This window comes from Oculina patagonica, chromosome 9, assembly GCF_052425735.1.
Source record: "Oculina patagonica isolate OP01 chromosome 9, crgOcupat, whole genome shotgun sequence".
In the NCBI taxonomy this organism is placed as follows: Eukaryota; Metazoa; Cnidaria; class Anthozoa; order Scleractinia; family Oculinidae; genus Oculina; species Oculina patagonica.
In genome coordinates, this window is record NC_135766.1 from 5,003,274 (window position 1) to 5,142,062 (window position 138,789).

General features: G+C 39.1%; 15 protein-coding genes and 1 pseudogene across 23 annotated transcripts; 11 read left to right on the forward strand and 5 right to left on the reverse strand.

Annotated features, from left to right (window-relative positions):
* Positions 1-7,985: 7,985 nt before the first annotated feature.
* LOC144665423 (UPF0728 protein v1g117062-like) lies at positions 7,986-11,649 on the reverse strand. The gene is made up of 3 exons (XM_078526682.1): positions 11,484-11,649; positions 8,753-8,872; positions 7,986-8,343 (listed from the first exon to the last, which is right to left on the reverse strand). The coding sequence occupies exons 1-3, from the start codon at positions 11,572-11,574 to the stop codon at positions 8,279-8,281; spliced, it is 276 nt and encodes a 91-aa protein (XP_078382808.1). The 5' UTR covers positions 11,575-11,649; the 3' UTR covers positions 7,986-8,278.
* Positions 11,650-11,743: 94 nt separating this feature from the next.
* On the forward strand, positions 11,744-19,191 carry LOC144665222 (uncharacterized). 2 transcript variants are annotated; one of them, XM_078526414.1, is made up of 5 exons: positions 11,744-11,885; positions 12,015-12,067; positions 13,218-14,834; positions 16,905-17,137; positions 17,604-19,191. In XM_078526414.1, exons 3-5 carry the CDS (start codon positions 13,291-13,293, stop codon positions 18,002-18,004), a joined length of 2,178 nt encoding a protein of 725 aa, XP_078382540.1. In that variant the 5' UTR covers positions 11,744-11,885; positions 12,015-12,067; positions 13,218-13,290; the 3' UTR covers positions 18,005-19,191. The 2 variants fall into 2 exon arrangements, with proteins under 2 accessions (XP_078382540.1, XP_078382541.1); XM_078526415.1 differs by lacking the exon at positions 12,015-12,067 and having other exon boundaries at positions 11,759-11,885.
* Positions 19,192-20,069: 878 nt separating this feature from the next.
* Positions 20,070-24,374, forward strand: LOC144665256 (cholesterol 24-hydroxylase-like). Its single transcript, XM_078526466.1, has 4 exons — positions 20,070-20,910; positions 21,317-21,650; positions 22,638-22,710; positions 23,041-24,374. Exons 1-4 carry the CDS (start codon positions 20,308-20,310, stop codon positions 23,537-23,539), a joined length of 1,509 nt encoding a protein of 502 aa, XP_078382592.1. The 5' UTR covers positions 20,070-20,307; the 3' UTR covers positions 23,540-24,374.
* Positions 24,375-28,781: 4,407 nt separating this feature from the next.
* Positions 28,782-33,733, forward strand: LOC144665257 (cholesterol 24-hydroxylase-like). The gene is made up of 4 exons (XM_078526467.1): positions 28,782-29,769; positions 31,104-31,437; positions 32,108-32,180; positions 33,133-33,733. The coding sequence occupies exons 1-4, from the start codon at positions 29,170-29,172 to the stop codon at positions 33,629-33,631; spliced, it is 1,506 nt and encodes a 501-aa protein (XP_078382593.1). The 5' UTR covers positions 28,782-29,169; the 3' UTR covers positions 33,632-33,733.
* Positions 33,734-35,145: 1,412 nt separating this feature from the next.
* Positions 35,146-36,285, forward strand: LOC144665289 (uncharacterized). Its single transcript, XM_078526510.1, has one exon. It carries the CDS (start codon positions 35,146-35,148, stop codon positions 36,283-36,285), a length of 1,140 nt encoding a protein of 379 aa, XP_078382636.1.
* A 1,961-nt stretch (positions 36,286-38,246) lies between these two features.
* LOC144665258 (cholesterol 24-hydroxylase-like) lies at positions 38,247-42,164 on the forward strand. Of its 2 annotated transcripts, XM_078526469.1 has the most exons (5): positions 38,268-38,339; positions 38,388-39,006; positions 39,550-39,883; positions 40,518-40,590; positions 41,575-42,164. In XM_078526469.1, the coding sequence occupies exons 2-5, from the start codon at positions 38,407-38,409 to the stop codon at positions 42,071-42,073; spliced, it is 1,506 nt and encodes a 501-aa protein (XP_078382595.1). In that variant the 5' UTR covers positions 38,268-38,339; positions 38,388-38,406; the 3' UTR covers positions 42,074-42,164. The 2 variants fall into 2 exon arrangements, with proteins under 2 accessions (XP_078382594.1, XP_078382595.1); XM_078526468.1 differs by having other exon boundaries at positions 38,247-39,006.
* Positions 42,165-43,867: 1,703 nt separating this feature from the next.
* Positions 43,868-62,638, forward strand: LOC144665207 (uncharacterized). 2 transcript variants are annotated; one of them, XM_078526393.1, is made up of 23 exons: positions 43,868-44,020; positions 44,174-44,232; positions 45,382-45,508; positions 46,331-46,480; positions 47,830-47,890; positions 49,821-49,983; positions 50,400-50,538; positions 51,290-51,357; positions 51,478-51,609; positions 52,224-52,359; positions 52,942-53,015; positions 53,577-53,696; positions 54,040-54,129; positions 55,537-55,612; positions 55,706-55,754; positions 56,158-56,263; positions 57,327-57,522; positions 57,908-58,109; positions 58,685-58,769; positions 59,176-59,241; positions 60,524-60,798; positions 60,978-61,057; positions 62,004-62,638. In XM_078526393.1, the coding sequence occupies exons 2-23, from the start codon at positions 44,197-44,199 to the stop codon at positions 62,378-62,380; spliced, it is 2,808 nt and encodes a 935-aa protein (XP_078382519.1). In that variant the 5' UTR covers positions 43,868-44,020; positions 44,174-44,196; the 3' UTR covers positions 62,381-62,638. The 2 variants fall into 2 exon arrangements, with proteins under 2 accessions (XP_078382519.1, XP_078382521.1); XM_078526395.1 differs by having other exon boundaries at positions 43,906-44,010; positions 44,173-44,232.
* Positions 62,639-64,274: 1,636 nt separating this feature from the next.
* Positions 64,275-74,352, reverse strand: LOC144665229 (uncharacterized). Of its 3 annotated transcripts, XM_078526431.1 has the most exons (13): positions 74,248-74,352; positions 72,272-72,373; positions 71,728-71,803; positions 70,568-70,636; positions 69,892-70,033; positions 69,057-69,291; positions 68,343-68,417; positions 67,675-67,874; positions 66,729-67,181; positions 65,966-66,290; positions 65,296-65,433; positions 65,040-65,141; positions 64,275-64,826 (listed from the first exon to the last, which is right to left on the reverse strand). In XM_078526431.1, exons 2-13 carry the CDS (start codon positions 72,324-72,326, stop codon positions 64,684-64,686), a joined length of 2,013 nt encoding a protein of 670 aa, XP_078382557.1. In that variant the 5' UTR covers positions 72,327-72,373; positions 74,248-74,352; the 3' UTR covers positions 64,275-64,683. The 3 variants fall into 3 exon arrangements, with proteins under 3 accessions (XP_078382557.1, XP_078382559.1, XP_078382560.1); XM_078526433.1 differs by lacking the exon at positions 74,248-74,352 and having other exon boundaries at positions 72,272-73,138; XM_078526434.1 differs by lacking the exons at positions 71,728-71,803; positions 72,272-72,373; positions 74,248-74,352 and adding an exon at positions 70,924-71,120.
* A 4,936-nt stretch (positions 74,353-79,288) lies between these two features.
* On the forward strand, positions 79,289-81,404 carry LOC144665312 (uncharacterized). The gene has a single exon (XM_078526542.1). It carries the CDS (start codon positions 79,405-79,407, stop codon positions 80,404-80,406), a length of 1,002 nt encoding a protein of 333 aa, XP_078382668.1. The 5' UTR covers positions 79,289-79,404; the 3' UTR covers positions 80,407-81,404.
* A 2,890-nt stretch (positions 81,405-84,294) lies between these two features.
* On the forward strand, positions 84,295-85,427 carry LOC144665326 (uncharacterized). The gene has a single exon (XM_078526557.1). The coding sequence runs from the start codon at positions 84,350-84,352 to the stop codon at positions 85,292-85,294; it is 945 nt and encodes a 314-aa protein (XP_078382683.1). The 5' UTR covers positions 84,295-84,349; the 3' UTR covers positions 85,295-85,427.
* Positions 85,428-86,684: 1,257 nt separating this feature from the next.
* Positions 86,685-94,547, reverse strand: LOC144665291 (core histone macro-H2A.1-like). Of its 2 annotated transcripts, none has more exons than XM_078526514.1 (7): positions 94,116-94,547; positions 92,379-92,615; positions 91,238-91,324; positions 90,205-90,295; positions 89,553-89,642; positions 88,466-88,640; positions 86,685-87,971 (listed from the first exon to the last, which is right to left on the reverse strand). In XM_078526514.1, the coding sequence occupies exons 1-7, from the start codon at positions 94,398-94,400 to the stop codon at positions 87,806-87,808; spliced, it is 1,131 nt and encodes a 376-aa protein (XP_078382640.1). In that variant the 5' UTR covers positions 94,401-94,547; the 3' UTR covers positions 86,685-87,805. The 2 variants fall into 2 exon arrangements, with proteins under 2 accessions (XP_078382640.1, XP_078382639.1); XM_078526513.1 differs by having other exon boundaries at positions 86,685-87,974.
* Positions 94,548-94,774: 227 nt separating this feature from the next.
* Positions 94,775-105,621, reverse strand: LOC144665284 (centromere protein U-like). Of its 3 annotated transcripts, none has more exons than XM_078526505.1 (12): positions 105,490-105,621; positions 104,148-104,211; positions 103,297-103,600; positions 102,488-102,534; positions 101,845-101,974; positions 100,335-100,449; positions 99,558-99,636; positions 99,146-99,193; positions 97,928-97,989; positions 97,220-97,280; positions 96,620-96,712; positions 94,775-96,144 (listed from the first exon to the last, which is right to left on the reverse strand). In XM_078526505.1, the coding sequence occupies exons 1-12, from the start codon at positions 105,585-105,587 to the stop codon at positions 96,034-96,036; spliced, it is 1,212 nt and encodes a 403-aa protein (XP_078382631.1). In that variant the 5' UTR covers positions 105,588-105,621; the 3' UTR covers positions 94,775-96,033. The 3 variants fall into 3 exon arrangements, with proteins under 3 accessions (XP_078382631.1, XP_078382632.1, XP_078382633.1); XM_078526506.1 differs by having other exon boundaries at positions 104,148-104,207; positions 105,486-105,606; XM_078526507.1 differs by lacking the exons at positions 104,148-104,211; positions 105,490-105,621 and adding an exon at positions 103,898-104,083.
* A 1,879-nt stretch (positions 105,622-107,500) lies between these two features.
* LOC144665306 (uncharacterized) lies at positions 107,501-108,996 on the forward strand (annotated as a pseudogene).
* Positions 108,997-111,649: 2,653 nt separating this feature from the next.
* Positions 111,650-114,152, forward strand: LOC144665282 (uncharacterized). Its single transcript, XM_078526500.1, has one exon. The coding sequence runs from the start codon at positions 111,826-111,828 to the stop codon at positions 113,041-113,043; it is 1,218 nt and encodes a 405-aa protein (XP_078382626.1). The 5' UTR covers positions 111,650-111,825; the 3' UTR covers positions 113,044-114,152.
* Positions 114,153-117,173: 3,021 nt separating this feature from the next.
* On the reverse strand, positions 117,174-122,742 carry LOC144665401 (ciliary microtubule inner protein 5-like). The gene is made up of 3 exons (XM_078526659.1): positions 122,359-122,742; positions 121,864-121,903; positions 117,174-118,298 (listed from the first exon to the last, which is right to left on the reverse strand). Exons 1-3 carry the CDS (start codon positions 122,595-122,597, stop codon positions 118,113-118,115), a joined length of 465 nt encoding a protein of 154 aa, XP_078382785.1. The 5' UTR covers positions 122,598-122,742; the 3' UTR covers positions 117,174-118,112.
* A 3,986-nt stretch (positions 122,743-126,728) lies between these two features.
* On the forward strand, positions 126,729-133,187 carry LOC144665269 (elongation factor 1-alpha). The gene is made up of 7 exons (XM_078526486.1): positions 126,729-126,796; positions 127,350-127,535; positions 128,560-128,739; positions 129,547-129,843; positions 130,452-130,602; positions 131,217-131,473; positions 132,638-133,187. Exons 2-7 carry the CDS (start codon positions 127,392-127,394, stop codon positions 132,998-133,000), a joined length of 1,392 nt encoding a protein of 463 aa, XP_078382612.1. The 5' UTR covers positions 126,729-126,796; positions 127,350-127,391; the 3' UTR covers positions 133,001-133,187.
* The last annotated feature ends 5,602 nt before the right edge of the window (positions 133,188-138,789 follow it).

Genomic DNA, 138,789 nt, shown 5'->3' on the forward strand with positions numbered 1-138,789 from the left:
GACGCAGTCTGTACATTTCAAGTCAAAAATGGCAGGCTTTGCTGGCTCTGGAGTGAAAATAAGCTTTAATATCCGTGGTGGTATTTCAACAGAAGGGCCAAAAATCGTCATTTTCGATGCCTCATGTTGCACTATTTTATTCGATTCTTTTGGACCTGGAGTGAACTTTAGGGAGAATCCACGTGACGATATTTTTTCAAAAAGACTAAAACTGTGAATTTCAAGTCTCAAACTGGCAGGTTTTGCTGAAACTGAAGTGAAAATAAGATTTATTCTACGTGGTGGTATTTCAACACAAGGGCCTTAAATCGTCATTTGCAGTTTCTCATGAAGCACTTTCTTTTTCGTTTCTTTTGGACGTGGAGTGAAAATTAGGATGAATCCACGTGATGGCAGATTTACCAAAACACCCAAACTGTTCATTTCAAGTCTCAAGCTGAACGGTTTTGCAGAAACTGGAGTGAAATAAGCATTAATCTACGTGTTGGTATTTCAACACAAGGGCCCAAACTCGTCATTTTCAGTGGCTCATGTAGCACTTTTTTATTCGATTTGTTTGGACCTGGAGTCAAAAATTAAGATGAAACCACGTGATGGCGGATTTACAAAACGACCCAACGTGAACATTTCAGATCTCTAACGTGCCAGATTTTCTCTAATCTGTAGTGAAATTAAGCTCTAATCTACGTGGTGGTATTCCAACACAAAGACCCAAATCGTCATTTCGTCAGGATGAATCCACGTGAATCCCCAAACCGTACATTTCAATTCTCAAGTTGAACGGTTTTGCTGAATCTGAAGTGAAATTAAGCTTTAATCTGCGTGGTGGTAATTCAATATAAGAGACCAAAATCGTAATTCTCAGTGCCTCCTATAGTACTTTCTCATAGGCGTACGGGCACCATCGGACCTGGGGGGGGGGGGGGGGGGGGCGGAGACCTTACTGCCCGAAAAAAAAAAATTGGCATGGGTTGAAAGCCGAATAAAGAGGCCTATATAATATGCAAAACAAAACGTGCATTTAAATAGTTGTGAAAAAGCCTTGCCTGCTTGCTTAAAGGAAACGATAGTTCTTTAATTAATTTCGTGGCATTGCCCGAAGGTGTCAATGCACTGAATCCTTTTTCTTCAGAAATATTTTATTTATTCACCCTAGTTCAGCGAAAATTAAAGTATTTTGAGAAAGCCAATTAATCGTTCCCCCCCCCAGGAAAAAAAAAAGAGGGGGGGAGAAAAAAAGGGGGGGAGGGGGGGAGCTTAACATTTGAGAAAAGCATCAGCTTTGTCACATTTGTAACAGCTTTGTTTCAAGGTCTTACACTGCGTCCACCGCGCGCAAACGCTCAAGCTATAGAAAAGCTGATTGCAACTGAATCAAACTGAGGGGTCACGCAGAATTTGCAAGGAAAATCGAACATGATCATAGCAATTTGCAAGAGGAAAGGAAAGCAGATGCATGCATATGAGAAATTTAGACTTTTGAACGAGAAAGTTCGGTATATTTCCAATACTTTTTCTGCTGATGTAATTAGTTTTGAACGTAATATTGTGATTTGTCGGCTTATTTTCTATTTTGTGTCTAGGCTTGTTGCCCGAATTCTAAGCATTTTGCCCGAAAAATTTCGGAACTGGGGGGGCTGCAGCCCCCTCGCCCCCCCCCCCCCCCCCCCGCCTCGTACGCCTATGTACTTTCTTATAAGATTCTTTTGGACATGGAGTTAAAATTAGGATGAATTCACGTGATAACGACTTTACAATAACATTTAAACTGAACGTTTCAAGTCTGAAGCTGAACGGTTTTGGAAAAAATGAAGTGAAATTAAGCTTTAATCAACGTGGTGGTATTTCAACACAAAGGCCCAAAATTGTCATTTTCAGTCGCTCATGTAGCACTTTCTTATTCCATTCTTTTAGAGCTGAAGTAAAAATTAGGATGAATCCACGTGATGGTGGATTTACAAAAACACCTAAACTGTACGTTTCAAGACAAAAACTTGCCCTTTTTTTTGAAACTGGAGTGAAAAAAGATTTAATCTACGTGGTGGTATTTGAAGACAAAGGCCAAAAATTGTCATTTTCAGTCGCTCATGTAGCACTTTTTTATTCGATTTGTTTGGATCTGGAGTTAAAATTAGGGCGAATCCACGTGATGGCGGATATACAAAAACACCCAAAGTGTACATTTCAAGTGTCAAGATGAACGGAATTGCAGAAACTGGAGTGAATTTAAGATTTAATCTATGTGGTGGTATGTCAACACAAGGGCCTAAAATCATCATTTTCAGTAGCTCATGTAGCACTTTTTATTCGATTCTTTTGGACCTGGTGTCAAAATAAGGATGAACTTGTTGGGGGTTTTAATTTTTTTTTTTTTTTTTTTTTTTCCACGTGATGGCGGATTTACAAAAACACCCAAACTGTACATTTCAAGTCTCAGAGGAACGGTTTTGCAGAAACTGGAGTGAAATTAAGCTTTAACCTACTGTATTTCAACACAAGGGTCCAAACTCGTCATTTTCATGGCTCATGTAGGACTTTGTTATTTTATTCTTTTTGACCTGGAGTGAAGTTATGATGAATCTACGTGTTTGCAGAATTACAAAACGACCAAAAGTGAACATTTCTGGTCTGAAACTTGCCGGTTTTGCTGAATCCGGAGTGAAATTAAGCTATAATCTACGTGGTGGTATTTTAACACAAAGACCCAAAATTGTCATTTTCAGTGGCTCATGTAGCAGTTTTCTTATTAGATTCCTTTGTACCTGTGATGAAAATTAGAATGTATCCACGTGATGGCACATTTACAAAAAAGACCCAAACTGCACATTTCAAGTATGAAGCTGAACTGTTTTGCAAAATATGAAGTGAAATTAAGCTTTAATCAACATGGTGGTATTTCAACACAAGGGCCAGAAATCGTCATTTTCAGTCGCTCATGTAGCACTTTGTTATTCGATTCTTTTGGACCTGGAGTTAAAATTAGGGCGAATCCTCGTGATGGCATATTTACAAAAAGACCTAAACTGTACGTTTCAAGACAAAAACTTGCCCGTTTTTCTGAAACTGGAGTGAAAATAAGATTTAATCTACGTGGTCGTATTTGACGACAAGGGCCCAAAATCTTCATTTTCAGTCGCTTATGTAGCACTTTTTTATTCGATTCTTTTGGACATGGAGTGAAAATTAGGATGAATCCACGTGATGGCGAATTTACAAAAAGACCCAAACTGTACATTTTGAATCTCATTATGAACGGTTTCGCAGAAACTGGAGTGAAATTAATTTTTATTTTACGTAAAGTTTTTTAAAAAAAGGGGCCCAAAAATTTTTTCAGTGGCTCATGTAGCACTTTTTTATTCGATTCTTTATTACCTGGGGTGAAAATTAGCATGAATTCACGTGATGGCGGATTTACAAAATGGCGCAACGTGAACATTCTGGTCTCACACTTGCCGGTTTTGCTGAAACTGGAGTGGAATTAAGATTTAATCTACGTGGTGGTATTTCATCACAAGGGCCTTAAATCGTCATTTCCAGTGGCTCATGTAGCACATTCCTTTTTCGTTTCTTTTTGACATGGAGTGAAATTAGGATGAATCCACGTGATGGCGGATTTACCAAAACACCTAAACGGTTCATTTCAAGCTTCAAGCTGGACGGTTTTGCAGAAACTGTATTAAAATAAGCATTAATTTACATGGTTGTATTTCAACACAAGGGCCCAAAATCGTCCTTTTCAGTTGCTCATGTAACACTTTCTTATTCTATTCGTTTAGGGCTGAAGTGATAATTAGGATGAATCCACGTGGTGGCAGATTTTTAAAAACAACCACACTGTACATTTGAAATTAAGCTTTCATCTAGGTGTTGGTATTTCAAGACAAGGGCCTAAAATCGTCATTTTCAGTCGCTCATGTAGTAATTTTTTTATTCGATTCTTTTGGACCCGGGAGTTAAAATTAGAAATTCAAAACAAGGGCCTTAATCGTCATCTGCAGTAGCTCATGTAGCACTTTCGTATTCGATTCTTCTGGACCTGCAGTGAAAATTAAGATAAATCCACGTGATGGCGGTTTTACAAAAACACCCAAACTGTAAATTTTATGTCTCAAGATGAACGGTTTTGCAGAAACTGGAGTAAAATTAAACTTTAATCTATGTTGTGGTATTTCAACACAAGGGCCCAAAATATTAAATCGTCATTTTCAGTGCCTCATGTAACACTTTCTTATTCGATTATTTTAGACCAGGCGTGAACATTAGGCTGAATCCATGTGATGGCACTTTTCGAACGAGACAAAAACTGTACATTACAAATATTAAACTGGCAGGTTTTGCTGGATCTGGAGTGAAAATAAGCTTTAATCTCCGTGGTGGTATTTTAACACAAGGGCCCAAAATCGTCATTTTCAGTTACTCATGTAGCACTTTGTTATTCGATTATTTTGGACCTGGTGAGAACATTAGGCAGAATCCACGTGATGGCATTTTTCAAAAAAAGACTCAAACTTTACACTTCTAGTAGCAAACGGGCAGGTTTTGCTAGATCTGGAGTGAAAGTATACTTTAATCTACGTGGTGGTATTTCAACACAAAGGGCCCAAAATCGTCATTTTCAGTGCCTCATGTAGCACTTTCCTATTCGATTATTTTGGACCTAGAATGAATATTAGACTGAATCCACATGTTATCTAAGGACAACATATTAACTGTGTGCTAGATTTTTTTTATTACTTGGGTGGTAAATGCCTCATGGATCTCATGTTATCTGAGGGCAGGATATTAACCTTGTGCTAGATTATTCGGTCTTCATTATTTGGGTGGTGAGTTCCTTTTGGAACTCATGTGATCTTAGGGCAGCATATTGATCTCGTGCTAGACTACCATGTTTAACTTGGGTTGTGAGTTCCGTATGGAACTCACGTTATCTTAGGGCAGCATATTAACTTCGTTTCAGATTATTCTGTTTTACTTGGGTGGTGAGTTCTTTATAAATCTCATGTTATCAGAATCTTTTCCAGAATCCGGCTTGTACTTTGCGCAGTGTTTTGAGCTGCCCGAGATGGCTTCCTTCTAGCTCAACATGTAACCGTTGCATTGCTGGTCTTACCAGAGGTTCGGGCAGGACGACCATGGGTATGGAATTCTTTGACTTCTCCTTTGTGTTAAATCGCAACACATTATCTTTTAAACTCTAGAAGTTCTCGTTTGATATTTCAGTTAATTCTATGAACAGTTTGACAGTGTCAAAATTAAATAAAATTGCGTAACATAGCCTTTTTAAGAAACAAGATATATTATACATTACTGGTGATTTCTTTAACATACAGTGTTTTATAAATTAAACTAAAAAAATTAATTTAAAAAGACATATTAAATACTATTACTAATATAAGTATGCACACAAAAGTGCATTAAAATGCATTACTTCCTTATTCTGGCATTTTGTTTCTTTTACATAAAAACATTTTTTTACCTGGGTAAATAGGCTCGTATTTAAATGGTGCATTATATGCCAACTGTCAGCATGATGTTCTTAATCTACTTGTTCTTATATGTTTTTTAACGATCTTGACAAAATTTAAAGAAGTCGAAGACCTTTCATAGTCACTCTTTTAAAGATGAATTGGCAAGAGATCTCTTTCACTTTTATGAAGGATCATTTTTCAGCCTGTCGAAATAACAAACACAATCTTCTAAAAACGTTTATCAGAAATATGCTCCAGGACTCGCAGTAAAACTGATTTGTAGTTATAATTGATCATCCAGGCCCTAGAATAGAGGGGGCGCTATCGAAAATAATTTATCTAGGCCTTTCGGGCCTCTATTTGTTCTAAAAATAAGGTGGGGCCAGGCCCCCTGGGTCCCTCCCCTAGATCCACCATTGATTACGCAAACGAATTCAGCAACGTATTTTTCTAGTTCGCAATAAATAAATTATTTCCAAAACAGTTTTTGGCCTTGAACTGATCAAAAAGGAGTGGTTACGGTTCAGGATCAATGGAAGACAAGACAAACTTTATCAGCAAGTTTTGAATTTGAGTCAAGGAATCCTCTGCGGGCCTAGTCGATCGGTTCTTCATTCGCGCGATCAAAGAAAATAACTCAAACCGAGTAACAGAACGTCCTTAGGTAATGTTTGGGGTTAACTATGCAAGGCAAAACTGAAAAATAAAACAAAATGATGTCAAACATTAGCTGTTCTTTGCATTTTCAACATTGGAAAAGCCAAATTACAAACATTTTTTTTTTTGATCTGCAGACTTCTTTTACGTTTTTATTGGGAGTGTAATATTATTTTTACATATTTTGCTCGGCACAACGACTTCACAATTGTGTACCGCATGGGAAAGCATTCATTATTTTAAATTACTTGAACTTGTAAACGAATTAAAGTTACTGACAATAATTTCCAGCATTCAGTTTCAGTTATAGCAAATTGCAGCTGTTTTATACGCTTGCGTTCGGTGTTAGTTTATCTTGTTCCTCGGCTGTATTTGACATCCTTGTCTCAAGGTTTGGCATCACATCTATGGCGTTGCTGGGGATGCTGTTTTCTTGTCCCTCTTCTTGCTGGTCGATATCTCATCGTTCCTGTCCTGTTTGAACAATGCCCACAGCATTTGGTGATCCAAAAACGCGCATCTCGATCTGTTCCGCTTGTGTGTAGCTTTTTCTCAACAAAATTTCAAGGAACGCCCGCAAATAAAAATAGCTTTAATCTTCGTGGTGGTATTTCAACAGAGGGGCCCAAAATCGTTATTTTCGGTGCCTCATGTAGCACTTTCTTGTTCGATTATTTTGAACCTGGAGTGAACATTATTAGGCTGAATCCACGTAATGGCATTTTTTCAAAACGACACAAACTGTACATTTCAAGTCCTAAACTGGCAGGGAGGGTTTTGCTGGATATCGAGTGAAAATAAACTTTAATTTCCGTGGTTGTATTTCAACAAAAGGACCCAAAATCGTCCTTTTTAGTGCTCATGTAGCAATTTCTTATTCGATTCTTTTGGACCTAAAGTGAACATTAGGCTAAATCCACGTGGTGGCAATTTTTTCCAAAAAGCCGCACACTTTTTATTTCAAGTCTCAAACTGGCAGGTTTTGCTGGATCTGGAGGAAAAAATAAACTTTAATCTACGTGGTTGTATTTTAACAAAAGGGCTTAAAATTGTCATTGTCCCTAGTGCCTTACGTAGTTCTTTCTTATTCGATTCTTTTGGATCTGGAGTGAACATTAGGCTGAATTCACGTATGGCTTTTTTTTTCCGAACAGACCCAACCTGTACATTTCAAGCCTCAAACTGGCAGGTTCTGCTGGATCTGGAGTGAAAATAAGCTTTAATCTACTGTATTTGACAATCATGTCTCGAGGTTTGGGATCACATCTACTTCGTTATTGGGGATAACGTTTCCTTGTCCCTCTTCCTGCTGGTTGACATTTCGTTCCTGTCCTATTTGAACAATGCCCACAGCATTTGGTGATCCAAAAACGCGCATCTCGATCTGTTCCGCTTGTGTGTAGCTTTTTCTCAACAAAATTTCAAGGACCGCTACAGGAAATCGCCTTATTCTTGCAGCATAAATGATTGGATTAATTAACGAATTGAGAATTGGGAGAAAGCCTACAACGAAATAAATTATAAAAGAAACATTTAACGGGACTTTTGAAATAACTGCTAGAATGAAAAATATAGCTAACAATAAAAAATAGCTAAATAACGTTCTCCACTCATTAAAACCAAGTGAATGAGCGATGATCCGCACAAAAACCGTGCCACATTTCTTACTGTTGTCTGAAGAACACATGAGTCACTTGATGTGTCGCCTTGAATGATGAATATCGCTACTGGGGTCCGCAAAGATTGGACAATCAGCCCCACCATCGTATCTGTAGCCGCTAGACACGCCACAACGACGTTGGACATCGTTCTCACTCGCGGTTTGGTTTTCACGGCGATTATCACTAGCAGATTAAGTCATATGAGTTGTGTTTACTTTTATTTACAAGAACTCAAGGAAGTTTTTTTTTGTACAAACATACTTGCAAGTTGAAACTTTAAATGATCCCTTCCCCTATGGATAGCAGTAAAGCAATGCTGAATGTGTAGCCCTGTTTGGAGCCCTTGTTAATAATTATTTACAACAACTTTTACTCTGACATAAAAAAAGTTTTTTTTTTTACAAATAGTCTCAAAATTTGCCAACTCGTAAAGGTTGGAGAAAATGCTGTACAATACTGTCTTTATTTTTTAATACTAGTTTATAGTAGTCATCAATAGGCTTTGTTGACAGCTACAAGAGCTTCTTTACATATTGGATCAAGTTTGCCATCACCTCCTAAAATGAAAGAAAAACAAAAACAAATGATATTAAGGGGGAGACCCTTAACTACATAATGGTTACTATGGATGGTTTCTAACCATCATATCTTGGGCTCCCTTAGTTTCCTTGGTTTAGTTTGTGGCCATGTTTGCTATATTGGAGGTTGCCTTCACTTTCAGTAGTCATGACCATAATTGGTGAGTCACGTGACAAGAACACGAAAACCCTGAAAACTCACACAGCTTACATTTTTCTCCGTTGAAATCAACACCCCGGGTTGAGTGCACTTAAAAGCAAAATCTGTAGCATGGATTTGTTGAAATTAAGTTTTGACGTCACAAAATCTTTATGACGTTTTTCAGTAACGCAAATGTCAGTAATTTAATTATTTCAGCCACTGGTAAATGTTTTTGAGCTAACTTACCATATTGCAGGTCCTGAATTTTGCAGTGATAAATTATTTCTCCATGGACCACCAATTCCACATCATCTCTGTCTGGAGTTTTTGTAAATTCTACTGTGTGACCCTCACTCCTCAAAAGCGCTGCAGAAAATAATTTTACAACTGACATGTCTGAACAACAGTCACTTCCAAACACCAGGAGAGAACAAGGAAATCCAAAACACTGGGCCATTACTACCCCACCTCACCTCCATAGATGAGATTTTCTAAAGGGAGTTTCAGAAAGTCATTTCCGAGGGGTTGCTCTGTCAGCATCTTTTGATTGCTTAAATATTTTTAATGGGTTTGAAAGAAGATATTTTTGTGACGGGGATAAGAAAAACGTTGGGCGTGTATCACATCAGCCTTTAATCTTTTTTCGTTGGGGGGGGGGGGGGGGGCAGGGATGTTGTTAAGGGTCGGCTGCCGGCTTATTTTTATTACTGGCTGAAAGAGACCTTAAATCCGGCAAACTAGTAGGTAAACTTTTAAAGCTGCCATGGCCAGAAAAACCAGCTGGGCTTGGTAATGAGCCAGTTTAGTGTTTTCTTAGCTACATGTACATCCTTGGGGGGGGGGGGGAGGATTCTGATTTGTCTATGGGTAGGGGGTTGTGGATACAAAAGGGAATTTTCCACTGCAATCTTTCAAATGACCTTAAACAGACTTAAAAACAGCTTACTGTTATTAAACAAGAGTGAAATATTACATGATCTGGCTGTTGGGCTCTAAATTGCTAAGTTCACTTTAATATCATCAAAATAAAATCATGACATGCATGGAAAAGCTATTTTAACCCTTTAACCGGCAGATTTCTGTGACTTTCTTAAGGGTTTTTTTGGGCTTATACATTCTGTAGAACTTCGTGATTGCATATAAGAAGTTCAAGTAAAAATGTGTGCTGTTTCGAAACACAGAGGGCTCAGATTTGTATTGTGACGTCAGTAGTCGGCAGTTGCTTCGTTCGTAGGCGAGCTGTTGGGCTTGGATTTGGCTCGTTTTGTGTTTATAAGTGATTTTTCGAGTCATTTTTCACTGCAGAAGCCCCCAGGTAAAAAAAAAAAGTCTGTCTCCGAGCCATGAGGCCCATACAGCCGGAGCTTATCCCGGTTTCCGTAGCATTAAGCGACTAGGAGTATTGCTACTCCCCCCTGGATGGGATGCTAGTCCATCGCAGGGTTACCCCCCAGCAGTAAATTCGCCGGTACCCATTTATACACCTGGGTGGAGAGAGGCACTGTGAGAGTAAAGTGTCTTGCCCAAGAACACAACGCAGCACCCCGGCCAGGCCACGAACCCGGGCCGTTCGACTCGGAGTCGAGCGCGCTAACCATTAGGCCACCGCGCCTCCCACTGCGCCCCCATGGCATCATTAAGCTAGATTGGTGGGTAGAGGCCAGCATCTGAAAGAAACCAGAGGTGAGAGATGATTTTGTCTTGATTGGAACGCCAGAAATATTCGAATCGAAAGATGGCGGTCCATGGGTAAAGTTGTCTCTCTGGCCGTTCTGTGGGTGGATTCCAAGACCTGCCAAGGCATTTTGGACGAGTTCTGACTTCCAAAGAATTATGCAATCGGTGCAACATTTTGCCGGCAGGATTGGGTGGCTCGACACTTATAAAAAATATATGGAATAAAGGTAGGAAGCCTTTCATGCCGCCGCCATGACTGTTTTTCCCAAGCATCCCTTTCGGTCAGCAACGAGGAAATTACAGGTTTGCAAGCATAGCTCTAATGGAATAGTAATTGCTGAGTCTGCTGAATGATTGATGGGAAATTTCCTTGGTGAACGGAAGGGAATAGGGTTGAAGTTTGCTGCAAATGTATATTTTTGAAGTCAGAATTATTTTTTCATTAAAAAAATGGAGGCAAAGATGTGTGTTTTTTGTTGTTGTCCTGTTACGTAGAAAACGGGCATTTTCAAATTTGCTGCTGAACAAACAACCATATGCAACAGAAATCAAGAGTTGTAGTCAGTTAGTTGGCTTTTAAAGCTATGAAAATTATCACTTTGCCATAAAAAGCAGTCATTGATATCATGTGCCAAGATATGTAAAAGCTAGAGTTTTTTCAATCACTGCTGGTGTTTTTCGTACACATATGTACGATTGCCGGTTAAAGGGTTAATAGTATTTCCATGACCTGTCTGTCATGTCATGTCTGGATTTAAAATAATTCAGACATTTTCAGGCCTGAAGTCTTCTGGTGTCACATACCGTAAAATTCCGGTTATAACCCCCCCCCCCCCCCCCCCCCCCCCGCTTATAAGCTCCCCCAGTTATAGGCCCATCTACCTTGAAACAAAAAAATACATCCGGTTATAAGCCCCCCGGATATAAGCCCCCCTCTGCTGAATGACGGTACTGAACAGGGCTAAATATTGCTTTATTATGTGTTTTTAACCTAAAAACGTATTTCGATCAACACTCCCGTGGCTCGTTTCGAAACGTTTTTTGTATTCCACTTTAATATAAGCCCTCCCGGATATAAGCCCCTCCTGTTATAAGCTCACCCAAAACTCCTTACGAAGTTGTATAAGCCCAGGGCTTAAAACCGGGATTTTACGGTATTTGCTGTATATATTATATTCATAGCTAGATCATTCAAAATAATAGTTAACTTGCATCGCTAAACTTTTCATGTAAGCTCTATTATGCATGTACAAAGCCTACTGAATAAGTACGATCAGTTGGTAAAAAGGTATATAGTTACCTTGAAGTCCTTCCAGTCGTGCAGTACGATGTTCTACTATTCCACAAGACATATAAGGGCCAAACTTCACCGTCACTTTATGTTTTACCATTTTTCCGGCCAAGAGAAATGACAACTTGTTTATGTTAGCAACGAAGCCGCCATCTTTGATTTCCCAGACTGCCCCTAGAGACAACAAAATATCGTAGTTTCTGATTGGTTCACAGTTGACCAATGAAAAAGCTCCTTAGTTAGCGCGTGGAGTTAATTTTCGCGCCATTTTGGAGAAGAATTGATTTTGAATGGATCTGTTTTGCATTTGATTACTACGGACTATAAAACAACATATCTTGACCTACAAAGAAAGGACAAATAAGATATTCTTGCAGCTCTTCGGGTGTCGCAAAAGCTGCATTACACACGGTAAGTACGCATAACTGCTCATTTTAAACAGAGTTCGATGCGGAAATCATCAAAACCAGTCGACAGCTGCGAACTTTACTGTCGAATTTCGCCTTTGTTTTCTCATGGTTTTCTATTGCTGGTTTGCAGCTAACGTCACAGCAGCCATACTGATGGTCAAGAACAAAGCGTTTCCTCCTCTGGTAACTTAACTCTTTTATCATGCAAATTATGCGAAAAAAAAAATCATTGTTTTGTCCACCAACATGGCCTCCTGTGGTTGCAAATCAAGAATTGTTTATATTCTAAGCTAATAAATTTAATTTGGCAATGCCTTAGCTGGAGACTTATCAACCACAAAAAAGCGCATTTATAGGTTTTGATACAGTTTTAACCCAATTTGTCAGTAGTGCATTTTGAAATCTTTGATGGTCCGGTTTCAATAGTGACCAGAGTTAGCTTGGTCTGTCCAGGAACTGACTAGTTGAAAGAAGCAATTTCAACCTCTTAGAGGTGTAAATGGCTCAAGGTGCTTTAACCTGTGAATAAAGCTGCCTCTCATTGCTTCCAGCCCAAGGGGTTTTTTCAAAGGACAGGAAGAACCTCCTCGTCAAACCCTCTTGGGTCTGAAGTGTTCAAGAAGAGAAGTGTTCGAGAAGTGTTCAAATTCACAGGCTAAAGTCAGGGCTCCAGACTAACTATTTTGCTAACTAGCCAAGTGGCTAGTGACAGCTTTGATTCCACTAGCCAAAACTGATTTTCTACTAGCCAGAATTTTCAAGTATACCGGTAGTTTTGTTTTTTTGTTTTCTTTTACCATGGGAGGGGGGGGGAGTGGGGGGGGAAGGGGACATATTTTAACATTTAAATTATACAAACAATCTCAAACCATCTAGACGCGTACACACAACTTCATCAGGTGTTCGTCTTTATCGGAAGTATTTGTCGTGTTTTTTTTTTTTACCTAGCTCTTTCAGCTTCTATCCGCAGTTACATACCCTCGGATATCCATAACATGCGCGTTGTGTCAAATACTAATGATTCTTTTATTACGTCACCAGTTTACTTGTTAGTTCTATTCTCTCAGAGACGATTTTTATAATTAACAATGTAATGCAGTTTCTTTGCACTTATGCCTGAAATTTTCACTAGCCATTTTGGCTAGTGAAAGTCCAAAACCTACTAGCCAAAACTGCATTTCTACTAGCCTTTGGCTAGTTGGCTACCATTAGTCTCGAGCCCTGAAAGTATGGGTATTTTGTGTACTTCATTGGTCGTGTGTTATTAATTTGCAGGCCAAAGTAGTATTTTCTCTAGTGACAATGATTCATCTTGAAAATAATTTTTCCCCAGGTGATAAATGAAGTCTTTTATGTACTTGAAACACAGAATCCTTTTGGGTGAAGTCTGAGAGATTGTATTTAAGATGCAACAGCCAAATCCTTGTGACTCAATGGGTAGTTTTAGTGCTGCAAGTGAAATGAACAACACATCTTCCTATGCATTATCTGATATCAGATTTGAAGAAAACCTTGCCACTTTGTCTGAAATGTTCCCAGCACATGATGTTGCTGTACTGAGGAATTACTTGGAGAGTTTCCATGACAACCCAAACTGCATGTCAATAGTTGTTGGCATGCTTTTAGAAGGCGAGGGTACACCGGACTTGAATTCTGGGCAGAATTCATCACAGCAACAGCATGGTTTGAAACGCAAGACAGACACAGTGACTAGTGAAGACAGTTTACATGACGAGGATCAAAGTGAAACTGTGGCTACATCTCCAAGTAAACTGCAGAAAGTTGATATTTGCATAAATGAATCTGGATGTTCAAGTTTGCCCACCGTTTTGGGGAAAATAGACAAACTTGACAGTAACAAAAGTGAAACATTGACATCTTTTGGATCACACTCCGTTAAGAAGGAAGAGCCATCATCTAGCAACCCTGACAAAAGTGAACCTGGCCCTTCTAGATCATCTGAGCATTTTACGGGTGAACTAGCATCCAGTGTTGACAAAGATGACGATGAAATAGTTTTTGTCAAAAGTGTAGAAAGCTCTCCAAAACAGTCCTTTTGTCGCACTGAGCAATCTAAATCAGAAGTAACTTCACCCAAGCAACGTAATGGTATCTGTATACGGCACAAGGGAGGAGTTCTCCATCCCTCCATGAACAAGCCTAAAAAGCTACAAATTGTCAGAATTGATGTTGATGGCAAAACTGGCGCAAGTAATGTCCAGACACCAGTAAATAAGGATCAGTCCAAAACTAGCCTATCACCTGGTAAAAAAATGTTGATTAACCTAACCTCTATAAGAGCTGTTATAGCAGCCGCTACAACAGATATTAATGGGAGCAATGACAGCTCACCCAGGCCTTGTACAAGTATAGGTCCGTCAACATCCGAGGAGAAAGCAACAGAAAGTCCTGCAACAGTTAATTCACTTGAACATCCAGGATCTGCTGAACTCGAACAAACTGAAGAAGAAACACCATCTAATCTTGAAGATAGCGAGGGTTCATCTGGTGCAGCAGCCCTGAGTGATCTGGAGATTTTAAAGAAGGTATTCCCAGATGCGGACCCCACATACATCAGTTCACTGTTGGACAAACACGCAGATAAACCTAACCGGGTTGCCCTGGTCGGGAAAGAGCTGGGAAATAATACAGCCACTCAAGAACAAAACACGAAAAAGAAGGTTGTGCCATCTGTAATTTGGTTCTGGGAATCTGAAGGTGGAAAGCTTGTTCCATTTACTGATTCAGAATGCAATGCTCTGGAGAAAGAATTCAATAGCTGTGACCCTAATGGTCCTGGCAACAATGCATATGTCAAGGTTGTTAAGTTGCCTGGCTCAGCCAAACGGTTCACAGTTGATTTTAGCGCAATGCAAATGGTTTGTGAAAGTGGTCAGAAAATGATGATCTTCAGAGTTCCTGGTGGTAGCGATGAAAGAAAAGAAATTGGGTAAGGCAGCTTGATTATTTGTAAATGTCCATTGTCTGAGAATTGCCTCAGGGCAAGTTAAAATTGAAGGGGTGCTTGAAATAAGGCCTTAATGATCTAATGTAAAATTCTCCCTTTGATTTACAAGCTTACACAGGGCAAATTGGAAGAGGAATCTAGCAATTTATCAGAAGTCACTTGGGGCCTTATTCCAGGCACCCATTCAATTTAATTTAATTTAATTTATAATTTATCTTATTTTATAGTTTAAATATTTAATTTATTTACGCACGGTGGATTCTCACAAGACTTTCCAAATTTGCAAACCCTCTGATTTGCAGACTTGCAAAATTAATTACCGTAAAGTTCCGTGTATAAGCCGCACCTTTTTCCTCTAATTTCAAGTCAAAAATCGGGGGTGCGGCTTATCTACGGAAACATCTCTGGTTGGAGTTCTCAAAGGCCTAATTAATATTCATAAAAAACTTCTCAAGACGTCATTGAATAAACATATAACAACCTGAAAACTTTGTTGTTGTTCACTACCTTTTAGTTCCTCTGCAAAGCTGTTTGCAGTGAAGCCTGCCAGTCACTTCGAATCATGTCTTTCCGCTACGTGCGAGAAGGCACCAAGATAAACGCAAATACTCACAAGGCAAATGGCCGACCGCTTCGGTTTTTTATTGACCTTCACAGCAAATACATCTGCTGGATTAACAACATAAGTAGGCTTAACTGCAGAATACCCTGCCACTTGAACTAAATTCCACGTAGCCGGCTACGCGGTACGCAGAAACTAATTAATAAAAGTTAAAGTATAAAAATAAAATAAATTCAAAATGGCATTGCATGTTATGTGCTGGCTACGCCGTACGCGGTGCGCAGCGAGAAACACATGAATTGACACATGAATATACCTCGTTCTTTAATCCATGTGCCGGAACAAGCACACTTCACGTGAATATACCTCGTCGAAAAAAGAACGCTAAGCCAGCAACAAAGACAACTTAAACTCTTGCATTCATTAAACACTGCGTACCGCGTACCGCGTAGCCAGCGAAAAAGCTAACTTCCAGTCTTGTATTTATTTCTCACTGCGTACCGCGTACCGCGTAGCCAGCGAAAAAGATAACTTCCAGTCTTGTATTTATTTCTCACTGCGTACCGCGTACCGCGTAGCCAGCGAAAAAGAAAACTTCCAGTCTTGTATTTATTTCTCACTGCGTACCGCGTACCGCGTAGCCACCGCTTTTCAGTAAAGGGCTCGATGTGGCGGGGTATTCTGCAGTTTTCCAAATCTTATTCTGCATGAAGTTTTTATCCTGTTGCGGGTAACAGTTTCCAAGAATCTTGAAATAAAAACGTGGTTTCTTCCGAAGGAAATGCCGCCATGTTTGTTTTTAATGCCCAGACTCCTCTCTACAATTCAGAGCTTGGTTACTAAGCACTCATCATTCGCGAACGATTCGAACGAATTACAAGTGTTTCAGGAGTGTTTAGAAGTGATAATCTCGAAAAAATGATATCAAGAGAGCATCCAAGTTTAAGATATTGTGAACTCAAACTAAAAAGGAGGTATGACAAGTGAAATTTAGCTTTCGTAAGACTTAATTTATATTAAACATTGCAACAACCACCGTGCCAGTGTCTCGAAACTGTGCTTGTGTACCCTTGATTGTTTACCAATAGAACTTCACTTGAACTTCAAACTTTATGGTCTGTATATTTTTTTTCCAAAATTTGAGCTTCCAAATCGGGGGTGCGGCTTATCTACGGGTGCGGCTTATACACGGAACTTTACGGTATATTGCATGCAGATAATTATAAAGACTTGAGACCCTGCATACTTGCATATTTTTGCAGACCTGTATATTCACACATTTGCAGAACTGCAGACTTGATGACTTGCATGCCTCCATGTTTGCGTATTTTTTGCACACTTGGAGAGCTGCAGAATTGCAGTTCTGTAGACCTGCATACTTAAAAGTCTCCAGACTTATTAGCTTGCAGACCTGCATATTGGCTGAATTGTAGAGTAGTACCTCATATCACATTTTTAATTTTTTTATGCTTCTTATCCCTTGTGTGTAGTGGAAAAAGCCTAATTCCACAAGAAGCTCTTTTAGTACCAAATGACTGGCAACAACAGAGTGGCAATGCAGAGCTGATAAGTGTGCGTCCAGGCTCTGCAGAGTGGGATCATGTTCAGCGAAGCTTGAAAAGAAGTTTGAGGGCAGCCGTGGTTGTTGACATACAGCGAGTTCAGAACAAGTGGCTTTACAGGAAATATGCAATACAGCGGCATTTGTTGAAGGACAAAAATGGTTAGTTTTAATTTATAATTATTGTTGAGTTGAGCTGACAATATGGGGTGGGGGGGGGGGGGGAGGCAAGCTGCAGTTACAAGCATCCCATCCAGGGGAGGTAATACGCTTTTCCCTTCGTCAGGGAGGCTAGTAAAATTCAATACTTTTTGTTAAGTCAGAAAAGTCAGGGAATTTTATTTAAGATTGCTGCAGGTTTTGAAAATGGCAATCTTAAATTCTGATCAAGCTCAACCATAAGTTTCAAAGTAGCGGTTTAATATTGCAAGCTAAACCCATTTATAGGACCAAAAATTATCTTCTTGTTGTCATATTTTTGTCCAAGAAATGTTGAGTCATTTGTTTTTCTTCTCGAAAAATCTCTTTAATACAATCACCCTGTTAATACAACCACATTTTGGTGGACCATCAATTTCATGTTATTTTGAGTTTCGACCATAATATTTATAATTTTTCTCCTGCACAGGTCCAACATGTATCAATGAAAAAGAGTTATTCCATGGTACCAGGCAGAAAAATCCTGATGTCATCTGGACAGGTGAAGATGGATTTGACATGCGCTATTCTGCAGATGGCATGTGGGGGCGCGGCACTTATTTTGCTTCAGAGGCCGCATATTGTCATCAGGGATTTGTGTATCGTGATCAACGAACAAAACAGTTCCAACTATTTCTGGCCCATGTTCTTACAGGAGACAGCATTTCTCTACCCCCTAACAGAGGTATAAAAATGCCTCCCCTAAAGACAGCATCTAACATTCGCTATGACAGTGTCAATGGTGTCACAAATGGATGTACGGTTTACATTCTCTATAAACTTGACATGGCGTATCCAGCGTACCTCATCACTTATACACTAAGACAGTAATTGTCGATTTAGTTGTAGCTTGAGTTTATTGTAGTGTTTCCAGCCTTTTATCACTGCATTAATTTGCCCTTTTCTCAATGTTGAAAAGTTTCACCCTATTTTAGTGCAGGTAAAAAAAACACAAGTTTACAACATTGTGTAGGGAACACTTGAGGGCAATGTATGCATTTGCCGTCTTTGCATTTTGAATAACAATTTAAAAAATTTTTAGGAGGTCACTTAAATTTTTGTATGGGTTGTAATAGTCTGGACCCAGTAGAAATAAGTACTTGTAATTAAGATAAACATAATATTATTACTGTGAGTTATTCCTTCAGGTTAATCCAAAACTGTTAAGTGGAATGCTTTGTACAGATGTATGAAGTAAGTTTCCTCTCAAACGTGGTATGATAACTATATAGTTTGCATGCTATTTTTAGCAATGATGAAATGTCTTTCTGTTGTTTGTTTGTTTGTTTGTTTTTATTGGGTAGATTCTAAATGCGAGATCACGTAAACAATGAGGGTAGCCAAGATTGTCTTATAAGATTACATGCTTCATTGAGAGAAAGTTGAATAGCTCTGCACTGATTTTTGTTCAAGAGCTGGCAGTTATAATTAGCCCTTTGAAAATCTTTAGCAGCACATAAGAATAATACATGCTAACAATCTACACATACATTTGATGTGAAACATAGGTCTCTTGTGTGGTAGATTTTTGGGGCTTTTTTTTCTCAGGTGGGCTTTTTTTAAGGGGGAGGGAGGGGAATTAATATTATCGAAATTAAACGGTATTTGTTTTGCCATAAACTTTTAAGACTTGTTGCCATCAGTTTTGTTGGTGTAATAAGAGAAGTTGAATTTTTATCTTTAATACTATTAAACTTATTTTGAATTAATAAAATTTTGTAATTAATCATAAATTCATTATGTCAATGAATAAATTCCCCTTAGTGGTCTGTTTTGCCAGAATTATTTTTTGTAAACTCATTGTATCACCCACTCTAGATCTACATCCGAAATTCAATCTGAAGAATTCCTCACTGATGTTACAATTCTGTAGAGATCCATGAAGTGATTCTGACTTGGTCTTGAATTTTTATGCACAATTTCAACCAATTAGATACACTACACAATTCTCTGATGAGGTATGTCATCAGGTATGGAATTTATGGTCTGGAAATAATTAAATAAATTGTTGCTCTGTAGCACTTTGTTCATTTACTATAAAGTGTTTTTTTGTTAAAAAGTGCTGAAATGTCTTGTTTTGCAAAACGTTTCAGGAATAACCCCTTCATCAGTCGCAAAGTTCAAACTGAAACGGTTGGGCAATGGTTTCAATTTGAACTTTGCAACTGATAAAGGAGTTATTCCCGAAACGTTTCCAAAACGAGACAACATTTCAGCACTTTTAAACAAAAAAAAACACACTTAAAGTATGGAATTTATGGGGTTGAATCTCAAATCTCTGAGCACAGGCTGCCTTCTGCAGACACCTGTAGGTGATGATCACCAGTGTACGCAGCCGTTCTCGTCCCCAGAGCTGTCTGTCCCTCTTCTGGCTGGGCCTTTGTACGAGGAAAGGTAGCTCTGGTGACACATGATTTCACTTGATATATTTTAACAAAAGAAATTAAATCTAGCCAGTCAAATCAACTGCTTCAAACTATCTTACAAAATGGTTGGTAACATCTAGCCAGTCAGATCATGTGTCCCCAGAGCCGTCAACTGAGAGGGACGGGCAGCTCTTGGTACATAGCCTGTTCCACCTTCCCCCTGACCCCACCCCAATCTCCCATGTCCTGGTTCTGGGCTGTGCCCCACAAACGTTTTTTGGTTGTCTAAGACCAGTGCCTTCTCAGTGTCTTTCTAAATTTCACAGTAATTTACGGTAATTGAAGAAAAGTTAATTTCTAACACTTGCCGACAGAATATACGTGTATCAGTCAATTTACTGGCGTCGTTCCGATTTGTGTCCAGTCAGCCGTCGGCTTCTCGCCATGCATACGCACAGCGGGAGATAGCCCTGGGGACGAGAGGTTGCGAGGTTGAGAACGAGAGAGCCTGGACACCAAAATAAAGAAACATGGCGGCCCAGCAAGCAACTTCGTCACGATCAGAGTTTTGATAAATTAATGGTGTCTGTTTGCGTTGCAGTCTTCCAGGAAACTTATAGTAGGAGCTGACAGGAAGCTTCATTTGATAGATGTGCTTTCGCATCGAATCCCAGAGCTAGTTCAGTGTTCCTATCGTTCTTGTCATGTGATTTTACGCAAGGTTTATTTTTCCGCATACCAAATTAAGCTTATGTGGAGCGAACAAAAATGGCTCTAACAAGTTTGATCCTTGCCATTCTGATCTTTATAGCTTCCCTTCTCGCACTTGCGTTCGTTTCGTTTAGCTTGTACGTTTTCTATCAACACTGGCGTTACCGACACATCCCCGGCCCAGCGAGGGATGGCTTCTTTACTGGGAATGTTCCTTTCGTTCGAAAGGAGAGGAAACGAGTTCTAGGCAGAGGCATGAGTGATATTTGGTTTAAATGGCATCAGGAGTACGGCTCGGTCTACATTACATGGATTTATCATATTCCAGTGGTTATTCTGTCGGATCCAGACACAGCAAAGAAGGCCCTAGTCACTTTAAGTTTACCAAAAGCCTATCGCCTTTATTCACTGATTAGCTTCGTGTTCGGCCAGCGAGGCACCGGGAAGGGGATATTGACAGAAATCGATCATGAAATTTGGCGTCGGAAGCGAGCCATGTTGAACCCAGCATTTCACAGGAAGTATTTGATGAACCTGATGGATTCCTTTAATTCAGTTGGTGATGAGTTCCTGGAAAAACTTGATCAGTTAGCTGATGGAAAAACCCCTGTGAGGATGGCTGATGAATTTGCAAGAGTTACCCTTGATATTATTGGCAAGGTAATAATTAGCATTTGAACATATCTGCAGGCATCCTTCCAATGGTAGACTATTGCTAATTTTCACTATTACACCAGTGACATTTCTGTCAAGCAAAAAAAAAATCAATCAATCAATCAAAGCTATTGAATAAAAAAAAATCAAGAATATTACAGGTTGTTGAAAATTATGGCCCAGTCTTATGGCCCTAGACAAAAAGGCTCTCTGCTCAGGGGTTTGAGGCTGGGGGTGTCTGTTTGACCCACTGTCCATTATGTCAACTGGCACGAAGGGCACCAAGAACACAATACAGTAACCCCGGCCATGGCTTGAATGTGGACCACTCAATCTGGAGTCCAGTTCATTAGCCATTAGGACACCATGTCTCCCAAGTTTGCAGTATTTAATTAAAATTTTCTCATTTCAGGTTGGCTACAGCATCAATCTTGGCACAATAGCAAACCCAGACTCAGAGTTTCCTAGTGCAGTGTCAAAAATGCTTCAAGGAATCCAAGCGAGTGCTTTTAATCCATTTTGGAAGTTCGATGTTTCCATGTTTCCATTTCAAAATTCCGTCATCAATGCTATAAAATTTCTCCGGAGGTTTGCTACAAAAGTCATTGAAGAGCGATGCTTGGCTTTGAGGAATGGTGAAGAAACTCCCAAGGATATTTTGGAACACATTCTTAATGAAGCAAAGGAAAATACTGATGTCGATATGGAGAGCATGGTGGATAACTTCCTGACCATTTTTATTGCAGGTATGTAACACTTGCAAAGAATTTTTTTGTTGATCTTGGTATACCTCACTTGTCTTAATCAGGGCAAACATGTTGGGAAATGAGGAATTTGTATGTCCTTTGATGTTAAAGTCACAAATCTGTTATAATAAGAAAATGATACAAAAAAGCCCATAAGGTGTCAATAGCGTTTTCAGAAATTATAAGCTATGTCTGTGTTTGAGCCTGGGTGGGAACTTATCTCTGTTTTCTGTGGTATGAATCAACTAGCTATATATGAGACTCAGTATTATTTCTTCTATAATTTCAATATACATATACTATTCTTAATCTATAATTTCTAATTTAATGTCAAGCACTTTAATGTCAACCTTCCAAGTCTGTTACATACTCTGACCACTATGCACTATATCCATACATGATAATTATTACACTGTGAGTACATAGCATGAATAAATTACATACATAATGTGGCTAAATTGCAGTCACACCATTACACACCAGATGGGGTTCTAGTCCATCACAGCAGGGCCATAGCCAGACTTTTAGCATAGACGAGGCAAGATCTTGCTAGGGGGGTCTGGGGCATACCCCCAGAAATTTTGAAGCCTAGAAGCCCTCACCTGAAAACGTGTTTTGAACATTTTTCATAAGTTATTTCTTGCGAAAAATCAGTCTTGTTCAACTGGAAGTTATTTTTCCAACTTGTTTTAAATTTTGGGATAAAAACCCATTTCTACACCTGGGTGGAGAGAGGCACTGTGAGAGTTAAGTATCTTGCCCAAGAACACTACACGATGATCCTGTTAAGTCCAGTACGCTTAACTACTGGGCTGCCATCAAACCCTCTAAAAATTAAAATGTTAATAGTTGATGAGTTTAATCCCCTTTGACATTAAACAGGCTTTGTTGTTACCATTAAATCTCTTTACCTACATACCAGTATACAAAATTATTTACTTCAAAACTCTCAGTCCAGCACTAACCATTAAATACCTTGCTTGCCAGGACAAGAGACTACGTCAAATCAACTGTCATTTACTCTTTATGAGATTCTGAGACATCCCGAGATCGAAGAAAGGTATTTGTCAAAATTTAAGTTTTTATCAATAGGCCATTTCCGAGTCACCCTTTGCCTCTGTTTCAAAACGAGTCTACGTGCGAAACCAGTCAAATAAAAATGGATTTGATTTGCATGAAAATGGACCTGTAGGTAAAACTCATTCACATATGAATGGTTTTGTTCGCACGTAGAATCGTTTTGCAACAAAGGGAAAAGGGTAACTCGGAAATGGCATATTTGATAGCATGTGGAATAGTAGATCCATCAGTATTTAAATTTTCAATATTTATTCAACCTCTACATGTATGTAATATACCGGCTATTCATTATGATGTCTTTTTTCACCAGGATCTTGGAAGAGATAGAAGAAGTCCTTGGCTGTCGCCATAACGTGGAATACGAAGATCTTGGCAAACTTCAGTACCTTGACCAGACGTTGAAGGAGAGTCTAAGAATCCACCCCCCAGTTGGTTTCACCCAACGCATCGTGCAGAAGGAAGAAAATTTTGGAGGCTACAAAATCCCAGCAAAAACTTGCATAACCGTGCCTTGTTATACAATCCATAAATCTACTAAATTCTGGGAGAACCCTGATGTGTTTGATCCAGGTCGATTTTCTCCTGGCCAAAAAGAGAATATCTCACAGTCCAAGTATTTTCCTTTTTCACTTGGACCCAGAACTTGCATAGGAAAGACATTAGCTCAGTTTGAGGCCAAAGTTTTGATGGCAAGAGTCCTACGGCAGTTCAAATTTGAATTGCTTCCTGGACAAACTGCCCAAGTAGAGGAAGCTTTAACATTAAAGCCCCGAGATGGTGTAATCTGCACTATAACTCCTAGGAAGTAACAAATTAAGGTAATTTATCATGTTTAAGGGTATGGACATATTTTGGAGGTAGCAACGTTCTTTTCATGATTTTTTTTGTAAGAATTCGAATTCCACTAACAAGATTTTGGAAATTTGGTATTTCATTTTAGAAGGGTTTTTGAAACAAGATTTTGGAGACCCGCATGTTTGCGGATTTGCAGACAAGCAGACCAACAACCCTAATAATCAGTTAGACATAGCAGATTCAAGAAACTGAAAAGAGTAAAAAAAATCTTTAACAACCACACCTCTCTTGCAATTTCAAGTTAATAGACAAGTTTTCGTATCATGACCGCTATAGACTTCGAAAAAGCGTTTAACTCACTGAGCCGGAATTTTCTTTTCAAGGCGTTGGTTTCGGTGAATCTTTTATTTATTTGGTTATCAATGATAGTTTTAGATGGTAAGTCATGAAAAATGAAGAAGGATTAATTAAACAAGGCGACTTTACGCAGTTACCTCGCTTTTCACAACACGCGAACTCTGAAGTTCGAAACCCAACTAACGATTGCGTTTTTCGCTGCCGTCAATCATAATTATGGAGACAGCAACGAACATTGAAAATCAGAAACAAACAAAATGGATTAAAATCTACCAATCACAACCGACAGAGGTGACTTTCTGAACTGGTTGAAGTGAACTTTTGTTTCCTGAAAGGATCGGCTTAGATGATTCACGGCACATTGACTTTATCAGAATTCGAGTGTTACTGAAAGGCGTAGTAAAGGTACTCGTCCGTCACATTTACTTGTTATTGTTGCTATTCTGTAAAAAGTGTTACCATACATCATTAAAACATGAAGGGTCTACATTATTTCTTTTACTGCTATATGATTTGCAATAAGCCCATGATAAGTTCTTAAAAAGAAATAAGTCAAATAAGGCCGCCAGGGGCTTAATTAAGCCTGTCCCGATTGTGCACGGCAACTTTTGAGCAACTTTTCATCTTCCGAGCAACCTTTTCCCTTTCGAGCAACTTTTTGCAATTTCTAGACCGAAGACTTCCAGAGAAGTTCAGAACATGCTTAGACTTTCGGATCATTCAGCATCAGGGACCGCGGAGATCAATTTAAAGTGGTAGGGCTAAGGAGCTAGCTAAGAGAAGCAAGCATTAGGGGTCACTGTTTCGCCATTTATCGTTTTTATCGTGTAAAAATTCACAGCGGAGCTCCCGCGCGCGCCGAAGGCGCGCGAAAGCGGAGCATCCATAAGTAAGCAAATGGTTTCACCAGGAATAAAATACAAACAGCGGCAACAAACATAACACGTGGACTACGCATGGTCTGAAAAAAGAATCTAAAATTTACTTGACGTTTCGCATGCTACAGCACGCATCTTCAGAAGTGACGGTTACAAAAAGCGAAAGATTTTAAAACTTAAAAATACAAAGCGAGGTACTGGTAACGAGCTAAATGATAAATAAACAACAGTGATAACAATAGGTGAGAGCTAATAAAGCCGCAGCTTTTCACTGCCCACGTTGCCATTGAGGGTGGGTTTTAAGTCCCGTATTAACAATGTTTCTTTTATTTTACACTGTAAGTCACATCGTCCACTGGCTAAGACCTGGAAATTGTCCCATTTGATGTTGTGTCCAGTGGAGGTTGCGTGATCAGCAACGTCAGAAGTGTGACCCACTTGAGTGAGGGCTTTAAAGTGCTCAACCTTTCTGTCTTGCAGTCGTCGTTTTGTTTTGCCAATATAGAAAGCGTCACAGTCCCAGCAACTGGCTTTGTAGGCAACCTTCGATTTTTGCGAGCGATTGAAACGATCTTTGTAAGGGAAAAAGGACTTAATCCGGCAAGTGTTCTGAAAAATCAACCTAAGATTCACGAAACCATAAAATTTATTAACACAGGATTTAAGACGGCGTTTAAAAGCTTCGGTTTGGAAACCCAGATAAGGTAACACAAGGAAAACATCTTTCTTGGGAACCGTGGTAACAGTTTCGGAAGGACTGTTCCTATGTTTATTTAAGACATCATTAACTTTATAGGAAATTATGCCATTCGGGTATCCATTTTGAAGCAATGTCTTCCTGAGATCAGAGATAGCAGCCTGTAAAGAAGAGGATGTCGAACAGATGCGAAAACAGCGATACTTCCTTGGCGTGAAAGAATCCCACTTGGTGTACAGACCTGTGAAAGTCGTTTTGTGGTGTACTGCTGTTGATGAGAACATCTAAGAATGGGATCCCTTGGTTTTCTTCGAGTTCCATAGTGAATTTGATGTTGGGATGCCTGTTCTTTAGGTAATGTAGAAATCTTGAAGCTTTCTCCTTACTGTCAAACAGGTAGAAAGTGTCATCTACGTATCTAAGCCAAATGGATGGACAGGTCACTGCATTATTTACCCATTGTTCCTCAAAACTGATGGCACATAAAAATGTTAGCTAAAAACCTGACAGGACCCAAGTTTTAAAATCTTTCGCTTTTTGTAACCGTCACTTCTGAAGATGCGTGCTGTAGCATGCGAAACGTCAAGTAAATTTTAGATTCTTTTTTCAGACCATGCGTAGTCCATGTGTTATGTTTGTTGCCGCTGTTTGTATTTTATTTCTGGTGAAATTGAACCGGCCAAGAAGCAAGAGCGTTTATCAAGCAAACGGTTATCCATCAAAGCGAGAAATTTTGGGGGTCGCCGCCACCCCCGTACGTACACACGGATTAAGCCTGGGGACGAGGAGGTTTCCCGCCCGTGGCTAAAGAAAAGGAGGGCAAATTACAAACAGCAAATAAAGCTCGCAGGGCAAGGCACGACGTTATCGGTATCTTCACAATTGTTCTTTGTAAAAGAAGTTTTTGTAAATCAACAAATTTTGGCCTTTTAAAACGTTATTTAGATATTTCTATTGCAGTTAAATTGTATGAAAATGCTTAAAAATCTTACCTTCAAAGGGAGATTAGCTGGGGAATTTTCTAATTTGAAAGCAACGTTTTGGATTTTTGGGAGCAACTTTCGAGAAACGTTTGGATTTTAGAGCACTTTTTTAGCAAGTTTTTGGCATTCCAGTGAGCAACTTTCCAGCATTTTACGAGTACAATCGGGGGAAAGGCCTAGGCTGAAAAGGGCTTCTATGGTATTGGTTTGCCATTCTTTGAAAAGAATTTATTCCGTTCCAACGTTACAATCACTGGCCGAAGTGAGCCTATTCCGGACTAGAGTTCAATATATTCACGATTGCAACAGGAACGCAACAAAAAAATTTACACGAAGCGAGAGTAATTTTGCATAAGATCACGTGACTCGAAATGTCATGTTATAGAGGGTGTCCCTTTTTTTTTTTTTTTTTTGGGTGGTGGTGGGGGTTTGGGGGGGGGGGGGGGGGGCTGGGGCACCCCAAAAAAAAAATTTGGGGGGGGGGGGGGGGGGGGGAAAAAAAAAAAATTATAAAATGGGGGGCCCGGTCACCTGGGTCCCTCCCCTAGATCCGCCACTGCAATTTCAACCAGGAGCCCATTTTCAACCCATTAGAGACACAACATGAATTTCTGTCAAGGTTTGTCATCAGTATGGAATTTTTTTGGATTGATTCGTCTCCGGCTCGTAAATAGGATCGTAGCTGAATCCTAATTTGCAGACACCTCACTGTTACGTACAGTGATGGATACCGGCCATTCTTGTCCCAAGAGCCGTCTGTCCCTCTTTGCTGACGGCATCTTTGCACGAGAAGAAGGGGTAACTCTGGTGACACATGATTTAACTGGCTAGATTTTAATAACGACAATGATGATGATGATGACGGCGACGACGATGATGATATTTTATAAATGGCGCTTTACAAAAGACAAAATTATAAAAATATGTAAAAACTAGCTAATTGGCGCATACTAACTTCTGAGTTTCCTTATGGTTGATTCGTTGTGCAATTATTTCTTATTTGTTATACAAAGAAAAGATACAAAAAATTAAAAACTTCGTCTTAAAATTTATTATCGATAAATCAAATCAACCGTTAAAACAATCTTTAGCCTGCGAATACAGCCGCTTCTCATTCGCTCCCGCTACTACGTGCGAAACGCGAAAAGAATCGCAGACGTCTCTCTTTGCGTTTCGCACCCCCGGGGGGTATGGTTTTCAAGTAGTTTAGTCTGGGATAGGGTATAGAACAGAGAGTTTTGGTCTAGAATAGGGTATCATTTGCCGAGAACTGGTCAGTGGTGTGAAGAATTAAGTCCAGAATAGGAAAGAAACTCGGAAGAGAAAGAGGCTTCCCTAGACGTGAATAAAATCATTTCACACTTATAATGATGCAGTTCTAAAAAGAAGCAAGTCTGGGATAGGGTAGGGATTTTCGGTATCTAGTCTAGTATGGGGTTGCAAAACCAGCTGAAGATGGTCTGGTATAGGGTAAGGGTTTCAGAGTCCCAGCGGCACACCCCCCACCCAAAAATATACAGGGTTTCGCACGAAGTAGCGGGAGCGAATGAGAGGCGGCTGTATTCGCAGGCTAAATAATCTTATAACAAAGGAATTTTAAAATAATTGAGTTGTTAAAATCTAGTCAATCGCATCATGTATATATCACAAGAGCCGTCGGCTCGAGCTCAGAGTGACAGGTACAGACGGCTCTTGTAACTTCGTTGTTGGAAAAAAGTTGCTTTCCAACCATCTCCACGTATTCGCGCAGCCGGGATGGCCCTGGGGACGAGGTTGCGCATTGGGAACGAGAGAGCCTGGGAACCAAAATAAAGAAACATGGCGGCCCAGCAAGCAACTTTCGTTCGCTCAGAGTTTTGATAAATTATAAAATCAATTGTGTCTGTTTGCAGTGCAGTCTAACAGGGAAGTTATAATATGTGCTGACAGTAAGTTTTCACTTGACAGTTGGCTTTTGAAGCAATCCTACCAAGTACTACCACAGGGCACAGACGAGTCAAGTTTGTCCGCAATTCAAAATCTCTACCGTGCAAAACGACCTTCAAAAGCTTTTCAAAGCGATCGTGTGAGCCGTACGTGATCCCTAAACGCCGTCATGCGATACTTGTTTGCAGATCGTCTGGTGATATCTTATTCTGACAATGGTCGCCTGGGGCGAAAAAAATCGTCGCCCGAAGTGCGATGATTTTTTTTTTTCGGAAAGCGAAGCTTTCCGACGAGGCACGAAGTGCCGAGAAGAAAAAGAGACAAGCTGCTCTTTTTCTCACTGCTGGTTTCTCTGGTAACGCCCACAAACATTGATGTCAGCGGATGCCGCATTAGAGTATGAATACGACACCAGACAAGACGATCGCATGCCCCTAGTACACTATTTGTATTGGGTTCTGGTTGATTACAATGCATTAATTTACTGGTTACAACGTCATAACTATTCCAGTAGTTACTGGGTTACAACGTGAGGAACGGGTGTCGCATGACGGCGTTGTATCACGTAGGGATCACGTACGGCTCACACGATCGCTTTGAAAAGCTTTTGAAGGTCGTTTTGCACGGTAGAGATTTCGACTTGCGGACTTTACTCCTCTGTGCCCTGTGGTACAGTTGGCGTTTTACCCCCTATCAGCGCGTCACAGCTAAGGTGATAATCACATGACTTTGCGCAAGATTACACTTTCCTCATCGAAGAAGTTCAGTTGAGGAAATTTCAAGTCCATGCGGAGCGAACAGAAATGGCTGTAACAATTTTGATCTTTGCCATTGTAACCTTAGCTTCCCTTCTCACACTTGGATTCGTGGTGTTTAGCTTGTACGTTTTCTATCAACATTGGCGTTACCGACACATTCCCGGCCCAGCGAGGGATGGCTTCTTCACTGGCAATATTCCTTCCATCCGAAAGGAGAAAAAGCGTGTTCCAGGCAGTGGCATGATGGTTATTTGGAAAAAATGGTATCAGGAGTACGGCTCGGTCTACGTTACGTGGATTTATCATGTACCAGTTGTAGTTCTATCAGATCCAGACACTGCTAAAAAAGCCCTGGTCACTTTAAATTTACCAAAATCGTATCGCGTTTATTCCCTTGTTAGTTACGTGTTCGGTCAGCGTGGCGCCGGACAGGGGGTTTTAACGGAAATCGATCATGAAATTTGGCGTCGAAAGCGAGCCATGTTGAACCCAGCATTTCACAGGAAGTATTTGATGAACTTGATGGATTCCTTTAATTCAGTTGGTGATGAGTTCCTGGAAAAACTTGGTCAGTTAGCTGATGGAAGAACCCCAGTGAGAATGGCTGATGAATTTGCAAGAGTCACCCTTGATATTATTGGCAAGGTACAGTAGTAACTGTTTACAAACAGCATCTTTAGCCGCAGTATCCAAGCACAAATAATAATTTTGACACTTTGCCGCCAAGGATGGGATATGTTGTGTTTATACAATATAGCGGAGACAATCATCAGGGTGGTAAAGGGGTAATGCGTGACGCGTGATTTGGGCCAAAATTAGCGTGTGACATAAAATTTAGCCGTGATCCCAGTGAATCGCCAACCTAGTGGGATGCATGATCTGCTTATTTTGAAGACTGTGATTCGTGATTCCGGCCAAACATGTTCATGTAAACCAAAGATAAATAACATACTCATAAATCAAAAGTGACAAATGACATGATTCATGAGGCCAAAGACTTATTTTGTGTTGTGGACACATTTTATTGGCTCGATTTATATGTTTTTTAAGGGTAAATTCCAGGCAAATGAACTAATAAGTTCAAGCTTGTTTTCTGCGATAATGTATGATAAATACGTGATTCGTGAAATGGTCTAAAAAATTTGGCAATGGGTGTTTCCTGATTTGAAGGAAAATAGACTAGTTATTAGGACCACCAATTAACCACCCTGAATCATATGCAATTTCAGGTAAAACAGACTTTCATATGTTTTCACTTGGTTACAAACAGGTCACAGGTCAGGTTGTTGTTGTCGAGATGCTTTAACGTCATTGGTCTGTTTCCAAAAAATATAGCTGTCCATTGTTCACAGTTAACGTTTTGATTGCTAAACTTTGTCTCAAGTGGCCTGGTTTGAGTAGCTCCCGGGGGGGGGGGGGGGGGTACTCCATATAACAGCCTATACGGGGAACCTCCGCACAAAAGGGGTACCTTTTTCAGGCTTCAGGTATATAAAAGGGTAGCGATTTCACAAGTTTAGGTATATGAAAGGGTATAAAAATCCGTCATTTAGGTTTTTTAAAAGGCCTGTAATTAAAATATTTCGAACAGACGCACTTTATGGCTGTATTATTTTAATTTATTAAGCGCTACATAAAAATGACAAGAAAACGTCCTGTTCTAAGGCTATGTCATGTCTTTTAGGTATATGAAAGGGGTACCTTTTTTCAGTTAAAGGTATACGAAAGGGGTACAACTTCTGTCAAAATGGTATATAAAAGGGTAAGGGGTAAGAGCTTGGGGCGGAGCCTCCCCGTATAAAACTTTTTGAGTACCCCCCCCCCCCCCCGGGGAGTAGCTGCACCGAGTCTTTTGCCCAAGAACACAATGCAGTGACCTTGGCCAGGGCTTTCACCCAGACCACTAGATTATATTATTTAGGCCATCACACCTCCCAGATTGGGTATATAGTTTTTTAATATATATTTTCTCATTTCAGGTTGGCTACAGCATCGATCTTGGCACCATAGCAAATCCAGACTCGGAATTCCCAAGTGCAGTCTCAAAAATGCTTCAAGGAGTCCAAGCAAGTTTTCAAAATCCATTCTGGATGTTCAATGTTACCATGTTTCCATTTCAAAATTCGGTCATCAAAGCCTTAAAGTTTCTCCGAAGCTTTGCTAGAAAAGTAATTGAAGAGCGATGCTTGGCATTAAAGAATGGAGAAGATACTCCCAAGGATGTTTTAGAAAACATTCTAAATGAAGCAAAGGAAAATCCTGACCTTGACATGGATGACTTGGTGGATAACTTCCTGACAATTTTTGTAGCAGGTACCATAATGATTCGATTAAGTATTCTTGGGGTGCTTATTTTATTTTGGGAGCTCAACAGTGAGTGCTTATTTGAGGTGATGCTAATCGGGGTGGTGCGCTGTTTTCTTCCCTGTGGAGGAGAAAAGGGGGTCTGAACCTCCCACCTCCAGTGCCTGTTACTTCAGCTTCCCTCATATTTTACTCCCACCTCCCACCCCTTTTCACAGCTGTTCTCTCCTCTTTGTCCCATATCTACTGTGAAATATAATGAAATGTTTTGAAATTTTTTTGTTTTCTCTTGGTTCCCACCCTCTCTTCTCCCGCTTCCCTCCCCTTTTCTCCCAGGCTCCTGTCCCCCTCCACTTTCCTGAAACAGATAAACATTTTTAATTCGCCGGTACCCATTATACACCTGGGTGGAGAGAGGCACTGTGAGAGTTAAGTGTCTTGTCCAAGAACACAACACAATAAACCCAGCCAGGCTCAAACCCAGACCGCTCAACCAGGGTGCAAACCATAAGGCCACCACACTTCCCTTTAAAAATTGAACTCAATCAATAGTTGAGTAGTATCATTTGAAGACCCCTTTTTGCATTATTTTCTAATGTAGGTCTCTTCACCTACATAATGGCTCTAATTCTTCAAATCTTTCAGTCTAGTCTAATTATTGCATACTATGCTTGTGCAGGACAAGAGACCACGTCAAACCAGCTGTCATTTACTCTGTATGAAATTCTGAGACATCCCGAGATTAAAGAAAGGTAAAAATTGTATATACCGGTAGATTAAATAATTATTAAGTTACTATCAATTTGCTAGCAGGGGAGTAGAAGATCTAGCTATTCCTATTTCAAATGCCCAATATTTTTTCAACCCTCCATGTATGTTTATTATCCTGTGTACAGCCATTCCCTCTCCTCGAAAGAATGGATTCTTTTTTAGGAAAGAGGGGGGGAGACAGGCTAATGTTTCTAAAACAAATTTTTATTTCCCCGGGAGGTTTGAGAAATCCGGATTTTAATGTACAATCTCATACTCAACCGTGAAGGAGGTTTGGATACCTAGTCTTAATTAGCATAGATTTTTACGATTTCATTTCTCTGTATACTCTGTAGGTTTTGTTTCGATTGAGAAGATATATTAAACACTCGAGGCAGTGTTTCATTGGCTGTCCAAACACCTTGTATTTTGTCACAAATACTCTGCTGCCAACACGTTTTCAACTGTCTTCTTGGTGTTTGGATATCCTGATTAAACATTGTCTCTTGTGTTTGATATATTAGGTGGAATTCCGATCTCTTGAACCCTTGTTTGTTTCGTTTTTAAACTCCCATTAACTTGAACCAAAAGTGATTTCCTCAGTGGAAAATTTCAATTTTACCCCCGACTTCTCAAATCAATTTTCGTTCCCCTTAGAGGTTCAGGAAATCAACATTCCAGCGTATTTAATTTTTCGATTTTCCTATTTTTCACCGAGTTTTTAATCTCTGCCCCCAAAAGTTCGGTAGCTTGTGATTCTGATCCTGTAAAATTGCAAAAGTCCCGTTAGGGTTAAAAGAAAATAATCCCATTTTGATCCCGGATTTCCATGTGACCCGTGGTCCCATCCCTGGGATTCTTGACCCTAGGGCTTTGATCTTATCCCACCTAATAGATCCCTAAACTATTTCCTTACGACCCTGATTATTTTTCACTGATGTCGTTTTCCACCAGGATCCTGGAAGAGATAGAAGAAGTCCTTGGCTGTCGTAATAACGTGGAGTATGAAGATCTTGGCAAACTTCAGTACCTTGACCAGACGTTGAAAGAGGGTCTCAGAATTCACCCCCCAATTGGCTCCACCCAACGTGTGGTACAAAATGAAGAAAATTTCGGAGGCTACAAAATCCCGGCGAAAACTTGCGTAACTGTGTCTTGTTTTACGATTCACAAATCTGCTGAATTCTGGGAGAACCCTGATGTGTTTGATCCAGATCGATTTTCTCCTGGCCAAAAAGAGAATATCTCACAATCCAAGTATTTTCCGTTTTCACTTGGCCCCAGGACGTGCATAGGAAAGACATTAGCTCAGTTTGAGGCCAAAGTTTTGATGGCAAGAGTCCTTCGGCAGTTCAAGTTTGAATTACTTCCTGGACAAACTGCCCAAGTAGAGGAAGCTTTAACGTTAAGGCCTCGAGATGGAGTTATATGCACTATATTTCGTAGAAAGTAACAGAAAGAAGTTTAACAAGGCAAATATTTCGGACGCATTCTTTAATTACAGGAAGAAATATTAAGGTCCTAAAACAAAAATAAAATTATACTTTGTAATCCATTTAAATAGTTATAGTTTAAACTCTCCTGCCGTATGAAAATAAGGAAAAATATGAACACTTCTCAAATTTTCGAGGGCGCCTAGGACATTCCTCGGTGGTAACAGGAGTTTATTTCTAAAAACGTTCGATGATAGATCGATGACTTTATTTATACACGGTAATAACTCTCGGTTTCATGCAGAATATTTATACCTATTCAATCTGAAATAAATAAATGAATGATATAGGCGCTTATATAGCGCATTTACAAAGCTCAGTGCGCTTCACAAATAGTTATGGGATGAGACCGGACAACAGCATATCAGGCGCCCTGGGCAGCCGCTATCCGTCCATGTATAATTATGATCTCACCCCACCACCCAACCCAGAGATACATGTGGAAGGACAGACCACAACACCGGGAACTTCGTGCCCTACTCTTTACGATTAAGTGTGTGGGTTCTTTAACGTCCCCTGCTGATCATAACACTGAAGATGCAGGAGACGGGGCCTACGGTTTATCGTCTTTATCCGAGAAATGTAGAACGTTCAACCCTTTGCAGATGTCATTACAAAGGCAGCACCTTCTCCTCAGTTATTTTAAGACCCTGAGTGTTGGTCCGGTCTGGAAGTCGAACCCGAGACCTCCCGCACGACAGTCCGGCGCTCTATCAACTGAGCTAACCGGTTGTCAGTTGAAATAAAAAAAAATAATACGTTTTTTGTCAACTGCGCGGGGAAAACGATCAAACCATACAAAGATTTCCAGGTGCACGGATCCCTTAGATAAAGGATTATACTTTGTTGTCGAAAAGGACGAGAGCGGAGGGAGACTGGGTGATACTCGAAGCACTTGAGGGGGCTACTTGAGGATGAGGATTCCTCTATTGTCTTTCACCGATCAACAGCTGAGAAGCTGAGTTTTCTTTTGTTTTGTTGTTTTTGTTTTTTTTTTCTGCCCGGAGTCTCAAAGCCAAGTGGGAATTTAATAGCCATTATATTGGCCCTTTTGGCTTTGAGCCACACCTCGAACACGCTTGATTGCTTTTATATTCAGAACTGCGCAGATTGTAAATCTTGTCCAGCAAGTTTTTCACAAGCAGTCTCGATTCCATACAAATATCGAAGCAACAGTGAAGCTAGAATGTGGTTGACACTGCTCTTGTCGTTTCCCGTTTTCATCGGATTAGTTGTGCTTCTAATTAGAGTGTATTTCTATCTTCGCTCATTCGATGCGAAGGATCACAGCACAACATCTGAAAAGCTCTCACGGCGACTTGGATTCTTTGAAAGATTTTTCTTAACAAGCGCTCAAGTGAACAACACTGGTTACATAAACACGGCGCTGTTCCTAGAGTCTCGAGTGAAGCTTGACCCATTCCATGTAAAGAAAGCGTTGGTTATGTTGTTAAAGCGATTTCCATTATTACGAATGCGAATCGTCACAGACAGATTCAACCAGCCATGTTTTGAAGCGATGAAAAACCCTCAGAGCGGTTACGACTTCCGAATTCTGGAGGATGTCGAAGCAGAAGAATGGCTACATGTTTTTGAGAAGCAAATTAATGGGCCACCACTTGACACCGATCAAGGACCTCTGTGGCGGGTCACGCTGCTTAGAGAAACAAAGGCAACATTTGACCACAAAGAAAGCCTCTACAAAAATACGCTACTGTTCACGTTTCATCATGTAATAAGTGACGCTCTTTCTATTTTTGAACTTAAAAAGAAACTAGTGGAAATTTTAGGCTTACTTTATAACAGCGAGCCCATTGAACTGAAAAGCCTACCGTTTCGACCTTCGCTCGAAAGCGTCATGCAACATTTAATAGGCAGTCCGAGCCTCTTCGAAAAGCTATCGATTGCTGCCCTTTTCGCCTTTCGCAAACTACGAGTTACTTTTTGCAAACCACAGCCCGAAAATCTGTACTTATCGACGTTTCCTCCGCAGAATAGTCATTCTGTTCCTCTGAAAACGTATGTTGTACCTCGAAGGATGACAAAGAAAGAAACAATGGCTTTAATAAGAACCAGCAAAGCAAACAAATGTACTGTTCACGGCGCTGTAACTGCCGCAACTCACTTAGCGATGTCGCAGTTACTTTTAAAGGAAAGGAACGACGTTTTCAAGAGCCCTCTGTTGATTGACAGTACTTATACCGTAAATGTGCGGAAAGAATGTCGACCAAGGATCGAAAGCCAAGAATTCGGCTTATACGTAACTTTCGATTCACTTCAAATTATGGTTGATTCTTCTAGCTTAACAAAGGAGAGTTTCTGGGACTTTGCACGGTCATGTACAAGCGAAGTACACAGTCGAGCCCGCAATTTAGGAAGCCACCGAAATGTTCTAAAACTTTTTCAGTGTGTTAATACAGAAACATTTTGTGCTCTGTCCCGCTACGATACCGACCACGGACTTTACAAAGCAGTATTCAACTTAACCAATCTTGGCTCTCTGTCTATTGATCAAGAAGGAAGATCTCCCTACAAATTCGCCGGTTCCCATCTCGCCGTACAGTGCGCAAAGATTAACTACGTCATCGGGCACAATATATTTTACCGTAAATGACCAACTGTATTGGACTGGGGAGTATTCACCTGAAATCACAACCAGATCCCAGGCAGAAGATTTCGTTGATTTGTCTCTCCGTATTTTGGCGGACGTTTGCGCCTCATAAGTTCGATTTTGGGGCGGGTCACAGGCCGGCGCGGATCTCGAATTAAATGGTGACCGATTTCCTAAAGGAATGCCGAAGGCGCGTGCTCCCCCGGGAAATTTGTTTTGGATTTTAACTTCCTAAAGTCCCCTTTCCTGGGTTTTTAGTCATTCAGACAGGATATTGGCCAGTTCTGTTCTCCTCGGTGAAGCCTTGCAAATCGGCGGATTATTTCATCAAGGTCAATTTCCATGTTGTAACGGATATGGAGCAAGGCGAGTCCTGTCAATCATGTGATCGCGTTTTCCAGCTGAAATTTTTATAGCATGTCTAATACTCAGGTCAAACACCGGAAGAAAGACAGTTTCTATGCATCACGCGTTATTATGTTACTATATAGTCTGAAATTCAGCCGTCCTCTCGACCCATCCCCCCAGAGAGCGCCCGCGCCCCTTCGTTGGGGGGATGGGTCGAGAGGACGGCTGAATTTCAGACTAGTTACTATATTACTAATAAAAACACATTAACTGCCGCGTAGAAAGTTTTTGTTTATTTTCTAACAGGGTACAATAATAAGCACCTAGTCGTTATATCCTTTATATGCCATTTTTTGACAGAATAGGTAACCCTCTGATAAACCTTCAATAGAATGGTACCCTGTTCATATACCTAAAGTAGATATACTACATTCCTTTTCTAACCATTGGATTGAGTAACCTCTTGACATGCTTCGTCGAATTAGCCGTAAGATGTGTCTGCTCAAGAGATATTGGAAGTGGCCTTTAAAATACCTAATTGACAGCCTTCCGATCCCTATCCTTTTGTATACCTACAGCCTTAAAGTTTGTAAATAAGATAATAAAAATCATATCAATTACTCCGGATATCAATTACAGACTACAATATGTTTGGGTAACACAGTTTATTGACAGGAGAACGAGACGCTAGCGCTAGAGAATAACAATAAACTAAACTAATGGTGGTGTAGTCAGGGAAACGATGACTTGCCCCGAACTGGATTTGGGAGTGAGTTCTCTATGCTAATAGCCAATCCTCACCTTGGGCTGGGCGATCTTTGTACAATGAGTTAATTTTTTTGGTAATCTTTTATCTGCTAAAACAAACAGTTTTTTTTCTTCGTTTGAGAGACATCTGAAATTGGTCTGTGAAAATTTCTTTACTGATGATGCAGCTCTGAAGAGTAGAGATCAATCCATCAATCAATCGATCGATCGATCAATCGATCTATCAGTCAGTCCGTCAGTCAGTCAGTCAATCAGTACAGTCAGTCAGTCAATCAGTACAGTCAGTCAGTCAGTCAATTAATATTTAACCACGTAACGTGTAGTGAGTTAGGAGCTCGTTTAAAATACGTAAGTGCAGATAAAATAAATGAAAAGTCAGAAAGATTTCGGTGTAGTGTTTCTTTCCCATGTACAAGAAACTACATTGTACCAATCAGAAACTTGATCTCTGTCATCTGTATGAAATATTTTCGTTCGAGTTTTTGACGTCTCTTGAACAGGAGGATAATGAAAAGCACTTTTGGGCTCTGCCGAATGCCATACATTTTGTCTTGCCCTTAATAGACACCCCTGTGTGCCGAAACAGGCACAGTCTCCCACAGCTACGCTACCCCGCGCGGGTCCCGGTAATGCCCCCGAAAACTTCTTCTGAAGTTGAAACCCCGGTTTACTTACTACAGGCTGGATTTCACTGTAGTCACAGACTATGGACTGTTGGAAGAGGAACGCAAATAGCATTTTTACGTCGTTCCAACGACCGTTCCGCGTTCCGACTCGGAATCCGACGTTCCCACCTTTTTGGCCTCTAACAACGAGAGAGCCTGGGAACCAAAATAAAGAAACATGGCGGCTCAAGCACTAGAAGGTGCTGACAGGAAGTTTCATTTCAAAGCTATCTTTCAAAGCAAGCGCGTCTTATCTTTCCTGTCGTGACATCTATCGTGATTGTCACATGACTACGCAAATGGGTCGATTTCATCGCATTGAAGTTTCATCAGAAGAATAGAAATGGCTGTAACAGTTTTGATCTTTGCCACTGCGACCTTAGCTTCCCTTCTCACGCTTGGATTCGTGGCGTTTAGCTTGTACATTTTCTATCAACACTGGCGTTACCGACACATTCCCGGCCCAGCGAGGGATGGCTTCTTCGCTGGCAATATTCCTTCCATTCGAAAGGAGAAAAAACGTGTTCCTGGCAGAGGCATGAGTAATATTTGGTTGAATTGGTATCATGAGTACGGCTCGGTCTTTGTTATGTGGATTTATCATGTTCCAATAGTGGTTCTATCAGATCCAGAGATAGCTAAGAAGGCCCTAATCACGTTGAATTCACCAAAGGCCAATCGGGTTTATTCCCGGATTGGTTACGTTTATGGACAGCGTGGCGCCGGGCAGGGGGTTTTAACGGAAATCGATCATGAAATTTGGCGTCGAAAGCGAGCCATGTTGAACCCAGCATTTCACAGGAAGTATTTGATGAACCTAATGGATGCTTTTAATTCAGTTGGTGATGAGTTCCTGGAAAAACTTGGTCAGTTAGCTGATGGAAAAACCCCAGTGAGAATGGCTGATGAATTTGCAAGGGTTACCCTTGATATTATTGGCAAGGTAATAATTGTAAAGGGGGACAGGGGGTGGGAGCCCAGGAGAATAGGGGGCAGGAGGGGGAGGTGGGAGAGGAGAGGGCAGGAAGCAGGATAATTTCTCACGGTGCTGGGAACAGGCAGAAATTGAGAAAAATTGCACAACATTATGTAATATTTTTTGATTAAAATAGCACAGAGAGACAGGATCCACTAAACAAAGGGAACTGGGAGTAAAGGGTATGGGAAGCTGGAGGTTAAGACCCTCCTGCCCCCACCCCCCCCCCCCCACCCCCCAACACACACACTCATAATTGGCATTGCGCATATCTGTGGAGCAGCCCCAGGGAGGGTATACTCCTTTGCAGCCGTTATTCGGGATGTCATGCAATGCTCCCCCAAAGCTTTTTTGGGAGTAGCGTTGCATGACATCCCAAATACAGGGAGGAGGGAATCTTTTGTGGCCAGGTGCCAGACTGCTCAATCCAGAGTCCAGCACAATAACTATTTGGCCACCATAACTTCCAAATTGGGTTTAATTTGTTTAATAAGTATTTCCTCATTTCAGGTTGGCTACAACATCAATCTTGACACCATAGTCAATCCAGATTCAGAGTTCCCTAGTGCAGTATCAAAAATGCTTCAAGGAATCCATGCCAGTTTTCACACTCCATTGTGGATGTTTGATGTTTCTATGTTTCCATTTCAATATTCAGTCATCAATGCCATAAAATTTCTCAGAAGCTTTGCTATGAAAGTTATTGAAGAGCGATGCTTAGCTTTGAAGAACAACGAAGAAACTCCCAAAGATGTTTTGGAACACATTCTTAATGAAGCAAAGGAAAATCCTGAATTTGATATGGAAGACTTGGTCGATAACTTCCTGACGATTTTCATTGCAGGTACATAACTGGTCCCTTGCAAAGAATTTCTTTGTTGATCTTGGTATACCCCACTTGATTCTTAATGGGAATCGTGGAAAATCAGGGTTAAACATGTGGGGAAATGTGGAATTTGTGTGGCAGTCCATTGCCAAACAATTCCCTTGCAATTCATTGTCTGAAATCGCAAACCTAAGTTACCGGTATTAGGAAATGGTGCAAAAAAGTCTATTAATATTTTAGTGCCAATGGGGTTCTGAAAATTGATAGGTTTGTCTATGTTTGGGCCTACAGAGACCCATCAGGTAAGCAGTTTTCTTTGGTTTCTCTCCCCTGGATGGGATGCTAGTCAGGGTTACACCTGGGCCAACAGAGTCACTGTGAGTGAGCAAAATGGGTCTTGCCCAAGAACACAACATAATGATCCTGGCCAGGAATCCAGCCTGAATGCCTTGATCCAGAGTTCAGCCAACCAAATGGCTACCGTTGCTGAGCCCTCTAAAAATTGAACTCATCAATATTAAATAAATATAATATAATTTTAAGAACCCCGTTTGCAATAAAGAGGGTTTTTACCATTTCTTTACATGCCTAACAAGTAATATTATAAAAGATTTGTTTCTTTAGTATTAATTATTGACTAACTGCTTGGCAGGACAAGAGACTACGTCAAACCAGCTGTCATTTACTCTATATGAAATTCTGAATCATCCCAAGATTGAAGAAAGGTAAATACTGTGTATGTAAGCTTATGTAGGGATGGGAAAGATGTAATTAGTGTTCATCATGTCACAAGCCTGGGACAAAGGTAAAAATCTGAGTCTCGAACAGGAATCGATCCCATTACCTCCCAATTACGGGGAGCTGAGCTACATACATACGCTTTTTATATGTGACACACAAACGGTAGACTGCTAAGATCAGCAATGCCGATAGCGAACTGTATATGGTGATAAATAAAGAAAGATAGAGTCTTTAAGCTCGTTAGTGAAATAAGAAAGAAGTAATGTTCATCATGTCACAAGCCTGTGAGAAAGAAAAATAATATGCAATGCAAAGCTAATGCAAGTAATGCAGTACAAAACAATGAAAAACATTTTTTTAGACTCATTAAAACAAAATACGCTCTTGAAAACGAAAAGCAAAGGTTATCCCTGTATCACAGATTACCTTATTATAGAAATTAACGCTTGTGAAAATTAAGGTATTTGAAATTAACGCGAATCGAAGGAAAAGTTTCTTCCCAATAGAGGAAATTAACACGAAAGAGGGGGTTACATTTCAAAATGAAGGAAATTAACGCGACGTACACAAAGAAAAACACTTGTTGAGACAACAGGAACAAGTTTATTTCAACATTAGGTGTATAATCCGAGACGAAAACAATGTTCGTGTTACTTTAAGCAAACCTATCTGGCCGTTCCGAGCGTTCCTCACAGTTATTAATATCGGCAGATTTCCACCCTGATGAAATAATGGTTTTTCCTATGAGTCAAGAACATCCGGACTATCGAGAAATTGGAGCCAAAATAATGGAAATTAAGGTCGCGGAAAATAAAACGCTCCACTTAATTAACGGCGGAAATTAACGTTAACTAAAATTAACGTGACTTAAATTAACGCGAATTTTTGAAAATCGCGTTAATTTCATGAAACGTTAATTTTCTATAATTAGTTATTCATTACTTTTCTTTGATGTCGTTTTTCACCAGGATCTTGGAAGAGATAGAAGAAGTCCTTGGCTGTCGTAATAACGTGGAATATGAAGATCTTGGCAAACTTCAGTACCTTGGCCAGACATTGAAAGAGGGTCTCAGAATTCACCCCCCAATTGGCTCCACCCAACGCGTGGTGCAAAAGGATGAAAATTTCGGAGGCTACAAAATCCCGGCGAAAACTTTCGTCACCGTGTCTTGTTATGCGATCCATAAATCTGCTGAGTTCTGGGAGAACCCTGATGTGTTTGATCCAGATCGATTTTCTCCTGGCCAAAAAGAGAATATCTCACAATCCAAGTATTTTCCATTTTCACTTGGACCCAGGACTTGCATAGGAAAGACGTTAGCACAGTTTGAGGCCAAGGTTTTGATGGCGAGAGTCCTTCGGCTGTTCAAATTTGAATTACTTCCTGGACAAACTGCCCAAGCAGAGGAAGCTGTAACGTTGAGGCCTCGAGATGGAGTTATATGCACTATAACTCGCAGGAAATAACAGAAAGCAATCTAAAAAGACAGCTATTGTCTGCTTTATCAATTTAAAAAGAAACTTCGAGACCCTGGAGCAAAAATAAAATTGAGCTTATGAACCATTCAAGTATTCTTTTGAACTCTCTTGCCGTCTGAAAATATTTTTTACCGTTGCGTAATATAATAATGACTTGCTAAGCGCGATACAAGAAAAAAGTATGACCATTTCCAATTTGCGAGGGTTGAAAAATCACGAGTGCCTTGGAAATAGCGGCATGCGCAATAAATGTTGTTAAAGGTGGTTAAACCGACCTTTACACTACCGTTTGTAAATGTGATTTAAAGTTTAAACGGTCTCTTTAGGCAATCTTTAAACTTGGGTGTAATGCTGGCATAAAGGTCAGCTTTAAAAAATGTAAAGTCAGCGTATAGCTGAATAAATTCCAAATTTACGCCAGCTATATTTGAGCTTTACACTACGGTAAAGTTATATTTTCATGCTGTGAAGGTTTCAGTGTTATTTTTTTGGTACGCGTACCAATTGCAATTTGCAATTTTATCCAAGTCGCTCCTTTACTTCCTTTTCGGAAGCGGAATCATGAATCTTTGAGTTTAAAATCTGGGAATCATGAATAATGGAGATGGCTAAAAGAATCATGAATAACAAATGAATGCTTTCATCGATATTGGAGGCTTGTGAATGTAGAATGAGACAAAAAAAAACTGATGGGTCATTTTACTAAATTCTTAACAACTTTATTCCAGGAGTGGCCTGAAATCGTATTTCTAAGCATCTAATTTTCAAAATTTCCTGGGGGAGCATGCCCCCAGACCCCCCTATAGGAAACAATGGAAACACGAATGTACCCTTGGCTTCACATCTTCATCCCTTACTAACTTTACAGTGATCAAGTATGTTACCCACAGTGAATATTCAAAAAAAAAATCTAACGACTGAGAACATTTTACATCGGTTTTACGGCATAATTCTGTGCGAGAAGAGTCTCCATTTGGAACATTCTGCTAGCAGGGAATCAGAATGCGCAACCAGCTTGTAAGTGAAAAACAACTGAAACGGGTAACACGTTTTTTTGAAAGCTGGATGAAAAGAATGAAATATGAATCATGAATATCGAATAAAATTCATTAATGAATCATGAATCATTGAGGTAAAATAAGACAGGAATCATGAATATCCAAAGTCCAATGATTCCGCTTCCACCCCCGATTCCTTTGAGAGGGGCCTTTGATTTTGCCGGGAAACCGCCTTGCTGGATACGGAGGGCATCCTCTCTCCTCCGCAGAGGACTCTTATTTTTCGTCTTTTTCGCCTTCCCCCACTGAAGAAGCCTCTGCGGTGGAGGAAGGAAGGCGTCGGTGTGAAACAGGGTATTGCCAAGTAGCCTGAGAGGGCAGACGGCTTTTTCCGCTCGAGTTTCATTCGGCGGAGAGAAGCGACAGCAGGAAATGCGTCTGCGTTCGCAGGCTAGGCGTTTAATATAATTAAGAAGAAGCTAACTAATCTATTCCTCTCTCTTGAGATAAGACATGATCAAATGTGAGCTCGATTTCTGCAAGTCTCTCGAGTCTTTGTTCCTCCCCGAAAAAGTCTCGCGGGACTTCGAAATTAAAGACCCGCGAAAATTTATTTTAAACGTTACCTATTTTTTATGTTAATTACGTATTTTTGGCCAAATCGCGAAAATTAAGTCCCGCGAAATATACCCGTTCCATTATCTTTGATTATGCTGTACTGCGAGAGGTCTGGTAACGATATCGTGGGCCGTGTTTTGTCCAGCGGTTTACGCCACCGTTGCCAGGAGAAAGTCAACACAAGAGAACTGGGAAAACTGTTTTCAGTTCACAAGTGTCTACAACAGGAAAGAAGTTTCGTCGTTTAACACAGATTGTCTAAACGATAGCGAGGGAAAAACCCTCTCTTTTACTTCATTTTAACTTTCTTCGTGGTCAAGTACGTGTATTTTACTGGTTTACTGTCTCAATTTTAAAGTTCCTTTTGCTAAACGTCGGAATCTAGAAGAAGGATTTTAGCGACAGGAACTGAGCAACTTTGTGTTTATTTCATCTGCAATCCCAGTTCACGATGTGTTCTTATTTCCAACAGATTAGAGGCAATAACGGTTAAAAATGGTTTCAGCTGTGGCTAATGGTTACGAGAACGCGGTAAGTTTGTAGGTCCTGATCGCAAAATTAGACAAATAATTTCTACTGTAGTTATTCATGTGCACTCAATTATCAGAGAATATACGAAGTGTTGTAACCATTTAAATGCATTTCATGCAAATATTTTGGTCCCGATTTAACATCTTCATCTTTCTTTCTCCTCGTGTTTAAATTTCTCATTAATTTTGCGACGAGACGCAAAATCTCTGCTTGACCCAGTTGTTTGCGCTGGCCTAAAATCCCTTCAAGCTTGACTCAGCCTTGGGCCACTCATCATGGGTGTGAAGGAACTGTGGTGCTTCTTCGGTGGGAAAGCAGAAACACTAATCACTAATATTATATTTCACTGCTTGGTAACTTAGAGTTAGCAACCCACAGTCTTTTGTGCTTTTCAAACATTGACCCTTGATTTGCTCTGACAAAATATCAATACTTGAAATGTTAGCTACAGTAAATAGGTGTCTCTTGTGCTTTTACCTTTGCAAGAGGGAAGAACGATGTCTGTTTGTTCATAAATGAGAAAAGGACCTTACTGAAAATCACTGTAGTGGGAGAGTCCTGGTTTTATCATCATCATCACCATCATTGAAATAATTATCAGCTGCCAAGTGTTTACAATAAATAGGCCAGTTCGATATATTAAAATTCTTACTTGGTTCAGGTCCTTGGGAGTATAAAACAAAAGATGTCACATTGTGGTCGGGGATGAACAGATAATTTCTTTTGTTTAAATTTCCCCCTAACCTCTGAGCCAAGTTAGAATGTTAACATATCAAAGTATTGGCCTATTATTAACTAAAAGTTAGACTAAGGCATTCAATTAAAAATGCACTGCAGAGGAGAACTTCGCAAAAGTATTGCTGGTATTTGTAATGTACTATAAGTTGTAATAATTTGGTACCTGTCATAATACAACAATAAAATGCAGAAAAAGGACATTTGGAGCTGCAAGAACAAAACCTAGAAAAATTTAATAAAATCTTGAAAGTTTCCCAGACGAAAGGCAGGGCTGCAGCCCCCTTGCCCCGTCACACCCTTCCTGTTAATCTGCATTTGAACCTGTACTGAGCAATCAGTTGCTAAAAATCACATTGCAAAAAATTTTATGAAGGTGTTTAAATGTGTTGCATATGTTAAACTTCCATTTAGAGCTTCACCAGTCCTGTAACTCTTAAGGATATTGAAGACAAAATAAGAAAAGTTGTCAATGCCAGAAAAGTAAGATTGACTGAGTACTTCAAGGATTTTGATCGCCTTAGAACTGGCTTCATTACAAGTAAGTTTGTTCCATGCATATCAAGTATTGTATATTTTATAGCTCAATAAATATTATTGCAAGGATGTTCAAGTATAGTAAAATTGTTGTGGATCAATTTTACTCTTGGTACAATTTGGCTAATTTTTTTTTTGTTCTGGTGTACATGATGACAATATATTAATAATTGTAAATGAATATAAAAATTATAAAGGAAAATACCAGAAAACTACAACATGTACACAACCCTCCAAATTAAGACCATTTTAGTCGCCATGGCGACTAAAATTTTGCAGCTGGCGACTTAATTGGAACCGCAGTCGCCAGCCTGGCGACTAAAATTGAGAAGAAGGATTGAAACATGAGCCTAGTTTAGCGACTAAAATTTTTCACTGGCGACCAGACTTGAGCAGTGGGTGGCCAAATGGCCACTAAGGAAAAAAAATAAACTTGGAGGGTTGTGTACATAATAAAAATTCTGTAAACTTGTAGCAATTGACAACAGTAATTTTGTCCAGAAAAACTCCAGGCCTGGTTGTTCAATGGGTGGATAACGTTATCCACTGGATAAATCACTATTCAGTGTATAGGATAGTATATTTTGTCAACACATACCGGTACATGTATCTACTGGATATCAATTTATCTGGTGGATAATGTTTTCCACCCTTTGAACAACCTGGACCAGATAAAATGGTATCCTTCGGATAAGTACTTACAAAACAGATTACGCTATTTTCACTGGATAGTGATTTATCTGGTGGATAGCAATATACATCCTTCCAACAACCTGGGCTAGTGTAATAAATTACATGTAATAATTGACTCCTTTCATTTGTTCAGAGTCTCAATTTGACCGTTGCTTGGATCAGTTGTTTGGAATTGTACTGAGTCCAGAGGATGATGCTAAGTTGATGGAAAAATATGGCAGTGCTGATCCTAAACGGAAAGGAATGGTTAGCTACCGACACTTCTGTGAAGTGATTGGTGCAGGTTAGTTGTAATGTTTTGTTTTATTTTTTATAATAATTACACTTATCAAATACTTTTTTAATAGGCACTGTCCATTTGTTTGTACATTGGAGAATAGAATTCCGTTAATATATTAACTATTAGTCAGATTTGTCCTGTCAAATCAGTCAATGTATAAATATTATACACTCTTGTTGTGGATTTGTGAGAAAATCTTGAAGAAAAGGCCTATTCATAGGCGTACGAGGCGGGGGGGCAAGGGGGGCTGCAGCCCCCCCTGTGCCAAAATTTCTCAGGCAAAACGCTAAGAATTCGGGCAACAAGCCAGAGAAAAAAATAGAAAATACCAAGCAAACAAATCTCAAAATAACAATCAAAACGAATTATATCAACAGAAAAAGAATTGGAAATATACCGAACTTTGTGGTTCAAAAGTCCAAATTTCTCATTTATCTGCTTTCACTTTCTCTCGCAAATTGCTATCATCATATTCAATTTTCTCGCAAATTCTGCATGATTCAGCTGCAAATAAGCTTTTCCATAGCTTGAACATTTGCGCGTGGTGGACCAGTTTAAGATCTTGAAACAAAGCTGCAATACGGTTACAAATGTAATAAAGCTAATGCTTTTGACTGAAATGAGCTCAAAACTTTCAACAATAAGTTTCAACCCATTCATCCCTGAATGTTTCAAACATTTTAAATAACTTTCAAGTGGGGGAAAACAATGTAAATTGCCTCCCAAAAATACTTTTCTTTTTGCTGAACTAAAGTGAAAAAGTAAAATATTTCCGAAGAAAAAGGATTCAGTGCATTGACATCTTCGGGCAACGACGCGAGATTAATTTAAGAACTATCGTTTCCTTTAAGCAAGCAGGCAAGGTTTGTACACAACTATTTTAACACACGTTCTGTTGTCCATTTCGTATGCCTGCTGATTCGGCTTTTAACCCATGCCATTTTTTTTTTTCGGGCAACAAGGTCTCCGCCCCCCCCCCCAGGTCCGAAGGTGCCCGTAAGCCTATGGGCCTATTTCACATTTAAAACTACCAAGCTGGCTGGCCAGTTCTATCTAATGCAAAGCGCCCTTTAACTCACACTTTGACTACTTCAATCAATAATCAAACAAAGGCCACTGTGTTTAAGCACTCACATGTAATCAAAATAATTAAATGTTTATTGATATTTAATAATAAGTACCCCTGGTAATATTAATAATTTTATATATTAATCAGTAGTAATATGATTAGTACAGTAATATTAATTAAGATAATTAGTAATAAATAAATGTTAATTGAATTATATCTATAGCTTGAGTAGACTGTTGTTATTGTTCAACTGGTTAATTCAACTTAATTATTTCTTTTGCAGTATTTGATCCTGATCTTCTAAATCAAGATCCAGCTACCCAGCAGATTGGTCCTGCTGCAAGGTAACAAGCTTGTTCTAAACAGAATAGTTCCAACGCTGTGGGATTCCATTTATGATATTAAAACCAAAAAGTTTCGGAACTTAGTAGATTTTAATATTTCGGCTTTTTGTGTTTATGTAAGTAACTGATAAAGACTGCAACAACAACAATCCGAATGAACCGCCAAGTAAACAGCCTAACATGTGCATACAAGCACATGATAGGTCTGAACAAACAGACCGAGCAAACGAAGGTTGAAAGTGCAAGAAACCATCCATAAGACTGACTGACTAGAGAGTTAACTGACTAGGCGGGTAAAGAAAAGTCCTAATAGTTATTGCTCTTTTGTTTGTGTAAGTAACAGACGCAATGACTGGCTATGGTGGTTTAGTTAGTATAGTGATTTAATTGTTTTTTGATTATTTGAAACAAAGGAATAATTCCAACACTGTGGGATGCCAAGCAATTTAAAATCAAATGGATGAAAACCAGGGATCACCACCCAAACCATTGACATGACCTTTTGAACTAACTGAACTAATTAAAACGTGTTTCCTGAGACTTTTGCTAATTAAGATATTTTGAAGGCAGCATAAAATGCAACTGTTAGTTGAGTTCTTCAAGCAACTATGAAGTTCACATGTGATTGAAACTGGTACAGGGAAGACAATGTCCCAGCTGACTGATAATTTTTCTCATCCTCTGTTCTCTTGTATTTGTCACAGTAGTATGATGTAGCCTGGTTTTCATTGTATGCTCAATTTGAAACTACTGCATGTACATACACAGACCTGTACTGATGCTTTTGCTCTACAAAGATCTGTGTAGCATCTTCGTTTGATTGGTTGTTTCTTGAAAAAATCAAAACTGAGCAACGACCTGTCAGAGACGGTACATGTTATTCTCTGTAGGGGTACTAGTGTCGTTATAATGACCTGGCATATGGAAATTTGTAGCAGGTCATGTATAAAATCTCAGATGTCTCATGGAGGAATAATGGGCACAAGAATAAGAGACTCTTCCAGGGATCCATATTCGTTTTTTCTCCAAGTCGTCAGCCGGGCAAGTATGCAAGATGACATACTTGCCCTTGCAAAATTTTACTTGCCCGTTCAAAAGTGAAGAATGGCGACCCTACAAAAAGTAAATGAAAAGTTGACTTTTTTGTTATTATCACATGTATGTAACACTGTGTATACATGAAATCTTCAAGACAACAAATCTGTTTAAATAAAGTTTGATTCACAAGTATTTGTTAATGAGACTTTTTACTTGTCTACCTTGGCTGCCGGTTTACAAATTTCACAAAACATCACGCCCCCAAGCGGCTTGTGATGTTGCGGAAGCGTATGATGCGGGCACAAATGAAAGCCAGGGCCTCCACGGAAGAAAAGAACGCTTTTGCTCTTCTTATTTATATTTGGTTTGTTTTTCTGAAGTGTTAACATTGCTTTTTTTTCTTTGCTGGCGGCGCCAGACCAAGATAATGGCAAATTTTGATCAAAACATCAGCTGATGCGATCGCCTTGTGTTTTTCGCAGATGCAGCGATGCAGGCCTGCAGTACAAAATATCAGCGGTTGAGAGCTTGAAAATTGAGCCTGCAATGATTTCATGGAAAATACCGCATCAGCCAAAATGGCGGCAAAAACTATGATTTTATCGCGACAGAAAGTTGCAAATTATGTTCTGTTTTCGAAAAGTTATGAATGGATGACAAGTGGTCAGAACGCAAGTAACTCATAAGAAAACTTAATAATTGTTTTTTTTTTTTTCATTAAGTCAAACTTAAGTCGTCCAGCGGACGAGTTTATGTAATCTTTTGGTCGTCCATACGATTTTTTAGTCGTCTCGGACGACCGGACGACTGGGAATATGGATCCCTGCTCTTCTGTGATTAGGCTGCATAAGGAGTTAATATATTTTGACCACTCTTGCCTGTTTCATTCCAGTGGCAGTGCAGTGGATCGACGTCCTCTTAGTCCAGCCTCTCTGGCAAAGTGTGAGGATCTGTTGATGCGATTAGCTCGCTTCTACAAATACCATGGAATTAACATCAAGACTTGCTATGCTGACTTTGATAAGCATCACATTGGTGTTGTTACTGAAAGCCAGGTAAATACCAGAATTATCACCTGATTAAATTTGCATTGTAAATAACTTGGACTGATCCAGGTGTATGGGAAGAATGGCGAAAAATGATATAAGCACAAGGAAAAGCAAATGGAAAAAACAGGCAAGGGTTTTTGGGGAGCAGGAGCCTTCTCCCCACACCCCTCCCCTAGCTTATTTTTTGCTTGTCTTTTTTCACGCTGCCCCCAACCAACCAAAAGCCTGGGACAGGTCAATTAAATAAATAACTGCATATACTTAAGGGTTAGACATATGAGAAATTTATGTTTCCCCAGGATTTTGGCAAGCATTGCAAACTAGACATTTACATTGACTACAGTTTTGAAATGATTATTTATAAACCTAGTTACATTAGATAAAATTGCCTATTTTATTAAACACTTCCATTTTCCTTGCAGTTTTTTCGGAGTTTTCCTGGTTCACCTGACATAACACATGAAGAGACAGTGCTGCTGGCCAAGAAATACCGTGACCCCACCCGACCAGGGCTGTGTAACTACTATAGCTTCCATGAAGACATTGAAAGAATGCAAAGTGGTAAACATTGTTCTAGTTTTTTTTTTAACTGTGGTGACACTGTTGTCTGACTGTTGTATTTTTGTTGTGTGATTGTGGTAGGACTACGTTTTTTCACATGTTTAACATTCAGATTTTCTAGACAAACTGTCACGTTTTACAAGTAAACCAATTAATGTAGAAAGACTCCCCCAAAAAATAATTTTAAAAGTGTCCATCAAAGATTGCTGTCCCAGCTTACCACAAATATTAAGCCACCTTTGCTGTGGACGTTCATTGAAGAAATATGTGAAAAGTCAATGCAAAAATTTCAAACCTATGTTTCACGTGCAGAAACACACAGGCGAAGCTGTCAAACTTGACATGTTGATGTTCCAAACGTTAATTGATTAAATTCAGTTGAAAAATGTGACCAATTTGGTCTAAATAAACTTGAATGTTTAATGGGTCAAAAGACGCGGAAAAAAGTTGGCCGTTCATGGTAGCTCGAAAATGGTAGTATTTCCAGGAACGACTGTAGTATGCCTGTGTTACAACTGCCCTGATCAGATTATGGTCTGTATGACTAGTTTGACTGTGGCCCTGCTGTGGTGTGACTGTTGTGTAACTGAAATATGCCTGTGTGTGCTTTGTACAACTGTGGGATGACTGTTACAGCCTTGTTATGGGACTGGGGTAACTGTTGTAGACTATGGCAGTGATAACCGCACTACCAGCGAGTCTAAATTATTTTAAATATTTGCTAATTCAAGTTTTGTTGTCTGATTTTCAGCTTTAGCTGAAGAAGAGGACTTTACAAAATACATTCCTCAACCAGAGTTTATTGATGATTATGGAAAGGTTAGTAATATTGAAATTTTAAAAAAGGAAACAAATTCAGCCTGAAATAAATTTGGGATGACTTAAATTTACTAATAAAAGTGATGCAAAAATTGTCATTAACCTGCGTTATGTTTTTAGCGTCCAGGAACACCGTCCTTACAAGAAATATTTGAGAAAATCAGAGAAGCGATTCACAAGAATGGAATACGTACAACAGAGTTCTTTAAAGACCATGACAAGTTAAGGAGTGGAGAGATTACTGAAAATCAAGTAAGTGAATTTACAAACGTTCAAGTAAAGTAATGGCGTTTTAGATCAACAACACAGCTCTTGTTCGAAATTCTTGCTTTCAAACTTGCAACACTATAGTCACTGTTGAAGAATTCCTCGAGCTGTAAGTTTTGAAGTTAATTGACGTATTGCAATTCATTCTCCCGGATTTTTATCCTCACCATTGTTAGTCATCCTCACTTCTTAATGTTTTCCTATTTACAATTCCTGTCTACAAAATCAAACCATTATTGTTTAGTTTCCTAATACACAGACGGTGAGTATAAAATATTCAAGGAATTGCACACGCTACGATTGGTCGGAGAGTTCATAATAGCTTCATTAAGTATGCACCCTACGCCAAGCTTGTACTTGCACGCCTTCTACGGTTTGAGGTTAAGTGAGCGCAATGTTTTAAACACATTTTATAGAGGAAACTATAAACATGCTCCTCTTGTACCTGTATATTTGTAAAATTTCTAAGAACACTCGAGTCTCTCGTGTTATTTAAACTCAATAATGTATTTTTAAGCTTCTCAGATTATGCTTAAATTAGATTGCGGTGTGCTGTGTCCTTTTCGAAATTTCAACTCTTTTTTTGTGTTTCATTGCAGTTTATTTGTGGCCTGAGCCTCTGTTGTGGAACCCAGGCTCATCTGTCCCGTGAAGAGATACAGAAGGTGGTTGATGTGTACCGCCAGCCTGATGGGCGTGTCCGGTACAAGGAGTTCTGTCATATCATGGAAAATGGTCAGTGCTTAAACAAGATTTTATTTTTATACGCTTTTTTCACTCTTTTCCTAGTTAGATTATTGTAAACCAAAACAAACTCACAATCTGACGTTCCATTTTTTTTACGCGGATCGACGATTTTGGCCTTAAAAAGTGCACGGATTGTGAATTTTTGCGATACGTTGAGCGGATTCGTGGATTTTAAAAAGACTAACTGAAAATTTTGGTCCGAATTCCGGACTCTCACTATCAGATAGTTCGGGTCGTGACTAACGAAGTTCTGTTCACTTTGGTCGGTCTTCATTGGTATTTTGGCGGAATTCAGTTTTCGCAAAAACAACAAATGAAATGAAACTTCTAAAAATGGCAAAACAAACAACATCATCTACTGTCCATTGCGGATTCGGATTTGAACGAAAAAGTTTAGCACGGATCTGCGGATCTGCGGATCTGCGTACCCCTATTCACCCCCCTCTGTACGGCATGTGTTTCAAACGGGCTTTGCATTGTGTCCATTGTGCACTGATGAAAAGTCCCGGGAAAAGTCTATGTTTTCGTAGGTGTCAATTTATTCTCTTGTTGTTATTCTCGTATCTTTAGCATTCACTGTGCCAGATCTGGAAAAGAAACCAACTGCTGACGTTTACCGACCTCCTATGGGTGCACTATCAAAGGTATAAATTAAAAAATATCTTTCACTATTTAATAAATCTCATGATTCTTTGAAAATGCGGCCACAAATTAAATCCACATCGAAGAGTCGTTAAAAAAGGACATGAACTTTGTTACTCACTAAAGCTTTTTATTGGCTAAGGATATCACGTATCTGCTCCCGTGCAGTTTTAGGTATCGTTTAAAACATAACTTGGTCTTAAATTACTTAAAAAAAGTATTATTTTACGTTACACGAATTTGCACGGTGGAATGTTTTGTCGCTAACGTGCGATTTGATTTTGTTGTTGTTGTTTGTAAACTGTCGTTACGTTCTTTAAATTCAAAATATCTTCAGTATATACCTCTGTTACTCTTTGAATCGAAATCTAGAGTTATATTTCCTGAGTGTTTGTTTTGTGCCTTGGTCATGAGAACGATATGATTGTAAAAATTGCTATGTAGCTGAAATCTTAACTTGAATCGATAGTCTTCTGCATCGAAAAAGAAGTAGGCCTCATTGGGACTTTTTCTTGTGGCTGCACAGTTTATTCAAATGTTTCTAATGACTTGTTTTTTTGCAGGCGCCAAATGTGCTTTCCGCTCAAGAGGAAAACAGAGTCAACGAAATACTCAACCAAATTGCTGAAACAGTGCGTAAACGAAGGCTTATGGTCTATCCTTATTTCAAAGATTTTGACAGGGTAAGTAAAACGCCATCCCAGCTTTCCATATGCAATTTCTTGGTAAATGTACATCAACTGGCTTAGTAAATTACACATGAAAGCAAATACTGCAGCAACAGTATGTAATGTTAACATTTTCCTCGCAAAGGTAGTAAAGCAATCAAGGAATGTTTGTTTCTCTGTATTACTAGAGTCTCCTATTTATGTGTGTGAAAGAGCTAAAATGTAGTCAAAGATCTTAAAACCAAAACGTTTTCGACCGTACAGTCATTGTCGGTGGTAGTGGTGAAATTTGTAGTTTAGAAGAAAGAAAGTGGAGCAATTCACATGTTTTTTTGTTGTTGTTTTTATTTTCCTACAGAGTAAAGGATACACTCGTGGCGTCACAAAACCTCAGTTCGCCAGAATGCTTCACTTTTTATCCATCAACGTTCAACCACAGGACCTAGCAGTAAGTCATAGCACTTTCTTACCCTCGCCTCCCCTCCTTCTTTTCTCCTCCATAGCAAGTCATGACATTTTTTACTCTCCCTTCCGCCTTTTACCTGAATCATTGTGAAGTACCCTCATTTCGTCTCATACCTCTGAAGCTACTTAAAATAGTTTTTGTGTCTAGTGCGAAGCGCAGACACTAAGCTATGACGCTAAAATTTTTCAGTAAGTACTTCATATACGGCAAATTATGACGTCATACTAACCAAATTCCACTGAGATTTCTAATACGTGACAGCGTACACGAAGTATTTTACAGAAATGCTTCTCTGCATGATAGTAATCGATAATCACTCGTTTTGCCTTCGTTACCACTTCGTTATTCCTTCGTGAACAACTGATGAAAACGTAGAACAAACGGAACAAGTCTAATTTGAGATAATTAAAGACATTAATTACGTCAACAAACGTAAACACAATGTATTGCGCTAAAAATAATAAATTCTCGGACGTTTGAAGACTTTTGTCTCTTCATTAACGTTAAAACTGCCGTTAACAGACAGCACGCGCAAGACCCTGAATTCAAATGGGATGAACGTTGACTTTGCATTCTTGTGACAGTGCATTTTCGTGCTGTCTGTTAACCGCATTTTTTACACTTACGAAGACGCGCGTGACGGTATTTTTAACGCTCACGAAAAAAAAACTCTGAAAAAGAGTTATGGATGCACGCGGGAGGTTACTAAGCACGAAAAAAAGCGCAAGAATCGTCCATCTCTAGCTCCTATGAGGCGACTCTAGCTATTATGCAACGTCTACTGCAGATGGCTTTCCAACATCACCTTGCACTTGTTGATAACTTCTACCCATATTTCTTCACTACACTGTTGAAGCTAGAATCCTCTACAACTATAGTCTATGCCGACAAAAACCTAATAAATGCACTACCGTGACCGAGCAATACAGTAATGCACAAAGCTCAATAAAGCTCAGCACTAGACACATGTACGCAGTGCGGACCTATTTTTAAACTTCGCGGCCGAGAATTGAAAAAATTGGGGAACATAAACGAAATGTAAAAGGTGCAATGGATGTTAGTTAACAATTCATCAATCGAATCATTTGGGCGGGTTTTTTAGTTTAAATCCATAAGACTATAACAGGGTTTGTTTTTAGGCAGAACCTTTCAAAATCACTTGTTTTCTTCTGTAAATGTTTAACGCGCATTGCACATTTTGGCGCTGTTTGCATGTATTCAAAGAAATTACTATCATAGCATTTCACACATTCACACAAAGCGGATCCGCTTTTACAGCGCGTTTACTGTTCCACCTTAGGTTTGATTGTGTAAACAGCGCGCCCAAAGGCCTACTCCGCGTGAACAAGTAATTTAACTAATCAGAAAAATAACATGTTTCTTTCACAGCTCCTCTGCAAGAAATTCGAATATCCAGTTGGAGGAGATATTAACTATTCAGCTTTCATTCAATCCATTGATTCAGGTAAGAAAATACTTAATTGATCTTTTATTTTAAAACTCTAACTTCGTTTGGGAAATGAACGTTTAATTGATATATTTACATTTCTCTCCGTAGAGTACACCGGCACAGCTACTACCATTTCAGATTTTGCAAAGAAAGACAAGTAAGTTTTAGATCAAAGTACTTTCTTATTGTGGTTTTGTGCAGGGGTCTTGCAGAGCCTAGAATTCGTGAATAAGTATAGAAATCTACAAACAAACTTTTTAGACCTGGAAAAGTATGGAAAGTCTGGAAAAAAACCTTTGTCGATTAGTCAAATTTCGTGTAAATGTTAGCCTAAATATTTAATCGCAGAATCTCGGGAATTCTCTCCACCCTACTCCCCCCCCCCCCCCCCCTGACTTTGCTATCGTTTGTCCTCGTTGCATTGTGGGTACTGTATGTCGCAGTGTATCATGGTTACAGTTTGGTTCCGGCGTTTGTCAAGCTTTGTTTGGAGAAAAGAAAATAAATATTTTAAAAAAGTTTAGATATGGAAAAACTAACTTTGCTGGCGATTCTTGCAGATCTGCAAGTGAGAGTGGAGCACCTCGCCCATTGGATCTCAGTACAGTTGACAGACAGGAGTTAATAGATCGCATCAAACATTACGTTCTTGTCAACAGACTTAGGGTAAGCCAATTTGTATTCGCCACCGCTAAGGGATGCGTTTTTAACTCATAAAAATTAGATACTGTATACTTCCGACAATAAGGCCCCCTTCGACAATTACCCCTACCACCCCCGACAATAAGTCCCCCCGACCACAGCGCCCCTCGCCCTCTGCCCCCAACAATATGCCCTCCCCGGGCAATTTTTTTTTACGCCCACTTCAAGATGACCGCCACTTACGGTCGTCGACTGGTAACTAGTACCGGTTAGCCTGCTATGCACTCCGGTTAGCCTACTATGCACTTTGGTTAGCCTGTTTACGGTTAGCTACGGTAACACGATATATACTGTACTTAAAATTTACGAAATCTGGGAGCCAGCTCCCGGTGGGCTTATGGTTATTACACTCGCACTTCGGGCGGACGACCCGAGTTCAATTCCAATTCCAGCTCGGGGCACAGTATATCGAACATTTTCCTTTTTCCTCTTTGATAAAATTCGAAAAAAAAAAGTGTCTATGGTGGGCGTAAAAAATAAAATTGCCCTCCCCGGACAATAACCCCCCCCCCCCCTCTCGCCCGACAAGAAACAAGAAGCCCCCACACGACAACAAGCCCTCTCCCGACAAAAAGTCCCCGAAATCCTTCGTAAAAGTACAGAGACTTGTGAAGTTTAATTAACGGCTTATAACTTGCTTTGTGTTCATATCATCATGTTTTGAGAGTTCCTGTCTGTGATACACTTTTATGTACGTAAAATTTTTCAGACGCAACATCAAACCCAAACATTTTAAAAACGCAATTTCCTTTCGATGATAGCTCCCCCTCCACTAGTTAGTAAGCCCTCCTGGAAATACGCTCGCTAAAAAAGCCATTTGAACAAATAGAAGTCCAAAGCCTGATTCTTTTATTTATTTTTTATTTTATTTTATGAGTTTACCTCTCCCCATACATTTTCGCAGTAGTTGCGCGTTGTGTGAATAGAGACTCATAAGTTTGCATTCGCTCTGTGTCAGAATTTTTTTAACTATGACAAGCCTTTCGTGACTTGGAGTTTAAAGCCGTTTCCTCTCTACTCTTTTTAGGTTGAGGAGTACTTTCAAGATTTCGACCCTCTTCGTCACGGTTCTATCAGTAGAAGTCAGTTCAGGCGGTGTTTAAGTTCAATGGGTCAACCTAACTTGACGGACGAGCAGTTTGAAGTGCTGGCCCAGTACTACAGAGATCCGAAGATATACGGCAACGTGATGTGGACAAGATTCCTTACTGATACAGAGAGCGGTGAGTCGGATGGGAGAAATTAGACGCCTTTTGATCCGAGTACGATTTAACCTCGTGTTTTCCCAGAAAAAAAAAGTGTTGTTAGCAAGAAAATTGACGTCGTTCAGTTGTTCGAGTTTGTTTATGCCATTTCGAGTTTGAGTATCTTTCTGGAACTTGTCTTCTCCTTTTCACCGCAATTTTCAAAACTCTTTGTCAACTGAAGTCACTGAAGTGGCGATTAGCCGCGTTCTTGTGTGGAGAGAGGCACTGTCGGAGAATATTTTTTAGTCAACAACCCAAAATTACTGTCAATCTACTCCCTTCTCACTTTAGGGTCGCCAACTATTTCATGGGTATCGAAATACTGATTTCTTCTTTTCTCCCCCACCCCTCTCCACTGTAGTATTCACTCGGCGAGGCCTGGAGAAAGTCCCTACATACACAGTTCCCCCAATGGAGACGTTTCAGATGAGCAGGCCTGGGGCTAGTTCTGAGCAGCCGACACAGGACGACGAGGAGTTCGTGGAACGAATCAAACAGCGCATGCGTCGAAAGCTGATCGAACAACGAATCCTCTCCAAGCCTTGCTTTCAAGACTTTGATAAGTAAGTTAGATAAGATTTGATTTTGGAACGTAAGAAACGTACCTAGGTCACAGGGAACCCAACAATAATGGTTGATTCTGTAGGACAGTACTCGACAAAAGACAGGAAACTATTCGGAAGTGAGACTGACAAACGATGGCGAAGATGGATGATAATATGGGGTCGGGTAAGGGGTAGCAGCTCTCGTGAGATCTCATATGAATGGCTTGCTACCCTTCGAGAGAACAATAGAACAAACAACAGGAACAATGTCTTTAGCCCCCAAAACAATAACAATTGCTACACTCGAGGACCTGTAGAAGCTTACAAGCTTACAAGAGCTGCTACACATCTGATAGTACGGATAAACTTGGATAAACTTTGGCCCGACGTCTTTTGAAATTTGTGACGGTTGAAATATGGGTTTACTTCACGAAATTGGTCTCTGTAATTTTGCTAGTCAAGAGTTTTATTTTAAATTCTGACATGTTGAGCTCTTTTTAAGGTCCAACTATCTATCTAAACTATCTAAAACAGTAATTTGCTTTGAAGTGGACTCAAACAATTAAAGTACTTTTGTTTTTTAATTGGTACAGGCACAACAACGGTCACGTGACGAAGATCCAAGCCAGCCAATGCCTACACACTCTAGGCCTGACGGACGATCCTGAAGAAATCAAGGTAACAGGAGAGACATTTGCTCTTTCAGTAACGCAAAATGAACTCGTTTATTTGTTTAGTTACAAGCGCAGTGGCCTAATGGTTAGCCCGCTGGACTCCGGATCAAGCGGTCTGGGTTCGAGCCTTGGCCGGGGTCACTGTGTTGTGTTCTTGGGCAAGACACTTTACTCCCACAGTGCCTCACTCCACCGGTAAATTAAGTGGAAAGTAATTGTGGGTTGGGGGTTACCCTGCGATGGACTAGCATCGCATCCAGGGGGGGGGGGAGGGGGAAGTAGAAATACTCCTAGTTACTGAAGTAAAGCGCCAACCTCTAAAGCTCTTGGCCCGGAAAAGTCTTCACTTTTTATTTAACTATGTTTATTGTTAGCCAGATCTTCATATCGTGTTTCTATTTCTTGCACAGATTTTGCAGAACAGATATTCAGATGACATCGGGTTCAACTACATTCAGTTCCTTGATGATCTACAGGTAATCCTATTTGCTAAAACTCCTCTAATTATCTTTTAAAAGTCAGAGTTTTTAATTCTATGTTTTTTTTTTGCTACGTCGAGGCTGGTTCATCATAAAAAAAACGTCTTATTTTTATTTTTTTGCTAAAGAAACTTAATAATAATAAATAATAATAAAGATATTTTAGCAGGGAGCCCACGTCACAAAAAGGTGGTTTTCAGTGGGGCCCTGCATAAAATAAATAACAAATATGATAAAAATGGTTAAAAAGTGAATATTAAAAATAGAAGATGAAAAAGTTAAATTTTAAAAAATGAATATAAGAAATTAAAAAACTTATCAAATACTTCTAATATGTCTTTTAAAAGTTAAAATGTCAAATGCGCTTTTTGCTTTGTCGGGTAAAATGTTCCATTCGTGAGCAGCTTGATTAATAAAACGGTTCTGGCCCCAGGAGCGACATGACTTGGGCCTACAAATGTCATTTCGTCCACGAGTATTATAATTATGAATGTCTTTAAAGCTATAAAAATTAAAATACCAGTCAATCAAGCCATTTAATGCCTTAAAAAACAAAATTAATCTTATACCACTTGCAATAGCCCTTGCAATACGGCTACTTCCCTGCGTACAATGCAGTTACTTACACCACTTATGATACTTTGAAATTTCTAAAGTTAGATTTTCGTAATCCCTTTCAACCATTTTGGCTTATTGTAAAGCAATTTCCACTAGAGTGTCTAAAGTAATTCGCATTTGCTTTGCTACGCTTAGTGATTGGTTTAAAAAAAACTCGTGCCACTCTCTCAACCAATCAGAAGTAAAACCAAAACAAATCGTGACTCTCTCTCGCACACACACAAGTTTTCCCGCGCTTCGTGCCGGCTACATGTATTTTCTTCCTATTTTGATTGGTTCAGTGGATTGTCTGTGTCCTTTATGATAGGCCAGAGTGATTGCTATAATTTGGTTTCAGGGCTCGAGACTAACGGTAGCCAACTAGCCAAAGGCTACTAAAATTTAGGTTTTGGCTACCAGGTTTAGCATTCCTACTAGCTATTTGGCTACTGAAAAACTCGGAAAAGTCAACTGTTCTTGATAGAAATCAATATACCTGACTAGTGAAAAATTACTTTTGGCTAGTAAAATCTGACATGTCACTAGCCAGTAAACCAGTGAGTTAAAAAGTTAGTCTCAAGCTCTGGAGGTGTTTTTTTTAGCACACTCAATCGAAAATCGCTCTAATCAATCAATTTTGGTGATTTTCGACGTAATTTTTACAATAAAATTTGTTTTGCAGCCATCAGAAAAGCAAGAGATGAAATATCTGCAGAGATTAGAAGAACTAAAACTGACGAACAAGAAATATCTGCCTGACTTGGGTGACGAAGAAATCGAGAAGATCATGTACAAAATAAAATGTCGTGTAATGAAGGAACGCATGAGACTGTCGGAGTTCTTCAAGGATTACGACAAGTTACGCACTGGTAGAATACTAAAAACTGTCTTCCCAAGAGCTATGGACCTAGCTTCACTTAAACTCACCAAAGTCGAAGTTGAGCAACTTATGCATAGGTAGGTTTTAACACGGAACAGAGGTGCTCAGAAACAGAAGCCGTCTGGCATCTTTTTGCTGGATTTCCAAAATTCCCAGCTAAAACTAGATGTGGAAGTTTCGTGCGGGCGTAAACCTACACTTATGTTCAGTGATTCGTGACCCTTTGGCTATCTTATAATTATCTATTCCTTTCTAGATACACTGCCGTGGGTTACCCAGATTATGTACAATATACAGCACTTGTGGACGAGATCGAGTCTATTTTCACTCTAAAAGGTATGTGGATTTTTTTTTTCTTTCTTTTTTTCCTTTGTTTTGACTGGCTATATACAGCGCACGTACGATTAGTAATGGTTAGCGCGCTGGACTCGCGGATTGGGCGGACCGCGGATTGGGCGGTCCAAGTTCGTGGCCTGGCCGGGGTCATTGTGTTGTGTTCTCGGGCAAGACACTTAACTCTCATAGTACCTCTCCACCCAGATGTTAACCTGCGCTCAGGTGTTCTTTTTTCTTTTTTCGAAAGCGAGAGAAGTAGGGAGGGAGGGCATGATCTCAGGTTACCCAGATGTATAAGTGGGTACCGGTGAATTAAATGATGGGGGAACCCGTCATGGACCAGCATCCCATCTAAGGAGGAGTAGAAATGTACTCCTGGTCAATGCTACGGAAACTGGGATAAGCTCTTGCACGAACAGAGACCTTTTCAGTTAGTTATTGGCTAAATGGAAGTGCCACACTGTGTGATTTCGCTGGCTGTTGCACGCCTAACAAAAAGGTTGGCCAAGCCTCGTTGCATGCTCGATATTAACACTAAAATTCTCCTTAGTTCTTCATATATTTTCTGTAGTTCTTCTGAGAAGAATTTGTGCTTTGATTAAGACACACGTCCTGGGTTGATCGTGTCCGTTATCGTAAAGACCTACATATAGAGAGATTGAACATGACGTTATACGGCAAACGGCAAACGCGCTTGCCTTTCATTTTATTACCTTTTTTATCAAATTCTAAAATTAATCCCTCAAAAAATAGGAAAACAATGCCACAATCATGGCAAACACAAAACCACTCATTTTCGGGTACGAACGCCAAACGGTAGAAGTTGAAATTTTGCCTTTCGCGGGAAAAATAAACGTCATGCTTAATCCTCTCTATTAATAATAAGTGGATTTGATACACAGTAAAGAGAATTTAGAAGTTTAAAACTGGATTTTTTTTTTCACAGACCTAGAAAAGGCACCGGAAGTAGTGCCCATTCAGTTCAAACCCCAACCGGAAAACGAATACTGCAAGCTTTCACCCGACGAACAGAATGTTATGGATCGAGTCATGCACCGATTGGCTGACCGTGTGCGCATCCGACGCATTCAAATGTTCCCGCTCTTTGAGGATTACGACCGCGTGCACAATGGAACAGTCTCTCGGTTCCAGTTCCACCGCGTCTTGAGCGAGTTGGACCTGGGAAGCCTGGTGAGCGCACGGGAGTTCTTGGTGATAAAGAAAAAGTTTGACGTCGTTCTCGGATACAAACACGATTTTAATTACATCGGCTTCTGTGATTTGATCAACGAATATGCTCATTTCGAGTACAGAAAGCCATGAACTCAATTTTGAACTGGTTTTGCTTCCGTAAAGTTATTTTTCGGGGGGAGGGGAGAGTGAAGATTGTGTATTTGACCTTTCACGAGACAAAGATTTCCAAGTGTAAATATAATGTATTTTATTCAACAAAGAAAGTTTTAAAGAAGCGCAAATGCCGTTAAGTTAGTACTCTCAGTAAGTTTGAAGAATAAAATAAAAACGACTGCACTTTATTCCCTGTTCAGTAAATTTTGAAATAAAACGACATTTGAGTAATAAGTTTTCTGTTTCTTCGTTATATTGAGAGTGCGTAGCAAACTCCATCAAGTTTAGCCAAGATTAGATGAAATAGACACTGCCAAAGTAATCTGCCGTGAACACTTGCCCAACAAAATTCCAAAATCGAAAATCGGCAATCCCTGAGTTTCTACCCTTCACTGGCTATTAGACGCCCTAAATATATATCTTATTGAAGGATTTTAGCTCGATAGCATCCACCTTCTGTAAAATAGATCATTTGAATTTCGATATTTTACACCACACGACATCAAGATGTCCGCCAGAATGCTGTCACGTATGCTTAAAAAAATGGCTCATCCTGTGATTTTTAAGTCTGAACAGTTGAGGTTTTGCGAGAAGCGTTTATGTGGATGTTTACTTGTTCACGAGGGTGAAATGACCGCTTTTTATAGCAGGAGTGACTTCCAGATGTTTTACTGATTTTCGGCCGCCATGTTGGTGCCCTTCCGCATGGGCACCGATGACGTTTCTATACCGTGCTCTCTAAATTTGTGTGGAACGACGGACACTCGAGTCGGAATACCAACAGACCTGAGACTTGGACAAGTAGACTATCTAGTTCACCTGTAATATTGATTTTTTACTCAATAATTTTTGATTTACTCTTGTGGCGTGACAGTAAAAACCAGCATTTGATGGTTTTTTGTTAATACACCTTATCTCTCTATAAAAAAAAAACAGCAAAATTGGACAAAGTTTAAAGTTTTAACGTTTGACTTTTTATTAAACAATTATTACTTTACTAAATGTAACATTTTTGCATCCAATATTAATACAAATACTTGGTTATCTGTTTTGTTTTTTACCTATAAAGATGGCTCTAGAACCAGAGACATGAATTTGCTAGCAATCCTGTACGAACGAAAACTCATTGCATAAGGCTAAATGACCTGACTTTCACAGGGTCTACAAATAACCTGTCGAACAGGCTTCCTGTAGGACAAATATTTGTTCTTATTATTCAACACATGCGCGCGCTGCCCATATATGGTCAAAATGTTAACGATATCTGTCATCTGTACATAACAGATATCCTGCGATATATGTAGGTTGCGAAGATTTGTCCGAAATGTTGTAAAGCGCTGCATAATTATAGTTTTTCTTTCTGCAAAATGTGTTTCGTTGGCAAGTTGTTGAATAATAAAACAATTATCCTGCTCAATCTTGCGGAATATCGTCTGATTTTAGCCAACTCGGCCTACGGCCTCGTCGGCTAAGTATCAGGCGATATTCCGCGCGATTTCGCAGAATAATTGTTAATTTTTTTGTGTTTTGTGGAGTGGACTGAAAATAACCGAATATTGAATCAACGGATCTAACTCAGCATATTTATTTCTCCAACTTCAATTACATTTTAATGTGAGTTCTCTAGCCCCCAGCAGTTTTCGTTTCCTTTCATAAATGAAAACAATTCCACGTTTATATAATAAATACTATAGAGAGCTATATCCTCTCTTGACAACAATAAGGACATTTTAAAAGCTCCATTACCTTACTTCATCTAAGGGGTTATATACAATTTGAAATAACATACGTTATTAAGGATGAACGGGCAAAACAGCTAAAACAATATAATAGAATACAAAAGGCATACATTGTTTAGGTTTACAATAAATAGGGTCGTTTAAACATTGCAAGGTTTTCAACCCAAACGCAACAGTTTGTGTGCTTTTAAAGCCACATCTTAAATAATTGTAAGAACTTCAATACAGATTCAAACGTTTTTTGAAGAAACAACTTGTTCTGAACCAAAATTTCCAGGACCCTTGGTCAGCGGTTGATCACTGAAGATAGTGTCTTCTGGCGACCAATTACTGTCCACAGATGGTCTGAGGAAACTGAGTTCGAATCGAAATTGTGCTATAATTTTGTTGTATTAACAACCGATAATTCTGAATTAAATAGAGGCTTTTAGCCATCCCTTTGACTTATACTGACGCAAAAGATCATGATATAATTCTTAAACTACTTCCAAAATGTCATTTGTATTTACATAACTTTTAAATCGTCTTGTTCTGGTGTCCTCAACACCAGTGAAATCTAGGCATGGGCATCGTGGGGTAAGACACTGGCCGGTGGAACGCGGACCCAGGTCGTTCAATGCTATAGCGAAGTCGTTTCTCTTCCGGTCGTAGATGCGTGAAGTTCGCCATGCTTTCTTGTACAACTGAAAGAAAAGATAAAGCCTAGTTTAGAACATTTATTGGGTATACATTATTTTACGTTTGGTAAGCAAAAAATTGCATCATAACTGTGCTGCTAATCGTCTGCTAATCTCATTTCCAGATCTCTTGTTCGACTTTGTCCGCAAGAGACCTGGGAACGAGATTATTTTAATGTAACGAGACTACAACGCTCATAAATTGATGACGTCACTCACCTGATTTTGGCCAATGGTCAGACTGGTAGTGACACCACGTGACCACCACTTCACTCATGCGCTGTAAGGTCACTTTCTGTGGGTCGCTGGGGAAATCAAGTCCTGAGAGAGAAACGAATAACACGATTTAATATTTCCATGTTAACTAAATCGAGGTTAAAAATATCACCTCTTTGTAAGGAATGGTTCCCGGTTCTCTTGAATTTGGAAATTAAGGCAAAATGATTCAAGATGAGAAAGGCCTTTGAATTTTTACCTGCTAGTTTTTTTTGCCACTGCTCCGACTTTTCCCTTCTTCCTACCAACTCGCCAGCGACAGAGAACACTTTAGGCGCAACAATGTTACTTCCCCAGAAATTCCAGAATTCTCGTATAACTGACCCAAAGATACCCCCTGCAATGAAAGAAATGATAACCGTTAGAGATAAAGACCAAATAATTTTAACAGGAAGGACTACCATTAGGGGAAGTACACTATACAAAAAAGAGTTCAGAACGTTTGAAATTGCAATTCGATCTCGATACATGTACATTTTACGAGCTCCTGAGAGCTCTTGTGTGTTACGTGGGTAATTATAATAACATTAGCAGTCTTATTTACATTTAGAACAAAGCTCAATGTACGAGCCTAGGCGAGTATTTCTAAATTTTTCAAATGTTTCTGTAAACTCGGAGCAAAAGCTGCAAAAGAGGACACTGATATCCCAACAGATTTATCGTCATACAAAACAAAGCGGGATCTTTCGTGTTTATTTCTTCTTATAAACATGTTTTTAAGTTTAAAAGACTGTGCACAATATTCAATCTTTACTATAAATTTACTAAGAGATACATCACCTTTAAAAAATTGGTCAAAGAAATAAATAAACAAACAAACATTCATCGCGACAATTCGTTTCTTATTACACAAAGTACTTTTCACTCACCTGACAGCATGCAGTCCGTGCTCACATATTCCTGCGTGGTACACTTGCTTCCCGTGAGTCTTTGCGTCATGTCCCGAAACTTCATCGTCAGCAGTGGGTCCTGTAATCTGGTGACAATCTCTCGTTTGCACAGCTCAAAGTGCATGTCATAGCTCTGAAGACTACTGGTGATTTTCTCTCTTAGCATCTTGTACAGAGAGCTGACACTTTTGTACTGGAATACTTTGAGGAGGGTCTGAACTTGAGAATTGATGATCATGTTGACTATCGCCTCAGTCGCCATCTGTGCCTGGTCAGCGGTAAAGTCGTGAATAACCATGTGCCACTGTTGGTGAACAAGGTCACGTGTCAGTGTAAGACAAAATAGAATTCGCCAATGGGGGTGGGGGTGGGATTATTATCTATCGAAGGGCTTATTAGCAAATCATCTAATTCCTTCTAATAAGCTTTTGGCTTTTTGACATTTGGACTTTCTCCTGAATTCAGATAAGGAAGTTCATTTAAACAAAGGCTTCAATATGGAGGAACGCCTACAAAATTCCCTTTTTAGCTTTTATCTGGCAACTGCACAAAGTCAAAGAGCTAACAGTCAGTATGGCTAAATGTGCATTTCACTCAAAATTAGAGCCATGAAAAGTGCGTGCTTTTAGAAGAGTGGTCTTAATTGAGGATATTTTAGGTAAAGCGATTATGACTCTTACAAGACATAGCAATGCAGAACGAGCAAAAAGCTTGATGAAAAGTTGATAAATTTTGTATTCACCTTGGGCGAGAAAAAGTCTTCTTCGGGCGTGGAACAAAGTCGAGCCAATGTCTTCATGTGATGAATTTGACCTTCCTTGGATCCTTGTCGGTATAGCGTTGCCATAACAACAGGCCATCCAATCACATTGCGCGAGATCATACGGGTCTCTAGCAAGGTATATCCGGGAACAACATCCTGGAACGTTTGACAGAGTAGGTAAAGTTTCCCGTATGTAGTGATATTCGTTTGATCATATGACAAAGCTCTGTGAAAAAGCGCTTCTGATTCTGGCAAGGTAACGCAGATGTATTGGTCTTCTTCTTCGATAGAATAACCTCGTAACAAGCCAGCCGATAGCGACGAGGACAAATGCGCTATATCTGTTTCCTTTGCTAATAAATTGTCTACATTTTCAGGGTGTTGCCTTTTTCTAGACTTGTACTTCTTTCCCTCTGACGACGTAGAAGAGACCTACGGAGTAATAAAATATAAAACAAAACGTTGTTATCCTTGCTCAATGCCGATTATACAGAACAGATCAGTTTCAAATTGTCATGTATTGTAGCACTATAGGTGTTTCAGTAATCTGGACCATGAGCTGTTACTCATTTGATCAAAGCAACTGGGTGGGTTAAAAATGCAGTCTTAACAAGGTGTTCTGAAGAGCAAGGCGAAACTTTTATTTTAAGCACTTTCTTTTTTTATCTGAAAGTGAAGGACCCAAAAATTTTCCAAATTGGTGCCCTGACCAATCATCTTTTACAAACGGCATGACTAACGTCACGTGATTTTCCCGTGATAAAACTTCAAATGACTTCTTTGATTTAAGTGTCTGTGTCACTCACAACAACAATTAAATGGCTTCCTTAACCCATTTGACTGCCACTCGCGTGGCTTCCCTAGCACACGTGATTAACCTTAGTAACACACGTGATTATCCTTAGTATCGCACGTGATATGTTACCTGGTGTTTTTCCTCCTTGTCCTCTGTGTTTTCAGTCTGTTCGTTGTTGTTTTTGGCACTGCTAACTTTATTATTGGAGCTCCTATCAGGGGTTGCTCTTCTCGCCTGAGGTCTGAAATGATCGTGTGTGCCTTTCGCTTCAAAATAGATGCCGTCCTCTTGATGAACCCAGAAATGCGTCACTGGATAGCCATTGTTGCCTAGAAATAAGAACGACAAAAATGTTTTTATAAATATTATAGAATTTTCTGAAGATTTTCATTTGACTTTAAGAAACTACTAAATAAAGGTCACTTAAAGTTTAAATGTTGATGTCATATCTACTGACTATAGTGATTAGAGCGATTTTCACTTGAAATAATTCGCTTTTGTTTTGCATTACTACGCTTAGTGATTGGTTTAAAAACTTGCCGGTCATCGAAGTAGAACCAAATCCAATCGTGACTCGATCGCGCAGGTTTTTCCGCGCTTCGTGCCAGCTACATGCATTTGCTTAGAGTTTTGATTGGTTCACTGGATTGTCTGTGTCTTTAGTGATTGGCCAAAGTGATCACTTTGGATTTAGTTTTACGACAAATCACATCGAAAATTGCTCTATGCATGCACATATGAAGCCATTATGACAAATTATGAGGTTATGAAAGTAGTATGTGATATTCATTAGTTACCTGTACATTTTCGGTGGACAAGTGTTCCCGTGCAGGAGGCATTCGGACAGTTTTGACCCATTTGTCTTTCACGAACTACAACAGAAAGTTAGGTATGAGATTAGTGACTGACAGAGTAACATTGTCAAGGAGACTGGTGACGAGTTTAAAGAAAATCATTGCTATGAGATATTGTCTTGATGAACCGCGAAATTCTCAAAAATAAAATTAAAAGAAATGTGTCAAAATAAAGGAGAATCAATACTTGTTAATTATGACTGAAAAGGTCAACATCTAGTAACGTATCATAAATGGCTCGCTACCCTTTTTATGCGTTGAATAATTCATTGAAGGGTTTTGTCTTAGGTCGAGTAGCGCTCTCGAAAGGATCTCAAATGAACTGCTCGCTAAAAAAAAAAACAATAGAAAACAATAGATATGAACGAGCGTAACAAGGCTCCTAGCCCCGTTAAGAATAGCAGCTGCTAAACTAGAGGACCAGTAGAATTACAACCTTATGAGTCAGAGCTGCTTTGCTAAGCTTTGTCTCTATAGAATGACAGAAACTACGCTTTCAAAAACCGAAAAAACAATACAAATTTTATAGTAACTATCAATCATTTTTTTTTCATTCAATTTATTTGAGTCAAACCCCAATCTCGTTCCCAGGGTCGGTTGTCAAACCCAAGATGAGGTGCCCTCCCTATCCGAACCAAACGAACGCTTGCCGCTAACCTTTATCAGAGATAGCAGGCCTGACGACAATCTTGAGCCCATTAGGTAGTGTACAGTCCTTGCTGCAGAGCAGTACTCCAACACATGTTTTCTTCAACACAAACTTGTTGTGGTTGTTTGTGTATTTCATGGCCCACCCTGAAATGTGTGCCTGAGCTTCTCTACTGTACGGCGAGTAGCGAAGTTTCGCAGAGCCATCAATCCATTCTTCGAATTCATCATACTCCTTGATCGCCTTTTGCAAAAAAAAATAAAGGAGTAGAAGAGAGGTTATTATTAATTTTTTATGAGGAGAAAGCATCTTAATAGTTTACCCCACATTTAGAAGTTCCTCGTTCGAAACTCCGATTCAATCATTCTCAATCGTCTCTATTCTTGTTTATTTTTGGCTCATTGTTACCATTTTTCCTTAAATGAGTAGAGTATCATTCTCGGAGTTTACCTTCAATTTGAAATAAAGCAATTTCGTAGATCCCTAAAACAATGACTCGGCTTGACCTAGTGCGAGGGACCTTTGTACTTAAAGAACCCGTTTTGTCTAGCAAGCATATTTCCGACACATTCATTTCGCGAGATTGTACAGATAATAGAGTAATACATTTGCTCATAAAGGCGCTAAAAATTATCTAGCGAAGCGGACAATTTACAACTCTTGGTTTCGTTTTATGTTTTCACTGCCTCTGGGATCGACGTAATGTGGTAATGGGGTTAAATCTAAGACTTGTAAAAGTAGGTCCGCGTGGCGTGCATGCGTGAACTGCAATGGCTATCCCTTTAAGAGTTTTGATCGACATAGGGTATTCCCATGGCTGTTTTTATAATGATTTTTACTCACCTGCAAAATGCCTGCTTCGGCTTCTGGGTCGTGAAAAGGTTTTTCTCGATTATAAACGGATCGTTCGGGGCCTACAAGGTAGTGATAAGCGAGCCCAGGGACTGGATAATGAAGGCCTGCCTCAGGATACCAAAAAGTGGACCTAAAAAAATCGGAGAAGAAAACGTTTATATCTAACATTAAAAGACTACTTGGCGAACTTCTGTGACAAGATTTATGTTGGGTTCACGGCTTTTACAGAAAATATAGAGTTGTTTGTATTAAATTAAAATAAGAAACGCGCTACAAGGAAAGAAAAAAACAAGCAGTAAAACTGATCGAGTATAACTGAAGAATAATTGCGTAAGGAACTTTTATGTCATATGAATTAGTTCTGAATTAACCTTACTTTTTCTCGAAACCTTAAAGAGTTTATTGCAATTGAGAATCTAATGAACTTTACTTGAAAAGACGCTATCTCTAAATAAATGAAAAGGTTCGGTTTTCTTTTAGTTTTAATAACTTTTTTGCTCGTCCAAAAAGGTTTTTGACAGAACAAGCCACTTTTTGGTGCCAATTTTTTATATTACAGGTTGGCATTTAAGGATTAAGGAATTGTAATATATTTCACTATTATAACTATATAAATTAACCAGCTTTAGTGACATCAGAAAAAGAAAATGTTTTAAACACTTACGCCAGCTTGAGTTTCTTCTGAGGGATGTGGCATAAATTTCCGTTTACAGCACCCATCGGGGCGGCAAATCTAAATGAAAAAAATATATGTATTTAAATAACCATTACAATTAAATCTCTAAAGGGAAAGTACTTCCAAATTCACTACACTTTATGAAATTATTTTCGTTGACTTACTATTAAACGAGAATGCACATCATGAAATAAGAAATAATTTGTTCTGATTTCATACTTCTAGAACTAATTATAAGTTGAAAACTGAATTAAATTTTCCATGTTTTAAGCATCATTATGGGCGTGCAATATGGAAAGAGAAAAACAAAAATTATTAATTAAAGAACCGAAAACTATTTTTACCCTTTTAAGGCTTCTTCAGCACAAATAAAATTTACCGAAGAAGGATTCCTGAAACAAGTCTGTTTAAATAAACCTATACTGCGTCTTTTTGCTCTGTCAAGTTTACAGAGCTCTTCAAGAGAGTCACGATTTTTAAAATAATTATTCAAAAGACCACCCACAGGAAAATGCTAGCACGTATTTGTTATTTCCCCAGGCGAAGCAGGCTAGTTAAGCAATAACATTGAAACCAAGATCAGCGATATTGCACGGAAGGGTTTTTATCGATTCTCCGGCGTATGAATTTAACATCTAGCCGATCTCTCGCTGTGGGAAATCACGATTTAGCTCTCCGAGGGCATATTACAAAAAAAATTGAAACTCTAGGCTATGCCCAGGTGCTTCTGTTAGCTGAGAAGAATTAAATCATGTCAAATTAACTACAGGAATATAAAAATTGTTTCGAAAGCACTAAATAAATAGAGCCAAGGTCTGGGTTAGGCGAAAATCATGAAACCAAAAACTGATATTCTAAGTAGAGTAACTTTAACCAAGCTTTTCAAAAATTGAAAGATCTTATATCGGTTTAGTAATTATAAGAGGCTAACGGGTTTGACAAAAAATGTTTTTAACCTTCAGTTTGAATTTTAACTATATGGTTTAAAAAGTGTTTTTCTAAGGGTATTTTAGCAGCATACCTGTTTTAAAAGTACAAGTAGTGGCAGATCTATAGTTCAGGGAATACGCGTTCGTTGCGCTTGTTTAAAATAATTATATATTTTCGTGTTTTTTTTTTTTGGAAAATCGAGAAAGTCCTATTCTTACCCTTCTGTTGTTACAATCGAAGCCAGCGCGCGGTTGAATTTTGCCAAAATTTCTCCGTCCTCAACACGAGGTGTATCTAGTGAAGAAAATAGATGAAACAAAAATTAGAAAACAGAACATTCTCTAAAATGAAGACCAAACTTTGTGTATGATTCCAAGCAGAGTGTTTTCATAAAAAGAGTTAAATCACTCTTATGAATAAAAACAAAATTTAAGTCTCTGCAGCTTTTGTGAAAAAAAAAAATGTCCAAGTAAGGCCAGTTTGAAAATTTTAACATTAGACTGAATAGATATAGAATAGATATAATTGTTTTTCATTTGGGGTAAAATCTTTTGCCATCGTTGCCTTCGAATATGGCTTGTATTTCGGCCTGAATTTTGTCGGTTTTAGCAGCTAAAAGTGTAAAATGATTTAACATTGGAAAAATAAGTAACACAAAAAGAGAGACAACATTGTCAATTTCGTTTTTCGTAATGTTACAAAACTACGATGAGTATACCTTACGTTACATTTCAAGCTTTTTATTTAGAAAGGAATACTTACGAATTCCAAGCTTCTTAGTGTCCTCTGCTTCGATTCGTGTCGACTCAAAACTCATTACGTTCCACACACCACTTAATTTTTGCCTTTATTCCTTCGCAGGTCCTTTTAACAGCAAATGAAAATAAAATCAATTGGATGTCAGTGGAAAAGCCACGATCAATACTCAAACATTTTATAGGTGTTAAAGCGATTGTTCTTTCTCGAGGTACAAGCTAAAATGTCTCAGCTTTTAAGAAGATAAAAAAGAAAAGTAATTAAAAAGTTATCAAGAATTGCTGTTTGAAGGGTTTTATCAGGCAGCTTGTTTTCGAATTTTCGAGATGCGAGCCGTTTTTGTTTCTCGACCAGATTAAGATGATGCATGCAAAATTCTAGTCCGCTTCAAATCTCCAAACCTGTTATACTCACAAAGCGTTATTCTATCAAAGCTGTTAAGTAAATTCGCAGTACTTTTTATTTGTAACTTTTATCCGGAAGCAACTCGCACATAATTCAAAGAAACCGCACTTTGAAGTTGATTTTGCCCAATTACTCTAGCTTGTTTTGTTTTCGGAAATTTCTCACTTGGAAAAGAAAAAACCCGCGTCGCATCTTTCGATATAAAATACACCCATATTGAGGGTAACCGTACCACTAAAACGGTCTTCCATTAAGTAATGACTCAAACATAAAACGGCCCGTAAAAAGGAAAAGAAAAGAAAAACACATCATTAATATCCCATCATATGAAAATGAAGATATATTAATGGGCTTGGCCGGCCCGCCGAAGAAACGACAATCTTGCAATTGTGCTTTTTTTAAACCGAAATTTCAGCTGCGCGGTTGAAAATTTAACTAACAGGAATTTCATAATTTCCAAGTCGTGTAACCAGTTCGCTTGTTTACTTGTAGAGTTAATTCCGCTTATAATCTCATCCTTGTGTAGTTCCGGTATGCTGAAGCGATCACCGATGAATTATCTTATGCACAAGGCAGCTTTAATTTACCTTTTTTCTCCGTTCTTGATTAGAAACAAAAGTAATGGTTATGCATTTGAGTCGGTATAAGACAAAACAGATTTCACACAAAATGACGCTGTCAGTCGGGACTGGTTTTTACTAAAAAAATTTAAATGAATTAACCAGAAAAACTCTCCGGGACAAACGGAATTACGTTAGAGAATGATTTACAGTTTCTAGACCCTCGCTTTTCAAGTTATTTTGTTTTGTCAAACCCGAAAAAACATTAAAAAAAATATTGTATATTTTTATGCTAGTGTCGGCTTTTGCCAATGTTCGAAAGCATCAGACTTTAATTCATCCGGTACTTGATGTAAGATGCGCAGAAAAAGATAAAAGGAAAAACATTTCACTTCACTAAAATCAAAGCCGAAAAGCGATTTTTAAAGTGCGGAATTGAGCGACAACAAAGCTGGTGCGAGACGCACTCATCCACTCTGTCCTATATACAGTAGTTGCCCGTTCTAAACAGCAAAAACCTCTTGAGAACCACTAAAGGGCCCTGGTTGCAATTATTTGTTAATGAGAGAAACTTTTCTTTAAATGTCAGATGATTTCAAGAGAGGAATCAAACTTATTTCCCAGCGGGAATTAAAGAAAACAAACGAAAAAATAAACCGGACAAATTAAACCTTCATTAAATCGTCAAAAATTCCCCGCTACACTGTTTTCGGTATAAATCAGTTTACGGCAGTTTTTAGCGCAGCGGGATTTTAGTATCCAGAAAATAATTCGCGGCGTGAAAAAATAAAGTAGAGGCACGCTTACGTAAAACAAATCGATACATTTCTTTCGCCTTTGCATGTAACTCGCCCGCTCGCCATGGCCAGCCGCCCGACTGGCTTCAAATGTTCACCTCCGAAAGATCAAACTTCACGAAGTTTACGGTTAATTGCGTACCTTAGGGGTGTCAGTAGATTAGCAAATTAGGTCGTTTTGTTAGGAAATGTATAACATAGAAGCAAACAGGGGACTCACCAGCCGATTGCCCGATTCCAAAATCTGCGACTTGAGTGTTGAATTTTTTTAAGTCGATCTCGAGTGCGTTTAGTTGATGAAGCGCGTTTCTCGAATGGCTGCGAAATGACGGGATTTTAAAAGGGTCTGTCCATCCATTCTGCGCAGAAGAGTGTTTCACAATGATGAGAATTTCGCCGCGATGACCATCTGTGCCCGCGATACACCTGCTCTCTGTCCAAACAGCGAACAATCGCGGGGTGGACTCGGGTCACGTGACACGCGTCCAAAAATCGAAAAATGACAAATTTAATATTTACCGAGATGTTGGTTTAGATAAATAATGATACAAGCTACGTATTGGCCTTTAATAAGCTCATCTCGGCGCTGATAGTGTTTGCGAAAAAGCAGGGATCCCGCTTTCGGGGCGAGTGGACGCAATTTTGCGTTTTCGAAATTGATGAGTTGTTTTGAGCGGTCGGCAAAACGAGGGTGCCGGGCGGTGGGCGAAAAGGGACGAAAAAACCGAACCACTCGCACGAAATCGTTAACAAACTCCCGATGGACAAATGGGAAATCAATTATTAGCTGAGAACTCAACAGATGCAAGATTTCGCGAACACAAAGGCAGTAATAGTTGGTAATAGCCATTTAATCACACATTATTGGCAAACCAGTTTATTAATTCAGACAGGGATACAATAGAAGTGTAGCGAGAGGCTTTTTGCTGCGTTGATTTTTACCGGTAGTTTTTTTTAGCGGCCTAAAATAACCATGAACACACAATGCCGGCCATCAAAAAAATACCCGCGGAAAATATAATCGACATCAAATTTATCTGGCCAAGTCGTGCGCGCACGCTTCAAGCGGTTGAAAAATAATATGAAAAGCGGGGAAATATCTTTATGCAAAGCTTTCGCAGTGTTACGGCTTGTGTCAATTGTTCAGCTCTTCCGATAAAAGCGCGCGCCTTGTTAATTCGAAATATCTAAAAGATAGCGAAGCAGTCTTAAAAGGGTATTTTGTTATTGTTTCTCGTCACAGACAAAGTTTTGAGTATCCTTTTTAATGATTCATAACTTATGAGGAAGGAAATCATATCTTTTATAACTTTAGATACGTTTTGACAGACAGATTTTGCATTAATTTGAAAAATCATCATAATAGCGGAGTTAAAAATCTCGCCTTTAAATAAAAATCTGTGCAAGGAAGCTTGAAATTGATTTGGGGTCGCTAGGTTATAAACGGTTTTTAAGGCGGAATTTTTTTTCTGGTCATAAGAAAATTAATTACTGTTGCAGATAAGACGCGCTTTAGTGATAACATTGTAAAGACAGTTGAAAAGTTCCGTAACGGGTTATGAATTGAATAAATGATTTTGATAACGTCAAGATTTTCAAATGAAATGAGATGGGTTATTCATGTCTCGTTTTATTACAGAGGAAAAATATTATCACAATGCCACCTTTTCATTTCTCACCTTCCAAAGTTTCGCTTGTTAGGAGTGCTTGTATTTTTTTGTAGCTTTATTTGACCTCGACTCCAAATTTCTGCTGCCTGGCTGCTTTTCTTTGCAAGTGGCTCGAAAGTTCAGAGTTTAACTGAGTAAGCGATAGTACAAAGCAAGCAAGCCGTTCATTTAGACAAGAACTGATTTAAATTCAAACCCGCCGTACCTCGGCGAAGTTTTTTTGTCATCCCATATCTTGAAATGCACAACGTAAAATAATTATGTATATTTCAATTATTCTGAGCGAAAAGGGGTTCGGCCGCCAATTACTCTGATACGAAAAACGAACTCTCTCCAATATTTTCGGTCCTAAGTTTATTTTTTGTCAATATACAGAAAAATGTATCAGAAAGGATGAATAACACTTTAAGTTGGAGTGACAACCCAATTTAAATTTTTACACCTAGAGATGTTTCGAACCGGAGCAAAAAATAAAAAATAAAGATGAATCAAAGCCCGATGCATGGTAAAAAGCAACATGTGCATGAACTTTTAGATACATTTACGCTGGGGCAGGAAATAATGTTTCATGTTAAAAAGGAAGACAAAACCACCATGGATCTAGCTTTATTGATTAACATAGAATTAACAAAATAAACACAGAAACCATTTTAGCTGACGTGAAAAAGTGTTGATTCCACAAGACTTTTGGCTAACGAATTTCGAATCGACCGGCGTAGTTAAAATTTTCATTGCATCCTCGCCGAACGCCGGGAAAAACGAAATCAAAGTGCCACGCGAAAGTGTTTTGTTGTTGTTCTAGGTATTGTTTAAAACATTTTAAAGAACATCCCGTTTTGCATATAAGAGAAGCGTGTTTAAAGCACCAATTAACACCTCAATACAGGTTTTTGTTAAAAGCCAGGTAGCTTTTAAAAGGATTGCTTTTAATGCGACCGCATTTTAAAATTCATTAAAACAGACAAAACTATATGTCAGTACGAAAACACTTTGTCGCGCGGTATAGATTAAATAAATTCATATTTTAGGTTGATGCTTGTACTTTTGCATGTTTATGAGCAGCCTTGAGTTGTTCAAATTTAATTCTAGGGCGTTATCTTTAGGATAAAAAAGATGATTAAAAAAGAGGCAATTTCTTGTGTAGCTCGGGTTGAATAAAAATACGCTAAGCTCTTTACCCGACAATTGGGTTTTCATCAAAGTAATCGCGGAAATAATTTCTTTGTTAGATCGAAAAGTTAATGGATGAATCATCAAGGAATCTGAGGGAATCAGTAAGTTTAAGCAGTTTACAACAACTTTTTGTGCTTAAATAAAAGAATTGAACTTTTCGTTTAGCTCTTATGTGAAGGGCCAACTAACAGTGTAAGCTGTGAGTAACGAGTATTAATCACCAAGCTTAAACGGACGCTCGTTGTTTTAATACTTCAGTGTTACTCAGTAACTCTGATCTCACAGCCAATGTTTTGATGACGGAAGATTAATAAAAAAAAACTACCGAAGTTAATTAAAGTAAAATGAACGGCCTGACCAGTTTTTAAGAAGCCAACGGATGATTTAAGCGAAACGAATGCATTCTTTGTTTCAGAACTGGTAATGTTCAGCGCTTTTCGTCAAAAGTATATTTTAAACTGTTTTGCAAATTCACAGATTTTATAAACAGGATGATGCGCAAAAATAATGCAACTAAAAAGTGGCGCTGGCGAAAAGCGCATACAAATCTCATGTTTTCACCCAACGGTCTTGTAACAGAGGCATAAATTTGTAAGCTAGTAAAAACTGAAACCGGCTACGCAATGAAAGTGCGAAGCAAAATATATTTCTTAGAGAGCAGTACAATTTTCTAAATATTTTTTGTTAGTTTTTGGTACGTGAAATCTACATTTTAAGTTTTCCAATAACAACATATGATACAATGTTTTTAGTACATTTTCGTTGTAATTTTGCCTCCCTCCTTTTCCTACTTTTCTCCTGTTTAGAAACTTAAACACACTGGTCAAAAAGTACGCGGACAAACAAATATCCCTGTAGTTTACGTTGTAGATCAAGTTTCAGGCATTTTTTGGTTAGGCGAAAATGTTGCTCGAAGTGATTTAAATCAGTTCATTTCCATACTAACAAGTTGGTGTATGAAACACGTGACATTATAAGGTTCACTTTAATGATAACATTAAAATTTGACACTAAAAGTTGTGGTTAAGACTGTACTAAGACTGCAAAAAAAAATTTCGTTTTTTTTTTTTCTTTTTTTTTTTTTCGATTCGTGCAAAAGTTTTTCTACTTAAACTTGTTGGACTTTACTTTGAAATATATATTTTTAAACATTTTGGGAGGGTTGTAATGATTTTTTTGTGTGTGTTTTACTTCTTTTTCGATCCTTTAACAAAAATTGCGAGTTCTTAAAAAAGAGTAAAAAAATAAAATTACGAATTTGCTTCTTCTAGCGTTTCCCGCAAGAACATGGGCGCCCTTACTACGAGCTTTAGGTTTAATGGACCTTAAAATGTTTCGCACGTGAAATTTACCTGTGAAGCGCACAAAACAAAAGTGTATCTTTCTTTCAAGTTACCATCAATAAAAAAACCTATATTGGCTAAATATCACTCACTTACTACAGAACAACAACTCGCATTATTCAGACGTTTTGGAATTACTTGTATCACCCGGACAATTTTCAGTATTGCCCTTGGTAACAGTCCGATATTGTTCTTGCTCGACTGAAGATACTATCTGAACATGCTCTAAACAGCTTGGTATCTCGGACTAGGTAGGTTATGGGTTTCGCTCCCTTGTACATAATGTCAATAGTTTTCTTTGCAGGGATTTTTTTTTAGTTTCCAGTTGTTTGGCTGCTTTATAACTTCTCAGATAAACTTCTACAGCCAAGGGGTGCTTTGCTAAATGAAAATTCACCACAGCAGAGGCAAAATTCGCACGCTAACACGCCTTGAATGAGAATATCACATTGGTAATTTTAATGTTGTTTATTTATTAACGCAGGTGTATAAATACTTGGTGCCTTCAAGGTAATCACTCAGCTAATTAGAAACAAGAAACTTTTACCTTTCACCCCTTGCCGTACAAGAATTCTGCAGAAATTTTGTGGTGAAATTCAAACTGATCGCTTTCCTCTTATTCTGAACTGTTTTGGATAGCACGTTTGTTGATGCATGTATCAAGAACTAACGCTGAAGACATTTCAATACGACTTAATTTACATCAAGTAATTAGAATATATGTTAAAGAGGGATGTTTGGAGTTAGAGTTTCATTTTTGTCAAATTTTCCCAGTCTGTTTAAATTGAAGCGCTGGTTGTCTTTTCAACAAAGTTGCCGCGCAATTTGTTTCCATTTTGTTAATGTTTTAAAACAAGAACCCATTTGAAAACAAGAACCCATTTAAAAACCTCGCGTTCGCCACAAATCCACGTGCTTCACGCGCAAATTATTATTTCACAACCAATCAACGAACGCTTTGTTTGTCTTCAATGAAAAGAGATAACCGAGTGATACAAAGACAGGTCCTATCAGACAAAAGTTTTCTTCTGTTTTATAGAAACGGAATCTCAATTATTAATTGCTTCAAAAGGAAATTCACCGTCAAAGAAATTCTGATATAAGCAACGTGTTGCCAAGGAATCTTCGTTGTCAAACAGATCGCGCGCGAAAAATTAGCGACGAAAAATTAGCCCCAAGGCTGTATTTACTATGTGTACAATCCGCTCAACTTCAATCTTCTTTGTAGATTGGGAAACGACATGCAAGGATTTCGTGAAAGGGATAAGGTTCACTTCAACGCAACGGGACATAAAAGTTCACTTGTTTTACAACAAGAAAACGCCAAAAAACGAGCTTCCTTCTGATTGCGAATGGATCGTAAAACACCCAACGCTCACGTCTTCTTTGGAGGCATCATGGACCGCGCTCTTAACATACGTACTGCATTTTTACACGCAAACTTCGTGCAACTGTGTAAACAATCACTGCAAACTCTGGCCCAAGCGTCACGTCCATACGAAATACAAAGCTCACATTGTCTGCAGGGACGAAGCGAGGTACGAAGAACTGGAAGCCATTTTAAAATTTAATAAAATCCCTGTGAAGATTATCAATGTCGGAGAGCGAACTCTGTTAGACTTGTTTCAATATTCGTGCGGCCATTGTAAAATTATTTTTAAAACCAAAAAAGAGGCTGATTCTCACGACCACAGCAAGCATAACTTTCTGTGCACGAATTTGAGATGCGAAAAAAGTAAACGAGCGAACGGCTTCTTCGCGAAGAAGGAATTAGACGAACATATAGCCAAACAACAGGGTTGCGAATTCTGCCCAGATAAAATATTCTGCTCGCCGAAGAAGCTGGAGGAACACATGACAAAAACGCATAAGAAATGCGATTGTAGCTGTGAGGAATATTATGAAACTAAAGACGGTTATCTGGAGCATTTTTACAGCAATTTGCCGCTGCCGTGCCTCGAGGAGCCGAGCTGTTCCGAGCGCTTTCCGAACATCGAATTTCAGGCGTTTCACCACAAGTCTGTACATGGGGCAAGTTATCCGTATTATTGCCTGGCGTGTTACAAGAAGAAATACTTGGTCTGTCTTAAAACAGCCGAGGAATTATTGAACCACGTGGAAGATGAAAAACATCGTGATGAAGAATTTGCTTTCGCGCAAATTCCCCTTCATATTGCACTGAATGGAGACTAAAGTCTATAGAAATTATCCCGTGCAAAACTCAGTAACAACCGCATTTACTTCTCAAACAGTTGATTGTAAATTTAGAATTTGTTTTGAGGTTTTCTTTTGTTTTGTGAGGTCTTACTGTTGAGTTTGGTGATTGTAAATGAAAGCTGGGGATTTTTTTATATAAATGTAAAACATTTCAAACATAAAACAGTCAAGTTTCATTAGGATGTTGCCAGACATAATGTTCTATTAAAAGTATCTTTTATTGCTTGTAAATAGGTTTAAACTGTAATTCGCAACACAGTTAAAAAGCTTTCCTTGGGAGTTACGATATTTAACAATTGTTAAAACTCTGAAGTCTTAATTAATTAGACTTTGAAGAGTTTTAACCGGCAAGTCCCACACAGCAAATTAATAGGTGTTGCTGAGTTCGTTGAGGAACTCATATAGCATGCGTTTTTAGCAAGCTGTACTTAGTTGTATCATAAAAACGATTTATTTGCTTTAAGAAATTCGAAACCTTGTTTTTACAGTAGAAATTAAACGGTAATAGGTAATGAGTTGACATAAGCAGGACGCTCTGCAACTGTTTGCTCTCAGTTCGTGATAGTTTGTTTAACTTTGGAAGTTGGTATTTGGTAGTCAGCTGGTATCATTCCCATGTTATTTAGCACAAATTTGTCTTTAAAATGTAAAAAAAGTAATAACAAACGATTGAGCAATGAATTCCCATCACGTTTTCATAAAACTTCGGGTATTTCGAGAACTAAAACTAACTCACGCCTACACATTGGCATAAAACCCGCCGAAAACTATTTCCATTCTCAGTTCCCACGCACTTTGTAGTCTCTTAGGTTACTTAAGTGTATTTTATATTTGTTAAGGTGTGCAAATAATGCTAATGGCTTCCGGAGTGAGTCAAGCTGTTCTATTTTGGGGTTGCTAGTTGAGGCGCATTCAGCCCTAAACGATTTTTAAGAATTCACAATTTGTATTGATCATTAATAATATTTAAAAAAACTGAGCGAGTTAGTCGTTATGTATTTGTTCCCTGTAGTTTTAATACACCACACTGAGCTAAGTTTTCTTAACCAAGATTAACTTTCCTATTTAGCTGTATCTTTTTCTCTTGCAAATAATTGAATTGGGCGAGCCTTAGATCTTTAATTTCTGAGAATTTATTATACGCAATTCTTTCATCTCTGACTGAAAAACGGATAATTTTCTATTAAACATTTTTGCTTTACTGATTATCTTCAACGTCGGCGTCTGACATTTGCAGACTACAGACTGCAGATTTAAAACTGCAGACTAAGAGTATATATCGTGTTATCATTACCATTGTTGAAATCTAACTGTAAACAGGGTGTAAACAGGAGTGTTTTCAGTTCAGGCTAACCGGAGTAAAAGCCTGCAAGTCTGCTTACTGCATTTGTATACATGTCTGACAGTTCTTCAACTCCACCCTACTCACTAACTCTATCACTCTCTCTAATCAGATAAGGTTTTGGTCACCTGTAGGTACATGCAAGAAAAGCAGAATTTTTAATTTTCTAGTATACCGTATTTTCTCAATTAAACAATTTTTTTTAAACTTGGCCTGATGGAACCGGCGTTTTTTCGAATCCTGCAGCTTATTTAAGCCCGTTTTTTTTTACCCAGGGTTTTTTTTTTTTTTTTTTTTAAATCATATTTTTTTTCTTTTTTTTTTAACCTTTTTCTCCCCCCAATATTTTTTTTGGGGGTTTTTTTTTTATCTTCCTTCTGACCCCCCTTTTTTTCGGGGGGCCGGGGTTATTAAAGAAAAAAGTACTTTCAGTGATTAGACATGACTCACGTGTAGTTCGCTGTTTATTTTACGAATTGTACAAAGTTTTGACGAATCTACAGTTAAGGGCAAGTCAAAATACAAAGAACGAGTAAAACTCTGAAGCAAAAGCTGTCCACACACTTTACAGTGTAATAAGGGATTTATCATATAAGTGATTATTTTAAAAAAAGCCTTCAAAAAGCGAAGAACAAAAATATTGCAAGAAGCGCACGCTTTACGGTCTCCATGGGAAAAAATTATCTTGCGAAATCGCGCGAAATATCGCTTGAAACTTAGGGCCTCTTATATGAAAGCCGAGTTGAGTTTCATCCCGGGATGAAAAAAATTTCATTTTACATGAGCGTGTTCATCCCGGGATGCTGGGACGTAAGTCGTCCCGCCCGAGTTGAATTCATCTCGCCCGTGCTTACATTACTTTATATTTCATCCCGGAAAGACTGTTTACATGACGTTTCTCGTCACGTTTCATCCCGGGTTGACATTTCAACTCGGTGTTTTATCCTGAGATGAAATCGTCCCGGGACAAATCAAGGCCTACTCTAGGACCCAAAATCGCTCAATGTCGCCCAAAGTCGCCTAAAGTCGCCCAAAGTCGCTCTAATTATATTTTTTTTTTTTAAATGCTTTTTTTTTTCTTGTTTTTTCCTTTATTTATACCACATTTTTTTTTTTCTCTCCCCTAAATTTCTCTAAAATTTCTCCATATTTTTTAAACCCCAAAAAACCCCCAAACCCCAACCCCCCCCAACTTTCCCCCAATCACCCTTTTTTTTTAAAAAAAAAAATAAACCCCTGGGGAAAGGGAAATCATGTATCATCATGTAAACAGCAACAAGAAAATGACCAGACACCGAGATGAATTCATCCCGGGACGAAAGTCATCCCGTCTCTTTTCGTCTCGGGCCGAGACGAAAACTCTCATGTAAAGAGACCCTTAAGCCGACGAGACTGTAGGCCGAATTGGCAAAAAAAAAAATACCCCCAAGATTGAGCAGGATAATTGTTTTATTAACATGAAATTGTTCAACGAATAAAAATACTGTTGTTACAGGACTTCGGACGAATCTTTGCACTCAGCATAAACGCAGGATATCTGTTTTGTACGGATAGCGGATCACAGTGACTTTCTGACCATAATAACACCCGTTAAACAATTCTTTATATAATTATTTAATATAGCGGTTTATTGCATAAACTATGTTATTGAATTACAAGGAATTTCCCTCTTTACACCGTAAAAGTACTTTATCGTTTACAGGTGAAGTAAATTGTCCTCTAAATCGATGTCGCAGCGTTTATCTTCGAAGTTCGGAATGTCCAGAAAACGTTCGCCGATGATCTTCGGATAATCTTCGGAAAATAGGCGAGAACATAACCTGTCAATAGAAACTGTCATATCAAATTCTATTTTCTATTATATAGTTTTTACCATTTCGAGGCACTATACTTGCATATATAGAGTTGAAAAGGTAGACCAAAAATTCTAAACCACGAGAAAATGACAAAATACAAAACATTCGCGCAAAAAAAACAGTCTGCTGAAAAAAGTATCCAGAAAGTGCTCACTAGCCTAAAAGATTCCCGAAAATTAAAACGTTTATTTAACAAAAACCTGGTGCCAAACGGACCAACCCCATATAGAGTCAAAATATATAATATGTATGTATCATGCAAGCAAGCTTGGTGCGAACATAACCAACTTGGTCCAAAAAATCCAATTCCAAGATGGCATAGCTGAAAAGCCGCCATCTTGGATTTAAATGACAGAGAAGGCCTTGGAAACGAGGATGCGATGAGCCCAGATAATCTATGTTGTCGGCAAATAATTCATGTGATCAATTTTTCGCGCTTGATTAAAATATTAAGTATTAACAATACCGAATACATTCCTGACAAAATTAAAACTGCAGGGACTTCAGTTTCGCATTGTTTTAGTGGTCTCCTTGACGAGAGAGTTATGACTTTTAATTAAAATATCTATTGTGACTTGAAAAAGGTCAAACACAACGCAATGCATCCTTAATTAGATTTAAAACAAATCCGCTCAGCCGCTTATTGACTTCTGGCGACATAATACGCTGAACAAATTGATTTGGCCGGCACACTGCACAAGAATAGTCAAGAACTAAAAACATGCATGATAAATCCTTTCTACTCGACTGGGACACCAACGGCCAGCATTACTTCGAAGATATAACAATATCTCCTCAAACACAATGCTATCTTCACTTTTATGTGTTTTATCGCAGCAAGGAAATACCGGCAAAGTTATTGCCTCAGTTTAGATTCCTCCATGTGCCGAAGAACACAATTGTAATGCCGTTTGGTGCGGTGGATTGGAAAGTTTTATCAAGCAAATTGATAGCCAAGGATCCACGGGTTTGGATACAAGAAAAGAGAGATATAATCCTTGTTTCTTCTGAACCTCAGAGTGTTTTCACACCGTTGATAGAAATATTGAATGAAGAAAAAGCCTGCTACAAGATCGCGGATATCAAAGAATGTACTCTCTTGGACGAATTTCAATTCAAATGCGACAATTGTCGCATGATTTTTCGCAACAAGAAAGAGCTCAAGAAACACGATGAGAGATTCTGCGGATTTTTTGAAGGATGCCTCACACAGAAACACAAACGCAAGATTGGATTTTCTAATGGCGACTCGCAATTTCAAGAACGCATCAGGAACTCGGACAAATGCGATGTGTGCACCTCGAATTGTGTCCAAACTTACTGCCCGCATAGGAGTAGAAAAGAAGACATGAAAATGGTCCATAAAACGACATACGTCGGCAAAACGCATCCTTGTTGGAGTAAACACGATACGAATGAGTTTAGCGCGCACTTTTTCTATGGTTACGACGCTCTTCCATGTTTGGCGGTAACAGGCTGCGCGCGCACCTTCCGCACGCTTCAGGAGCAGGCGCACCATCACGTGACAGAACATGGCTGTCACAAGCCGTATTTTTGCATCGTGTGTTACAAGTTGTTGAAGGTGAAGTGTTTTGACAGTGAAAATGAGTTGTTGTACCACGGCAAGCTAGAAGGACACTGTGAACCAGAATTTTCGTTTGCATAAAAAAAAATTAAAATCTTGTTTTTTCTTTTTAAGGTACTCAATTCGGACGGGGGCTACTAACCCTGAATTTCAATTGTAATGATGAAAGTCACATTGGCTTTTCTATTAAAAAATAAAGTGTCAACGAAACGAATGCAAGCTCAAATTTAGTCATCTTGGCAAAGTTACTGCTTTAGGCAGTTCTACCTTCAGCGCTTCTTTAGTACTGAAAAGAAATCGTTTATCAATGAGTTGCTTTCCGTGGGGGCGGGGGGGGGGGGGATTAACGTAATAAAGTCCCGGTCACACGCGGCCTGGGGGTGCTCCCATGTGGTAGGGACTGGGATGCTCGTCAGAAAATTTGAATTTAACCCAACTTACATTGATAGCAGGGCAATTGCAAGTCCCGAGGTTTACCATTGACTATATTTTGTTTTTATATCATCCTTTAAGTCCTTTTGTCTACCCTCTCATCCAAAATGGCGTCGGGAGCCTGATTAGCCTTAACAAAAAGCTAAGAATAAAACTCAGCTGTTTTTAAAACTAAGAAGAATAAAACTCAGATCGGATAACCAGAAGCCATGAAATGGCTTATAGTTGTGCGATCGCTGATTAGATAATGCACACGCGTTGAAAGCGTCGCGCGCAATGTTGCGGAAGTATAAGATCACACCGACATTCAACCTCATCGCCAGGGTCGTGTCCGCTTTTCAAAATGGCGGTAAAGCGGAAAAGATCCTGGGGATGAGGTTGTACGAGATAGGGTTAATGTTGCTTTATAATGACTTTTTAACTTAAAATCGTATTTCGATCAACACTCCCGTGGCTCGTTTGGTAACGTTTTTTTTTTATTTCGCTATAAGCCCTCCCGTTTAAAAGTCCACCCAGAACCCCTTACGAAGTTGTATAAGCTCAAGGCTTTTAACCGAAATTTTACGGTACATATTGGCAAAAATCAGCTGTGACAGGGTGGCAACAAGAAACTGAATGATTAATTATTTGTTTGGGCCAAAGTAAAGAGGCCATAATTATGAGGTGGCTTTATTGACGGGGTAAGCTTTAGGCCCTGGCCAAACGAGGATGAGAGTTGAGAGTTCAAACTCTCGCTCTCGTTTGGCATTGAACCCTCATGCACTCTCATGCGCTCTCATCGACTTTGAATGTGCTCAAATTTTTCACGAGAGTCGCTGAGAGTTTGACGGACTCTCGCTCTCGTTTGGCCTGAGTTGATGATAGACGATGAGAGTTGACGAAAACTCTCATGAGAGTCAACTGTCACCAACTCTCATCCTCGTTTGGCCCGGGCTTTAAACGGGGTTCATCAAAAGAGTCCACAAATTGTTCAGACTTGGAGATATTGAAATTAATCATGACGCACGAGAACTTGACAGTAATGACTGCATAGTGAAAATTCAACATAAACATTGAGATTTTATTTTCTCTCTCTACTGATTAAACATCGATGTGTCTAACAATATTCGCTATGTGAAATGATTGAGTTTTTGGTGAAGAAAATAAAATACATTAAAAATATCTTCAACTTCGGCTTTGTATGCCAGTGTAAGATGTGTCAATTAGGACAAACAGTAACAATTCCAAGGAATTTTACAGTGAAAATTAAGACAACTTTCAGTATGAAAACAATGCTATCACATACAACAGAATTCATAAAAATAAGGATTCAATTACCCCTTTCCACTACAAAAAGGCTGGTTATGGCCATCTTGTCTACACTTAAATCATTTCCCTAGCAAGTTATTATAACGTTACATCATTTCATAACTTAAAAACATTTTAATACATATATCTACAGTAAAGGACAACAGCTGTTGCAAAAATGCCACACCCCTCTCTCCACAAATCACTGTCATTGTCAATGCTTTGTTTTTTTACCCACATTGATTAAAGCAAGGGGGGGGGGGGGTGGTTAATGCCACACCCTTTTTGACTCAAGGGGGGGGGGGAGGGCTGTGTCCCTTACTGTAGCTAGAGCGCCTCTGATGGGTCTTCTAGTTGAACTGGAAAAAATGGTTTCAAAATGTTTTCTGGCATAATTGAGGGATTATCTTTGACATGTATGTGGAATGTCTTGACCAAATATGCTTGCAAGTCAATCAAACTCCACATGTAAATGAAGGCCTAGGTATACTTTAATCCTAAATTCAAGCCAACAATCTGGCATCAAATCTCTTTAATCTTTGGGAATGGACATGCATGAGTTTCTGTGATTGTTCAGTACCGTATTTACTCAAAAAAGCATGCAGTGCTTGTTAAATTTTCCAATGCTTTGATGCCACATGCGACATTTATTTGAGGGCAGTGCTCATTTGAGTAAACGTTGCAGTAGAGTGTGACAAAAGGAAAAGTCAAGCTAACTAAAAATATAATGGATGGGCATTAACTTGAAAGCTCATTTGGCCAGGAGGACGATCTTGTAGGTTAAACCTATAAAGTAGTTCCTTACAAATAGCCAAATATCCTTCTTGGTAACAACAGAAAATTGAAACTACAGTGAAAATCTACCAGTCACTTCTAAGAGACTTCAAGACGTGCAAGTTCCATGGTGTAGATTCCAATGGATTCCATATCATGCAACACAAAGTAGATCTGTTTTAAGGAGGACGCCATAACAGTCACAAAGTAGTTGGAGACAGCCTTTAAGATGGTCTGTGCAGCAGTATCCTTGGGGAAGTTGTTACTGCTTTCAAGACATAAAGAGAATTGAAAGATAGAGTTAGTTATCTTATTGTTAATTATTGTGAGGAATTATTGAAAAAAAAAAAAAAATCAAAGTTGCTGTAATGTTAAAGAAAACATTTTATACCAAAAAATAAAGCAGCACGCGGGGCTAGAAAGTGCGACTCACTGGTCGCGAATGCGACATTTTACAATGAAATTCAACAGAGCCATAAAAAAACAAAATTTCATCGTTGGCAACTGTATTTGAAATCGCCCTCCAATGCATTGCAAACCTTTAAGCATTGGGTATGTCATGTATATAAACGGATTGTGTCCCTTGAAATGCATGGCTCTTTAACAGCCGGGAAAAAATGAGCCCTTGACAAAAAAGCCAACAAATTCAGGCTTAGGATAGTTAAAATTATGAAAGGGTTTTAAAATTACAAAAAAAAAAAAAAAAAAAAAAAAGCTGTATTTTTGTTTTGAACCCTGTAATAAAACATTTATACTCACGCGCCACTTCCAATAGATGGGATGGCAATAGTTTTGATGTTTTTCTCATCAGCTAGTGTCAGGACATTCTTGACTGCTTTCTCCAGATTCTCTACAGATGCATCATTACCCCAGGGTGGGCTGTGGACGTGAATTATGTACTGCGCTGGCATGTTATGGGCATCACACATTGCCGCTGTGATAAAGAAAAAAATATGGTTTCAGCTGGGGAGCTTTTGGCACCCTATACCATATAACAGTATTTCCTTCAATAAGCACCCACACTCTAATGAACGGCATCCCTCAAAAAGGCAAATAAGTACTCCCTCCCCCTCACTTTCTTAAGTAGTAAAGAAATCACAAGGAAAGCCTGTTTCTATTCATTGCTGTACCTTGCAGAATTGTTTTGCCAGCACTGGGTTCAAACAGTTCTTGGTCGCTCATTTGTCATGTCATTCAAGTCAACAAAGTTTGAACAGATCATGAACAAACTTAGTTTGATTGTTTAAAACTTGTGCTGTGATTGGCTGAAACTCTCAGACAGCCCTGGTTGAAGTAGTTTGACTGTAATAAGTGCCCCACCCCCCACCCTCAGGGTTAAATACCCCCCTGCCTGACCTTTTTGTATTATGCTTTTATAAATGAAAACAAGAAGTTGAAACTGCAAGAGAATCACAAGACCCAGACAAGTGTAATCTACTTCATACATATTCTAAAAAGCACAGGAGAGTTTTATGACAGTTTATAAGATAACTGAGAGATTATGCACACTCTGATTGGTCAAAAACCTCTGTTCTATTGTACCAGTAGGCTCCACTTGACGTTAAATCTATAGAAAACTAAACTGAGATTAATTTCTTTCTTTCTAATATTACAGCAAGTTTTTCTACTTGTCCTCTAGTTTAGCAGTTTCTTTTTTTTAAGTGTTGTTTCTGGTGTTTGTTTTCTTAATGGGCAGCAAGCCATTAATGTGAGAAAATGCGAGAGTTGCTACCCGACCTCTACAGGGGAGGGTGTCAATCCCATCTACAGCTTGATATGGTGTTGAATACAACACACGTCCTGGTATAGTCTATAATTTACATATCTTTTCCAGGTAAACATTTACCTGTTGTTAGTTCTAAAGGTCCATGGGACTCGGACAGTTTCTTGACTTCTTCCTTGAATTCTTCTCCACCTGCTTTCTCTAGCACTGACCCTGGGAAATAGAAAAGCAAAAAAAATTTTAATCAGAATATTTTAACATTCATGGTTTACATGTACAATGCTAAGAATTGGTTGAAAATGCTAGCCATTAGGAATTTGACTATGCTGATGGGACACATTGAAACATTTTGGAAGGCTTTAGGCAAAAGTTTGATTCAAGTCACACTTTCGTAAAAAATGTTTCAACAAAGGAAAAAGCCTGTGCGCCAGTTCAACACATCGTCTAATGGAGTGATTACAAGTCAATAAACTGATCAATTGCATCAAAATCACAAAGTATCCAACACCCCAGTAAATAGCTGCCTAGGTTGTTTAATGCCCAAGTGCAACAAAGATCCATAATTTGAAACTACAGGGAAATAAATAAAATAAATTGGTTGTTTTGATAAATCTGGAGTGGGGAAATTTGCAGTGTTCGAATGAGTGAACTGAAGCAAATTCAAGGGAAACGACTTTTGGTTTGACAAATCAGGATTCTGTTGTCATTTAAAAAAAGAAAAACCATTCCTTGTTTAATTCAAGACACCACTCAAAAAATAAGGTCCAACACATACCTACTTCACCACCAAGATAAAATGATGCATTAGTTGGGTGGACAAGGGCGTCTGCTTCTACTGTTGAAATGTCTCCTTGAATAACGGTCAACTAAAACAACAAATATTTCATTAAGGTGCTGCTGGGGGCATACAGCTATATTGGTAATTTTTTTGTACATCTTCAACTTCATGAGTAATGTCTTATGCATTTTTGGCAACATTTCTGTTGTAAAGAAATTACAAAGTGGGCGGAAGCCAAATGGAGCTAGAAAGCTTCTTTAAATATAAAACAGTAACACTTTTTCAATCTAATGTAAACTTAATTCCAGTCAGTCAAGTTATACATGGATACAGAGAGAACCCCATAAAACAAAAGTGCCCCAGGACTGGGAAAATGTGTTCATTATAACAGAGGTTTGCTGTAATGGGTTCTGTTTCAGTAGTAACATTTTACTGTTAGTAACTTTGACTGGGCCAAACAATAGCATGCATTATAGCAGGTCCATCCCACTATATCTAGACAAATCAGTGTTGCATGGCTGTTTGGCTATGAGCTCATGTACAGTGCCGTAGCAAGGGTAAAATAAGTGGGGGGGCACGCGAGCGCCAGAGGCGCGAGCCGCTAGGGGGGTCTGGGGGCATGCCCCCCTAGACAATTTTGAAATCTAGAAGCTTGGAAATGATATTTTCAGCATTCTTCAAGAGCTATTTGTGATTTAGGCATATCGCAAATTTGAGACATTTTTGACAAATTTGACATTTTTGAGAAATTTTGAGACATTTTTTCACATTGTTGTCACAATTTCTGGTTTGTTTTAGTTTTTGGTTGTTTAATATTTTTGTGCATCACCCTACGTACGTTAAAAATTGAAAAAAAGTACAAATGTTATTGTTTCAAACCCTCTCGGGAGATAAAATTTTATTTTTAACATTTTATACAGGTCTGTTTTTACTTTTTGGGAAAAAAACTGGGGGGGCACGGGCCCCCCCGGCCCCTCCCCTTGCTACGGCACTGATGTACAGATGTAAAGACCTTTGTCTTAACACTCACCTTCTGACCCAAGAAGAGAGTTTTCTCTGAGAGGACAGTGATACCTGCTCCAGGACCAGACTTGTCTGCTCCTTTTCTTGCAGCAGGCTGAAACAATTATACAAGATTGAACTAGTTAAAAAAAGAAATGGCCCTAAGGTGAGAACTAAAATACAAGAATTAATAAAGGCAAAAAGATGCATGTACTTAATCAAAAAAGGTTGAAATTGCAGTCAGGAATAAGCATTACAAAGTTATACTGTTCGGTCAGACATCTTATTTTAGTTTTTTTGAACATGGTTCTACAAGTTCAGCATTTCAGTCAGACCAATGATTTAAAACACTTTGTTATGTGTGTGATTGTGTCTCCGTTTGGCTAGGAATTGTGTGTACTTGCATCAACTTGCATTTACTTTGGTCAGGATGAAATTTGCATGCAACTCAGCATGTGTTTTTCACAGTCTGGTTACCCAACACAGGTCAGCGCAAGTTGATCACACCCCATTTGTTTGCATCTTCCCACACTTATCCCTGCCAAAATGCATGCTAGGTAAAGATATGCAGGTGAAGTCAGACTGCTGCAGTATCAGTATTGCTACTGGATCAGATGCTAGTCCATTGCAGGTTACCCCAGACAACTTGCTAGCAATGTTGTGCGAGATAGAGAGGCCACTATCTGTAGGATTAAAATGCCCTGCCCAAGAACGCAACTATCATACAAGTGCAATCTTTGACCTGGGCATGAAACCAGACTACCAGTACCTGACTGGCCCACTGGCCAGGGAGTAGCAATACTCCTTGTTCCTTTATGTGAGTTTAACGCCAGCGGTCATGAGCACATGACCCAAAGACTCACCCATCTGTGCATGCATAGCAGACATAGCAGGAGGTTTTGTACCCAATCAAGTTGGCAATGTCCAAGTTCGCATCCACCTTTCAGAGTACACTTACCCTGTTTGCTCCCAAGTACAACCGAGTTTGCTCCCTTTTATATATCAATGAAATAAAAGAGACTAGGGAGTAAAAACACTGAATACTTCTCATTCTTAAGCACGAGCAAAGAGTGACTACAGTAGTGAATGGTGGGTGCAAACTCGAGAAAGGTGGCTGCGATCTCGATTGGGAGTGAAACCGCCATTATACATGCAAACACGGCACTTACCCCTTTCTTCTTGCCTTTACCAGCTGAGATTGGCGCTTTCTTAGCAGGAGCAGCCTTCTTTGTTGGAGTTGAAATCTTTTTGCCAGACGTTGCAGCTTTTGGTGCCGATGTAGTCTTGGGTTTCTTGGGTTTTAATTCCTCAGGGGATACAAGCTTTCCACCTTTTCTTTTCTTCAAAAGTTCAGGATGGATGTTAGGAAGTACACCTCCTGATGCGATTGTTACTCCTTTCAGCAACTGGTTAAAAAAATATTCGCATCAATTGATACTAAATAAAAACTGATTAATGCTGATTTAATTTATAACCAATATCTCAATCACACAAAATGGAAACATGACATTTTGTTCACTCCAATGGAAAATTTCCAGGAGGAATACCTTATTGTTACTTATTTTCGCGAGCACTTAATTTCGCGAAAATGGAACAGGAATATTTCGCGAGACTTAATTTTCGCGATTTGGCCAAAAATACGTAATTAGCATAAAAAATACAATAGAAATCGTTTAGAATTAATTTTCGCGGGTCTTTAATTTCGCGATTTTTTTGAAAATCGCGAAAATTAAGACCCGCGAAAATAAGTAACAATAAGGTAGAACATCTTAAAAAAAAGTCCAGGAGCAAAAATTCCATGTAAATTTCATTAAGATGGAATTTTCGGCAAGAATTTTTTGATAAATAGAACAGTTCATCACATAAACGATATGAAAAGAAGCTGTTCCTTTTGGGTCACAAAAAACACCCAAGGGGGATCAAGGGAGGAAGGGGAAAAGAGAGGAGAAATGGCAGGTTCTTTGGGGAAATTTTAAATGGAATACAATCTTCCAGAATACAAAATTTTCAATCAAAATTTCCAAAAACATTTTTGCAAATGGTAAACAACCATTGTAGCATGGGGCATCTGCAGAGATAAACTATCCAACCCATATACCCATACCACCTTGCATATTATTATCCCATCAACCGGAAACAACCTAGACAATAGCCGATATCGACATGAATTTATAACATGTCTGTAAAGGTCACACAAGTCTGCTTCAAAAACGAATGAACTGGGGTATAAACATGGATTACAGTTGATGGATAATTCAGAGAAGAGTATTTTAAGGGGTAGAAAATATCTATAACGATCTTCTACGCTCGCTTTAAATGTATCGTGTAACTTATGAATGGACCACCGGTTTAAAGCACGCTTTGTAAACCAGTACACTGAGAGAAAGCATGGGAGATTTGTTAGATATTTATATAGATCAAGTGAACGTATTGAAAGTGAAGTTTATACACTGAACAGAAAGGATTTTAATACGAGAAAAAGTACTAATTTCCGCACTGGATGAAGTGATTTAAAGGCAGAATTTGTCATTCGGGAAAGAACACAGCTGTCGAACAACAAGGCTCATAAAATACGGATTATTCGAAGCGTGGGTTTACCTGCGATCGAAATTTTAGTCACACTACTTGCATTTTTCGTCACACTGCACAGCGCTTACGAACCCTGCCACTAACAAATCTTCTTAAAAGATAGAACAGCAAGAAAATAAAAGTCTAAATGGAGCAACGATTCCAAAATCGCTCTGATTTCCTTTGAAATAACCATCTGTCATGAACAGTCGCTTTAATAAAAGCCCGGTGCACTCCGATCAAAGACCTTTTTCCTCGATTACGATCACGATTAGTTCACTGTATTCGAAGCAAACTACAGCAATATATACATGCATAACAGAGATCAAAACACTCACTTGATGCAGCTCTTCATCGTTAGCTACTGCCAGTAAAATATGCCGGGGAATGATCCTAGTTTTTTTGTTGTCACGAGCGGCGTTCCCTGCGAGTTCTAAGATCTCGGCGGTCAGGTATTCCATCACGGCTGCCTGATAAACCGGAGCGCCTGATGCGATACGGAAATGGTGCGTGGCTTGGCGGAGATAACGGTGAACTCGGCTCACTGGAAACTGAAGGCCAGCTTTGGCTGACCGAGACACTGCTTTCGCCCTCTTAGCTGCTTTTCCACCGCGACCCGACATCTTGAAGTTGAATCCGAGATACACACACAACCCGCAAAGGGAATAGTGAGCGAGTGAGCGTGCGGGGTGGCGTTGTCTGTCAAATCGAAAATCAACCAATCACAGACAGGAAGCCGCCAAAGTTGCCCTACCATATTTGGAACAGCGTCTTCTGGGATCCGCGTGGCGTCTGTTTTGAACAAAGACATCAGTGACTTACAAAATGGTTTTATTTAGGAAAGAAAATCGAAAAATAAGCAAATGCACAGAAGAAAGACTTCTGACTTATTAATTTGGCGATGCAGTAGTTTACGGTGACATGAAACAGAAGCATTCTGGGTTAAAATAGAAAACAATCTGGACCAAGATCCTCACAGAAAAGGGGTAGGGGGGGGGGGGGGGATAAACTTCACATTTTACATGTCATTTTGTTTATGTTCCCAAATTCAAATTATATATGCTTTTGTGGGAAAGGGGATGGGAAGTAAGGATCTAGTAAAATGGTGATTTCTGTACACCTTTGGGGGTCGCAAATGATTGTAATAATAAGACGTTGTTACCAATGATGGGCAAATAAAGTTGCAAACATTAAATTCAAAAATTAAAAAATTCAATTCACTTGTAATTGTGCTTTTTTGTTTCTTGACACCTTCTCTGAGTCTTGATTTCTTTTGCAAGGCTAAAAAGGTCTCAAGCTCATAAAAAAGATATCAGTCTCGCCGTCTCGCATTTATCATTCAACACCCCTGGTATTGGTGACTTATCCTGAACATTTTTTGTGAGACCAAAACTGAAATATCACAGGCATCCCAACCTCCTTAACTAGGGGTTCCCCACCTCCCCCAGAACAAAGTGTTTTGGCAGCAAAGATGGAGATTTTTTGGGAACATTGTTTGAATCCTTAGACAGGACCCATACCACATTTGCATCACAGTCCTAACATTTCTCTGTGTTTCAGAGTTCTTTTTACATGTGTTAGGTCCAGGCTTTGGTAGAGTGGTACAGAGGGCTTCGTGTAACCACTTGATGCAGACAATGCAGAAAGCTCTCATAATAAAGGTTCTCTTTAATAAAGAATTGAAGAACACCCTCTTTGACTTTCAATAAATAATTAGGCATTCCAATTGCAGGGCTTTGAATAAGATTTAAAGTATGTGGCTATCCTAATCTTGTGCGGCACCTATCGGAACAAGAGCAATAAAAGAAGCTGAAAAGATGCCCCCTTTTACAGGGTGCTGCATTATTTTAGCTGTGGATTCACAATACCTGCCAGAGCTGTGGCAGGTGCCAGGTCTTATTATAATGCCTTGCATCTGAGTGGAAAAAACGTTCCAGGGCTCGAGACTAACGGTAGCCAACTATACAAAGGCTACTAAAATTTAGGTTTTGGCTACCAGGTTTAGCATTCCTACTAGCCATTTGGCTACTGAAAAACTCGGAAAAGTTAACTGTTCTTGATAGAAATCAATATACCTGACTATTGAAAAAATACTTTTGGCTAGTAAAATCTGACATGTCAATAGCCAGTAAACCAGTGAGTTAAAAAGTTAGTCTCAAGCCCAGCGTTCCAAATTATCTTTTATTTACAAAAACATAAATATTGTATTATATAAACACATTTTTTTCCTCTTATAAAAAAGTCTTTCAATCTTGGTTACTGCCTCTGCTGCAATGTATCATTGACAGATTTAAGTTGATTGGCAGCTGTCAATAAGCTCTGTCCTTCAATAAGTAGGCTGGGTAAGTTGCTAACTGATGCATAGTCCTAAAATAGATGGAGAAAAAAATCAAAGTTATTGTACAGTCAACTCTCTCTTAACAGACACCACTATAAGACGGACACCACTTTAAGACGGACACCTGGTGATGGTCCCGTCTTTGCCATTTTTCAGTCATTTTACTGTAACTAAACTCCCTGTAAGACGGACACCTCTCTAAAACGGACAATTGGAGCCGATCCCGACTTCGGTGTCCATTTTAGAAAGAGTTGACTGTTATCCTGTTAGTCCCAAGCACAAATCAACAGTTTTATATAACTTTTTATGTTCTAAGAATTTGGTGGCAGGTCAAGAATTAATGTCTGATGGGGTGGTGTGTGTGTGTGTGTGTTGGGGGGGGGGGGGGGAATTCGCAACAGCAAATTGTTGTGGGAGACATGGTGGCTTAATGGTACACGTGCTAGAAAAGTGACACGAAAAATTGCCTGGTGTATTAGTGCTGCCTTTAATCATAGTACTAACCAACTTTGATGCCTTCTTTGAAGACAAGTCTTTTCTGCATTCTTTCTGTAATTCTTCAAGTTTGACTAAAAATGAGCTAAAATCTTCCAGCACCTAAACGGAATCAAAGACATCTGACTCAGTTTTTCTTTTCTTCTCTTCTTTTTTTTAAATAAAAAGCACAACATTTAAGCTAGATTTTATTTCAAACCGTACATTCAGTAACTGCTGGTTTGCAAACACATCAACAAAACTGCTTCTTAAAATTCATAATAGCACTACATAGGGGTGGCGAATTGTCCTTTAACATACCTTGTAGAATTCTAGCCAAATTACCTGGTTCTCACCATCCCAAATTTTAACCAATGCAAAGAAACTTTCAGGCTCACTGAGAATATAATAGTCTTGCTTCTTTCAGTCTTGAATTTACCATTAGCAAATTCATAAATACATTCCTCCCTATTGAAAACCAACATTTCTAATTTTCAATTCAATTCAAATAAAGTACCGGTATGTTGTGGGAAAGAAAATTAAAGTCCTTTACAAAACACAAACTTATAATTTTTTAAGTATTAGGTAAGCTTGGAAGTTATTTTACTTAGCAAAGCCATTAAACTTTACCTTTTTTCTCTCACTGTTTTGTTGCCGTTTATTTTTCTCTCTCTCAAGCTTTGCTGAGGTCCTATAAACATGCAAAGAGCTTTGGTTTAATGTAAATTAAAAGTGAGTTATCACAATCAAGTTCTTTCCTTATCCTTTTTATTAATTCATGGTTGCTACAGACATATTTCAAAATTCCGTGACCTTTTCTTACCTTTATAAGATAAAAATAAAAATTAATTTCCCTGACCAAACTGTACACAAAACATCAGATATATTAGCAGCCTCCAGCCTCCACTTGCAAAAGAAAAATATCGCTGAGATCTCATTGACCTGATATGGTATTAAATCAGAGGTGTTATTATTTCAATTTTCCCTGACTTTTCTTCAAAATATCAATTTTTTTCCTGCACCTCAAAATAAAATTCCGACTTTTTCCTGACCTTCCAAGCCTCCAAGTTTATTTTTCCCTTAGTGGCCATTTGGCCACTGACTGCCCAAGTTTGGTTGCCAGTGAAAAATTTTAGTCGCTAAATTAAGATCGCGTTTTCAATCCTTCTTCTTAATTTTAGTCGCCAGACTGGCGACTTCGGTTCCAATTTAGTCGCCAGCTCCAAAGTTTTAGTCGCCATGGCAACTAATGGCAGGTTGACTTCAACTCGCCTTCGACAGACCATTTCCTGACCTGTGGCAACCCTGTAATTCCCAAGTCTGTTCACACTGGCATACCTTGATCTCTTTTGCTGTACACTAAGGAGATCCTTACGAAGTTTGTTGACTTTTGATTTTGCCTGCAAGATAATTAACCTTAACATTTATTTAAACTCAACCACTGCACACTATAAAATTTTTACAATATTCTGTCAAAGTCATTTTACAAAACATTAATTCTATCCCTTTCTAGGGGCGGTGAATCCTGCAAACTTTGCAAGACAACAAGACATTTAACATTTCTTGTGTCACCCTGAGACTGAAAAGGTGTTGCCAAAAAAAATTGAGATGGCTCGACCATTTTTTTGCCACCATCTTTCTGCAAATTGCCTATAATAATTATTAGTAAGATAAATAATATAATAATCAGGGCTTGAAAAAAAACTTGAATTCTGAGCTTGCCCTTGGAACAAGCAGCACTCAAATTTTGCTTGCCTGGGGCAGTTACATACTTGTCTTGGTTTCCTTTTTTACTATTTGGTCAGCAGATGACTTGCCTGTACCCTTGCCCATCAGGCAAGTGAGCATGAAAAGTCACTTGCCTGCAGGCAGGAAAATTTACTTGTTCTGGAGAATTTATTATTATATAAACTAGAGTGAATACTGAGGATTTCTCTCGCTGAGAAAAATCATATCTTCACATGTGAAAGATATCGATTTCGAAACATTTTCTGACAAGTTTGCCTTGTTTCAATGCTGAATGAGCCAAAGTAAATCGATATTAAGTCGAAACATCTTCAGATCTTCCTCGGCAATCTTCAGCAATCTTCGGATATCTTCAGAAATTTTCGGAAAAGTTCGGAAAATGATCGGAAACATTCATACGACCTTCGGACAACATTTTGCAAATCTTCAAAATCTTCGGAAAATGGTCGACAATCTTCGGAAAATCATCAAAAACATCGTAATTTAGTAGGTAAATAGATAAATTTCATATCTCTGCGCAACCATGTCATATCCTCTATGTCTCCCTTGCAACCGTTCTTAGAATCGTCATGCAGAACGTTGCATGACGACGTTGAACTAGACAGGACTTTATTCTCAAGCCCCCAATAATGGACAAACTTGAAATCATCAACTGCATTTTAGCAACTGAAGGTGATTCCTGATAATAATTGGCTTAATAATTAGATAAATGTAATTCTACTGTAAGTTTCTGTTTTCCTCTTTAATTATATGCATCTGATTACTGTATCAGTCTCTAATCATGTTAGATACCGGGGTAATAACGTTTACCTTTCTGAGGTCAGCCTTCAGCATTTGGTTTTCTCTGTAAACATCAATCTGCAAGACAGTTAAAGCAGAAGTCTTGATTAAACTCATTTTCAAAAGAATTGAAGCAAAATAGTCCTGTTGGTGATAAAAAAAATGCTTTAACAAGGACATCCATGGGGCTAAAACTTGGTCCCTTTAATAGTGCGAGTTCACCATATTTACCACAAAATGCAGGTTATTAGTATACATACTAAAACAACGAAAAATATATTAACTGGTTTCACACAATTGCAGCAGTGCTTGATGGTGAAATACTAATTTAAAGATAGAAACACTATGAGTGTTTCTTGAGATTCCTGCACATATGATAGCCTCATTTGAGTTTCACGCACATCTGATAATCTCTCAAAGTGTAAAACATGAGAATACTTACAGTTTCACTAAAAGATTTTCTAATTTGAATGAAGAACTCCTTTACAGCTTGCTTGTCAACAGCTGACTCCATGTCATTCCTATATGTATTTTATTTTATAAAAAGAAACAATAAAATATGGAAACAACAAAACCAAACTAAATCCAAGAAGAATTAATTAAAACCAGCCAGTAACAAAATATAACTACTTGTCAAAAAGTGAACCTAACATTAAATTCTGAAAATAATTCCCCCCTTGAAAATAAGCCACCACCACACCCCCCCCCCCCCCAACCCCCCAAGTCTTGAGCAGATATTAAGCTAGAGCTTTTTTGGAATTTTACAACTTATTGACCTTCTGCATGTTTGTTGTACATCAGTGCCCAAGTTATGTGATCTACCTGTACAATAAATTGCGTAGACACTTGGCCAAATGTCCACTAATTTTGGTACTACTGCAGGTCATTTTTTTCAACCCCCGCCCCCCTCCCCTCTGTTTCAATGTTGTCAATGTTGCTGTGTTGTGACTTAAACAACACCCATTGAATTGCAAACCCCCTGACACAACATTGAGTAGGAGAAGAGGGGGATAACATCTTTTCAGTCGCTTGTCAAGACATCTTGCATTTTACGACAGAAGCGCACATGCTAATTTTCCCTAGTCATGTTATAGGTCTACACTGATAAGCTTGTCGCGTGCGAAAAAGTTGTACCATTTAAATCAGCCCTAAAAGATTCATTGAGCTCTCCAGGCTTGGGAAAGTTTTTTCAGTGAAAGGTTCTACAAAATTTAATCACCTGATTTCAAGAGCTTCCTCCTCTATGGCTGTGAGAATAACATCAAGATCAGTGATCTCTGTCATGCTGTTCTTTCTTCCGTGATCAGCATTAAACAATCTCACAAAATTATTCTCTGACAGGGAGAAATACCAAGAGAAAATAATCAATTTCTCGCTACCGGTAATCCTTTGGGGCAATAACATAATGTGAAATACCGTAAAATTCCGGTTATAAGCCCTGGGCTTATACAACTTCGTTAGAGGTTTTGGATAGGCTTATAAGCAGAGGGGCTTATATCCGGGAGGGCTTATAAGTGGAATAAAAAGAACGTTTCGAAACGAGCCACGAAAGTGTTGATCGAAATACGTTTCTTAGCCAAAAACGCATAATAAAGCAACATTTAGCCCTGTTTTATACTGTCATCTGGCGAAGGGGGGCTTATATTCGAGAGGGCTTAAAACCGGATGTATTTTTTTGCTTCCAAATAGATGGGCCTATAATCGGGGGGGGGGGGGGGCTTATAACCGGAATTTTACGGTATTGGTAGTCATTTCAAATTACAGGCAGTTATTTTATACTGTCTTAATAGCTTGTTAGTGTTCTATTTTCGACAGAAAAGAACATGGCACTGAGCATTCTCGGGTCACAAAGAAACTTAATGTGCAATTCCAGAAAATATCCATACTTACCCCATGAAAGGTCATTAGAAATTCTGAGGGGGTGGGGGGACTCAAAGGCCAAAATTTTTGACGGAAAGTATGGGCCGGCTTAACTGGAATTTCCAAAGGGCTGGAGGGATCCAAACCAAATTTTAATCTCAATGGGAGGGGTATGGATATTTTTTGGAACAACACAATGCTACTTTGATTTTTTGTTAATCTTATAAAAAAAATTAAAACTCTGGATGTCTTAACTAACTAAGGTTCCTGCAACAATTCTGTGTGAAGACTGGCATATTGCCAGCACTTCTCCTGGTTTCTATAGTGCTTATACAGTGGCTTAGCTTCCTTAGACTGAATGCTAGCCATTGCATGTTACCCCCTAAAAATTTTTTTACACTGCTTTTACAGTTTGCCAGTTCCAGGGGTGGGGACTCCTACATGAAAGTGATGGGATGCTACTCGTCCCCCTCAGGGGTGAAATTATGGATTTGTTTGAGGTCTTGTTAAGGGTTGCACATGAAGAAATAAAGAATGCCATCCACTGTGTTAACAGTTTGAACTGATCAGGCAAGAAAACCGGTATCTTTTAGGGTTTAAGAAAAAAGCTTGAGCCATGCCCAGATTGGTTTCTTTTAGGAGTGAAATTCAAATTTTCCAACAAGCACCCTTGTCCCTTTCATATAGTAGTCCTTCCAGTCCGGGGAACTACAATAATTATGAAAGGGGGGCAATACCCCCGGTTCTACTCTGGGGAGGAGAGAGGTTGTTTGTGTCACCCAAGAACAGAACACTTGATCTGAAGAACTTTTAATTCATAATTTAAATTCAATTATCCAAACTGCCAGTAGCAGATCGTTTCCACTCACCTCTGTACTCATTTTCTAGAGATTCCATTTCTTCATTCCTAGTGGATTCAGCCTCATTTCTTCTTCGCTTTCGACCTGCTCTTGTCTTTAATGCACCAGGACCAGAAAGAGGGGTCTTCTCTGGTAACAACTGCAATTAACAATTAAAAGAGCCTTGATCATGCTTTGTTCAGATCTAAAGCACTTGAAGGAAGTGGCGAGAGCATGAAGGAAATGTAGAGTGAAACACAAGCCGCAGGTGAGTATTTCTCCCTTCTACTAGAGTGTTTTCAACACTTTCTTAAGTGCGTTTTAACAGAACAAAACAATGGTCAATGAAGACAAGGTGAGAAATAAGTAACAGTATCTGACAGAAACATACCCCCTGCACTCCTGGAAAGGACGGATAACACTACCCACTGGATAAATCACTATCCCATGGATAGCGTAGTTTGTTTTTTCAACACTTAACTGCTGGATAGCGATTTATCCGGTGGATAGCGTTATCCACCCTTTAAACAACTGGGCCCTGGCTGAAATAAGCCCTGAGAAAAGCAATAATAGGGGCAGCCATACGGCAATCCCAACAAGAAAAATTGTCACATTTTTCTGCATGAAAGGCACAGGGCAACCAACACAAAATTAAGGATTGCATTTTAAATACCTTCCTTGATGATGGACTAGGAGTTCTTTCACTGCTCACAATGTTATCTGTGAAAAAACAATCAAAGAAAATAATTATGCGTTTACTCAGTAACTTTGATATTGTTTGTTGTCATCGGAAAGGGTTTCAACCAGGTTCAAGCCCTGGCCGGGACACTGCATTTTGTTCTTGGGCACTTTATTCTCACAGTGCCTTTCTCCACCCTGGCGTAAAAATAGGTACCGGTGAATCTACCGCTGGGGGTTACCTTGCGATGGACTAGCATCCCACACAGGGCGGGAGTATAAATACACCTAGTTGCATCATGTTACGGAAACCGGGTAAAGGTCTGGCCTGATAGGCTTTACTGGTATCTTATATTGGGGTTCCACTGTTTCGGTAAATAAATTAAAATAAAAAGAAATTTTTATTTCTAAATGAATGCATTGCCCAAGAAATAAATTAAATATGTTACCTTAGTTTGTGACTCATCTAGGGGACTTTAGATTGGAGTATGAGATTGATTATGAGTCCAACTTTTCAAACCTATTTGCTTTCAGTTGTCAAATTTCACACCAATCTTGTACCAAATGAATAGTCTTCTTTTCAAATGGTCAGCAGCAGGGAGGAGTGAGGGCTCTGGGAACATAACGATAACTTAATTGAAATTTGGAAGTCGTACTCATACTCAATCGTGTACTTGTACTCTGATCTGAAGGTTCCTAAGAACAGACCAGGAATGCTGGCAAGATTTATAAAGTAACATTTAATGTCAATTAGTAGTCTTCTTGAAAAGATAAATTTTTATTCATATATTAAAACATAAAGACCTGTTTGAAGTTGAGCCTGTGGACTCTCCAGTACAATAGAACTTGGACTTTCATCAGGTGTCCTGGAGTGTACAGCTGACGACACCTGATCAGGATCCATTAGAAGACCATCAGGATTTAAAATAACATGACGGGAACTATCTTGTGCACCTCCAAGATGGAGAGCCATGTTTGAAGTTGAAGCTATGGCTGCAGGGTTGTATACAGGAGATTGAGTTTCTGTCACGATGTCAGCAGGAAGCTGTTCTGGTGTTGAAGGTATTGGCGACAGTTCTTGTGTCCTTGGCGGGTCAACTGGTGACTCCTATCAAACAAATATTAACAGTAACCAAACTTTGGGGACACAGTTGTTTTAGTTAAATATATGCCATAAACGTCTAAAAATTAAAGCCTTCCAAATAAAAGTTGACATTTTATAAGAAAGACCTTTGCTCTTGAAAAGCAAATTGTGAAGCAGCAAGGATTGCGATCCTTTCTGATTAGCCTAAATAGCACTTCAGTTAGCCTAAATGGCACTCTGGTTAGCCTACAGTTAGCTTAGGTATCCCGGTAGCTTGCGGTGAGCCTTTTTATTAGGAGCAGGGATTTCTGCCTTGCATACCTAGCTCACTGCATCACCTGGCATGCCTCCCTGCCTTGCCTCGCATGCCTCGCACATTTGTAAGACTCTGTGAGTCTGAGTTGAGTAACGACAAGAAATATTCAAATGTGGGGCAAGTGAAAACTGACATTTACTGGCCCACTGGGCAAGTGGATTTCAATTTTTTTTTCCTGCCCTGTGTTAATCACAAGCATATAAAAGAACAAATGTTCAGAGTATTTGTTACATGACTTGAGGTGAGGGTACTGACTTGCGATGAGCCATCTCTCCAGTTTGTTTTAATTTTAAAGCTTCTAACTGTAGTCTGACGCTTCCTGAAAAAAAAAAAAAAAGATTCCACAACTCAAAGTTCTCATTAGAAGGCAGGACCCAGCTTCCAGTACCAGGATACACAAGAGTGATTCAGTACCTGGCTACTTTCAAATGGAGCATAAAGAAATTTGCTGCATGGCTACATGAGGTTCTTTTTTGTCTGTCTTCTCACATTTTTGGTGCCTTCCTACTTCAAAACTTAATAAAACCCCTGCTGTTTGAGGGTTTCCTTCACAACTACGATACTGTTGCTAAAAAATCCTTTCAAACCTTATATTTAGAGATCCCAACTTTCCAGATCTATCTTTATGGAAATTATACAGGCGAGGATCCTTTGTGAGATCTATATGGCACCTTTTAATAACATGTGAACTCTCCTTAATCAACCATTAAGTTTTTCATTGTTGTCAATCATCTAAGTAGACCTCCCTGGTAGAGGGGGACAAGGGGGTCTGAACCTACTGGCTCCCGTACCTTTTGCTCCCGCTTCCTGTACCTTTTATTCCCCCTTTATCCTATATCCATTACTACATATAACAAGAGTCCTCATGGGCCCGATGAGGATAAGTAAGTAAGTATTGCTACATATAACAAAATGTTATGAAATTTTACTGCTTTCTATCGCTTCCAGATGCCTTAGGAATTCCTCTTCCTGCCCTCCCTTCTCCCGCTTCTCACCCCTTTCTCCCAGACTCTCATACTCCTGTCCCCTTCCACTCCCTAAACAAAATCTAAATTCATATTGATGGGTTCAAATGGTCACATCCTCTGGTTGTGCTTGGTGATTGTAGATTTCGATCCACCTTGTTTGTTTCTGTTTTTCAAGCTTCATTGGCTGTTGCCATAATTATGATTGACAGCAGCGAAAATTGCAATTGTTTGTTGGGTTTTGAACTTCAAAGTTTGTGTGTTATAGAAAGGTGCAGTAAAGATCTTGTGAGTTTTTTTTTTTCGCCAAGGAACTAGGGTTGAGGGTTCTCAGTAGATTTTTGTTTAAGTTGATAAATTTTTAACCAAAGATTAACCCATTAACCTGGTCTCGATATCTAACAAAACTTAAATAAATACAAATTCATACATTAAACGGAGAATAGGTTATAAAATTGAACTTTTAGCATAATTTGACGAGCTCGAGTTTAACGAAACACCATCAGCCTGCATTTTGCCAGCATTTTGGCAACCCACGATCCAAAAACACTTGACATTTATATTTCGTTCAACTTGGAAATCACAGATCTAAGATAAGTGAAACAACGAAGAAAATCTATGAATGAACTTACGAAGGCCTTCGTCTATCCAAACCAGCTTGCCTGAAGGAGCGAAATGAAGAAGTACCAGAGCTCTGAGAGACACGATCTTCGTCAATTTCTGCCGCCATTTTTTTGTCCTTCTAGTGCCCAGACTACTCCTGTTCACTGCCCCACTTGGTCCGCAATCGTGCTAAGGCGATGAAAGCGCGGTGTCGCAAAAAAACGCTGGCGATAAATAAATTCAATATGCCACAAATTTGGTCACATTTAAGACCATTTAACTTTTCTTACAGCAAAGGCCTAAACCAGGGACACTCAACGGAATATTTTCGTTAAAATATCTGTTCGGAAGACGATTTGAGATCTAGAATTTTCGAAACATTCATTGTAAATTTTTTTGCTTGCCTGTCTTTCCTAGGATTTTCGAATATCTAAAAAATGGTATAATTGTTCATTTTTAACGCATTTTTTACTTTAAAAAGGTCACCTAGAATTTTCGGGAGCCATTCTCTGGCTGGAATTTTCGAAAAGGTAAGTTTTGATCCCTATAACTTTCGGATCACTAGACTTTCAGCTAGGAAATCCGAACAGATAAAAATATTTTAGGGGATAAAAATATGCCTACTGAACTACCGTTTAAATACTAAAATACGTTCAACGGTGCTATCTTTAAGTGGTTTTGAACTATATTCTCGATGGGTGCCCCTGCTAAACGGATTTCAGATCTTTACGGAAAATTATCAATGTACAATGACTCAATGGACTCAAACCTGAACTGACCGCCCTTAAATTATATTGGTCCGAAACAGGGTTTTGAGAGTTGTGCGACACAATCCCTTACAATTTCCCTAGTTTTGATTTTGATAAAACTAAATGAAGTTATTTTGCTGAAGCTGCTTTTAACTGCGACGGTTTCTGAGTCTTATAACGAACAAGACCACTATCTACTCGACATCGACCAAACAAGATGCATCGAGTTTTTTGTTTCTATTTTGGCTTAGTTTATGACCTGCAGGTTAACAAAACATCCACATTCTTGGCAAAGGCGCGCGTAAGACATGCATTTCTTGCCAACAACTTTCCTGGAACTTTCGAACCAAAATTTTAGCCCGGAAATAATTGTAAAAGCTTCCTAGCAATATTGCTCATGGTCATGTTCAGAAAGCAATTCGGCAAACTGCAATCGCAATCGGTCATCTTATGAAAAAGAACACCTGATCACAGATCACCTTAGTGGCCTTTTTTGGAAAATTTGCACCGTTCCGCTCAGGGAGTCAATGTAAAAACACATTTTCTTTGTGGACTGTAAATGGGTACTATCACACTTCATTCACACCTCCCCATTCATTTCCTCCCCAATTCCCTTCTCCCCTCCCCCCACCTACTGCGTCTCGCCTGAGTCGCCTCCCGGGTTGCCTTCGTGCCTTGATCCGGGTATTCGTAACGTCGAAGTTATTTAGACCAAACAGCATGCGGATTATCTCAGGCGATTTTAACAAAACAAAAACTTTAGATGTACCGCGAAACTATAATCGCTATTTAAAAACTCATTCGCCGCTCTAACAGTTTGGATACACTAACAGGTCTTCGGGCAAACAATGCAAACCACGAAAGGAATGCAAATAAGAGAAAAACAGAACGTAAAATTACCCTCTTGGTCCTCAGAAAAACAGCCAGGCAAAAATTCTAATTTGTGTGGAAACCATGTATCTACATAGCAGTGTCTTTCGTATTTTGTCTGACTCAAATTACAGAGAAAAAAAAACATTTGCAACGGCAAAAAATCATACCTTAAATGTAGAATTTGTTTAAACTTAATTTTTAAAATTAATGCACTATTATCCTATAAAATTTCAAAAATAGGCTTTCATAAATTCAAAGTCGCCTGTATTCTACTAATTGCAATAATGAAGTCTCATTTAATGCAAATATAGATTACCATGCGACCTATAAACACCTCGGAAAAAAAATTCATTTAACACCTGCCATGGGGCATTACAAACAATTTTACGATACAGTGAGCAAACAAGCATTAAACGAAATTATTCATCTTCAGAACTTAACACAACAGGAGGTTAACTGAAGTTTGTTTAGCCTTATTTACAATTTCAAATCTTCCGACAAGCTTCAAAAGAGTTCGATGTTTTTCGACGGCGAAGAGAATCGAAGAGAAGCTGGGATTTTTTTGAGAAAAGAAATGAATTCATCAACTGAATAGCGGGCGATTATTGCTCAAGGAAACAGAATCATACGCTTCGTAAAGTTCAGCAATTTTAGATGCAAACGATTGCATATCGAATATTTCAGTACGGCAATCATGGATTCTAATCGACGAATGGTGTTTTTCATTGAGTGGGACACGGATTTCATCAATTTTATCAAGGGAATAACTCTGTCGCCATCGTTACGAGGCAATATAGTTGTACACATATTCTACCGCTGCGATATTTCAACAAAATCGCTTCCAAAGTACCAACCATGGTTATTCAAGCATCCAGCGTCTATAGAACAGTCGGACTCCGCTTGGAGATTATTGGAATCGTATGTGACGAGATTTAAATTTGAAGCTGACTATTCATTAACGCCTGCTGAAAAAAGAAGGCCGAAAAGTGCGGCAAGTTTGTCTAGCAGCCGAGATGGTTTTTGTGTCAACAGTTCAAATCCCTCCCGGGCTTACTACGTTATCTCAAAATCTACAAGAAACTGCCAAGAACTTGTCGAGACATTGTACAAAAGACGACGAGTCAAACTTGAATTCGTCGATTTTAAACCAGAAACAACGCTTCTTAGTTTTGTACAGTTCCAATGTCAGCACTGTAAAATTGCTTTCACCGCAAAAATGGAACTAGACAATCACGACAGACTTACGCATGGATTTGTTTGCCCAAATCCGGAATGCAAATTCAACAAAAAAGAGAATTCGTTCCAGCAGGAAGCAGATTTGAAACAGCATATTAAAAATCAACTGCGATGCGTATTTTGCCCAACTAAAGTCTTCTGTTCTTCGGATGTGCTTGAAATTCACAAGAAGAACTCGCACAAGAAATGTTCATGCCCTTGTGGAAACTACTACTGGCGAGCGCTTGTCGTACTTAGATCATTTTTTCGCTGTATATCCTTCGCCAGCTTCCATATCGTCATCGTTGGCCTCGAGTGGACTTCCCGATTGCAAGATAGAGTCCGTTAATAATCGCGGTCAGTTGCCAGTGGGGAGCAGCCGCAAGATCGGTATAGCGGAAAAACACAAGGTTAGCGTCGCTGACAATTCGGTAACATCACAAACCCCGGAGAGTTGTAATTTCGGAGGATGTACTGAGAACGCCGGACACGATTAGTTGAGGAACAGTAAACTAGACTATTAAACACTATGCACACTCTGACTGGTTCTCATGCGTGCGTATACTCGTAAAAAACCGTCCAGTATATGAAATGATTAGTGGAAAATAGTGTTCCTATATATCAGGTGCAATGTAGATTGCTGTAGGTGAAAGGTCTTTTCTTTATTCTCCATAAAATAATCCATACTTCTTGCGTGCATATTTTGTTTTTGTTTGTTGTTGTTGTTTTTTTTTTGGCCGAGAAGCTTTCGCACGTGTACTCTAAATTAGCTACTCTACTAGCGCGAGCCTCATTTTCGTTTCCAGATTTCTTTCGTTTGTCACGGCAAACAACAGGCATGACATATAGATGAACGATAGGGGACACGATATGCCAGAGCCTTCGTTCCCCTGGCCGCTACTTCTGGGTGAACTACAGAAATTTTCCAAAAACAAACAAACAAGAAAAGGTCTTCAAAGATAAGGTTATTATTTTCACTGTTAAATTTTAATACTTTATTTACCAGTATCCTGCCGATTCACTGAATTTTTTGGAACTTTCCTAAAATCAAAGGCTCTTCGAGCAACCTCATGGTAATTCGATGAAGTACCGACCTTCGCAATTTTTTCCAAAAAAGCGTCCAATAATGTAACGCAATCTCACTTTATTTGCCTTTGAATGTTTTATTTTTCCATGGGAGTTTTCATCATTGATGGCTCATGCTCTCAGGCTTCGTTGAGCGAATTCTATATTTTCACCACCAAAATGTTTAAGTGTAATCTTTGATCCTTTTTAGAAAGTAAATTTGTTTAGTGAATATGTTTTCTTTTCTGTCAGCACGTATAGCGTTATTTTTGAGCAGCGGATAAAATTTGAGAGAAAGATACGCCCAAGCACTTCGTGTTTCTGCTCAACTCAAAAAGATGAAAATCGGATGACGTGACACCAGATGGGGACAGGAGTGACATGAAACAAAAACGTGCTGCGTGGATGTCGTGTTTACTAAAACACGTCACATGGCAAGCGTAATAATAATAATTTATAATAATTTATTATAAATTATAAGCGTAACTGCATGTAGCTTTTAGCTATTAGTAATGTCACAATCTCACTTAATTTGCCTTTGAATGTTTTCTTGCGCAAATGGGTCACTGATAGCTTTTTTTTTTCAAATAAGCGTCCAATTATGTCACACAATCTCACTTTATTTGCCTTTAAATGTTTTATTTTTCCACGGGAGTTGCGACGTCATTGATGGCTCGTGCTCTCAGGCTTCGTAGCGCGAATTCTTTTTTTTTTTCACCGCAAAAATAGTGTAACCTTTCATCCTTTTTAGCATTAAGTAAATTTGTTTTGTTGATATGTTTACTTTTCTGTAAGCACGTACAGCGTTATTTTGAGCATTGGATAAAATTTGAGAGAAAGATGCGCGTCTCTGCTCGACTCAAAAAGATGAAAAATGGATGGCGTTAACACGAGATGACGTGACGCGAAACAAAAACGTGCGGCATGAATGTCGTGCTGCTATCAGTAATGTCAAAATCTTACTTCATTTGCCTTTGAATATTTCTTACGTGAATGGGTCATTGATAGCCTATGCTCTGAGGCTTCGTAGAGCGAATTCTATTCTCTTTTATCACCAGAGGATAAGTGTAACTGATCCTCTTTCGATTTCTTTTGTGAAAATTCAACCTTGTTCCCTGGGAGAGAGAAACCCTGGGAACAAGGTTGAAGAATAATTTGTTTTTGATTGACATGTGCTGAATGGCGTTTTAAAGAACCTTTCTGTCAGCACGTTTACCTTTACATATCAGAATGGAGTGAGTGAGTGCCGTGAGTGAGTGAGTGAGTGATCCAGTGAGTGAGACACGTCACTTCGAGAATGGTAACTAAACCTTTTTACCATGAGATAAAAAGGTTTAGATTGTTTGAAAAAGGGAAAACCAGGACTTACCGGCGCCGTTTGTCAAAGTTTTTTTTTATGATGCGGAGCATTAAGAAGTAAAGAAACTCGTTCTTGTGAGAAATTAAACTCTTTTTACACCCAGCACGAGCAAGGATGTATAAAATTGTTGCTTCCACTCCACAGTGAACTACTTCGAAATACAAAAGCAAACTGCTTGGATCGGTTAACCGCGGTCAAAGTCCTGGGCACCCAGAGCCTAAATAAAATGAGTAGCTCTGGGACGAGAATGCTTTCGTTAGGCCCAGACCCACGACGCGACTGCTGTGGGCGTCTAAAGACCACAACTAAGACAAACATTCGAAAGTCATAACAAGTCATTGAAAATCTTCTATCTAGAATTTTCAATTTATAAGAATATCTTTAGATCACTTGATTAAAATAAATGTCCGTCAAGATATATTTCCTGTATCCCACGTTAAATAAACCGGGGGTGTCTTATTGATGTCATAACGCCGACTGTCTCTTTTAAACACACAAGTTTGTAAACACGCCGAAAATTTATATTGACACGATCTTTTTTTCATCTAAGCGCACCACTCTCTACCGGCCTCCATTTGTGTAAACGTGATTATCTGCGGTTTTATAATCAACGATAATAATACTTTAAACGATTCAAAACTAAGATAACAGAAGATTAAAACTAAACAAAAGTCGGGCCAATATTTTCACTCAATTAACAGCTTTCTAACACCGTAATTTCGTTTTATTAAAATTGAGAATAGGCTTTTGTTATTCTAATTAAAAAATGCTATGATTGTGTTTTTGTGTCCTTTTTGTATACATGTCGGTATACTCTCTTTGTTTCTTGACGTATGTTGGTATATTCTGTTTGGACTTCCTTGTTTTGAGAAGTCAACTTAAGGATCTTGTCGAGTTTCCACGCTGAGTTGAAGCCGCTTATGATAATGTGTTGTTTGTTCATTTGTCCACCTGTTTAGAAATGTCTCGGCCCAATGGAAATACAATATTTTTGGATGTCGTTTTCGTCAACTCAATTATTGCGACTGTGAACCTATTTTCCGGGCTTTAGAGAGCACATTAACCATAACAGACCGTTGCTTAAATACGAATAGCTAAGCCGGATGACTGCGATCAAAAGTTACGACGAATTTTATTTGATTTGGGAGAGCAATTGTCGCAACTTCATCGAAGAAGTCAACTTTGCTTCTACAATCGCCAAAACATCGCGATTGAAGCTTCACGTTTTTCTGAGGAAAGATACTCCAGTAAAAGCTCTCCCGCCGAAAGATGTATGGATAGAGAATCATTTCTCACTAACTACGTCTCCGTATGCATCTGATACGGGACTTATTGCTCAACTTCTAGGGGAATATGGAGATTTTGCCGACCTCGACAACGAAGAAATCTCGCAGACGCGGGTGTATTTGGTGGCTGAACGGGAAAGGCAATACGAAGAACTTATTGCTATCTTGAAGTCGTTTAATCGCGAGCTTGATGTCCAAGAAATAAACGGCATGGAAATGGACTTATTTGAAGTCGTGAAAGATTCGTGCAAGTTTTGCCGTCTTGTTTTCTCGAACGATCAAGAAACAGAAGAGCATAACTCCGAAGAGCATGACTTCTTCTGCGACAACCCTTCATGCCATGGCTACCGCCAAAGATTTCGATCAGAAGATGCTCTTTCTAAGCATAAAGCTGCTCAAACTACATGTCTATATTGCGATGAACTATTTTGTTCAGAAGAAGTTAAAAATGCGCACATGAAGAGCGAACACAACATTAATTTTCAAAGTTCTAAGACGGAAGCAAGAGCAACCCTTTCGAAGAACGAAAAGCTCGTTCAATCGGTGCTAAGAATCTCTTGCCAGTTTTGCCCGCAGAAGGAATTTCTCTCCCAGGACCAGAAAGAAATTCATATGAAAAACTCACACAAGAAATGCAACTGTTCTTGCGGGGAATACTTTAGAACAAGGGAAGAATATTTAGACCACTTTTACAGCGTGTACCCTCTTCCCTGTTATGAAAATCGCAAATGTCCGCATCGCTTTCAATCGGTTTATTTCCAAGCTGCACATCACAAAGACTTTCATTACTCACAAAATCCTTTTTATTGCGTTCCTTGCCAGAAAAGAAAAACTGAGGAAACAATATCACAGACGACCAAAACGTGCTTTAAAGATGACCGAAGCTTGCGCATACATGGATGTGCTCTGGGCCACAACGAAAACGAAATGTTCTTATTGGATTTTGATGATCAAACCACGCTGAACGTGAAAGCGGAAACAACTATTCAAAGAAGATCACCCACTAGAACTTGCTCGAATTTAAACTACTGCTGAGTCATTATTTTACTGTATTTTATTAGCTTTGTGACGCAATGCGGTTATGTTGCGGTTATAAGTGTAACCGCAATATTTACAGCTAGATCGGTTTAGTGGAGGGGGTGGGGTGGGTTGGGGGTGGGGAAGGGGTACTCCCTTGAGAAAAGGATAGGTGTGCGTCGCAAAGGGTCTTAAACTCGGACCCAAATTAAAAGTTTTAAGGATAAAAAACCCAAAAGTGGTACCTTTTTTAAGTTGCCAACTCTAAAAGAACCCTATTCAAGGGTAAAATGATAACTAGGATTATATGAACGTTTTTATTTCTTTTGTGCAGCATGAAAAGTTCAGTTAACGATTTAACGGATAGTCCAATTTTATCAGGCCAGTTCAGCACATTTTACGCGCTGTAATTTTAGGTAATCAATTTAAAATAACTGTATCGGAGGATCGCACCAGGATCTCAATGCCAAAAGGGGTAAAAAGGACGGTCAGAACCTCAAAAATCATACAGTCAACTCTCACTATAACAGACACCTTCGGGACCACAACTTAGTGTCCGCAATAGAGAAAGTCTGTAATACAGCGGGAGATATTTTCAGTAATTCTTATTCGCCGGGACTTCAACTCCTATCCGTAATAACAGGGTGTCCGTAATAGCGAGGTGTCCACAAGGCGCGAGTTCACTGTACTCGTGTCGTTCTGAATATACGCCATTACTTACAGGTATAGTTTCCCACCGAAGGAAGTTGCCAACGTAGTTGCCTTGACGAGCAACAGTTTATTTTCGTAATTTACGTTAAAAACAGCAATACGCTTCTAAAACCGTCCATAATGTTTGGCTTCTGCTAGCAAAACGACGCCAAGTCTCAAATTTTCCTACAGTTTTTACATCAGTTTTTCAAGATATACGCAACAGCCAAGACTCGCTCGAACTCGTTTACGCTAAATTCTGAAGCCTTTGGCGACTTCATACTTTTTTCAAGTGATTTTCTTCTCACTTTTGCTGCTTTAGATATAAATATTCTTGATAAGTTTGTTTACAAGTTTACAAGTTTGCCCTTTTAAAAAAACAAAGCTTAAATTAGCTAGTCTGACGTCAATAAACCCCGGCGTATCCAATCGAACAAAATCGACACTCTCGCTTTTTTGGGGCCCTTATACACATAAGACAAATGCAATTGGGCCAAGCTCGATAAAAAAAGTAAAGTTCACTACCTACCGAGTTTGAAAGTTCAATGCGTTTTCTAGAAGATATGTTCAAAACTGAATTTTCTGAAAAGTCAGTGGTAGGTTTATACTTTGGGTGACAATTTTAGCAGAAAAACTGTTATATTATGAAGAACCGCAATAATTTATTGTTGAGCCCAAATGTAGTAATATTTCTACAACGCCTTATGCTAATTTCTGACTAACCACTCTGAAGCGGCCAACCTCTTCTATTAAGCGGCCACTTACAATTTCCCCGGGACTGGTCATTTTATTTAAAAGATAAGGTGATAAATTGAAAAGTCCTGTTCACCAGACCATCCTGTTGGAAAAATTTCAAAATGATCTCACTTGATGTTGTGGCCCGCTGTTATATAAACTGCATAATGATGATATGGCTGATGTGACAACTGAATTTTCGTGAGTACTATTAGACTGTCCACAGCTCTCTATTTTTTGTATTTTTTCGATCGATGAGCGCGCAGTGAGAACGGCGAGAAAACTGACGCCAGCGCAAAACGGAAGAAGCAAGGTTTTTTGCGCTCGCTTCGTTTGCTTTTTTGCGTTGAAAAATCGAGAGGCTGTGGACAGTCTAGAGTGCTTTGAAATGTTCAGTTTTACTATCGTAAAGATCATCTCAGTCCCAGCAGCTTGCCTTGTATGGCAGTAAGTAATTAATCAAGCTATCATTATTGTTACATTTTTAGGTCCTTCAGGTCTGAAATAGTGCAAGGAAAATCGTGGGTTTGAGGAAGCGCGACGCACCCCCATTTTTTTAATGAATGCCCTAACTCGCCTGGGACATAACTGAGGGGCGATCATTGTTAGTTTTGAACTGAAACCCTAAAACAGGGTTCGTACTCTTTTGAGCTTTTAAAATTCCATGACTTTCCATGACCTAATCCATGACTTTTTAGAGGTTTCCATGACCTAAATTTGAACATTTTTCTTGGAAATTTTCAAAAATTACTTGATTTCGGGTACGTTTTTACCCTTTTCCTCATAAAAATAACCTGCCTAATTTATTTTGTACAATCAATACAATTTTCCACAACTTTCCATGACCACACTTAAATTCCATGATTTTCCAGGCATGGAAAATGAAATTTATATAAATTCCATGACTTTCCAGGTTTTCCATGACCCGTACGACCCTACTTGAAAAGATGTTTGTGGGCGGGGCTCGTGTCCGTTTCTCTAAGAGGTACATAAGCCAAGTCGTTCCTATCTTATAATTTTTTTTCGGCTTATTCATATATCCAGAACCAGAGACGACGACTGAAATTCAGGCTAATCAATATACCCTAAAAGCTGTCATTTTATATAATTTTTAAGGCACTAAGTGGGAGGCGTGGTGGCCTGATGGTTAGCGCGATGGACTCTTGATTGACCAGTCCAGGTTCAAGCCCAGGTTGGGGTCCCTGTGTTGTGTTCTTGGGCAAGATACTTCACTCCAATAGTGCCTCTCTCCACCAGGGTCTATAAATGAGTACCGACTAATGCTAGGGGGGACCTACGATAGACTAGCATCCCACCATCCAGGGAGGAGTAGAAATACTCCTGGTCGCTTCAGCTACTGAAACCAGGAAAAGCTATAGCATGTATAGCCTGGTGGGCCACTAGGCTTGAGCGCAGATGAGCGCAGAGCCCCCCCACAATTAAGTACAAACACTTGAGCTTTTGTATGTTTATTTACATCTATATGTTTGTTTAGCAGTTTTGTCAGGTTTACAACTTAACCGATTCATCTTGTGATACAGTAAAAACCAGCGAGTAAGAACCTACTATTTTTCAGGTTAGCCTAAACAGGTTCTTAAATAAAGGGTTATTAACACAAATTTAGGCTACATGTAATTAAGTTCTTAATTTCTGAAGAAAAAAATTCAGTATAGTTATAGAGATTTTAGTGGTATTCGGCCTATTCCTTGTATAAAATTTGCATACCACACAGGTGCTTATGTAAAAATGAAGCACTAATCATTAAGAATATGACATGATATACATGCACAAATAATGCTTTGTACAAACTTGTTTCTCAAAAGTAAACAATTTTAATCTATTTTTGAAAATAAGAACCTGTTTCTAAATTTGAAGCTAAATAGGTTCTTATGAAAATGGTATTTAATTTGCAAATTTTAGGTTCTTACTCGCGGGTTTCTACTGTACCTTACCCCTCAAGCCTGTACAAAGACTCACATATGGGAATATACATGAATGGCGAAGCCTGCACGAGAACGAGTCTGTGAGCGCTATCACCCATGAATAAATTTCCCTGTGCCACTCCCTTCAATTGCCCCCTTGTTCTTGTGGGGTCACCACTTGTGCATGTATCCCCTAATGTGAGCCTGCTCGCAGGCCTGAGCTCGCAAGCTACTCTCCATAAGAAAATGGCATAGAGAAACCCAGTGCAGTTTAACTGAGTGAATATATGAACTTCAACTTCTTACAATGTAATTTTTTAGCCTAAATTTAACACCCACTGTTGAGACAGACATATGGTCAACAGTTACATTATGATCAATGCTAAAAATTTAGCATACACAAGACACAAAGGCAAGAACTGCTTTGTGAAGTAACACAGTCTTCTGCAAGGTACCAAGCTATCAAATCACAATTGCATGTATACATAAAACAATCTTACTATACCAGGGACGGCGGAGCCAGGGGGATGGGGGGCTTTAGCCCCCAGCTTTTACTGAAAAAATAAAGAATTACATAAGAGAAGAGTCTCTTAAGCCCCCCCACTTCAAGTCTCTTGTCAGCCCCCCAGTTGGAAAAATGTTCCGCTGTCCTTGTATACATTTCTAGCTCTCAGACAGTCTTGCCAGTCTTAAACCTGCTGGCCACACCCTTGACTATTATTGAAATGTTTCTCAAAGAGAACCATAATAAAATTCTTACTAACTTTGTTGTCTCAGTATGTACTGAAGATCTGGCTCTAGTTTTTTCCCTGTCCATAACATTATAGCTTTTAATTATTGGCTTTGACAAGTTTACTACATCCAAATTTTAAAAATTTACAGATCAAATATTGACTATCACTCCCAAGTAATCAACCCCAAAATCTTAACAACGTATTTAAAAGCCTGCTAAACATTAATAGTATCATTCAATTACATATCAAAATTTTACCCTAAATATATTTTCTCTTAGAAAATATAAAATGTATAAGTTCTTATGAACATTAACTTATATGTATACCGACGGTATACACAGCTTGAATATGCTCTGTTTGAAGAAAATACTTAATAGCAAACTTTTAACAATGGTTACATTGTGTGTAGCACACTATATTTAGTCATAAATTTATTTAAGGCTATACATGTTGGTTTAAAGACTGTACAATTTTCACTATAGAATTAATATTAATCTGCATTTAAGCAGTTAAACACCTATTACTGCAGTTTTCAGTGAATGCCAATTCTGAAATTTAATCTTCAACCAACGGTTTATGCCATTTGCTGCCATCAATCTTCTTAGCAGACCTCTCGGGAAACAGAAGTTCACTTCAACTTGGTCAAAAGGTCACGTCTGTCTGTTCACATGATTGGTCATTTCAATCCATTTTGTTTGTTTCTGTTTTTCATGGTTCGTTGGCTGTTTACAATTATGATTGACAGCAGTGAAAAACGCAATCGTTAGTTGGATTTAAAATTTCAGAGTTCGCATTTCACTGAAAACCGCAATATCATTTTACATTTATCTATGTGTCCCCAGTTGTTTGATGGCTGGAGGACGCTATCTGCCAGATACATCATTATCCAGAGGGTAGCATGATTGGTTCTTTTATGATAGTGATTTATCCAGCGGAAAGTGTTTAACCCATCCTTTGAACAACACGGCACAGGTCCGTCTGTCAACTTGTCATTAAGTGTCCAGCCTTAGTCGTAGCACATTAATTCTTTGTTTGTCCTCACTCTATAGTTTGTTAGCCTTTCAAATTTTTGCATTGTCCTTGCCGGCGCACTCTTCACTCTGTTTCCAAATTGTCGACTTGTTGTGTTTGGAACTTTGTCTGAGTAGACACTCACTTTTTCTGGAAGTTCTTGCTTTGGTTTGAGTCTTCCCTACAATATTAAAAAATATTACAAAATAAGTGAGATTATTAGTGTAATGAAATGGGCGATTCCAGAAAATATCCGTACCATACCACGGATGGCTTTTTGGAAATCCGAGGGCAAGGGGGGGTTCTTTGAACTGGAATTCCGAAGGCATGGGGGATACTTACGATTGGAATTCGAAGGCATGGGGGAGTTCCAGATCTTGGATTTCCAGAGGAGACAACAAGAGTGTGTTCCTTGAAAATGCTTAATTTGTGGAATTCCAAGTTGCAAATAAAGCACGAACTGACGACCGTGTCGCGGAAGCAGGATACAAGACAAGAATCGATCGATCAGGCATGTGTTTGCGTTCATTTACAAAAGAAAATGATAAAATGTGGGTTATACATCAAGCTTCAGAGGCCTTAACATTGATAAACTTCTTCATTTGCTCTTTGTTTTCTTGTCAAAGTGGATCCACAAAGCATTTAGTCCACCCCAGTAAAAATATGGGTGTGATCACGGTGTGATCACGGGCGTGATCACAAAGCGTGATCACGGGTAAAAACTTTTACGCGTGATCACGCCGTGATCACGGTGTGATCACGGAATAAATTGTGATGGAAGGTGATCACGCCTTGGTAGGCTGGAAACCGTGATCACACCAAAATCACGGTGGCGTGATCACGGTCAGAAGAATAAAAAATTGCGTCAAGCACGGTCTCAAGCAAAATATACTTGAATTTATTAGTGAGATAAATGCTATTCCTAAATAAAACATCTAAACACCTTGACGAGATTGAATAAGTCTTTATTTTTACAACACGTTTTTGCAACTTAATTCACTGAATGTTGGCCGTTTTAACGTACGAGTGAAATCAATTCTAAAGCAAATAAAAACTTGTTGTGAGCAAACGCTTGCACTTTTTTTTTTTGTCTAGCACTATTAACTGACTGTAACCAAATGAACTTTAAAACAAATTGACTAAATGAAGACGTTTTATCCGCAACAGTTGACCGTTGGCGAGCGCGCCATTTTGAATTGGAAAGCTTACATGTAAATCATTCTTCGATTACATTGACGCTTGTGTATTTCGAGATTTACCAGCCGTTTCAGCTGACATTTGCTCACCTCAATCTGTCTCGGTTCCTTCCCTGATCATTGCAGAATTCAATTATCCAAGAAGTAATGTGTCGTAGAGAGCGGTGAACCAATTCATCGTTATTTCAACTAGCCGAACGGACTAAATCAACATTCGTGCTTCCATGATGTCGATTTAACGTGGACCGCAGTTGCATTGTTACATTTCCACACTAAACCTTACAAATCTGTCTTTAAAGACAAAATATTTTCTCAAATTTTACACCATGGCAAGCTTAAAGGACAAAGACTAAACTAAGACTTTCCCGCTGTAATATCAACGGTTGACTTCAATTTTGTAACATGAGCAAGCGGTATTGAAAACAATAAACGTGTTGTCGAAGTTGACCAATCGCGTTTCTTCTCTGGTTCATGAAACTTGAGATTACATTTCGGTCAGCTATTTTTGCGCCTTATCCGTCACGTATTTACAATAGGGCGCTGAATAATAGAAATTTATGCCGAGAAACAGAAGAAACGAAACAAGCAGTGTTGTTGCAAATTGCCTAGTGACCACAAGCTATTACGAAGCCAAAACAGCCAGGAAAAAAACGATCGTCAACTTTGTCGGCGAACTGTTATTGTTTTCGTTAATTGTACGCAGTGATCACGCCAAAAGCGCGATCTTTCATCGGTGAGTAAATTACGATTTTGAAGAAAAGGGACAAAAAATTGCAGCTAAATTTTTACCATTACTAACAATACTTTACATCAAACTTGAAATGCTAATTTCCGAAGCAAAATATTATATTAGTTCACGATCCGCTTATCATTAGTGTCGTAAGTCAGCCGCCGGACAAATTGCTACATTGAAATTAGAACACTGCTGATCTTACTGCAGATGCTCAAGAATTTAGTTTACTAGTAAGATTATATTAATTTCCCTAAGGCACGTCATTTTTAAGGCTTCTATCTCGTTCTCTATGGGAAGTTGTAGTTTGTCTATCACGCCATAACTCAACGTGATCACGGTGAATTGGCAGTGATCACTCTCATCACGGCATGACAGGAGTGATCACGGGTGTGATCACTCCCGTCACACTGTGATCACGCTATCCCAATGGCGTGATCAAGGTCAAAGGCGTGATCACACCCGTGATCACAGGCGTGATCCGTGATCACGCTGTGATCACAAAATATTTTTACTGGGGTATTCAGTGGAGTAGGAAACTCTTTTGCTACGCTTCGCGATTCGAGACGCCATTTTGAAGCACGTGGGGTTGGGAGCGACTGCTGACCCAGAAGGCTCAAATTCAAGATGGCGGATATGTCATTGCACTCGATCGTATTATCTTCCGAGTTTACACACGTGCATCACACGATATTCTTATTTTAATGTTCTGCACCAGTTTGGGGCAATGTAAAGTTAATGTAGGTTGTATCTGTTGAACAAGGGTAAGGAGAAAAGTCTTATTTTTTACACTTTCATCCCAGAATCTCCTGAGTCATAATGACTGTCTCTATGTACAGATCGAGTCATTTGAAATAATTTGATGTAAAAATACACGACATTGGGCATAATCAGAACGGGAGGGGGGGTTAACGATTATGGAATTCCGAGGGCATGGGGGGATAACGCGTTTTGGAATTTCCGAAGGCAAGGGGGGGCTAAAATATGGAAGCTGTCCGTGGTATGGTACGGATATTTTCTGGAATCGCCCAATACAGTCGAACCCCTATAAAGCAGCCACTTTTAGGGAAATGGTAAGTAGCTGCTTGATAAGGGTTGGCGCTTAATTAGATTCCGCCAGAAATTAGCATAAGGCATGGTAGAAATGTCACTTTATTGTGAGAGGAGGGAAGGAGAAAAAAAGGAAAGCCTGATTCAATTACTTGTGGAGTCCTCTGCTGCCCCCTAATTAAAGTATCTGTCAATGAGAATGTTGGCGAGGCCTTCAGACAAGCGTGAACCAATCATAATTTACCGGAAGTCACTCCATTGTCAGGGATTAACAGAGGCACGAAGTTGTAACTAAACTTGCAGCAAAGATGGTCAAATTTGGTGGTCAAAGGTTTAATAATTTTTGGCAAGCGTAATGGCAGATCACAGATGAGTTATGCAAAAAAGTTGAACAAGAATTATTTCTATCTCAGTGAGAGAAGCGTTTCGGTCGGTGAAGGTACTGTTCTGCTTTGTAAAAATAAAGTTGAAGACAGGCCTGCACGGTCTCCCCATGTGCCTTTTGACTGGTATATGTATATGGCTTCATTAGTCTGGCTTCTTATTCGCTATTCGCTTCATTTGCTACTTAACTGGGGGCGTTTTATCTCGAGGGCGTTATGACCTCAATTCTGCTTCTAATTGTTGCAAATTAGACTATGAGAGAGTAACATTATAAACCCAATTATTATTTTTTATATTTTTTTTTTGCTATTAAAGGGTTAAAAATTTAATTTTCTCAGAACTTTAAGTTGTATAATTTCATTTAAAAAAATAAATCAATTTCTTACCTTTGGGTCATAATCTTTAAGAAAGCCCCAGTTTTCTTCCCTAAAAAATAAAGACCATAAAGATTCAATTGAACATTCCAAAAAATATTAATTATTAAATAAGATATCCATTTTTAATATGCACCATGGAGTTGAGTAAAGCAATAACATATTTTGTTTGGCAAATATTGAACTCAGTTTAGAACAAATGCTGAATATTTCAATTGCAAGACTTTGAAAATTGTTGATAAGATACTTGTCGCCCAAACAGTACAGACTACAAACAGTCAATATCACTAATATCACAAAAAGATACGAGTCTTAATTAATGACTCAGCGATTCAAGAGAAAAAGGTGAATAAAAAAAAGAGGTAAACAAAAACAGAGGTCTTATATATACGAGCTACGAGAACCATAGATCAAGTACCAATCTCGACATAGCCAAACAACCAAATAGTATTCGTGTAAATTTTGTTATTAACCCGGAAACTGCATAAATACGATGTTTGACCTTACCATTTTCTCGTCATTTTGCCTTCATTTCTGCACCGATTTTTCCAGATTTCGTCATTTCGAACAACATCACATTTGGCATATTCTCGTTGAGCGTAAGTTTTTGGTGGAGCTGATTTAACCCTTTCGATCTGAGGGGCACATTTGTCGTGATAAAGACTCGGGGTTCCCGCTCGCCAAGTCGAATCTGGGAATCTTCCCGCCGAAGCTGCCCGAATTCCGCTCGAGTTTTTTCCAGCCATGAACTTCTAGTGTTCGCGTTTTCTATCGTAAAGTAATCAGGAAATGTGGCCACAATCGTAGTTGCTCTTTTCTAGTGATAATTCACCTCCAACCAAGAAGAACCACAGAAGCCAAATTGTTTTTGTTCTAGAATAGCTTTACCGAATGAAGTTTAGTAGTCATGTGACGTATTGTTGCTAGGTGACAACAAACAGAGTGATAGACAGCGTGACCTCGAATCGGACTCCTACCCAGGCTCTATACCTTCCGGTAACTAAACCAAATTATTTGAGTTACCTTTTAGACTTTGCTCTGAAATAAGTCTGCGAAGGAATTTTTTTTAACTTTAATATAAACTCCTAATTATCGTGGCTTCGCGGCTATGCCACCAAAACAAAGCACACGCGCGGTCACTCGCGCGCGAAATAGGGGGTGCTTTCCATTTTCAAAGTGCGACCGGTCGCACCCAAACTACCCGTTGTAAAATGAAAAAAAAATGCGAATTAATCCCCGCCAACCTAGCGTGGGTAGCAGGCGCCTGTGTATTTGATAAGCGCGCATTTGGGAAATGTGAAAGACGCGAGACGGCCACGCGGGGCTGTCTTGCAAACTCGCGCCTTTCAAATTTTCAAAAACTGCCCAGGCAACGCTGGCTAGGGCCAACCGAGTGGTCCTTTCCATTTTACATTCCTTTTCCCAGTTCCCCGCATCTGTGAGAAGCTACTGAATGAAACCAGAAGCTGAAGACAACTGAACGTGTTTGTCAAAATGGAACGGTAAATTTGAGCCTCTCTATGGGTGCTACCGGTACTACGCAGTAATGGGCTCCTGACCTACGGTCTTCGTTTTCTTCGCAATTTTTTTGCAAATCTTCGTTTTTTTAAGCAGATTTACGTTTTAGGGATTGAAACAGTTTATTCAGTGTAATTCAAGTTTTGACAGTTTTATATCTTAGCGTTCAATTTGATCACGCGAATTTTGGTCAATTTCAGATCTTCGTTTTATCCGCGGTGATCTTCGCGTCTTCGATTTCTTTGGAAATACCCATAGAGCACCAAATTTCGGTCCGACCGGTCAAAATGGCCCACCTACAGAGACTTTTCCATTTGACTTCCCGCTTATAAGTCCCATGGCCCATGGTTATAGGCCCGTCTAACTGGAAACCAAAAAAATACATCCAATTTTAAGCCCCCCTCTGCCGGATGACAGTACCAAACAGGGCTAAATGTTGCTTTATTCTCCAACAACACTCCCATGGCTCGTTTCGAAACTTTTTTTTATTCCGCTTATAAGTTCTCCCGGATATAAGCCCCTCCGTTTATAAGCCCACCCAAACCCCCTTACGAAGTCGTATAAGCCCAGGGCTTATAACCAGAATTTTACGGTACTTTGGCTTAATCACCATAATGGAAATCACCCAGGGTGTCTTTGCGCACTTTGGCCGGGAACTGGGTCCTCTCTTGAGAAAGAATTTAAAGAATTTTTTTAAAAAAAATCTCTCGGTTCAAGGTACGATTTACAGTCAACTCTCTCTAAGACGGACACCGTCGGGACTAGGCCTTTCTCGATTATGCTAGCATTTTTTTCGGCATTTTTTGGGAAAACGAGCATTTTTTCGTTTTTTCTTCAAAAACGAATTGCTAGCATTTTATGTCACTTTTCATGACTGTGATCCAGATTTTCAGCACTCAGAACTCAGAAGGATAAATAATCCTAAAGTTTCACAATTTTGATTACATAATTTGATTGTTTTCTGTGTGTTTCGACTGTTTGTGCGTTGTGTTACTTGTGTACTTGTGTGTGTATGTTTTTTTATTTTTATTTTTATTTTAAAAAAATTAACAATTTTATATATATATATATATTTTTAATAAACAAACAATTATTAAGTATCACCTGTTGTTGATATGAGCATATAATGTGAGAAATGGAACGTTTTGTTTGAAATAAAACAAAGCATTTTTTTGGAATTCAAGTGGCATTTTTTAAGGAAATCAGGCATTATTTTAGCATTTTTTTCGCTTTATGCGAGAATTTCTAGTAGCATTAAATGCCAGTTTTACTAGCATAATCGAGAAAGGCCTAGTCGGGACTGGCCCCAACTGTCCGTCTTAGAGAGGTGTCCGCCTTATAGAGAGTCGAGGTAACATGACACCAGTAATTCTGAGATAATAAAGCTGAACGGCTATGCACAATAAATACACATCTGTTTTAAGTCTGTTTAAAGTCACTTGATGAAGCAAAACCTACAAACTAGGACAGAAATAATATTAAGAAAAAGGGCTCGTTTGTTCATTGCAGTCGATAGCTAGTTTACTGCTTGAAAAGTGAGCCGTACATACATGTTGCAAACTGTAACATGCCTTTATGTATTCCCTTGTTCAAGCAAACGTTCATGGCTTCTAGTCAAAAAACGTAACTGCACACTTTGCAAACTGGGGCAAGACTAAAATATTAAAAAAGACCGTTTTCGCTTATTGAAGCAAAAGTTGAGTGCTTCTACAAACTGTAATACTGTACTGTAGAAAACGATCTCTGGTTTCCATACTCTAAAGTAGAAAAGTAATTCATTAAAGCGGATTGTTTTTGGTGAGTAAGTTTTGGTATCCTCAAGGCGCTGACTACCTTTGGTTTATGTCCACACGACTGAAGTTTTAAGTATAATTCCATAAAAAAGAACACTTCTTAGGTGTCCGTTAATGGTTTCAAAGTGTCCGTTGTCCGTCTTAGAGAGGTGTCCATTTTATAGGGAGTCTAGTTATAGTAAAATGACTGAAAAACGGCAGGGATCATCACCAGGTGTCCGTCTTATGGAGGTGTCCGTCTTATAGAGGTGTCCGTTAAGAGAGAGTTGACTGTAGTCCAAAACAGGGCATCGCATTTTGTGTCATGTCTGAAAATGGGTAGGGAAAAAATGACATATTTTGGTCTGAAGCCAAATTTTCAGATACTACTCCTCCGAATTATCTGTCCAACCTTAAATTGGCGTTTATTGCTTTGGCCTTTGTCAGCAAAAAAACACGTGGTTGTTTTTGCGGATAACTGTGGAAATGTTTACTGGTATGTTCACCTGAACTGAAACGACAAATGAACAACACTCCACGTGTGATGTAAATTTTGAAAAATGTTTCCGATTGTTATTAAAAGTTTAAAAATTTTCATTCGCTGCCTAGCAATAAAAATTCATACTAGGACTACTAAGTCTTACATTTTTCCAAAGATGATTTCGGAAAACTACGAATCATTAAATTTCCAACTAAAAAATTTTGAATGTTTTGGCTGATGCCATGTAATGAAAAAGAACAATAAGCTAATTGGTATATTGTAAACACAAGCGTGTTTTTTTCAGTTCTGAATAGAGACTAAATACAATCAGACCACGTTGTTGTCGGAGCTTGAAGGGATAAACAATTGCTGGCTAATTAATTTCATTGTGTCTAGGCAGCTCAGCTTGCATTGTTTTCAACCAAGGCATGGTTTAAAAAATTTGTTTCACTGATAAATGTCTATCTTTTTTGGTAATTTTGGTCAAGTTTCTTATTTCCTGTAAGCCAAGTTTAAAAATTAAAACTGATTTGTTTTGGGTTTTTTCATTTCTGTTTCCTTTCCAGTTTTCTTTTTGCACGGATTGATCGGCGAAAGGTAACAAACGATATTTATAAAACCATAAAAGGCACTCCTTTTGAAAGATTTCGAAGCAGGCATTTTTAGCATTTTTGCAGTCTTGAGGGGACGAATTATTTACGATTTAGCCTCAGAAACGCTTTTCAGTTTTGAAATAACCAGCAAAAACAGTATTAGCTTTTATTGATTTGCAGAATACCTTGCTTTGCTTTGTGTTTTTGTTTTGTTACGCTTTGTTTTTAGCCATCGGAATGTGTTTTCATCAAAAGAACCGAAAACAATAGCACTGATTAATGTTTCGTGCACTTTTTGCTGAATCCGCGTGTCCAGATTCTTCACCTAAGTTTTCTTCCGTGATTTAAATCCTTGGGAGTTTCTCTTTTCCTTGTAAATTGTTGAAAATTTTTTTTTTCTTGTTTTAGTCAAAAACGGAAATTCCAAACGGGTCGGTGACTCAGAAACAAAGATTGCACAATGTGCCCGTATCATGATGCAATGACGTCAATAGCCCTATCCCCCTCTAGGACTTTCGAATAAAACCCTCACCACGCATGAGACCGGCCTCTTTTATTCGTACGCTCTCAGTGAGGCGAAGGTATGTATGATGGTCGATGTTTTATTTCATTTCATCCGGTTAAATCTTGCTTAAATTGATGCCATCGAAACATGTTTTGTTGCTAGAAAAGTTTGATATTTGTTGTAATTTGTTCACAAACGGTTAGTTCAATGTTTTACCCGGTTTTTAACGTGAAAATCGAAAGGAATACTGAATGTCCCACGTCACCGATCAATTCAATCTTTGTCGTCTTTTCCCCGGCTTCTCTGTTGCTTTTGTAGCCTTTTACTTCGATAATACAAATCGAATAAAAGAGAAACGTTTGCTAAACGCATTTGTCTTATTTTTAACCGTGGTAAACTCAAAGCAGTAATGAAAAATCGAAAGTCGCTTGCTTTCGAGCGTAAAGGCAAAGAGTTTCCACCAAACACGTGATGTTGGAGTTTTACGATATTACTCAGAAAAAAAGAAGAAGATCGTTTCACTATAAAGAAATCTTTAAGAAGGCTCCCTTATTTAAGCTTTGACTCATTTAAACTTCCCTTAAAACGTCTTCCAAAGTTGAACCACGTTGCCTTAACGTTTTTAACAGGAACATCTCGTCGAACAGGAATACGATTTTCCAGCTGAAACAATGCCTAAAGAAAAGATTCATATCAACATCGTCGTTATCGGCCACGTAGACTCTGGCAAGTCTACAACAACTGGCCATTTGATCTACAAATGCGGCGGAATCGACAAGCGAGCTATTGAGAAGTTCGAGAAAGAAGCCGCCGAGGTAAGCTTCAAGATTGTCGCATGGTGTTGTCAGTAATTTGGGTTTTGTCGCCATCAACCCAAGAGGTTTTTCCATTTCCTTGCATTTTCTCAACCTGGTATAAATTCTTGTAACCTGAACATTGTAAACCCTGAAAAATGTAAAAGATAAAACTTTCGGGTTACTTGGTGGGTGACGGGGTGAAAATGAAAAACTGCAATGGGGAGCTGTGAGTGAATAGAGCTTGGAATGGGGAGGAAGGATAGGGTACCTGTTTCGTACCCGATTCTGGTGTAGTCGTTAGTTGGTCAGATCACTGATGAGCCTCTCTATGGGTATTTCTGAAGAAATCAAAGACGCGAGGATCACTGCGGGAAAAACGGAAGATCTCAAGATTGAAGCGAAAATCTGAAATTTTCCAAAATTTGTGTGATCAAGATAAACCTTCAGATATAAAACTGTCAAAACACATAGAAACCTACAGAAAATATCTGGAATTTCTGAATTTTGGCATTTGACCACATTTCACGAAAAAAAAAATGAAGATAAAATGAAAATCTGCTTTAAAAACCCCGAAATTGCGAAGAAAATTAAGACCGTGGGTACCCATAGAGAGGCTCACTGATTGTTGGCAAAGTTGCCTATCATGTAGCCTGGTTTGACAAATTGTGTCATGCGATCTAACTTGGCATATTGCATCTCAAATTGTGACCAGTCTTCTGTTGACTGGTTTTCAGAAAGGAAATATTAAAGTTATTTGCCAAGAGATTCCTCTCGCATTCAATGCTTAAAAATTAGTATGGAAATGCTTTTGTAAAACCACAAAAAAAGGGATTATTTCACTGCATATTTCATTGTAATGCAGAATACTTCCGTGTAAGTTATCCTTTCATATTTTTCATGTTCTCTTGACCTTTTCTGGTCAAAAGATGGAATTAAAAAAAACCCTTTTATTAATCAGGTTTGTGGACAGTAAGGCAAACAATTGAACCAAGTTTTTTTATTGTATATGAAAGGAAATTAACTTTTATTTGTTTGTTGTTAGATGGGAAAAGGCTCTTTCAAGTATGCCTGGGTGTTGGATAAGCTCAAGGCTGAGCGTGAACGTGGTATTACCATTGACATTGCCCTCTGGAAATTCGAAACTGATAAGTACGGTGTGACTGTCATTGATGCCCCTGGCCATCGTGACTTTATCAAGAACATGATCACTGGAACATCGCAAGTAAGACTTAATTTACTAACTTATTCCAGAAACACGGTATAACTTAATATGCCCTTTTGACATCAAGCGGTGCAATAAACAGTCTTCTCTGGGACTTGTTTGCCAATCAACCGTCTTAAACCTATTGAAGCTGGAAAGCTGAAGATTTTTAATGGTAGTTGTGAAAACCTCCTGCAAAACCTGAAAAATGCAAAAAGGTAGATCATTAGGCTTTTCTACACCCTTAATCCTAAATATTTTACAGCATTCAATGCAAACATTTGACTACCCTGTGCACTTTCACCCACTCTTCTTAAAAAAAGTCAGAGGGAGGGTATGTTTGTAATCTTGTTCAATGCCACATGATTAACGCAAACACAACCTCTCTGATTTTTCTTGAGGAGAGATTTTGGCTGCACATGTGACTTGAAGGAAAATAAACAATTGGGACAGTAATACAGACAAAACAGAAAGGAAAAAGAATAAACAATGGAAGGCTTAGGGGTCTCAAACTGATGGCTTTTTAGCTTGCTCTCAAAAAGCAGACATAGTGCTGACCCACTGAGCTAAATAAGTAAGATCAGGGTACAAAGTTGAGGCAAACTGTCACCAGTGTTAAAGCAATAATTTTTTCTTTCTTCCTATTTTGGGTGTTTTGAACTGTGAAGTGAACTGAAGTGTGTAAAGTTTAAAATAATTTGTTCTGGCAAATCTTTATTTGTCAGTTTGCTTGTTTTGCAATGAATTTTCCAAGTTCAGTGGCTCCTAGCCTCTTTGATTCTGTATATAGACTAACCAAGTGAATTTGAACATTCAATCCACATACAGGCTGACTGTGCAGTTTTGATTGTTGCTGCTGGTACGGGTGAGTTTGAAGCTGGCATCTCTAAGAATGGCCAAACCCGTGAGCATGCTTTGTTAGCTTACACTCTGGGAGTCAAGCAGCTCATTGTTGGTGTCAACAAGATGGATAGCACCGAGCCAAAATACAGTGAAGCCCGGTTTAATGAAATTCAGAAGGAAGTTAGTACATATGTCAAGAAAGTTGGCTACAATCCTAAAGCTGTTGCCTTTGTTCCCATTTCTGGTTGGCATGGAGACAACATGTTGGAGGAGAGTGAAAATGTATGTAATTTTATTTTAGGTTCCTTTGAAAATTAGGCCAATTTTGAACTGCACATTCATTTTCCTAGCAAGTTAAAGCCAAATTAGGCCAACAAATTGTTAATAGGCCTTGTTTCCTTTGCGAGTACCCACAGTGTAACTGTTTCTGGTGATTATTTATTTTTCAAACAATGTGTATTCATTTTAAAGAAAGGATGTGATTACTACACTCAAAATCAGGGAATTCATGAAGGTTTAGAGCCAGTGGGCATCAGGGTTTTGCACCTTGGCAAAGTATCATCAAGGCCCTACCCTCTTTGGTTTACAGAAGTTGGTTCAAGTTGTAACAGCCGGGAAAAGTTGTGTTCATAGCCGGTCAATTTGCCCTGTACCTGGCCCAAGATGAAACCCCTGCAAAATAGGAGATAAAGGTTATTTTGTTAAGAAAACTGCAATTTATCACTCTCACAAGCTAAGCCGGAAAGAAAAAGGCTGCCATTTTGTTTACGTGTGCGTGCTAGTTGTGCGTAAAATGCTGCACAGTAACGATACACATTGAAGATAAATGACCTTAAGGCACTTATAAGTGTGTTCTCTTATTTATCAACATTTGTGTCCCCTCAATATAGATGAAGTGGTTTAAGGGATGGGCTATTGAGAGGAAGGAAGGTAATGCTAGTGGAAAAACACTCTTCAATGCCCTGGATAGCATTCTTCCACCAAAGCGACCAACAGACAAGCCTCTGCGTCTGCCATTACAGGATGTTTACAAGATTGGAGGTAAACTGGTTATAGCAACCCATTTGCTCCTTGGAGTATTGTTACTTTTCCCAGAAACCAATGGATGAAAACTAATTCCTAGGGTTTTCAATAAGGGCCAGCAGCCAGCAAAACTCTTTGGCTATTTCACGTGATTTCACTGCCTACTTTTCCGGTACTTTGACTGAGAACTTAAGCTTACTTCAAATTTTACAGGCAACAAATACATTAAAATTTGCCATCAGTGGTGAAAGATTTGTCCGTGATTTATCCCCAGTGACAAGAGTAAAATAAAAATAAAAATGTATAGTTCTGTTGAAATAACCTAGTTCTTTCTCCAGTAAGCAGGGAATGCATTCTGAGAGGCCGAAAATTTAAAATTTTCACAGGGGAGCATGCCCCCAAATCCCCTAGAAGATCACGCCTTTGGTGTGAGTACTCCCTTCTCCGCCTTTTCCTTAACCTTGACCGGCCACTCTGATTCTTATTGAAACCCTTAATTCCTTTCTGGTTGCCCCATAATGGGGCTTGAAAAAAGGGCATTTGATGTGTGTTGAAAAAGTAACGGACAACAACTCTCTCCAAGGTTAAATGTAAGCCTGTAGTAAAAGTTCACTTTGTTTGACCCAATGTAGGTATTGGAACTGTGCCTGTGGGTAGAGTGGAGACTGGCATCCTGAAACCAGGAACTATTGTCACTTTTGCCCCTGGTGGACTCACCACTGAGGTCAAGTCTGTTGAGATGCACCATGAAGCTCTTACTGAAGCTCTTCCTGGAGACAATGTTGGTTTCAACATAAAGAACGTGTCAGTTAAAGAAATTAAACGTGGCAATGTTGCTGGAAACAGCAAAAATGATCCTCCAAAGAAAGCTGCTGCTTTCAAAGCTCAGGTAGGATCTTTTTCTTATAGTTTTAGTTTGGAAAATTCCCTTTCTTGTGTGGTATTTCCATTAAGGTGGCTCGACCCAGTTTTTTTCTTACGATAGGGATTAAAAATTTTAGTGAATACATTACCTTGTCAAGCACCACCTTGTCTGTTGTGGTAATTTCCTGCAAAATTTGTCTTGGAGACGAAACTTCAATTGCTCATATCTCACTAAATGCAAGTACCCCTGAACTGAAAATTTGTAAACAGGCATATTTTTTGATATTCTTCAGGCTGCTTGAAATTGAACCAATTTTAGCCTCCAGGAATACCTTAAGTCTCATAGGAGAAATTTAAAAATGGCTTTGAATTTCTGCAGTTTGCAAAATAAATGCGAGTTCTGAAATTGAACACAGATGTACTTTGTTCATGTAGTGAGAGAGTAGTGAGACACCTGATGACATGTTATACCACGTTCTACACAAGGTCCATGCAGTGAATACTAAATAGCACTCGTCTTAGCCTTACTAGCACTTGGGCTATCCTAAATAGTGTACGGTTAGCCAAAATAGAGCTCTGGTTAGCATAAATAGCTCTAAAGATACCCTAAATAGCCCTCTGGTTAGCCTACATGAGCTTAGGTTACTCACCTGGCAAAGTCCTTGAAAAGTCCTTGAATTTTCTTCAACTTTAAATGTAGTGGGGTCAAAGATAAAAATATTATTACTTTACATAGACTTTGGTCTTTTCCTGTGTAAAGCAGCTTCAAACACTGAAAAAGCTGGGTGTAAAAGCAGCTGATAAAGGGAAATTGAGAAGCAAAGTAATCCAACTGCGCACATGAGTTCAAATGTCAGTGAAACAAACTCACCAGCGGTTTTGTATAGAACTTGTAATTGTCCTGCGCATGTTGCATGCATGTTAGGCATTTAAAAACCTTTAAAACCTGTTAGCTTGGACTGGGAATGTGCATGAATGTACCATCTGTGAAATTACATTCCTGGTAGGTGGTCCTCAAAATTTCAAGTTGGTTCTTGAAAGGTCCTTGAAAAATCGTTGCAATTTTTTGTATGAACCCTGTTAAAGAGATTGTCTGGAGATTTCTTATCAGGGGAATGATCCTTCCATCTCCTACCCACCAATTTAAGTATTCCTTCCCTATCTAAATTGTTTCTTTTCACCCTGGCAGGTGATTGTCCTCAACCATCCAGGTGAAATTCACGCCGGGTACTCCCCAGTGTTGGATTGCCACACTGCCCATATTGCCTGCAAGTTTCAAGAACTGATCGAGAAGATTGACCGTCGTAGTGGAAAAAAGATGGAGGACAATCCTAAAATGGTCAAGTCAGGAGATGCTGCCATCATCAATTTGGTCCCGTCCAAGCCAATGTGTGTTGAGGCCTTCAGTGAGTATCCCCCACTCGGTCGCTTTGCTGTGCGTGACATGAAGCAGACAGTAGCTGTTGGTGTTATTAAGGAGGTGGATAAATCTGTAGAAGCTGGAAAGGCCACAAAGGCAGCACAGAAGGCCCAGAAAGGTGGTAAAAAGTGAAATTCAGTGCACAATTTAAATTACAAAAGACTCCGCTTACAAGTCAATCACGCTGTTGTAGTAGAATGGCTTCTTTCCTATTTGTTCCATCGAAAGTCTGTCAGGAGGCGGAAACAGTCATGCTTTATCTTAATTACTGAAGGATAAGTGTACTTGATAGAAATAAAATTAACAAAAGTTGCGTTCAGTAGAGGATGTCATTTGTGTCAGTAACTGTCCCCTGGGCGGGGAGGGTACTCGGGTTTTCAAGTGAAGGGGATGATCGAATGGGGGAAAAAATCCAAGGGCTTCAAATAAAACCTCCAAAAATTCGCACGCCGAATTTCTGACCCTTTAATTTCCAAACAGGGGGAATAACATAACATACAAAATCATTACTATACACAGCCAAGGCACTACGACAAATCTTAAGCTACGTCATGAACGACGCATAGGCCCTTAATCTTCGTTAGTTGAAACCATCCTTGTGTATTTTTGCGTTTTAATTGCTCCTTTGTTGCTCTTCTGCATTGGAAACCTATTATTTTTAGGTTTCTTTCACTTTGAAAGTAGTCAAAAAAATGTCTTCAAACCAAAAAACTCTTCTTAAATCAAGCCACCCCAAAAAATCCTGTGGAAAAAAAACACTTTTTTTTCATATTGCATAAAACTCGACTTTGTCGGCTGTTTCTAACATCCAGGCTTACTTAAGTTTACCAAAAAGGTAGGGTATTGCTGATACTCTGCCCGGGCACAAAACCTAGGAAATTGATTCTGACCATAAGCCCAGAGGGTTCGTCGGTAACATCCAGGGAATAAATATTACTGGTGACAATGTAAAGTGCGAGTAGTAAAGCCTGGCTTTCACTAGTGACTCGCACGGCCCCCGGGTGACAAGCGCAAGCGAAGATGCAATAACAAATATTTCACCATGGAAATGGCCTTGATGCGAGCACAAGGATCAAAATTTTTCCTTTCCTTGTGATTGTGTTGTGCTGTGAGAAAACAACCGCATACCGTATTTACTCGAATAAGCGCCGCATTTGGGACAAAAAAAGTTAATAGGCGCCGCCCCCGAATACGCGCCGCAGTCCCGATGCGGCGCTTATTCGAGGAATTTCGTTTAACTAAAAACAGCACTACAAAGCAACTCTTAAACAACTATTGTTTCCACCATAAGCGATGTTTTGCAGTTCAAAGTGATTGTTTTACCGCTCGCCCATTAGTTTTCTATCCAACATTCTTACAAAACGACGGTCTGTAAATGCTGTGAAGGCTGCGAACTTTGCCAGGACACTTGCGCCACTTCTTTTGTCGACTTTTTTTGCTTGTTTACAAGCAAAAAATAGCAGTTATGTGGGGCAAAATTTGGAACCACATTCTTGTTAACTCTCAAGGGATTTCTTTCCGCTGTGGGTGATCACTTGCTATCTCGTGGAAAAAACGTGACTTGTCACATTTAAAAACGTTATATAACAATTCTAAAAGTGACATGTCAGCTTTTTTATCTCAACGCACGTGTGTCTGAAAGGCGATCTATAAAAAGCGTCTCGCAAACGATGGATTGCGTAACTAACGCTAAAACACGAATAAATAATCACTAGCACTTACATCGTTTAAAAATTACAAACGTCAAAAATAAACCATACCAAAAAAAACTCGCTCTTTTCAAAGATATTATTGAAGTTAAAACAAATGCAAGAGATGGGGGCTTCTTTTAGCTTAGGAGCGGTTAAAAATTAGGCCAAATTTGGTCGCTACAAGCGCCATTCTATTTCGTCATCAGCCTAGGTCGTTAGGGACGTGACCTCGCGTTGACAGGGAATGACAGCAATGTTGCATGAATCGGCTTTAGAACATGCGATCGTGTCTACACAGGCGGCCCAGGCGTATTATGTGATCAATGTTAATATTTGTCGATTGCGTAAGTCTGGTTCAGCCGTTTGAGACAATGTATGAGAAAGCTTCGAAATTTGCTCTAAATACTACATCTGTAAAGGAACTGAAATAAAAATGGCTTACCTCTTGTATTGTATTTCTTGCATTATTTTGCCTTCTCTGTGTTCCTAGGGTGGGATTTAGGCCATTTAAGCGATTTTCTCTTTCGACGGTTTAGCCTTCCGTAAAGAAAAACACATAACACGCCTGGGCTGCCTGTGGTGTCTACGAAGTTCGAGTGGAATTTCAGTCAAAGACAGCAAAATTCTTTCGTATTTCATCTTCAAATATAATTCGAAAGCATTCACTGTATATATGGCTTTTGTTTAATCCTTCTTAAGCCCACGAAGAAGCTGTCTTGATATCCGACCCTCGCAGAGCCCAGAAACGCAGCTTGAGTGTATCGATTTGTTTACGCCGCAATTATATGCGCAATGTTTTCTCCGACAGTAGTCGGAAATATCCGTATTTTTTTCGTGCTTTTTCGTGGAGCAATCGTAACGATACGGCCTTGAACACATTGAACAGCGGTCTACCTATAACAATTCAAATACCGTATGGCGTCGCAAAAACAAAGCGTCAAACGCATATTTTGCTGTTTCATTTTCTAATTTCGCTGCCGTAATCGACTGCCTCGAAAAGTCCTTGCAATTTTAAAGTATAGAATTGTCAGATCTCGGTGAAATTTGCACTGTTTATTTGTGTTATGTTGAGGAATATGTGTATAAATACTCGGCGCGGACGAGCCATTTTTGACAAAATTTTATGGCTGCATTTCCTCCTTGAAGATAGGATATTGTTAACTGACTAAACTACAAAGCAACTGTAATGATAAGTTCGAAGAACAATGCTCAGGATAAACCTTCGACTCATACTTCATGCAAAAAAGTCGGTATCTCGAAGAGACTTTGATTTCAGCAAGAGACGAATACTGACAATAAAAAGACGCTATTTTCAATTAACGTAAAAGATTAGATTCTTTGTGGCGTCCAAGCTTTAAATAAGCGCCGCCCTCGAATAAGCGCCGCACTTTAGGCGCGAAAAATTTAATAAGCGACGCGGCGCTTATTCCAGTAAATACGGTAAGCACAAGAAAATTTACATCGTCTGGCTGTGTCTGCCAAGCACACGTTCCAATTCCACCCTCGTCTAGTAAACAGGGCGTTCTAATGCTTATGTTGTTCGTTTTCACGTGGCACAAAATACTTGTACTTGCGTCGCTAGGAATAGCGAAATTAACGCTTGTAGGAAATTAACGCTTGTGTTAATCAAGGTATTATCGTTGGCTCTCCTTACGATTTCAAATAACTTCACAAAACGGCGCCAGAATGCCTTCAAAATCGGCACAAGAGACAAGAAAACGACACATTTGAGGTTGGAAAACTTTATTTCAAATTAGATAGTTATTTACACAATTTTTTTTACGATCAGTGACTTTCCAATACAATTCTCTATATACTCAAGCTGTCCCATACACCACGTATTTTGAGCTTGGGGAGCCTGTGATCGACCCCGCTAACTCGAACTGTTTTTTCGTTTCCCTTTAGAGTTCGAGTTACCGGGGTTCTACTGTACCTTCGATAGAAAATGGTACCCAACACATACACTTCTCTTAATTTTTCACTTGATAAATTTTAAAAACCATTCTCTATTTTTCAGTTGCCCATAATACACTTTGTTTGCCCCCCAAATTTTGCATAAACTATTGTTTTCAAATTCTCTTGGGAGGACTGTATATTTCCAAAACAATATTTATGCAAAATTTGGGGGGGGGGGGGGGAAACAAAGTGCATTATGGGCAATTGGAAAATAGAGAATTGACAGTATACCTGCCAACTTTTTCTGGGTCAAAGGCGTGAGATTTTTATCCTGAGAGTGCCAGGATTTTCGAAGACGATACGACAATGTCCAAAGTTTTCCGAAGACGTCCGAAGACGTTCCGAACATCTCCCGATCGTGTTTTGCTAAACACGACCTCGTTCCCAATGCTTTTCTTCGTCACAACTCTGTCATTTCGGGGGAAGGTATCGCCATTTACTCATTTTACATGGTGTTTTATTTTCTCACACTGGTTTGAGATTACATTTTTTGGAAAATGTGTCACATTTTTCGACTAGGCGTGAGAAATTGGTTCGTAAGCGTGAGTTGGCGTAAGATCGAAGTTTTCAACTCGTAGGCGTGAGACTGATATCCAAGGCGTGAGACTTATGCCCAAGGCGTGAGACTTATGCCCAAGGCGTGAGAGCTGGCAGGTATATGACAGTTTTCCCTACCCTTCTGTATAATCGCAGCTCGTGAAATCCCTGCCAGCTTTTATCATGTACCCACAGCCTGAAAAAGGGACCGCTTTAAGGCGGAGTCTCCGATATAGAGAGTACTCTCTGGGGTCTTGGTTTACTTCTCACGCTTTTGCCTTGGCCTCGTCTTTTCGTTCGGACCAGGTGATCCGCGACGAATTGACACTCGCCTATCTTGTTGTAAGAGTATTGAAGTGTCCAACGTTTTATAAAAGTCATGTTACTCTTCACCTATCTTGTTATAGGGGTATTGAATTGTCCGCGTTTTTTAAAAGTCCTGTCCGTAATCCTTCGTTCTTTCCTTTAAAGTCTTTTTTCATACCCCAATAACTTTTCAAGAGGGACCTGAAGGGGTAAAATTAGCCTGAGTATCAGGCTTTTCTTAAGGCCCGGTAAAGGGGCCCGGGGAAGGGAGAACCCTCCCCCCTCCCCTTAGGAAGGCCTGATACTCAGGTTAGGGTAAAATGGGAGCTGGGAAAAAAGTTTGCAGAAGAAAATTTTTCATCCCCCCCCCCCTACAAGAAAATAATGGTCCGTCCCTTACTTTTCACCTCTCCCCATTTCCCAGCCCGTCCTCCGCAGAGGCCTCTTTCGTGCCCAGGGGGGGTACTCCGGCTTGTAAATGACGGGGATGATCGAATGGAGCCAAAACTCAGGACCCAAAAAAATCCCTAAGTCTTCCGACATTACCCAAAAAAATCCCTGGACCAAAAATAACCCCCCAAAAAATCCAAGAGAGGGGCAATAACATAACACAAAGAACGCTCGTTTTGTTTTTTCATCATGCCATAAATACGCCAAGGCACTTTAGTTCGTTTTTAATACCCCCAAAAACCCCCTATTTAAATCAAGTCACCCAAAAAAAATACTTGCCAAATTTTCCAACCCAAAAAAATCCCGGAATCGAAAATTTCAAACCCAAAAAAATCCTTCGATCATCCCCGTCATTAACAAGCCGGAGTACCCCCCCCCCCCCCCTGGGCTTTCGTGTTTTGTAGAGAGACCCCCACGCAAGAGCATTCCAGGTTTTCAGGGGACTGTCTGGTGTCCGTTTTCTAATTTTTAACTTCAAATTCTAAATTTACATGTACAACTACATCAAATTTTCAATATTTATTTTTCTCTAAATTTTATTACTCCTTTAAGAAAAACTATCTCCTGCCAAAAATCTCCAAAAATCACCCAAATATTTACACAACACCCCTAAGTTCCTGAACATAGATTTATGGGACGAGCATAGGGTTTTTGCATTGCTTAAAAATCGAACAAGATATTTCCAAAAATCCTATATAAAGCGGAGGAAAAAGAACTTTACGTTAAGTTTCGCCTTTATTCAATCTAGATGTACTGTAGAAACCAGAAAACACCTAAAAAAGGCAAAGGACCGCCAACACTAATGCTGCTAAACGTAGAATCTGCAGGAGACCTAAATCAGCCGAAAAAATGAAGAGAAGTATGATACCTAAAAAACACCTCGTTATATTGTGTCAAGAGTGACAAACAGTGATAAAATTGGGAACAACTGCGTAGCGTCTTGAACTATATACTAACGTAATAACATTGTTAATCACGCTA

Bases quoted from the DNA above. Each gene is read 5' to 3' on its own strand.
- LOC144665222 (XM_078526414.1), top strand. From the start codon at position 13,291: ATGCAACAGCCAAATCCTTGTGACTCAATGGGTAGTTTTAGTGCTGCA. The intron at 14,835-16,904 runs GTAAGGCAGCTT...CCTTGTGTGTAG, and splicing joins GATGAAAGAAAAGAAATTGG to TGGAAAAAGCCTAATTCCAC. The intron at 17,138-17,603 runs GTTAGTTTTAAT...TCTCCTGCACAG, and splicing joins TTTGTTGAAGGACAAAAATG to GTCCAACATGTATCAATGAA.
- LOC144665257 (XM_078526467.1), top strand. From the start codon at position 29,170: ATGGCTGTAACAATTTTGATCTTTGCCATTGTAACCTTAGCTTCCCTT. The intron at 31,438-32,107 runs GTACCATAATGA...ATGCTTGTGCAG, and splicing joins CCTGACAATTTTTGTAGCAG to GACAAGAGACCACGTCAAAC. The intron at 32,181-33,132 runs GTAAAAATTGTA...GTTTTCCACCAG, and splicing joins CATCCCGAGATTAAAGAAAG to GATCCTGGAAGAGATAGAAG.
- LOC144665282 (XM_078526500.1), top strand. From the start codon at position 111,826: ATGACTGCGATCAAAAGTTACGACGAATTTTATTTGATTTGGGAGAGC.
- LOC144665289 (XM_078526510.1), top strand. From the start codon at position 35,146: ATGCGAATCGTCACAGACAGATTCAACCAGCCATGTTTTGAAGCGATG.
- LOC144665401 (XM_078526659.1), bottom strand. From the start codon at position 122,597: ATGGCTGGAAAAAACTCGAGCGGAATTCGGGCAGCTTCGGCGGGAAGA. The intron at 121,904-122,358 runs GTAAGGTCAAAC...TTTATTTTTTAG, and splicing joins GGCAAAATGACGAGAAAATG to GGAAGAAAACTGGGGCTTTC. The intron at 118,299-121,863 runs GTAAGAAATTGA...TTAATATTGTAG, and splicing joins TTAAAGATTATGACCCAAAG to GGAAGACTCAAACCAAAGCA.
- LOC144665312 (XM_078526542.1), top strand. From the start codon at position 79,405: ATGTGTACAATCCGCTCAACTTCAATCTTCTTTGTAGATTGGGAAACG.
- LOC144665326 (XM_078526557.1), top strand. From the start codon at position 84,350: ATGCATGATAAATCCTTTCTACTCGACTGGGACACCAACGGCCAGCAT.
- LOC144665229 (XM_078526431.1), bottom strand. From the start codon at position 72,326: ATGAGTTTTGAGTCGACACGAATCGAAGCAGAGGACACTAAGAAGCTT. The intron at 67,875-68,342 runs GTAACTAATGAA...TCTTATTTCTAG, and splicing joins TGTCCACCGAAAATGTACAG to GCAACAATGGCTATCCAGTG. The intron at 66,291-66,728 runs GTGAATACAAAA...GTTCACCAACAG, and splicing joins AAGACTTTTTCTCGCCCAAG to TGGCACATGGTTATTCACGA.
- LOC144665284 (XM_078526505.1), bottom strand. From the start codon at position 105,587: ATGGCGGCAGAAATTGACGAAGATCGTGTCTCTCAGAGCTCTGGTACT. The intron at 99,637-100,334 runs GTGATTAAATTT...AAATACATATAG, and splicing joins GAGGAAGCTCTTGAAATCAG to GAATGACATGGAGTCAGCTG. The intron at 96,145-96,619 runs GTTAGTACTATG...CATCTATTTTAG, and splicing joins CAAAGAAGGCATCAAAGTTG to GACTATGCATCAGTTAGCAA.
- LOC144665207 (XM_078526393.1), top strand. From the start codon at position 44,197: ATGGTTTCAGCTGTGGCTAATGGTTACGAGAACGCG. The intron at 52,360-52,941 runs GTCAGTGCTTAA...TCGTATCTTTAG, and splicing joins CTGTCATATCATGGAAAATG to CATTCACTGTGCCAGATCTG. The intron at 56,264-57,326 runs GTAAGCCAATTT...TACTCTTTTTAG, and splicing joins TTCTTGTCAACAGACTTAGG to GTTGAGGAGTACTTTCAAGA.
- LOC144665269 (XM_078526486.1), top strand. From the start codon at position 127,392: ATGCCTAAAGAAAAGATTCATATCAACATCGTCGTTATCGGCCACGTA. The intron at 129,844-130,451 runs GTATGTAATTTT...CCCTCAATATAG, and splicing joins TGTTGGAGGAGAGTGAAAAT to ATGAAGTGGTTTAAGGGATG. The intron at 130,603-131,216 runs GTAAACTGGTTA...GACCCAATGTAG, and splicing joins GGATGTTTACAAGATTGGAG to GTATTGGAACTGTGCCTGTG.
- LOC144665258 (XM_078526468.1), top strand. From the start codon at position 38,407: ATGGCTGTAACAGTTTTGATCTTTGCCACTGCGACCTTAGCTTCCCTT. The intron at 39,884-40,517 runs GTACATAACTGG...ACTGCTTGGCAG, and splicing joins CCTGACGATTTTCATTGCAG to GACAAGAGACTACGTCAAAC. The intron at 40,591-41,574 runs GTAAATACTGTG...GTTTTTCACCAG, and splicing joins CATCCCAAGATTGAAGAAAG to GATCTTGGAAGAGATAGAAG.
- LOC144665256 (XM_078526466.1), top strand. From the start codon at position 20,308: ATGGCTCTAACAAGTTTGATCCTTGCCATTCTGATCTTTATAGCTTCC. The intron at 20,911-21,316 runs GTAATAATTAGC...TTCTCATTTCAG, and splicing joins CCCTTGATATTATTGGCAAG to GTTGGCTACAGCATCAATCT. The intron at 22,711-23,040 runs GTATTTGTCAAA...TTTTTTCACCAG, and splicing joins CATCCCGAGATCGAAGAAAG to GATCTTGGAAGAGATAGAAG.
- LOC144665291 (XM_078526513.1), bottom strand. From the start codon at position 94,400: ATGTCGGGTCGCGGTGGAAAAGCAGCTAAGAGGGCGAAAGCAGTGTCT. The intron at 92,616-94,115 runs GTGAGTGTTTTG...TTTTTTAACCAG, and splicing joins ACGATGAAGAGCTGCATCAA to TTGCTGAAAGGAGTAACAAT. The intron at 87,975-88,465 runs GTGAGTATAAAT...ATGTCTTGAAAG, and splicing joins CCATCTATTGGAAGTGGCGC to CAGTAACAACTTCCCCAAGG.
- LOC144665423 (XM_078526682.1), bottom strand. From the start codon at position 11,574: ATGGTAAAACATAAAGTGACGGTGAAGTTTGGCCCTTATATGTCTTGT. The intron at 8,873-11,483 runs GTAACTATATAC...TATTTTCTGCAG, and splicing joins ACGACTGGAAGGACTTCAAG to CGCTTTTGAGGAGTGAGGGT. The intron at 8,344-8,752 runs GTAAGTTAGCTC...CTTTCATTTTAG, and splicing joins AATTCAGGACCTGCAATATG to GAGGTGATGGCAAACTTGAT.